Genomic DNA, 124,937 nt, shown 5'->3' with positions numbered 1-124,937 from the left:
GTCCAGCTCCTGGCCCTGCACAGCACACCCCAAGAGCAACACCCTGTGCCTGAGAGCATTGCCCAAACGCTGTTTGGACTCTGTCACATTTAATGCTGTGAGCACTTCCTTGGGGAGCCTGTTCCTGTGCCCAGCCACCCTCTGGGTGAGGAGCCTTTTCCTGACATCCAACCTACACCTTCCGTGACACAGCTTCAGGCGCATCAAAACCTGTCACTGTGAGGACGCTTTCGTGTGTCACAGCTGGTGCCCATCCCGCCGGCCCCGACGTGAGCTGCCCCTCAGTCCCGCTGCCCGACTCAAAACACAGCTTGTGGGGTTGCACAGGTGTGCCCATACCTAGATCCAAGATAAAGGGCTGTGTTATCCTGTTCCTGAGCGGTAGCCGCTGGTCAAGGTTGGGATTGTCAACACTGGCAGCCAGAGCCCCTCACACCCGGAGTCAGTAGATGCAGCCTGGGAGGCTGTGCCAGGTATGCTGCTGCTGTCTGCCCACAAATACCCAGTTTGACAGGAAAACGCTAAACTAAAGTGTGTTTGGTTCATCTAGTAGCTTCCTAGAGGGGAAACACAGCTCATTAAGAAGTGTACCAAAACACAAATGCTTGACATGGGCTTCCGTCAGTTAAACGAGTAGGGGGGGAAAGGGACAGCAGCTCTGTTTGTTCCCCTTCCTAGTCTCGCTAAGCGCTATGGCATCTCTCACAGAATCTAGAGGAAGCTCAAGGAAACACAACTTTGAAACATCAGCATGCAGGGCAGAGTGAGCTTGTGTCCCAATTTGTCCAATACAGAAGAAGCAGAGAGTTTGTGGGAGAGCGGGTAGCTGAGAATAGACTGGAAAGATGCTGCAAACCACAAGGTTGAATTGAGCTGAAATGTTCTACATCAAGCTGGATTTAGCCCTAAATTACACCAAGGAGCTCAACTTGCAAAAAAGGGGATTTTTTTTTCCTGCTTCTTAACAAGCATTGGAGGTGAAATTTGATTATGTTCCTTACTTCTTGGCATAAATAACTGTGCAGACTATAATGGACAGATGCATGGTATAATGGTAGTCTGTACTGTCCTCTGTATTCATGTGTTATATGATGCTCCTTTATGTACACTTGCAGATATCAAAAACACAAATACGATTATCAGAATAATGGTTCTGCACCATTCAGAGACTTGTATTCACTCTATCATGCATCACTCAAGATGAAGAAAGATTATTTAAATATGTAAGTACAGAAACAGTGACTTATAGAGCAGACTTCATATATATTTGCTAATATTGTTTGATGTATGTCATTTTGTGAAAATCATTTTTTTTCCTTGTAAAAAACCTGATTTTACTTTTCTAGCAGAGTATCCCCTAGATTGTTCTTCCCTTTTCTTTCATGGTGTCACTTAAACAACAATAGAATCGGGAATTACACTTCTACTCCTATATTACTGTTATCACATACCCCTATCTACTTTCATCCTTCAAGGAGTACTTGGCCAACATTGCCCATATAATGCCCCCTTTGTTCCCTCACTTCATCTCCGAAGGGAAAGGTGTTTGCTGCTCAGAAGTTCACAGGAGCATCAGGCAACCAAAGCAACTTGGGCAGCTGCTGAGCTGGTTCTGCAGAGGGGCATAGGGAGTAAAATCATCCAGTGTTACTGAGAGAGTCATGTTAGATGCCCACTAAACACATTGTACAGTGAAATGACCACCTCATTGGGGTTACCATCCTTATTCTATGATATGGGCATAGAGACCTTCAGTTACCCAAGGTTAGTACTTCTCATGTTTTGCCTGCAGGTTGTCCTCTACCGAGGGGCAGGTCTTTGTAGGCTTTTCTTTTCTCAGTCTTTTCGGTTTTCTGTGTCAGTCTTTAAGGGACATTCCATTTCACAGTGCTGGCATAGTACCTCTGTCTGGCCCAAACAATAAAGAGACTCAGGAACCAGAGAAGAGAAAGACAATAGCATTTTCCATGCTCCTACAAGAGACACAGAATGGATTAAAGTAGAAGAGAGCATGCTTCAAACTGGACACCATAAGTATACAAATCCCTGACAACTGGTGTATTCACATACAAACCAAGGGCTTGATCCAGGCCATGCTCAGTGCCAACTCTCATGGTGGAAGCAGAGGAAGATGCTGCCCTGAGGCACAGGGGAAGCCACGGTGCAGCTGCTGCTGTAGAAGCTACACATCTCCATGAGCAGAGGTCTGAAAGGCAAAGCCAACCAGTGCCTTCCACATGGTAGCAAGAAGGCAGGAGAACCTGCTTACCTCTGGAGACTGCAAATGAAATAGAGGAGAGCTCATTCTTGCTGCCACCAAGAGGGAGACTCAGGTTTGAGTCTCTTGTTCTCGCTCTCTGATTGTGCAGAGCTTGCCTGATTATGTGCCTGTGGCTTACAGAGGCAAGAGGCAGAATTTATTGTTTCTCTCACTTTCCACTGACCATGGAACAAGTGTGACAAGCTTTGGAGGTAAATGTGAAATTTTTCTGGAAAGGGAACAGCTGCAACAGGATAGGAGAATAGCAAGCACAGGGATTAGTTTCTTTCTGGCCTCCACCCTTGCCTTCACAGAAAACCCTTTTCTATGTGAGAGTCCTGAGCTCTCAGACCTATCATTATTTAGCTCCAGCTTAAAAAATTTCACTTAAAATCCATTCACTTTGATGTTCTCCATAATTACAAGTCTGCTATTTTGTAGCACAGTGCTTAAAAGAAAAAACAGCCCTCCCCCATCTTCAAGGATATCACTTGTACAGTGGTATCCTCAGGCTGTTTTCAAGCAGAACCCCTTTCTGGCCATGGAATCACTTTCCAGAGAGAAAGCCAACAAAAATTTCATTTCTTCTGGGCAAGGCAGCTGACTCGTCATACTTCAGCTACAACACACTGCACTGGCTTCTTTCCCACATGGCACTGCCACTTACCTGCGAGTCAAACACTGACCAGAGCAGCAATAGTCACTGCTATGCCATCCATCACTGCTCTGGGACACTCTGGATCCCTTACAGATACAGTCAATATGGGTTGGGCGTGCAGCTGTAGGTCACAGTTGTTTCAATAGTGGGCCAGCAATCCCTGCCTGAACAAACCCACACCTGCACTCAGATCTCTTGAGAGCAAAGCGCTTTGAGGATGCTTGCTCAAGATTTTGCATGCTGCTGCAGTGGCCTGTAGCTGTCTGCAGACACCAAGCTCCACCCATCCATCCATGGGACAGTTTTGCACAAAAGAAGCAATTCCTGGATACTGATCTGCAAGATCTGCAGGATACTGCTTCAGAAATGCATCTCCAGAGAGTTCAGTGCTGTGGTCACATAGTCCCCTCATCCCTGACAGGTTACAGAGAGCTGGTGTAAGACCTGACTGTGTGTGAAGTTCACTTGCTCATAATTTTTGCACCATGCATGATGCAGGCCTGGAATAATCCTGTAGGGCAAACCATGGAGGGTAATGGATGGTAGAAATTTGATACAATGTAAAATGTGATACAAGCAGTCAAGGCATGTCCTATAGCCTTTCATTCTTTGTGGAGAAGTGCATGGTTTGAGAGTTGAGGCTATGTGAGTTATATATGCAGAGCAAACACAGAAGAGCACAAATCAACAGATCTGGAGCAGACTGTACTGTCAGCAGCCAGGGAATGCTGTGCAATTGCAGTGGCATGGCAAAGCATGAATGCTATGCAGATGGGTAATGCCAGAGCTCTCACAGGCCTTTCCCCAGGAAATCCATGTCCAGAAGTACGTGCACAAAGCAGAGTCATTTGTAGAACACAAGAAGCAAACCCTCTGTCCCCCTCAGTATTTTTAAGGCTGCGGATGGAGTCCTGTGTCTAGATCTGGGTGCCAGTTTTTAAGCCAGATACTCATCAGTTGGAGAGAGTCCAAAGGAGAAGTAACAAGACTCAGAGGTCTAGAAAACCTGACCTTTGAGAGGAGACTGGAAGAAGCAGGCTTTGTTTAGTCTAGCAAAGAAAAAAAATTAAGTGAGACACAGTACCAGCCCTCAAATACATAAAAGTTTACTGCAAAGAGTAACACATTACATCATTTTCCGTGGCCATTGGCGAATCTGCAAGTGGTCAGGATAGCAAAGAACTTGAGGAGGTCACCAAAAGAAGGTGCTGAATTCCCACTGCTGGAGATTTTATAGAAAAACTAGGACAGTTATAAGAAAGGCCAAACTTTAGGGACAATCAACCCCACCATGAGTTTGGAAGGTGAACCCTGTGTCACCTTTTGTGATCCCCTCCAACTTGGTTTCATACTGTGTAATATCATTGGCTTCAGAGGGTAAGACAGTACCATGAAGCAACATGATTGTAAAGAGACTAATGATTGAAGAAAAGTATTTACAACTGTAGGGAAATAAAAATGTTAAATCAGACATATGAAACCTGACCTAGACAGTCTCATCAGACACCCATGTGTTAAGCACATTGCAGCACAACTCCTGCAGGATATTGATTCAGCTGAGAGAGGTGAGTAAGGTGAAAGGGACTGTGGGAAAAAAATATCTTTATATACACTTACATGGACAACAATTGCTGAAAATCCACTTCCAGCTGCCTCATAAAGGAAGTGGGAATTCTCTGTGTCACAGCTACCAGCAAAACTCATCATCACTCCAAATGCTGACAGGAGATGCTTCTGTCCTGGTTTTGGCTTTTAAGTGCACCTCTCATGGCCCCTTCATCTCTTCATGCTTGTAGCATCAATTGTTTATTTCAATAGTGAGATGTGTCACCTTGTCATCAAACTGCAAACTATATTCATAATCCATGCTTGGGTATGGAGCCACAATGACAGATAGTTCATAAAGGGCTAGGAAAATGCAGATCCATGTGACTCTAGAGAGGCCCACCCTCATCATAGTGCACCAACAGGACATAAATGCTCTAAAATGCTCTAAACTGAAACTAAGTGCAGAGGGAGTTGGTTGATTCTTACCTGCTGTTAACTGTGGTCTTCAGAATGCTAATCAAGGCTCCTGTGTAGTATCATCTAGTGCTCCCAAGGCTGCCCTGGGAGATCTGGGAGAAACACCTGAGATTCTCAGTTTCTTTTGTACGATGCCAAGCCACCTGCCTCCACCAGCAGCAGAGGTGGCACAGCTTAGTACAGCATGGTGTGGAGGCGGAACTCGCTCCCTTTAGAAAAGTAGTTGGTACAGCTGGAAAACCTACCAACAGCCTTCCAGGCATGTCAGCTTGTTCTCAGCACACAGTGGTCCAGCAGTGAGTGAGTGGGGAACATGATACTGAGCCAGTGAGGCTGGGATCCAGATTCAAACTTTTCTCAGAATTGGAGCAGGACTCACACACTAAGCCTAAAGTCACTGCCCCATTAGCTCGCTTTCCCAAAATAGACTTCCTGGAGCTTAAATCTAGCCATTCATGACTGTGGGCTTTGCTTGAAGAAATCCCTTCACCCCACTTCTCTGGAGGGTTCAGCGAGCCCCTGGGTGGTTGGCAGCCTGCCTGTCTCTGCAGAACAGGTTAAGCTTCTGTGCTCTGCAAGCAAAAACTGCTGCATAGAAGCAGTTATGGGTTATGCATGCCTTTGTACAGAAAATCATCTTGTGTTCATTATTATTGGCTCTTAACTAGCTCATGACTGTTTCTTCTCTGTACAGCAGGAGCAACTCTGCACAGCTGCTGAAAATCCAACTGAGCAGTGCAAAGTTATCTCTTGTATCAGAAAGCTTCTTATCTGGAAATCTGCAGAGAACCTCATACCTATACATTTGCAGTGGCTCCACTTTGAGGAAGGTGACACTTGTGGAGCAGTATGTCCAGTGCTGTAAGACAAGCGGGGACAGTGCCGCTGGGCAGCACCAACAGCATACAGCAGGGACAGCCACTCAGCAGGCAAACTAGGTAAGCTGCTTCCCCAGCTTCCTTTAATCTCTTCTCTAAGAGAAGACTCCAAACCAGCTGTGTAAGCCCTACTCTCCCCTGTAGTGCTTTGACTCTCTGAGCCATGACTACATGCTTGTGCCTTCCCTGCAAGCCTCTCATAAAGTTAGCTTTGATACACAGCAAGAAAAGAGGGGTGTGAGAAATGCAGACAGTGGCACTTTCAGACCAAGGCAAGGAGGCTCTCAGGGCAGCCCAGCCACCACCTCATTCAGGCCTGTGTGCATGTTCCACCTGTGCTCTCTGTGGCTGTAGCCCAGCAGTCAGGGCCAGAGGTCATCCTTACAATTTAGAATTTGTTCCATAAACTGGTCTTCTCCCATCCCTAGGGGTCCTTCCCAGGGCATCCTACTCTCCATTTATATATTGTGCTTTTTAATTTTTATTTTTTCCTGTGAGAAAGCCTATGCTATTTCTTTAATAGCAGAGAGGGAGATGAAGTGGCTGAGGAGTAATAAATAATATAGAGTGGTGGAGCAGACCTCACATTAAAACTATAGTCCACATGTCAAAACATCAGTCTCTCATGACTTTTGTTGGACCAACAAATTAAACCCAGTGAATCAGTACATGTTTCTTTCCTGACTGTTTAAAAAATATTATAAATTTATTTAATATTTTTTGCAGGGCAGGCATCAAGCAGAGGCCTCCCCTGTAGTTGTGCTCCTGTCCCAGGAAGGACAGATGCACTTCCATGTGGGATGCCTGGGAATCAGACTGTAGGCTTTTTACACGACAGCTTTAAGCAGGCCTTAGTGTGGCTGCTGTCCAGCCCAGCAGTCAGTGGCCCTGACCGGGTCCCCGGGATGAGTGATGCACACAAACCGGATCACGGCAGCCCTGCTGGGCTGGACTCCCCTCTGATCACTGTGTCTCCCCGACCCCAGCGGTGGCTGGTGCTTGGTGCAGGGACAAAAGCAGAGAGTCCTGGTGGGCCGTGCCACTCATTCCCCACAGCGGGTTTTCCCACCCTGGGCTGTGCCTGGCCCCACGGCGCCTGGCCGGGGCTTGAAGGTTTCCACAGCCACCTAGGGTCAGACTGGTTGTGACCAGGAGAGAAGGAGAACTGGGAGGAGAACTGGGAGCCGTGCAGCCGCGTAAGGAGCGGCAGCGGGAGCGATGCCGGCCCGCCGCAGGGATCCCCGGCTCCCGGGGCAGCTCCTCGCACTCCCGCTGCAGCGCCCGGCTCCTCCACCGAGCCACAGCGGAGGCCCTTGGCACGAAGCTGCGAAATGGAGGGTCAAACACCGACCGGGTGCAAGAGGGAGAAACACCGAATGGGGAATTTGGGGCTGGGCTCGTTCCTTCAGACGTGAGCTGTTTAAATAACTGTCTAGGTAAAGATGTGCTGCTGTATATTGACCCCCAGGACACAGGCAGAAAGCAGTGGTGCTCTTCTCTCTGGAAAGCAAAAGCAGCCCTAACAGCTTCCCTGGGTCTTCCCCGGCTGAAAAGTGAGAGCCACTAATTAACATAAAGGAAGATGTTTTTTATTTCTTGTGTTCTGACCAACAGTAAGCTCACCATCATTGTTCTTGTCCAAAAATACCCTGAACATCCCTACCCCATCCTCTTCACAGGGCAGTAGCAGATGTGGTTTCTGCACTCTCAACTGGCTGGGAGACAGCCTCCATAGCAACAGCAGCCTCTGACCCTCTATATTTAGTGAAAGCAGTGCTGTAGAAGAGCTTGACATCTTTGGGGATGAGGTAGGAGCCTCATCACAGGCAGAATTGTTCAGGTGTTGGGGCTGACACAGTGGGGCCTACTCCCACTTGAACCCACTTGGGAAGAGGTTGTTTCAGTAGGCATGTGCCTAGTACTCTCTTCTGACACTGAATCACTGGCCCTATCTCATCTGTCCCACACAGTCTTTGGCTCAAAGCACACTGGATAGCAAGCACCTGTTTTTCTTCAATCTTCAAAGAAGAGTTGGAATCCATTTTCACACAAGTTTCCAGAGAAAGGCTAAAGGCTGATGTGTTATCTCCCCATCCCAAGCAGCAATATGCTACCTCATGGCAGTCATATCTTCCAGGGGAATGAATCTTACGAAGAGAGGTGGCAGCTGGCTGTCATTTGGAAGAACAGAGCCAGTCTCACCTCGAGAAGCAGCCCTGTGGCTACTGTGCATGCAGCATTTTTCCACTCAGTGAAGGACATTTCTCCAGCTGAGATGCTTGCTCCCATGGTCGCCTCCTCCATCATAGGATTTTGGAGATATACAGCCTGGTAGATCTTGCTTATAGCCACAGCTCTGAGAAGCTGGTCCCAAGCAGTCACCAGTGTCCCAAAGCTGTTGGACAAGAAGTAAAGACATCCCCATCTGGGGAAGAGAGAGATGATGAGAATGAGCTACAAGGTCAGTGTGCTGGACTCTTTTTCTCGATTACTTAATCTCTGACTTTTTAAAAAAAATTTCTTCATCTCACAGGGTGTTTTTTACTGCAGTAATTCCTGTGATATCTGAGGTTGCAGGTGTTGGGAAGTAGAGTTATAATCAGGGACAGCAGAAGGCCTCCCACTCTTGGTGGCAGTGCACAGACCATGGGGCAGGAAAAATCATCAAGGATTTTTCTCTTGCCATAATCACTATGCAGGTTGTGCACATTGTACCCAAACGGTTATGGATAGAGAAGCTGAGCTAATGAAGCATGAGCCTCAGAAAACTTCCTTGTACTCTTTTGGTAAAGAAACACAGGTGCTCTTTACTCTTTCTTGTAAGGTTGAGATGAAAAAAATGCCTTTCAGATACTGCATCAGACAGGTCTTTGAAAAACAGTGATGAAAATAAAAGCCTGGGAAGAAGAAGAAAGTTACTTGGTCTTAGTATGAGACTTGGCAGCTCTGGGGCTCAGTTTTTGGCATTGTCCTGTTCCTCTGAACACCCTCTGCAACCTGACATTTCTGGGCAACACTGTTCACAGCATTGCAGTCTCGCAGACTAGGAATTGGAAATGCCAAGATATTGACATCTTGTGAAATTTCTTACGAAGTCCCATTCCATATCCTCCATTTGTATGAATGAACTTAGACAATTCTCAAGATAACCCACAGGCAAGAGCCTTAGATTATAATCTTTCTTTATAGCAACACCCACATAAAAGAAAAACCCTCGTGGCATAGTCTACCTGTCTGTGTATAAAGGTGGTTGGCTCCTTTTAGAATGGTAAGTATTTTCTGAAGGGGAAAATGTGAAAAAATCAAGAGAGACATGAATTGTGGGAAATAAACTGAGAATATTTGTATGGGAAATACAGTGAAATACATTCTTTTCTACTACAAATCATTGCAACTACTGATATGCACAGTACTAATGGTCATAGCCATCTCAGGTACAGAGCCAGAAATATGCTTTACGAGAAACCTTTCTAGCTCCCTGCTGATAGACCTCTACCCACAGCTAATGAAGCGTATTTTAATCCCTGTTTCTTTCAGACCCAAGAGTACATATGTGCACCTCAGGTACCTCAAGTATGTGGTATCCTAAAGAGTAATGGAAATAAAAACCAGAAAGGTGTGAATATTTGGCTAACACAAGGGAACCTACATGCAAATTACAGTTTTGCAAACCTTTGCCAAGGTGGTACCAAATTCAGCCCTAGCACTACACAAATATATATCAACTTGGTTGATAAGGGGGTCTGTTGAAAAGTTATGGTTAAATCCTTTCCTCACAGGACCTTGTTGTGGGATCCTGTGACAGAACAGAAGATAAAATTTGGAAATAATTTTCATCATATGTGTACATAGACTCTGTTCCACATACTCATAATTTCTGGAATGTACTGCTTTGGGGTTAATAATATTTCTGGGATCTTTATTCAAGGATGATTTTCTGCTAAGGCAAAATAGGTAACCAAGCATCCCCCTTCATCCCCCTGAATCCCTAAACTGTCATTCTTTGAAGGACAGACAATGCAAAAGGCACACAATTGATACAGTAGAAAATAAATATAAGTATTTCTTCATCACCTGACTCAAGTAAGGCTCTATTTTGGACTTTGAAAGTACCCAGGTCTCCCTTGTGCTGAGTTCAGTCTATCATCATGGCACTCTCACTTCAATGAGAGGAAAGCAGAGAGTGTATGAGCCTGAGGTTATGGGAATACCACTTTATAACATGCTCAGTGTCTGTGAATAGTAAAGCTGAGCAGAGCTCACAGGATTGTGTCATCTCTGTGCCCAAACCCTCTGCCCAGGGGCTTAGGCTGGGGCTGTAGAGCTGGAACAGGCTGTGTGGGTCTTGCTGAAAGACATAAATAACTTCACTCCTTTCTGATTCTGTTTCATTAAACCATTACATTAGCCACAAATTACATTGCCTTAGCTAAAAATAAATGTAAACATCAGGGGTTGTCTGCAGACGTCTGGTCTCTTTGTGGCTGGCACCTGAGATTCCCTACACATGAAAAACAAAGTGGAGAGCACAAGGCTTCCCATTTTCTCTGTGCTTTTGTGGTATATAGTCTCTGGACACTTGTCAGCACTGTGCAATTGCCGAGTTTCCTGTCCAGGGCCAGTTTCCTTGTCTACTCGGGACTTCCAAATAGCTCTGGGGAGAAAAAGTCTAACCCCTCCTTTATGACCACAACAGAGGAGAAGTGAGTCCCAGCCCAGCTGCACAGATTTTTTGGGGAAATGACCAAGGCTCAGGGCTCTGGCACTTCTTTTGGAGCACAGCAATGGCTCAACATGTTTGCCAGTGGCATCTGGTTTGGAACAAGCCCCCTGACCTTTATTATTTTGCAGCATGACCCATCTCAGAGCAGTTCCATCCCAGCCCTTGGGCACTCTCTGGGAGTGACTCCCATTTGCATCATAGCTTTTGCACACAAGGGAAAAAACCCCTACTATATACAACAATAGTAGTAATTATGGCAAGAACAATTAAAAAAGGAGGGAGAAAGAGGATCTGGGCCCAGTTCAAATTGTGTATGACCAATACCAAAACTAGCATTACCTTGAATGGGACTGAGTGCTGGTTTCTTCCTGATTCCCAAATGAAGCTACAGAGGAGGCACACCTTGGATTTACAGCAATGTTTTCTCTTGTACCTGTTTATCTGCTTTGTTCATTTATCTGTGACTTATTCATATTTCCAAAATCCAGCCCACCCAACAGGTTCCTGGGAGTATAGTCACAATGTATTACATACATCTAAAACACCCTGAGAGAAGAAACCAGCTCAAGAGCTTTTTAAACATCAATAGACTTCAGTTCTGCCAGAGCATTGCTGGAAGAAATTAGAGATGGGTGCAAATGAATGAAAAATTCCTGCCACTGTTCTCCAGCCTGGTTCAGCAAAAGTACCAATCTCCTAGGAGCAAATTCATCCTTCCTGACAGCAGGTCTATTTTCCCCTGGTCTCTGCCTGCACAAGCCAGAGACCTCCAGCCCTCCATGGTCACTACTGATCGAGGTGTTTCCCTGAGCACAGCCCAGAGTTGCATGTGTAAGCACCCCTTCACATTGGTACCATCCTCTTTTATTAGGCACATTCAGACCAGCCTGGCCCCAGTCTAGGCTCTGTTTTCAGATAAGCCTGGGATGGATGCTCTGAAGAAAGAACAGGGCCAGTATCTACCTTCCAGCTTCCCTGTAAGAGCAGAAGTAGCATTCACTCTACATGTAGTCCCACTGACAAAAAAATCAGGCCTTACATTTGGATGTATAGCTACAGACACATCTCTCATTCCTTCCAGCTCTGATGGAAGTCTTGGGAAGAGCTACCACTGCAGGGTGTAGCCTTCAGGGAGGACATGCACATGCATGGACTGCTGCGTAGGAGGCACTCCCTGAGCAACTACGCCAGGCGCTTGGCTGCTGGGGAGCACCACCCCACCCAGGGGATACCCTAGGCTTGATGAAAAACAAAACCAGAAAACCACATTGAATCCTGGGCTTGTAATTCAGAATGGAATTAGGATCTTGAATCTCACTCTGGTTTACTGTCTCTGGAAGTTCAAATTCTTGTGCAGGCCAGTAGAAGTCTGTCATTCTTGAGCACCATCAGGAAATCCAGTTTGGAAGGGGCCCTGGTCCAGCTGCCAGCTCAGAGCAGGGACAGTTTTCATCAGGCTACTTAGGCCAAAAAAGGCAGGATTCCACTAACACTCTCTTTTTCATCCTATCTGCTGGCTTGAGAGACTGGATTGTGTTTTTACCACATTTTAGTTACACTAGCAATAGAGAAACCACTGCAGCTCTGCCCAGCTGCGGAGTCAGGTTCTGTTTTGCTTTTTGCCCTGCTTTATATGAAAATGGCAATTGGTAAGAGCCCAAACTGTCCTCAGCTCCACCAGAATAATGGCCATTGTCCTGGAAAAAAGTAAATCATGCTGATCCCTGTTATGCTACTCCTAATGGCCACATTGTCTTTGATAAAAATAACCCAGGGCTATTAAAAAAAAAAAACATGGTCTGAGCTCTTCATGAAGGATGAAGCTTCTCAATAAAAAAACATGTCTGGATTGCATGGCCTCACAGCAGCACAACTACAGTACTGCTGGTTACCTCTTCTTGTGGTACCTGGGTTTTGCTTTGGAGACACCCTGGACAAACAGAGTATGTTGGGTCCATGCTTCTGGGGAAGCAGATGAATGTGTGGCCCTTCCCTCACAGCCCTCTGGTTTCACCAGGAGTCCTGTGCCTTGTAACTGCTTTTTCTGGAGTCCGTGGACTAGACTAGGGATGATGGATGTCTGGCTTTCCATCTCACTGTGTTGAAAAGCAGCATTTCAGCCAAGCACTGAGTCCAGGTAAAAGGAAATATGGAGAAGGAGAGGGTGTAAAGAGGTAAAACACGAAATAGGCAGAAACAGTGGCATCAGGGATGAAAGCAAGAGGGTTTTGATGGCAAGATTAACCAGGGAGCATGCAGAGAGACGCTACCTAAAGTGATGTGTCAAGAGAATCTGAGGACCATACAAGCTTCTTACAACGGGACAAGATGTTTCTAGGCAAGCTTTGGAAAGAGTGTGGAGGAAATAGATGGAATTTAACATCTGGCATGCTTATATTCTATAGCAAGAAGTAGGATTTTCCTCTTTGCTTTTAAAGGAGACAAGCCATCTAAAACCAAGGTTTAAATGATTGAAAAATCTCTTCCGGGCAAACTTTGTGGATGTTGGGTAAATGAACTGTTTTGATAGCACAGCATCTTCCCCACTATACTTTCAGAGGCATAAAGGCTGCTACTTTCAGAAAAAAATATATGAGGGAAATGACAACTGATAGATTGACAGGCTTATCTCAAAATCCTCCCTCACTTTCTCCCAGTTCAATGTCAAAGAGAGGTCAAAAATAGAGATGGCACATTTGAGGGTCCTAAGGACTTTGGATTTTTTCATTTTGTCATACAGCTGACATATTCAAGCTTCCAGTCAATGATTTTTAAAATCAATATTGTATTGATGTCAGTATAATCCTCCAAGGCACAAAATAGGACACAAGCAAGCAGGCAGATTTCCAAACTGTCTGTCCCCTTTACATCATTTCCTCCTTGTAACTCATCCTGTGTATTGTACCTCTGACTTGACATCTCCAGTTTCCTTTAGATAAGGGAGAAATTCTTGTGTCATGTGAACTTCTTCACTTTTATCACCAATTTCTCAGATAAAGGGCTCACATGAAACACTCCTTGCCGAGCTCACATTCCTATCTTCTAGCAGCAGAACATGAAGCTTTCCCACCTTATAAGGGTGGGTTCCACTGCATGTTTGAAAGGTGCTGCAACTGCTTTAAAAGATTTTGCAGCCTGAGTATTGCAGAAGGAAATGTAGCTGGTACCCGCCCTTCTGGATTAGCCAGCAGCCTGGTACTCCTGTGATGCTGTTCTGTGCACCAGAGCAAAAACCATTTGGAAGGTTGTATTCCATACTTTTTTGTGGACACATTTTCATCCATCTCCCAGAACAAGCCAATGCTGGCTGCATTTAATGGAACAAGTCAGAAAATTTCTTCATTGATTCAGGAACTGCTTTCATAGATGGGAATTCAATTCCCCAAAGTCTGTTCTACTCACTCCATGGTTGAACTCCAGGCTCTGAATACATTTGCTACTGGTGCCTAAAAATCAAGCACGTTAATGTGCTTCTATGTAGAAGAACCTCAAAGCATTTCCTTTTTACTACATGTGAAGAAAATTGGAATGTAAATGTATTAACAAAATAAGCACTGGCATTTAAAATGAAGCAGAGAAACCAGATGCTCTGTCTCTTTCATTATGCAAAGCAAGGAGGAAGTGTCCCAAGTAACACCAAATGGTACCTGTTGTATGGAGACCAGGCTGCCTATTCAGACTTTCATGCAATGAAACAGACACTTTAAGATTTGAATTTTACTCCAATATGCAGGAATTTACCACTAATATGCAGTTCAGCCTTTTAATTTTCTTTCATCTTTGTTTCCAGTTTTCAGGCTACAAGTCCTTGTTCCACTCATAATAAAAAAATATTTGTTTTGGAAGCCGAGGATTGGGGAGGAGGGGAGAGGCTCCCTCTTTGGCAGCTCATTTAAAATCCAGGCTGTGATGATGAGTGATGCACTACAGGCCATTTCATCATGGGCCACGTTGTTCCCACAAGGCTTCCTATTTATCACAAGCCTCCTTGCTCATGGAAAGCAAAGCTCAAGAGCAGAGCTGCACAGGGTGTCGTGCTCCCCTTCACTCCCGGGCAAACGTGGGACTGTGTGGTACTGTTCTGCGAGAGCTCAGCTGCTCTCTCCTCCTTTCTGCGTTTTCCTTCTAGCTCCTCCCATGTGAGATTTCTCAGTAGGACAGGTCAGGAGTGGTAGGACAGTCCTCATGGGTTATACTAAGTGGTAGGGAGGCAGAAAGGTCATCTCTGAATGGGAGCAAGGGTGGATCAGAGCAATTGGATGACAGTGTCCAATTCTAACTGCTTCAGCCAAAACTGATGCCAGGAGAAGAGTAGGGGTTTTTTTGGTTTTTTTTGTTTTGTTTTGTTTTGTTTTAATTAAACCAACAACAGAGAAGGACCCATGATATTGTTCTTGAATAGCAACTATTTAGAGGAATAAATCATCACCATGGAAACAGGGAGCTTTGCCAGAGCAAGGCAGGAAACGAAGCACAGAGAGAGATACCCAAGGAATTTTCAGCCATGATAACTGCAGCAACTACTCTTTTTGGGGTTGCACCTTTGGTCTAGGGGACCCCAAGTTGCCCTCCTAAACTCATGGGGCACAGGGGAGTCAATTAACCTACAAGCTTGTGATGGGATGCAGCACCTCTGCAAAGCACCAGCACCACATATGCCTGAGGTGGGACATGAGGAGGAACAAAACTTGCAACAAGAGCCTGCAACACATCTTTGGGAAGTAAAATTAACTACACAGGGATTAAACCAAAATGAATCTAGAGGGCTTGAAGCCTTGAAATGTTACCAGCTTGTCTGTTTCTCTAAGTCCTGATTAGATCCAAATGCCAGTTCTTTATCTTGAAGTCCTAAAAGGCAAGGACAAGAGCTTAGCTGAAAGGCAACACAGCTTTCATCACATTTAATAATTTCTTATGTCCCTCACACTCATGCTACATACAGAGAAAATATGGACACCTCATTCTTGGCTGTTTGTGCTGTCAGAGAGGCTGACTCCTGAGTAGATCTTTTTACTCAATATGATTTTGTCAATTTTTGAGCCATTTTCATGCCCAGGAGTCCAGCCTGGGCAGCTGTCACCTCTTCCACTGCATTTGAAACCGAACGGGATATATCGGCAGCTGCTTCACGTTGTTCTTTGCTGTGTGCCTCTTCAATGCAATTCCAGCCATGAGTGTGTAGGCAGAACCAAAGTTAAAGGCACAGAAAACCCAGAAAAGAAAAATCCATTTCTATAAAACAATCTGGAGAAGTGACAGCATCAGAACTCCAGGCAACACTATTGTAGCCAGAAGGCTTAGGGAGGCCTAGTGGAGCAGCAGCACCAGAAGCTCAAGAAGAACAAGCAGCCCTCATCCTTGTTTGACTGCAAGTGCAATAACTATCCAGCCTCCTTGACACTTATCCTAATATTTCATATCACAACAAGAAACTCCATCACATACACATGAAGCTAACATGCAGCGAGGGCACTGGCAGCCTCAGAAGTGACCCCAGTTTAAATGGCAGTCATCTTCCTGCAAGTCAGCCTGGAGGCTTGCTGCCATGAACATGTGTCCATGGGCACTTCAAAATCCATCACAAGCAGCAGCTCTCAGGTGTGATGGAAAAATGTTCTCTGCATTCAAACATAGAATTTAATGCTGGTTCCAGATCCCAGGACAAGGCCTCAGTAGCTTAACCTTCCAGGTGGATTGAAGCAAAGCTGGGGAACCTGCTGTATCTGAGGACCAGAGGGCTTATTACGTGCTTAAGTACGGGGGTGTCCTTGAGTTCAGTGTCCTCATTGTGCATCTCCTCTCCTTGGATGGGACAGCCTGGAGACACAGGGCACCGGAGGAGCGCCTGTGCTGGGCCTCGGGCAGCAGGGCTGTGCACTGGGCCAAGGCAGCAGCACACCAGACAGAGGCTAATATTACTCTTCCCAGAGGTTCAGTAGGTCACTGCTTCATCCTGTGAGCAACTCCAGATTTCAGGGCAGTGAGAGAATTGTTTATATTGGCTACTTGTATGAATGTTAAAAAAATGAGAGGGTATTATGGGACTTCTGTTCTTTAATTCCAAAAAGAAATCAAACATGTCTAGACTGCTGCACGCATGTGGCTTTCCTCCAGGCTTCTCCCACCTGGAGCAATAAGCAGGCTGGAAATTCTCCATAAAAGGGTTTCCAACACCCATTTTAAAATGCTCTCACCCCAGGCACACTAGCCAGTATTGACCAGTCAAATTCTATTACGAGGCACCATCAGATACAGAAGAAGTTTTCAGGCACAGGCCACAGAGATCCTCTGCGATTTCCTCACACCCTTTCAGCCAAGGGAGACTGCGGAACCAGCTGGCAGCTCTCCCAGGCCAGAGGCCAGGCAGCACAGGGGGATGCGCCTGCCTGCATTCCTGCAGGGAGGCTGTGGGAGCAGCAGCCATGCAGCCACCCCATGGGGCACACACTGCCCTTCTCCAGCCACAGCTCCATCCCCAGGGACTTGTCCCTGCACCAGACCGTGTGAAACAGGGCTGCAGTTTAGGTGTGGGATTTTGTTATTGGTGTTACATGGTGAATTTGAAATTGCTGCTGACAAGAGGTGTCAGAGCTGGTTGTGGAGAAAGATATTTTCCCTTTAGGCAGGAATCTGCCCAAGTTCGGACTTCATTGATAGCAGCTCACTGAGGAGCCAGGATGGCAGAGGAGGACCAGCAGTCAGGGAATGGGTGCTTAGTTCTTGCAGATTATCTAGCCTGTATTCCTTGACAAGGCTGATAGGGGAGCTGTGGGAAATTATTAGCAGAAGGGACAAGAGAATTGCCATGTTGATTGAAGCTCGAGGTCTACCTTGTCTGGCAGCAGCTTCAGCACAGCAGTTCAGAGGGAAGTGGAGAACCATGTAGTCAGGCAGATGTGAAACCATCACATACTGCAAGTCAGGCTTGTTCTTCTGTGAGGTTTCCTGAATCTCATAAATTCTCAAGCTACCATGACTTGTGTTGTATTCAATCTTCTTGCCAAAGTTACCAGTCCCAGACTTTTCATTCTTTCCTCTGCTACTGAAGGCAAGATTCTTCTTATCCCAGTGTTGTAGACATTTCTCCAGCAGAGATTGAGGTCAGACTCCAAAGTACCTGCATAAACAGTCAGAGATGGGAACAACCACAGCAGCTGGGGCTCAGGAATGCCCCAGGAATCCAATCCCTCCCTTTTCTTAGCAGATCTATGGAACTACCTTTAACTGTTTTCCCCTCATGTCCTTGTTTACAAGGCTGTAACTCTTTGCCATCATCACCATTGTCCACACTTGCCACAGCTCCTAGGATATGGATAGAGAGTTTAGCTGCATGTGGAGAAGAGGCCCAGGGAAACAGGCAGTGTTTTTCACACTTCTTTAGTCCAAAAAGAGGTCCAGATTGTAATTTTCTGGACATGATGCAATAGATAAATATTTGAGAGAGATTTTGAGAGATCTGCTCCCACAATGATGAAGAGCTTCTGAACTCAGACAGCAAATTTAGTCCCTGAATGAAATATTGCTTAGCACTGGTGGAATGTTACTACACAGCAGTGGGGTGTAAATAGATCTAGATCATCAGACAGGAATTTTTCTAAAGCTATAAAACTTGAAATAAACAGAGAACTGGGGGCAGGCTGGGTCAGCTCCCCAGGGCTGTGGAAGAGCCCCCTGCTTGGGAAGGAGGTGCTGAGCCTGTCTGTTGGTGATGTGCTCTGTCTGAGCACACATGGAGCTGGAGTCAGTCTGCACAGCTGAGGGCACCAGCCCCGCAGGTAAGTTGGGAAGCCCCAGTCCTGCACATACTTTATGAACTTGTGGGCAGCTCTTCACAAGAAATAAAGGTAAAGAGCTCTAGGAGATCTAGGATATTTGATGATTTTTGACTGTGTCCCCTGCAGACAGGTGAGGAGAGGAGCTTGGGCTCTGACCAGAGTTGTTGCCCAGAGTCCACTTCCATGAGTGCCGCCCTGCATTTCTTCTCCACAAACCCACTTCTAAAGACACCAGGCCTAACCCTCGGCCTGAGTGATGATTTATATCCCGAGAGTCCGTGTGCTCCAGCCTGAGGACAGGGCCCACGGCTCCCAGGTGGCTGTGGCAGATGGCACTGTGGCACACAGGCTGCAGAGTGCCTGGGGTGAAAGGGTCACACTTGCCCAAGTGCCAATGTGGGTGCTGGGGACTGGAGCCCCAATCCTGTCTGCCCAAGGGACAGAGAAGACCACCACTGCTCATCCAGCACTGAGCACAGGATGTGCACCCACCCTGTGACCAGTTCATCATGCTGGAGGTCCAGCCCTCTAGCCCTTCTACTACCACAGCTGCATAAAAGCACGAGCAGCAGCTTCTCGGCAGGCCTCAGCCAGGCCCCTCAATGGGGGAGTCAGGAGCCATCCTCACCAACTACCTGTGACCACTGTGGTCCAAGACCTACCATGCTGCAGTTCCCTGATGCTCTGGGGGTGCCACCTCTCCCCCAGGACCTGTGTGGTACTAAACACCAGGGGAAGCTGGCCAGGGCAGGACGGAGAGATGGAAACACTTTTATCCCAGTGGGAAGCTCATACCTGAGCTTTCTCCCTCCTATAGCACCTCTGCTGGGATGGAGGCCACACCAGTGTGGGATGTCTGACACAGGAGGAAGACAGACCGCAGCTGGCCTGTGCAGGAGCAGACGTTTCCCATCTGGCAGCCCCGGCACCGTAGGCGGGTGGATAACACTGGTTACACAGATCTGCTACGTCCGATCAGCGGTTCATACATAATTCAAGATGTATGTGATGACATGCTTTAAGCCCTGTAGAAGAATCCAAGATATGTGTGAGACTACCAAGCACTTGCTTTGATGAGTTGTCCCAGCTGGCTGCCTTGGTGGCATCCTTGTGCTCAGCACTACTATATCCCCCTGTCCAGCATCACTCCTCTGCCAGGGTGATTTTCCATGGCTAGGAACAACCTGGATGGAACAAGGTAAGCAAATTACAATCATCAACATCCTCTAAAAATGATTTCTTTGAGAAGCTGAGTAATTTGATCAGATGCTTCTATCTTCTACCAACTGCCCAGGGCCAAGCACACTGCTTTCTTCACCAGCAGGACATTGTCTTGCTAATGTTACAGGAGTTATAAAAGGATGAATGAGTGATACCTATAATTTGATTTCATTTCCTGCATAGAAAAAGCATAATTAGATTTATTTAAGAAAAGAAGAACAACTGAGATATTATTCATCACAGAGCAGTCCACTGGAAACTCTTACAGAGCAAAAGAGAAAAAGCCAAGCCCCAGAGTCAACTCTCTGAGTTAAAGTAATAACATTTCTCCAGGAACAATCATAGATCTTTCACTAATGCTAATTCAGCCTCTTCCTCTGTTTATGCAGTGATGAATTCTCTGACTGAATAAATCAGCTCCCCCATCATACTTTTCATGAGAAGAGAACTTAAATCAGTTCAGCTTGTTGAAGGTAATCAAGAATCACCTTAAGCAAAATCTGAGTGTTTGGAGCAAAATCCTCAAGCTGCTGTTACTTTTCATAGATGAGCTGATGACAAACCTAGTGAACAACAGCACTACTGTTTAGTGAATTAGTTTATTAATTCTCAAAGAGTTCAAATGCCATCACGGAAGTATATGAGAACAGACTGTGAAGCCAAAATATCTCTATATCCCATCCTTCCTTACTCTTGCTGTACAGAACTGGATGCCCCCATGCCTATTTTCCAAAGAGCTGGTTCTGTTCACAAGCTTGAAAACATTAAAGATTGGACTAAAAAGAAATGCACAGTGCTCCGAGCAGCTCCTCAGAGAAGGATGCAATGATGTAAAATTATCACATTCCCTCTCATATTGGGCTCTTTCCCATTTCCTTGTCTGGTCATCACTTAGCATTGGTGAGGCTCCTGCTGCAGGGATGGCTCCAGCTGCCTGCTCGGCAGAGCATGGGCTGAGCAGCACAAGGATAGGGAAACAGTGCAGAGAAACTGCAAAGAGAAGAATTACAACCTGCCTTTGCAAAGAGCTAAGGGCTGAAAGGGGCTTTTGTCTTTGTATGCAAGGCAAATATGGCTTTCACTTTAATTAAAAAGCAGGTGACTGGACCAGTCAGCTGCAGTACGTTAGGGCTTAATACATCTTCTGAAGGATGCATGCGGAGTAGTTATCTGAAAGAAGCATTTTAAATGCTTTTTTCAGGAGCTTCTCTTTTAGCTTGCCTCTCCAGTACATCCGGTAGGTGCAGGTTTACCTCTGCAGAGCATTACGCACTGCACCATTAACTTCCAGCAGGAAGTGGGGCTGTCCAGTAGAAGATTACAGGGACAAATGTCTGTACTGCTCACTTGTCAGCAGAACACCTGCAGACGTGTTGGCATCATGCAGCCACCCAGACAGAGCACTGTGAGAAAACTTCTCCCTCTGTGAGAAGTCCCTGGCTCTGACTTGGGCTGCACCAGACAAGGCGATCAACAGATAGCAATGAAACGCACAAAGCGTTGAAACTTGGAGTCTGGTTTCACCTAATTATCCTAAAAGATGTTAGGAAAAGGTAACATTGACTTGTCTTTTTTATATCCCTCAACCATACAAATCCCTGCTTTTCTGGCTGTTTTTTTCCCATACCCAAGTGGCCCAGGTCTATCAGGGCCTGATTTGGGGCCTGATCTGGGGCAGGCTCTTGGCACAACACTGGCAGGCTGCTTGGCTGCTGAGGCACATTGTTCTCACTGTCTATCTTTTCTGCCTGTAATACAAGCTGCAAAGGACATAGTTACCCTTATGCATGTTGCCCAGCCATTAATAAAGACATGAAAGGATGTATCAGTACCCATTTGAGGCCCTGCTGTCCACTGAAAGTGTCACTAATGATTTGCTGCTTGGGGTTAATGTTGATTAATGATGAATGTGGCTTGCTCTGGTTTAATAGACAATGCTTGGGCCCTAGGACACTGAAAACACCTCTCCAGTGGTCCAAGTATTATTGCAACTTCTACATTTATCATCTGAGCTTGAAAATATGCTTAGTCAACACAATCCATTTTCTACACCATTCCCTATCAGTTTGCACTATTTAATTAGCCATGATGGTATTTTCTTGCTTCTGTTTTAGCACTTGCCTCATATCAAATCTTCATTCTGTTGGCACTGAAAGCAAGCCAATGGGACTGGAATTAGGTCATCCTGTTTCCACGGCTGCTTCCCAGACCCCCAGAGCTTCCCTGAACAGCAAGGCTTATTAATACCCACCACACTATATTAACAGTTCAGAGATCTCTCTGTGTGGTTAGCTGAAAACCCCCAAGTGCAAATTACCCATTCCTGTTGGTTTGAAGGAACAGGAGCCACAGCTGCTAACTGGCTTTCCTGGGGCAGGGCAACTCACCTCAGGGTCCTGCCCACCCTGTGATATGGCAAACTGCACTTTCAGCTCTTGGGAAAACAGCAAGTTCCTTCTGATCTGGATTTGACCAAATGCTCTTACTTGCCTTGTACCTCTCTTTTTCCTCCTTAGGACCTTTGTTTCCCTCATTGCTTTCCTGTATTCCCTCATTTCTAATTTATATTTATCACAGTGATCTTCCCCTTTTCACTGTTTGCTAATTGTAAGTATGTACTTTATCAGTGCATTTACTGCCCCTGAACCCAAGTTCATTTGTGAATCACCGGTACCCAGCTGTCTCAGTGTGGTATTTGGACCTTCCAGGGTAACATCCTAAAACCATTTTAAGTCAGGGCTGGATGGAAGGAAGCCACAGCCACCCAGGCAGCTCCATTATATGCTGCTATCAGCAGTAGTGAAACGGGCTCTTCACATCCTGATATCACAAGCAAACATGCCATAACAAGTGGATTTGGTGAGGGAGGGAACTGAAGTCCTGGTAACTCCCTGCCCCTCCTTTCCCAGTGAATCACTCCTCCATAGGGCAATGCTTTTATGGAAGAGTTAGCAGGTACTGTGGCCAGCAGGGTGAGGGAGGGGATTCTCTTTCTCTACGCTGCTCTACTCTGGTGAGAACCCACCTGCAGTGCTGCATCCAGCTCTGGGGTTCTGAGCAGGACATCAGCCTGCTGGAGTGAGTCCAGAGGAGCACCACAAAGATGATCAGAGGTTTGGAGAACCTCTCCTATGAGGAAAGGCTGAAACTCAGAGTTGGGGTTGCTCAGTCTGGAGAAGTCTCAGGGGAGACCTTATTACATCTTTCCAGAAACTAAAGGGGGCTACAGGGGGGGAGTAGTGTGAGTGTGGGGAAGGACTTTTTACAAGGGCATGTAGTGATAGGACAAGGAGTAATGAAAAAAGGTAGGTTTGGATTAGATATTAGGAAGAAATTCATTACTGTGAGAGTAGTGAGGCACTGGAACAGGTTGGCCAGAGAATTTGTGGATGCCCCATCTCTGGAGGTATTCAAGGCCAGGTTGGACAGGGTTTTGAGCAGCCTGGTCTGGTGGAAGATGGCCCTGGCCATGGCAGGGGGGTTGGAATGAGATGATCTTTAATCCTTCCAGCCCAAACCACTCTGTGTTTCTAAGAGCCCCCTCACTAGCCACTGAGGACAGGAGCCACAGCACCCCTCTTTGAGCCTGGCTACCACCAAACACTCCTACTGCTCCTTTTGAGGCTTTCCTTGTGAGTCAACAATCACACTAATCCAGAAGTAACCTGTCAGCTTCACATAGGAAGCCCAGCAGTGCAGGACTGCCTGCCTCTGGCCTGGAGATTTCCCCTCTGCAGCAGTTTCATAGTAGCAGATCTCAGCTGCTTATGCAACCATCAGCTTCCTTTTTACTCAGAGTTTGTAGTTTAAAATATTTGGGGATTTTTTGTTTGCTTGGTTTGCTTTTTTTCTTTCCCAGCTGTAGACAAATGAAATCTTTCCCTTTAGGCAGTATAATTGTATAGTATGATCAGCTGAGTATTTAATTTGGTTTAAACATCAGAAATGTAATCAGCTAAGCAATACACTGACTTTAAGTTTGGAAATAATTTTCATCTGGCAAGAGTAAGATTAGACTAGGTTTACCCTTGGGCTGGAAACAAACACTGGCTTTGCAGACTATAGTATAAAATTGAAGAAACATCAAAGATATTTCAGGCCCAGCTGTAGGAGACCTCAAGATGTGTCACTCAGACTGAAATCTTCCCATGTTTTTGCAGATTTTCAACTTCAGAGCATAGATTAATGAGCCATTTCTCCTTCTGTCTGCTGCAATTTGTGTGTATCTAGCAAGATGGTCTACTGTCTCAGCATGTTCATTAACTGTTGGGAAGACTGGCCACAAATGATCAGTACCTTTTGCATCTGTATCATTAGTGGAGGTCATTTGTGGACTGAAGAAGAAAGTTCACCCTTCCCAGGAAAACAGAGGGGAGATGAAAGGTGAAGAGCCCTCGTGTTGGATGATGAACTGTAGGTTTGGACTTTAAAAGTATTGCGTAAGTAAATAAAAATCTCCATCTAAGGCTGTAAATTGCTTCCAGTGTTCCTCAGATAGATTATCAGTCAGTCAGTCAGTCATTCAGGAATTCAAAACATTGCTACAGACTTTCCCAGATCAAAAATAAATCTTCCACATCATCAGAAACATGTATGAGCTAAAAAAAGCTTCTTTATGGAAAGATTAGAGATCTGCCCTATCAGACAGACTGAAGCACTCCCAGTCTCTGAATTAAAGGAGATTCAATTAATTAATTTAAGACTTCTGCTGTTGTCATCCCTGTATGGGGATAAGTGCACTGCACCCCAGAGTTGGTGTGTGTAATACAAACTTTGGTAAGAGGGGAGCTTATAACCAGCTTTAAACATGTACATCCTTTCATTCTAAGGCTGTTGGAGCAGCTTAGACTGTCTTTCCTTTCTCGCTCTCCAAAGCTTAGATAGGTGGGAAGCAGACTTTTCTCATGCTTTGGAGAAAATTGTATTCAAGGATATAATCCTAAACCAGGAAATGCCAGGTCTGGCCATAATATACTGGAAGTGTCACTGAAGGAGAGCTATTACGTTTCATTTTTGCTTTCTGGCCAACCAACATTAGAAGTCTCCCTAGGTCCTAGAGACAAGAAAAATGTACAAGACTCCTCAAGGAGACATAGAAACCTCAGGAAGGAAAAGAGTAAGTCAGACAAGGCTCATATCTTATACTCCTCTGTTCCTCCTGCAAGGATGCTTTTCCTCATTTTAGTAGGCTGAATAAAGATCACCCTGAAATGTAGCCCCAGACCTTCCCTCCAAGATCCAAAGGCAGACATCAGCTAAGGTCCTTAGAGGAAAGCTTTTTGGGCTTTCTTCAGCACATCCCAGGCAATATGAATCTAAACCAGACAGCTGCAGAAAAAACAAGACAGAATCAGCTGGTCAGAGCCAGGGACAGCCTTGCTGTTGACAGCCACGCTGGCTGCACATGGAAAAGTGACCCTGGCTGGGTAACAATGTGCAGCAGGCCCGTCAGGAAAGCCATGTGAGGCCTGGCTGTGGCTTCTCGGCTTCTTCAGATCAGTGGATTTGAGCTGGTAAGCTCAAGAGTGAGGAGTCAATTCTGTTAACTTGTTGCTGAGGATTTTAGAAGTCACTCTTAGAAGCAGGTAATGAACTTCTATTCAAAACCTAATCGGGTATGAGGGGCTTGTTTGTTTGTTTTTAAATACATTTCAACTCCTTTCCTATTTCCTGACAGAATTCAGTTCTGAAGCTTACGCTATTTCCTTTTCTGCCACACAGCAACATTTTAAAGAGCTCAAAATGTATTTCATGAGTACTTCACCTTAAATGCTGAACTAAAGCCAATGCTCTTTGAAAACATGCTTTAGGATTTCCTTGAAGCAACTTTTATATCAGTCTTTGTTCTGGAAGCAGGACACTGACACATAAGATGTTCCCAAAGATCATGTGGTTGGACCGTTTAGAAATGGCCAGAAGGTGAGCCCTGGAAGTGCTTTCTGCTGTTAATGCTGCTAATAAGAAGCTGTGGTTTGTGAAATAAAATATAGTCTGGGACTACATTACACCTAGAAGCCTGCAACAACTCCTGTAGCATCCAATCGAGAAAGTGCTAGACATAGCCAGAGGCATCGTCTGGCTGAGGGACCTGCTCCCCCCTCAAAAGTTCAAATACAGGCATTTTTTGGGTGCTTACAGGAGCATTTTTATTCATTTGCACCACAAAGCTCCAAGCAGCCAGAGTGCAAAAGCACAATTCTGATCAGCTCTGAAGGCTGCAACAGTGCCAACCTATATCTGCAGAGCAATGCCAGAGCTGCTGGCGAGACCGTGCAAGGCTAGAACTTAATGGGAAGATATCCCTGAGACAGAGAAGCTGAGCTTGCCAGCCATGTCCCAGAACAAATAGCTCACTGATTTGGCCAGTCAACTCAAGAAGCAGGTATTATGTATCTACAACAAAAGAATACAAAAAAAATCATACCCACACCACCCAATTTCAAAAGGACCATTCTCCCATATTCAAGACAATGGCAAGCATTCAGAGCTGCATCAGCATCTCCATCTTGCTCTCTGGAACAGAGATCACACAAGGGGGAGAAGGGAGAGAGGTTCCTCCAGCATTTTCTTACCAACCATAAACCAGCAGGGCTTGGCTCAAGGCTCTGCTCCAGGTACTTGTGGAAGGAACTGTTTCTATTTCCCTTTCCCTTTGCATTTCAGACAAAAGACGAACAAATCTGCTCCTGAATAATGCAGTAGGTTGATGTTTAGGATGCTCAAGCAAAAGGCAGGAGGCCCAAGTTCAAGTCCTTGTTTTCAATCAGGTGAAGTAGAAACATCAAATTCTTTCCTCTGATCACAGAACACATTGATATCTGAGATTTCTCTGCTTTTGATCCACACAACCACTGAAGAAAAATTTGTCAAACTCGGGCCTCCTGTAACCAGTGGGATGTTGGTTTGGGTATTTTTTTATTTAGAAGGGGGTGGTGGTGGTTTGGGGTTTTTTCTCTTTCTTTTCCCCTAGAGAATTGCCATTCTCTCAGATGTTTGAAACAGAGTTCTTGCTCATAAGAGTAGAGCATTAGCTGTGCTAATTAGTGCATCCTGACACAGCTGCAGGAGTGTGCTGATGTGTTTTATAAATTATGTATGTGCTAGGATTAGTTTATTGACGAATTCCTGAAGAACCATGTGCATGTGCACATAGTAATTCAGCTGTTGCAGCCATTTGCATTTCTCTGGTACTCTGAAGATCCTGCAGCACAGCTCTGAGCTTCCCAGGTCTGACAAAGACATGCAGATAATCTGAGTGGCTGAAAATGAGAGAACGCATCAGGTGTAAAGGGTACTTCTGCCAATACCAATGCCTGTAAAAGGGAGATGAAAACTCACTAACATAGAGCATTTTAACTCAATGGGGTAATAACAACAATCTTGTCTTGCTCTCTTCCACAAACAGCAAAATAAATTAACTGCAAATGAAAGCAGCCCAAGACTTCAGAAATACCAGCCCACACCAGCTTGTGATGGCAACAGTGTGCAAGAGACCTCTATGTGTTCACAAGGATGTGACAATGCAGGCAAGTACAAGACCTCAGAAGTGGACCCAACCACACTTATCTTCTTTACAAGCTGGAGGAATAGCGATTTCCCACCTACCGAGTGACGTAGGTTATAAACAGAGATTAGGACTGGGTTTCAATCACATATTCTACTATGAAATTTAGCAGGAAAGAATCCACTGTAAATTTTGGAGGAAAGGTTCTTTAATAAGTTGTCCATCCCATTTATTACTCCAGCTGAGACAGGCTGGATTTCAGAATTTTCTGAAAGCAACTGGTAAAATCCTGTGCTCTTGCCTTCTCAAGGCAGCTGTGTCTTTCTGCTCATGCTTAGTTTGTGAGAGCTGCTTCTAAACAGCAAAACATTATCTTCCTTGAGCCACTCACTTTGGAGAAGACTCACCAGTTTTGGTAAAATGTTCACTGGAGAGGTGGAAAAACCTCAGATGAACTTTGGTTGATAGATCTCATATCATCCTGCCTCTCTACAAGCAGTTAATACTCCAGGCCAGACAAGGCTCATGCTTGCTCTTCAGAGGAAGAGTCAGCTTTGACTCTCTCTTTAAACAGAGAAAGCTGAAATAAGCAAATACAGTCTGTGACCTTGTAAAAATATAAAAAAGAACTTCATTAAAAATCAATATTTCTCTGTCTAATGTGTTCTGGGGAGATGTAAGGGAGTGTTTTTCTTTCCCACCAATAAAGTTCTCTGGACATGAACTATACAAGGTGGCCTAGCAAATTTCTTGCCATAACAAGCTGCATGGTAAGCAAATAGTGACTAACAGGGTAGTTCAATATTTACACAACCTTTTCGGTTTTAAGTACATGGCAGATTATTAGTAAAGGTAAAACCTCTTCCGATAAATTAGTAAGATTTTCCACTGAACAGTTTACTCTTTTCCCAGAAGTAGGGAGTTACAATTCCAAGCACACAGCAAAACTCACATGGAAACAGTGGGCACACAGCAGGACGAGCAACCCAGTGTAGGGTGAGGGGAGAGAAAATACACAGGATCAATGACAGAGCGAAGCAACCTGCACAGAGCAGTTGTTCAGTTGTTGTTGCTCAGTGTTGGCCACCTGAAGGGGACATGCTGCTGCTTGCTGGCTTGGTTTTTTTTTGGGTTCTTTACCACATAATGGAGCTCCCTACTGCTGATAACATTTATTTATGTGAGGAGGTGAACACACTGCTTCAGAAACTGCAGTTGCTGTGTGCACTGAAATTTCCTGTGAACAAAAGGTTAAGATTGCAGCTTGCCTTCCTCCTCCTGCTTGAGAAACTAGAAATAACAAGAATGCAGACAGCATTTGGGGTTGTCTTTGGGGAAACCAGAACAATTCTTTATGCCCAGAGCCTGTACATGAGCAGGGAGGTTGGATTAGATGACCTCCAGTGGTCTCTTCCAGCCTTACCCATTCTCTGATTCTGCAACACCAAGCCTGGGAGCTTTTCTTCTACTTTTCAAAACAAACAAAAGAACCAGAAAGTGAGACCACAAGGCATTTAGGAAAACACCAGGAAAAATGACCATGTTGAAGAAGAGTAGATGTTCATTCACTAGAAGTGAGGGATGAGAAAATTTTCCAACATAAAAAACTTTTAAAACATAAAGAAGTTTTGACTCGGCAACCTCAAGATTTTGGCTAAACCCCAGAATTTACAGTAAGATGTTTATACAACTGAGGAAAACACTCCCATAGTAATCTTGATTGCAGGGATGTACAATATAGTAAGTACAGAACAATTTTTTCAATAAGGTAACAGTGTATCAGAGCTTGCTCTTATTGCCACTTTTGCTTGTGTTTGCAAGCACCCCTTCACCTTTCTCACCTAGAAAAGCAGAGCCTGTGTGGGCAGCCAGCCTATGACAGACGACCTACAGTACTTGTAAGACAATGTTTCAGGTTGTGTTCTTCACTCTCCCTCACAGCATCCCTTCCGAAGTGCTCCTTCACTTTCATCCTGTTTTAACAGGGACTTTTCCTGCTTTCCCAAGGTACCAGAGAGTTGTGGGTCTGAAATAATTACTCTGAGGCCAGTGCTCTACAGCAATGCACTGCTAGAGTTGTACTGAAAGCAAAAATTTCCAATTCCTTCAAATAAACTAACCCTTCCTCAGTATTGGGCTTGAAAGCTTTTGAAAATTACCGGAGTCCAAAGAAGCCTCTTTTTCTGTTGCACATACATGTGTTTGTGTCCTTTATAGATGGGTTGTTTTCCCTTGACACACTGACTCCCCTTACCTTGTTGCTAGGGAAGCAAGTACAATTCCACCATGCCAAAACTGAGATGACTCACCAGATACTCCACTCAAAGGAGTGCCCAGGCAAGTAAAACCTCCTGTCCACCACAGAATACTCCAGTTCTTGGCAGCAAGAGCTGTGCCCTTGCCCAAGTTCTGATTGCCAGACTTGAAGACCCAGTCTCCCTACATGTGGGTACAGTTCTCTGAAGCTCTCCCTTACATGCAGAAATCCGCTAAATACATCTACCCATCTGCAATTTCAAGTATTAGCAGCACAGTGATGGAAAAGCAACCCTCATCTCCAACCCCAACCTGTTTTGGGTTACAAAAACTGCTAAAAAAACATTTTTCAGACTTACCAAATGTTGCTGTTAACATGAATTACTTACATTATCCATACTTCAGCTATTTTCTGTTTGGTCTACTGCTTCCCAAAAGTAAGAACATGGGGGAAGGATGAGCACAATCTAGATATATCCCAATACCCAGAACCATAATAATAGTAATAATGATGATGATGAAGAATGTCTATGTGTTAAGATCACAGGAAGGGCATGTTTCAATGCCTGATTTTTAAAAGCCCTTGGTTAGAACGAGGTCTACAGCATAATACCTGCCTCTTGCCAACAATCATATTTCTATATAGTGATGACACTGTGTTATTCAGCTCTTTTCTTTAAAAAAAGCCCACAAAATTGAATGTCACCATGGGAACAGTCTAAAGTTGATTTTGGAAAGAGGCTCATTTCCTATAGCTTTTCTGTTGGCATAAAAATAATGTCACTGAACTGTACCAGAAGTAAGTGCATTATGAAGTATCATCTCTGAAGATACCATCCAGTTCCGAAAATATCCTCCCTAATGGTTGCATTTCTTTACTTTCTGAAGCAGAATAAAGGGCCCAGAAACACTTCTTCCCTGTTTTCCTCAACAAGAAACACACCCTAATTGTGTGATCTACCAGCAGTGTGATTTAATTCCACCATTCCTCAGCCTGCAATATGTAGCATCTGTATGGAAAACTTTCTCCTTGGAAGAACAATTGAACTTTAAAGCAGTCATCCTGGTTGGCTGGCTGAACAAATGACACATGTCCACACAAGAATTATTCATTCAACCATCTTAATAAGGATTTACTTTAAACAGAACCTTGTATGGGTACACTAGACTCAGTCTCATTAAGGAGCAAGTTGGATTTTTATACAGCATGAACCACTGGCAATCTAAAACAGACCCACTGAAGAACAGAATGGAGAATCAAACGCAATGTTTCAGACCCAAGCTCTATGTGCCTTTAATACTTTCTTTTTCCTTTTCTTTTTGAGAGAGTGCACACTACGACAGACATTTGCATTTATCATGTTTTTAACTTCTTTTCTAAGGATGAGCTCTCTGAATCTGCATCTTCCAACTCCCCTCTGTGTCTTTTCAGTCCCCCGAGAGACTGAGTGCTCTCACTGCCCGCAGGATGCAGGTCAGCAGTATCCTCTCTTGTGCTCACGCTGTAGCTGTTGGAGTCCATTTCAGACAGGCAGCAGTCTTTGTGCAAGGTCACACCCACCTGTACAAGGTTGCCATTATCAGCATTTGAGTGCACCTGTAGTCCTTGTGTCACAGACTCCTGCTCTCCAAAAGTCTGTCCATTGTTGAAGCATGAAGGGTGAAGATGCAAGTGGCCATTATTGTGGTTAACACAGGAGGGGTCGAAGCTCCTCTCCTCACTGCCATCAGTCTGGTTTCTGGAGCAGTGACCTGACATGCTACAGATGGCAACAGCGGAGAACGGAGAGACCAGTGAGTGATGGCTTGGTGCTGGTTGACAGTTCTGACTATTTTTCTGTTCCGCAAGTCCTGTGGTCTGAACGCAAGGTTCTTCGGTACAGCTATTTAGCCCTTTGCAGTTAGCTTTTCCATTAAGCTTTTTAGTCTCAAAAGAATGCTCTACACCTCCACTGCTTGTGTCTTCAGATGTGTTTTCTTGACCTTCCATCCGCCGCTGATTGTCACATTCATGAGCTTGACCATTACTAGAATTTTCTATCCCACCACATTCTTTTAAATTTTCTCTGCTGTGGCTTTCAGCAGAAAGAGCTGAGGAACCCTGAGGAACTACTGAACTTAAGTTCCTAGCATCTTCCTTAGTTAGCGAGCACGTTGCACTGTGTTTTCCACTGGTTCCTGGTTTCCCTTCATCATTTTCTCCATCTCCTCTGGAGCATTCACCATCTTTACCAGCCGAATATGATATGTAAGAGTAATGGAGCCACTTATAAGCTTTGTAAATCTTTCTCTCCACTGATTCACTGTCTGAACAAGGGGACGTCCTTTCTTTAAGAACTTCTTTGTTGGCCGAACTCCTTTCTGGTGAAGAAGCTGGAGAGGAAGAAAGATCATCTACTTTGATCTGGGGGTAATCATATATGTCCTCACCTATGTAAGGAGTTACATTCTCTGTGTTAGTGCTAGTCCTTTCCTCCTTTTGCACCTTCTGTCGGCGCCTCAGTGCATTGCGTTGCCTCATGGACGTGCGCCTCTCATTCAGTTCCTCTTCATCCTCTGTACTGCTGCTGCTGCTGGAACTGCTGGATTCACTCTCCTCAGGACTCGGAGATGGTGGCCGTGGGAAAAGGTCTGTATCTAGTTCTGCCTCACAGGTATTGTCATCAGAGTCAGACTCATTGGAAAGGGCCAGGAGACGTTTGTCCTGATATTTTCTCAGTGCAGAGAGCCTCTGCTGACGGGAAGCCACGTCTTCTCTAGCTGAGGAAGATGCAGTTGATCTTAAGGACCTCAAGTTATAAGTAGTTTCATCAGACTCTTCAGCCACCTGTGGTGGGGAGTGATGCAAAGAGGTGGAGGACTCCGACTCGCTATAAGCAGAGCGTTCACTTACTCCTGCGTGGAGCTGCATGATTGTGCTCTCACTGAGGTCGCTGTCTGAATCAGAACTCCAGCCCTCGATCTCTCGGCGCACCAGAGAGTCAAAAAAGGCCATCATCCGTGGATCTTCCTGGACCGATTGGTTGGCATAATCGTGTGACAGACCACTACCACTGTTCAATACAAGACTGATGTACTCTTCATGAGTGTAGAGGCAACGCGAATCATCCTCAATTCTACCATCCAGGTCCCCTGTGCAGTCAGGCTGCTTGTAGGGACTCCAGATCTGTAATAGAAAAAAAAAAACAAAACATGTATCTTTGAATTCATAAACTATTATAAGGATTTGAAATGGAATAGTAGCTCAAATACCCAGAATAGCTGCAGGTTGCAGATTGTTTGTATTAATTTTTACCCCTCAGTACCATACTTACAAGTATTACAGTGCTGTGAGATTTTTTCTTCCCCTTTACAAATGTGTTTTTCCTGCATTTACTTCACCCATACGGAATAAAAAATCTCTCACACTGCAAATTATCCATCATTTTGGTAATTCATTGTGTGATAATTTCTCCCAAATTGCAGGGCTCTATTTTTATGTAATAAGGGATGCTTACTCACTAACAGTAAGAATAGTTTGTTGCCTACAATACAGTCTTAGCACTAATGAAGGCACTGGTTTCCCAGGAAACTAGAGTTGCTGGTGCCAGTGGTGTAGAGTAACATTTCATCCAGCTATGTAGTCAATCCCACCTGATCAGCAGGCAGGGAGTTGAATGCATGAAGGTGAAAAGTAGAGCTGCACTTACTCCCTTTAGGAAACAGTTACAAGGAAAAGAAATCTTCCAACATCCTCTGATGACACAGCAGCAGTTTTAAAAGGTGAAGTTGAAGAGTTTTACTGAAAGGTACTTTCGAAGTGTACTGATTTCACCAACAGCAACAGTCTTGACTATGCTGTCTGTCTATCCTTCCCTCAATTTTCCTGGTATGGAAAGGAAAAGGGGAAAAAAAGTTCCAAAGAAGAACCACCAAAATCCCTAAGAAACTGATAATCCATAACAAATATAACAGTTGGATGTCCTCATCCTTCTCAGATGTACTCACAGATTTGGGGGCAATGTGATTATTTTGTGGACAACCACTATCACTTTGGATCAATGGTTAATGGAATGAACAATGCCTCACTGTAAGCAGAGCCAGGATGTAGCTTATCTACAACAATGCCTTAATGTTCTGCTTATAAAAGATCTGATCTCAGCCATGCTTTGGTTTTATCACGCTAACGAGCTCAGGGGAAAAAATTCTAAGCCAGCTCTCTATATCAGGTTGAACTTTTGGGATAGTATTTGGAAAAAAAATCTAACAATTTTCCCAACAGAAATTAATTTTTGTTCCAAACAGACAAAACTGCTAACAAAAAGAATGTTTTGCACATATAAATGACATAATCAGCACTCATCTTACAGATGTCTAGTTAACACATGCAACATAACCCAATACTACCATGACAAGCAACATAAGAAAAGAATATGAATATTCAATTCAAAATGAATACCAATTACTCTGTATTCACTGAGATTTCCAACAGTGTACAAAAAAATCTTCCACCTTTAATAATGGAAGCCAAATGAAATAAATTACCTTGCAACCACTTATCCAGAACGGCTGCATTTACGATAAACAAGTAAACTTTATTCTGGAAATCCCCCAAATTTGAAAGCTTTTACTTTGCATCCTCTGCAATTTCTGGTTAACAGAACTTCCACACATGATCTGGCTCAATAGATAAGAGACACTATTCCAAAATTAAAGTGGGCTGCAGATATACTTTCTTCTGTAGACAATCATCAAGCTACCTTTCAGAGCAAAGGAAAAGGAACTTTGCATTGTGTTACATCAGGCTGTTTCTAGGCACATCTCAGCATCAAGGTGTATTTGCTATTGGTACTTAATTGCTTGTTTTATTATTTGCAGTACTTCAGGAAATTCTCTCCCACTGCAGTTCTTTAGTATGACACTTGAAACCAGAATGAAGACATTTCTCTATTGCTTGGTTCACACACTGCACTTACCAGACACATAGCCCAAATGACAAGCATCATGTTTGGATGAAGATAACAAAATCCAGTATTAACCTACTATGTACAGAATTTCGGCAACCAAACTTAACCTTTTTGAACTATTCAAGAAAACAGAAAGAATCACTCTTCATCCCAAATTTCCCAGGCTACACTTCCTAATGACAATGTAGGAAAGAGCTTTCTCTCAGGGAATCCATGAGAGAGATTGTTCATCTGTGGATACACCAAATTTTTTAATAGAAAAATAGAACTCTACTTGCTGAAAAGACTATTCTTGGGTTGCTGTCTTCCTAATGATTTATGTAGCATGTATTCAGTACCTTTTCTCACCTCAGATTTTCTTCCCCTTTGTCCCACTACTGAGCATTTCAGCAAGCAGATCAGTTCTTTTTTAGAAGCATGTAAGTTCTTGTAAATGCTCCATACTGTGTGCTTAGGCAGACTGGCATGCCCCTTCGTCAAATAATCTTAGCAGTGTTAGATTGATCACTAGGTTTTATAAAGCCTTTTTTTTTTTTTTAAATTTTTTAAGCAAGAGAATTAGAAAACGCTTAGGTCTGGTATGAGCCAATATGAATGGAGGAGAGGTAGTCTGCTCCAAAGTTCCTCTGAGAAAGATTTTTCTGTAATGAAATTAATCTAAAAAGGTACAGAAAGTGTGCACAGAGATATTCTACATCCTTGGTAGCACTACCACATCTTTCTGCTCTCTCTGCAAGCATCAGCAAAAACAGAGCAGTATAAAATATTGAAAAAATAGCTACTAAGAGTCCACAGTGAGGCTTTTCCCATCCAAGAGAGATTTGTCCACAGAGAAGTAAGTAATAAAGAGAAGTCAAGGGAATTGAGGATGAATACCTTGTTTGTATGGGATCAGTTGTCTCTGGAGAATGATATCCCTGCATTTTAGATATTTTGTTATGAGGGCATGCAAAGGCCTGCCAGAGTCAGAAAGAAATCAGACTAGGAATCTGTCCTTGGCAGAATGGGGAAGTATTTAAACTGGTATCAACTGATCCAGTGCTCTCTGTGGCATCTGACATGGGCTTCTTGTAAATGGAATGCCTTGGCCTTTTTCTCATCCTATGATGCCATGTCGAGGAATAATGTGATCAAACTGGAGAAAATAAATTGGCAAATCAACCCACTGAAGCAATAATTTATCAAGAAGTTCTTTCTCTGTCAGAAGATTAAGGAGATGAATATTACTCACTGATGACCTGAGTACAGATATAGAAATAGGAACAATAACAGAAAATGGGAATACAAAACTGCTTCTCTGTTTCAATAGATATCTACTGACAGCACCTTTGAATTGCTTGTATTCCAGGGTGGCAAACCCACAAATTTTAAAACAAAAAAGAAGTTATGCCTGTAGCGTGAGAATAATTAAAAACAGTTAGATTATCTGATTAGGCAGAGGCAGATAATCACAATGACAATAATCTGTCACCATAGCAACATGTGCAAATAGACTTTATCTCTGACACACTTATGATTTTTAAACAAATGGGACCCACAACAGTTGTGCTCTGTTACACAATATTCCATTTTCAATACAAAACAGACTTTTTTTTCTGAAAATCATTATGCACTTCATCTATTTTATCTTTCCTGGAATTGTGTCCTAACTGCATAATTCTCTATGGCCCTTCTCTAAACCCAACACATCAGAGGGAATGCCTCACTTATTTTTTCTGCAATGCAATTTGTTTTCCTGCCAGCACATCCCAATGTCTTGCACACTTAACTGAGGGGAAAATGGTATTTTTCTATTTTATATTCCTTTAGCCCTTGTGGTGAATGCTTGATGCAAATGATTATTTTAATTTGCAGCTGCACTTTTTCATACAATTTTACTGAAGTTCAGTAAATGAAGGGCAATGAACAATTCATTTGGGTTGGTGTGTCCACCCCACCCTGTCTGGAGTCAAGGCTCCTAATGTCTTCTGTTAATAAGATTGTTGGGTCTTATTTTTGGTCCTAGCAGAAATCAAACCCTAAACCAATGAATTACTGAATTGTATCATCAAGGATGCTTTATAACAAAATAAAACTAAGACCATAAAAAAAAAAAATCACAAACATCAAAACCATTCTTGTGAATACTACTTTTTTCTGTGGGGCTAGGCCTGAGATGAATTTGTATCTCATTTGCAATCAGCATTAAAATAGCAAATGTGTTGGCAGAAGCTCATGGAATTATTGAACGGCTTGATGCTGGTGCTATCAGTTCCTCCCTTCTTGAGGTACTAAATTTAGGCCAGCTACTCCAAAAATTAATAGCTCAGACAAACAACTACTTGCATCCACGTTTTTAACATCACCATGTCTCTACAATTGTTTCTACAATTGCAACCAACCACAGTGAAGTTACCTTCTGTGATTTAGTTCCAGAAAGGGTTTTAGAAGACACTTGAGGAATGATAAAAAAGACACTTTTTCGGAAAATGATTAAAAGGAACAAAATAAGAAAATATAAAGAATTTAACTATGATTTTTATTTATGGTTCTTTCTCCTGTCATCTCAATTTCCCTGAGCAAGCATATCAAGCATTTATATAGGGGAAAGAAAGACAGCCATGCAAAGGACAGCCTTGTGTTCCCAGCTGTTTTTAATCCAGTAAATGGCCCCTCAGAACTGCTGGTGCTGTTTTTACTGTTTTGCCCTTCTGCTAGTGGCAGTTACTAGTCTCCAAACTATCCACAGAAGTAGCTGGAATGAAGAAGAAAGCACCTTTGTACAGTCACCTGCAAACTGCTGTGCACTGCAGTATCTTTAGAGAGTCAAGTCAGGCAGCTCAGACAAGACATGAGCACTGAAACAACCCGAGCCCCAAACAAGGCACATTACAGGCTGAGACAAAAGGACATACAACAAAAGGGTAAGAAGTTCTGGCTGGCCAACAAACTTAATACATTAAACACCTTTCTCTTAATTTGTTTTTAGCTTTAAATGTCTGGGGAATTCAGTTCCTTTAAAGCAGCTGCACAAGTTCCACTGCACACACAGTGACACAACAGGAGTTCTCTTCTAAGGAAGCGCTCAAGCAGAGGTGTCTTTGAAAGAGTTACACAACCTGTGACTGCAGCCTTAATCAAACTAACCTTTTAATCACCAGGCAAAAAAAAAAAAAAAAAGCCCTGCCAAGGCTCTAGCAGAAGTACACAAAAGCAACACAGGGGATGTTTATACCAATGCTAATCCAACAGTCTAAGCACACTCATGCAGGAAGGATTCATAGGGTGAAGGGTCAGCAGATCTAGAATCCAGAAGACAAAATTCAGGCTGCATGAATCAAGTTCCCAAGAAAAAAAAATGTGCCCCTGGCAAAACTGTTGTTAAACAGTGGCAGTTTGACTGCTTGGAAATTGAAAAATCAGTGAGCTGCTAAGACTGTTCAATGCACTTTTGTTCAAAGCCTGTATTTAATATATTTTTGATCAAACCTGTCAGGAAAGCATAGATGAAGAAAAAAGAACTAAATTACCAGGGGAAGACAGGAGAGGAGGAAAGCTGAACTACAGTGAGGACCCAAATGCTGACAGTAGTTGTAATGCAAGCAATGCAGAAGGGCACTAAGCCACGGTCTCAAGATTTTGGGTCAGTTCTGATCCCTAAATTGCACATCACTAAAAAAACTCCTTTGTAGGACAAGTTCATGCTGTCAACTTGTACCTGACAAAAGCATTTACAATATTGTAACATTATTTATAGCCACATGCAGGTAAGACTTTCATGAAGTCATTCAACAAATAGTTAGGATAAATAGGAGTTCTTTTTGTCCTACTTCAAAATTAAATGGTTATGGCTTTTTTCACGCTGTTTGTAGACCTAAATTATAGCAAAATATCTATAGCAGCAGAATACAAATCACATTAGTGTAGCATAATCCTTTGCCTTCCCAACCTTCAAATAACAAAACTGGTTTTGCCTTGGTCCCACAATATTGACTGTCTTTCCTTAAGGAAAGAAAATTTCAGAACCTATCAAAGTTTCTTATCTCTTTCAGTTCCACAGAAAAAGGTGAAAAACTTCCTAAGAGTACTGTACATTGTTAAAGGATTCAAAAAGACACTGCATGAAGTATTAAAAGTCCTTCCTCTGGAAGCCACAGAAAAGGTATGGTGAATTGATTCAAAGTACAAATATTATAGAAGTCCTTCTGAGGCATTATTCAGCCAGGTCAGTCTAGGCTAAGGTTCAACAATACTCTTTGGAGATACTTTTATTACATTTTAGATCAGAGTATCACAAGTTGTAGTAGCAGATCATATTACAACTGTAACCAAACTCACCCGAGCAAATGAGACAAAACATTTTATAAAACAATAAGAGGAGAAGAAAGGATGGGTGTGAAATAGAATGATGCTGAGCAAAACAAAGCATTTCTTCCTAAAAGAACACATTTTCTGATAACTAATCTTACCTTTATAATCTTTTCAACTCCAGAAGAACAGATCATGTAGGTGTGAGGATTAAACCGCACTTGGTTTACAATTGACCGGTGACCTTTTAATACCATAAAAGCACCATTGACGACCCTGCCAATGCCACCTGGGGGAAAACAAGCACACATGGACATGAATAATTAAATCTTCACATTATTTTCAGTCATAGCCATTTAAATGCTGTTATATTTGACAGTGCGCTTCAGCTTTATTTTGCACTATTTTAAGGCCTGTGTTGGTTGCAGAACTCCAATTTTATGAGTTATGCCCCTATGAGAAGTTGCAAGTTTGATGAAAAGCATCCTTCCTGCAAATTAAGACTTTAAGGCTTGCTTTGATTCATCTAAAAAAATAATGAAGATTTGAACGAATATGACAAATATTCAAATGAGAGCAACATACATAATGAAATCACCAGTGAAATCTAAGGCATAACAGACATTTTGTAAATCTGAAGCAGAGACAAAGGACTTGGCTTTTAACAGTGATACTATTTTTCAAATTTATTTTTAAAATCAGCAATTTATTACTGTCACAGTTGACTCTAGTCTGATGAATAGGAAGGACCTGACATAACACATCTGAACAGTGGGTTATATCATTCTTTGTCACAAGGCAGTGAATTAGCCAAAGTGGAATGCTTTTGTGCTGTTGGTAAAACTCAAAACAGGAGCCAATTAAATTTTCTGCTTGGTCATTGACTCTTACTAGGTTTATACACCAAAGTAAGAAACAGTCACACAGTATTTTTTTTAAATTCATAGACTCACACAGTTAAAACTACAAATTTGTTAGAAAGCACACCTGTGTATCTGAATAAACAAGTGCCTATCACCATGCTATGACTTAACATTTTCAGTGAAAGAAAAAACTTTTAAAAGCTGGGAAATAAAAACTGACAATCACTTCAGCTGAAAATCAACTTGCTATTTAAAACTTCATAGGTTGTAACACCTCACAGAAAATTAAAATAATTTCACCAGCTTTTATGCTACTTATAGTTATCTTTACACTAAATAAACTTTTTGTTCCTCCTGTTGAAAATGTTTGCTATCTTCCTTTGACCTCAAAAGAAGCTATTTCAGCTGAAAGAGTTGCTGATTTAAGCTCTGTGTTGAACAACTTGTGTTCTAAAATAGAGTTAGAGTTCTCCTGTAAGTCACACTTCCTAAAGAAAAACTTGCATTACCACTGAAGAGCAGCAAGATAAAAGAGTCAAGGAAAAAAGAAAAATTAAAAAACATTCTGATATTACCTTTCATTTGTTAGGTTACACAAACAATGAAAACAACTGCAGCTACTGAGTTTGTGTACAGCCCCTCTCCTCTTAGAAAGTGTTCTATCCCTTTCTCTCATTATACCTGCACTCCGAAGAGTTGACTGATATTTAGCAGGGAGAACAAACCATGATAAGGATTTAGAAACGAGGTGTCATCCAAGTCCTTAAAATCCAGAGACAGATATTTTATTGCTCCTGGAAAGTGTTCTGCTTTGCACAATTTTTGCACACCAACCTGCTGTCTCATGGCACCTTGGGATAGAAAAACAAAGCTCCTGAGAAAGGGAAAAGTGATGGCAAGTAACTCCAGGGACCAAAATGCATGGCTCACCACACTGAAACTGCACTGAGACCAAGTTACTTGCAGCAAGTTCTCTTATTTGGGTACATTTGTATTTTCTGTAAAGATTTTACCTTCCGCCACCGGAGCAAGATTTCACCATGGTCAGCAAATATTACTGAGAAGTAACTGATTGGAGAGCAAGTTCATTAAATGCCAAATTAAGCTCTTTTGATTTTCTTTCCCATTTTAAGAGCTTGCTCAAGTCCTTTCATTCTGCTCATCCTGCTAGACACCTATGGCTGATGGTAAGTTGCCCTACCCCCACAGAGTTCCTTCCAGCCAAATCAGAGCTGTCAGTCCAACTGTATCTACCAAGCCAACAGTAGATGGTTACATCAACACCAGCTCTCAAACACACCTTGACCTAGCAGAAGAATATTCCAAGAAAGAGGGCCTAGGGAATGAAGAGAAAGTTCACTTAGGAAATGTTTCCAAGCCTACAAGTGATGTCTAAAACAAGTTTTAACTATCCATGGACTGTAGCTGCATGAATTCTGTACTAAACAAGAAATATGCCCTACAAGTTACTAACGAGAGTCAGAGGGACTATGAGCAAAGAAAGGATTATAATGCAGATGAAACAAATACCATATATCAGTATCTTGGGCTGCATTTCTCAGTCAGTCATTGGCCTTTTATGGTACTGTCAGCAGTGTGAATTAACCCATGGTTATTTTCCTAGTAGAACAGTGAGAAGAGTCATTTAATGCCAGAAGTGTCTTCTGGCATTAAACTTTTGAATGTTTATCAATACACTAAGAACAATGTATGAAAAGTGGTCAGCATGCCACATCTAGAACACAGGCTGCCTAGGATGTAGTCAGATCTATCCAGTGTCTGAAGCCCAGAAAACCCAACCATATCCTGGGCTGCATCAAAAGCAGTGTGACCAGTGAGTCAAGGGAGGTGATTCACCTCTACCCTTGTGAGACTGCACCTGGAGTACTGCATCCAGTTCTGGGGCCTCCTGCACAAGAAATACCTGGAAGTGTATTTCTGGGTCCAGAGGAGGGCCACAAAAATGATCAGAGTGAAGGAACACCTCTCCTACAAGAACAGCTGGAAGAGTTGGTGTTGTTAAGCTGGGACAAAAGAAGGCTCCAGGGACAACTTATTGAAGGACTTATAAGAAAGGGGATTTATAAGAAAGGCAGACAATTTTTACCAAGGCCTGTAGTGACAGAAAAAGGGGCAACAGTTTTAAGCTGAAAGAATGTAGGGTTACATTGGATAGAAGGAAGGTGTTTTTTCAAATGAGGGTGATGAGATGCTGGAACAGGTTACCCAGAGAAGCTGTGGTTGCCCCATCCCTGGAAGTGTTAAAGGCCAGGCTGGATGGGGCTTTCAGCAAGCTGGTCTCATGGAAGGTGCCCCTGTCTTTGGCAGAGGGGTTGGAACTACATTTAAAGGTCCCTTCCATCCCAAGCCATTCTATGATTCTATGGTTTTACAATTCTATGAAGGAACTCCAAAGATTTCAGATTTAATATTGAAGTTCCCTGAACTCCTTTTAAGCAGGTATCAGTAAATTCAGGGAAAGCACTGTAATAGAACATACTTCCCTCCTCTTAAAATGAAGGTGAAGTTCCCCCACAAGGCTCCTTAAAAGAATTGCCCAGCTACATTAAATTGCCTCAGGAGAAATACAAATCTTAGCAGTCAGCTTTTACCAATGATAAGGAAGGTTTTAATGATTTAAAGCAGAAAGTATTGACTCCAGCAATACTCTCATAATCTTTGTGTCAAATATAATAGACTGTCCCAGAACCTCATTTTTGGACAATCCCTTGCTTGATGTAATTTTAGTCCACCAACTCCAATGTGCTTAAGCAACACCTCTAAGCAAGCTCTTGATGCAGTCTTCTACATGCTTATCTTGAAAGCAGTCCCTCTATTTTATAGTAGTCCACCACAGCTGTCATCATATGACATCAGTAACTGCATGGCAGAAATCTGCCTGTGTCCAGACATATCTGGAATCCCCCTGGTCCCCCTCAGCAGAAGCTTAGCTGCAGATGAACAGCCTTTATCCATCTCAGAGCGTGAGCTAAGTTATACTTGCTCATCTCTGCTGGCAAAAAGAAAAAAAAAAAGAAAGTGCATCTGTACATTAAGTGGAGGCTAGCCATAAAATGTTCAAATTCCATTTTTTCCATATAATAAATTCCATTTCCTTTTGCTGTCTTCCCTTGAAATGGTATTTTTATTTGAACTGTTTCAGCAGAATTGACTTCTGCTATCCTAAAACCACTCAAATTTTGCTTTTTACATTTGAGCGGTTTTTTAGGGTTTTTTACTTATTTGCTTTTAAATTTAGCAGCATGCATGGGTTCTGCAACTCTTTAAGCACAGCAGTTTTTATATATTCTTAGCTAGCTCCAACATATATAAGCAGTGTTCATACAGAAGCCATTAGCTTACATATCTGTTATTAATAATAGATAAAAAAAATAAATTGTAAAGTCTTCAGAAGCTGACTATGCCAATTTTAGAAGGCTTATAATTTTATAACCTCTAAGTACTGGAAGGAAGAGATGGATATGTTCTAGCTGATTTTGCAATACCCAAAAATTGCCATGCTTAAAGGCAGTCCTGAGTAGTGGTTTAATGCTCTAGCTCTGCTGGTCAATGGGGTTTTTTTGGTCTGCTTTTATTTGATAATCAAATTGAAATGTCAAGAAAATCACTCTTAATTTATACCCTGCAAATAAGTGTTCCAAAGAAGAGCAATACAAAATCTCAAAAAGTCCTTTAAATAATATCCTACTATGATATCTGACCAGCTGAAAGAAATTACTTATAAAAGGCTAAATCTAATATGTACATTTTAAAACAGATTTCCCATCCATGCTTGACAAGAATATCTTTGCAATACAAGCCTCTCTAGGCTCCTGTACAGAGGAAGGACTAATACAATGTTTTGAAGTAGTTGATGTCTACTAAGCTGCCAAAGTGATTCCTTCTTGGTTTGCTTTATTAATTTATGTTTTAAATGTTAGGCTAATGAACTACTACTTAATTATGTGGTTTTGTAAATACTTATGTGAATGAGCTGACATTTGACATATTGCAAACATGCTGTATGGTACATCCCAATTCGTTCTAAAAACTCTAGTAACTTGTAACAAAGAAGAATGAGAGATTTAGACACCAGTCTGGCTTCAACTGCATGAGCTCTAAAACAAAAAGCAGTGTCTAGAAAAAGCCAGAATAAATTAATTGAAGGATAAAGAAAAAGCAAAAGTGATAGATTACTAAGAAAAGTGTTCTAGTGCAGAAATCCTGTGAGAATGTTGAACAGTCTCCAAACTAATGGAAGCTGCATTACTCCAAACACTTAAAAAACCTGTCAAAATGCCAGAGAACTTGTTGGGATAAGGAACTATCCTCCACTGGCTCTGTAAGAGAGGAATTAAATGACCTCATTAAGAAGTCTTTTCTATCTAGGACATTGGAAAAGAAATCCCACTGTTTGTTCATATAAGGTAGAAAGACATTACAAAGACTAAAGCATAACTTCATACAAGCCTTGTGAATTACTCCAAGTGCTGAAAACTCCTGAGAAGAACCAGATATTTGCAGCTGGTGCCAGTGTACCATAACATATCAATCCACTGCAGTACTTGGCGCTACAGTAGTAGCTCATTTAAAATTAATTTAGTTTTCATTAATAATAATCCAGGGTACATTTAGATCGTAGGCCACTACTTCGCATTTGAATCCTATGAGATCATGATGTGCTAACAAAGAGAGATACCATAATTTGGAAAGCAAATGCACAGCACAATACAAGCAAATATGCACAGCATAAAGGGCCTCTGCCTTCAGTGCAGCAGATTTTGTTTAGGTACCTTAAAGATCTCTCTCTGGACACTCACACACCTGTATTTGTCTCATACAATGGATGCCAGTAGATGTCTTTGCTCCTCAGAGACCTAAGGAGATCTGAAATCTGCACAGAAGTTAGATTTAAACAGAAACACTTTCACCCTGAGACCACAGGGCCTTGCAGCATACCTTCTTCTGGGATCAGGAATCTGACTCCAGATCTGGCAGCAGCCAGGCTTACTAAATGTTTCTCAACAGCACAAGCAAAACTGACTTTGGTCATTCTCACATCAAATATGGGGTGAGAGCAGGAAGAGGTGGCCAAGATTCCATCTCCTCCTAGCATGGTAAAAGGAGACATCAGAAGTACCAAAAGTGTCCCCTCAGAAGAGTGCAGCTCCAACTCCATTTTCAGACTGCTTCCTTTGACACCTTTGACTATCCTCTCCAGCTTCCAGGCAAGGTGAAAGGATCAGCATGGCCTTACAGAGCTCGAGTGAAAGCACAGAGAGCAGTCTCTGCCTCCAACAACATGCTCTTCCAGGCAATCAACTCATTTGCCGGGCCCCACAGCGGTCTTGTACCTCTGTGGAGGTTCCAAAAGCCAAAGAGAAAAGCAATATTTAAACATTTAAAGACTATGCAGAAAGCTGTAGTGGCTATTTTTGGATGTATATTTTCTCCCTTCTTTTGTTGCTTCTAAATATCTGCCATATACCTTATCTATCCCAATCCTCCCACTGTTGTTATCACCATTGTAGCTGAACAATGATATGAAAGCTAAGACAAAATTACTATAGAAATAAACTTTGGCAGACCTTTTCCACTCTGTTCCCCTCCTGGTCTGACAGACACTGCTTTTTTTGGTGTGCTTAATGGCATAGGTTGCAACAGGTTTCACAATCTTATTGGAACAATGCAAATTACCACCACCTACTATGCCTTCTGAACATAACAGATATAAACTAAGCGAAATTATCTCACAACCAATAGCTGTGCTTGCTTTTTTGTGGTTGGGTTTGGGTTTTTTTAATGGAAATGTGGAAAGTACTTGACTGTGCATTTCTTTTGCACTGGTGGCTGCAAACATTTTCAATACAACCAAGAGAAAGGAGCTTTGGTACAATTAGATGCCCAACTGCTAGGGATTAAAGCCTCTCCCAGTGCTCAGTGTTATCTTCAGCTTCCTATTCCTGAATTAGATATTAAACACACTAAGGCTGATGAGAGAAACACTCCATGCTGAATCTTCTTTCACTTGTCTACAGCACTACAAAGCACCCAATGCTGCCTTGTTTTCTGATAGATGCCACTTGGCCTGTACATTCCACAGGTCTGTGGTATTATTACAATCCAAAAAATTACACAGAAACCAGTCCCAATTCCACCTAATACAAGAACCTTTTCTACAATGACCCAGCACTTTCTCACTGTGTCAATCAAACAACTGTTCCATAGCATAATACGGTCAACACTGACTGAAGAAAGAGAAACTAGTCCTAAAAGTAAAACAGTCTATATCCCAAGACCACACCTGAGAAAAATAATTTTATTTAAACACCACAAACCCTCCAGAGCATGCTCCCCACTGGGTCAGATGGCTTCCCCCTGCCTCAACCAAGTGGTAGGCATATATATATATATATATATATATATATATATATATATATATGCATATGTACCCACACATAAAATATCTCAAAAGTAGCTGAAGACATTAAGTAACACTTAATTTTTTATTCATCTTCATTTATCAGCCCAGAACTTTGAGAACTTAAACTAAAAGCTGTCTCCAATGAGATAGCCCTGTTCAAGTATTGTGAAAAGATCTGTTCCTGAATTCTTCAAGCCTGAAGAAGTGTTGGCATTTACAAAGAGCAAGGAGGAGGAAAAAAAGGAAGAAAAATTGCATCAGTTCTGCTGAGCATTTGTGCAATTAGTTTAGTAACTGGACCACAATGACAGGCCCTTTCTTGCTTGCAGTTACAGTCAAAGGCAGAATTAAGAAGTTTTGAAATGCAGTTTGCTGTTCTGATTTAGTAAAGTTTTCCAGAACTTGGTGACAGCCTGCTCACATGAAATGAAGGATCCCCAGCTGTCTTCTCAATCATAAATAAATACCATATCCCTCACACAGCAGCTTTGAGCAATATTTCAAAAGCAGGAGTTGCACAGATGATTCAGAATAGGGAGTGAGGAATGTAAACTCCATTTTGAAAACTTTCGGTCTACTGAACCCTCTAATACTCCACAAGACATGTCAGGCTCTGTCTTCAACAGGGTTCTTTACCAGCTAATAGACCATGTTTATCGGTTAGGTTTGATAACACCTTAAGTGCTTAAAAATTAATAGGCTTGCTGGACAAGTCATGTAGGACTCATGTCTCTTCTCACTTCCAGCCTGCATTGGAGTCAAGTAAAAGTTGTGGAAACTTAGACTGCTTTTCTTCTGCCAGACTTATGTATTAACTTTGCTAGAAGCTGCCTCTGAAAAAAAACTGTGATACTTTCATGGATTACTTTAAAGAAGAAACTGGCTAACAAATTCATGAAACATTTGGCAATTACTTCTAAAGCACAGTGGAAAGCTGGATGGAGATGAAAGTGGAAAAATAAGCAAACTATTCCATCTTTAAGAAACCACAAAAGGTGGTAAAAAATTATCCAACCTTCTGGAATAGGAAATCCTGGCCTATTCAGAATAATCTAAGACTATAGAGGGAGTCAGTAAAACTCTTCAACAGAATGGCTTCCTAAGCAATTTAGGAAACACCTTTTTTCACATACCTCCCTCTCCCAAAGGCAGCAAAAATCCTGACTAATTATTGGAGCAAACAAAAGAGCTTGCAGATTCCAGCTGATTATGGGAATGATTTATTGCAACCTACTGGAAGAACACTTCTAAAATATGACTATCTGAAAAAAAATAAAACAGCAGAACTTCTCATATTCTCCTGGAAAAACACCAGCACAGGCAAACACTTTTCTCCAACTTGAAATATGTTTGCAACTGTCTGACTAGCACATTCCTTCACACTTTTCTTCATCTTTTGTTCACTAATGTTGCTAACCATTGGATAACCAGTACTTGGTGTACCTATGCATAAACAAATTAATTTCAGAGCTGTTGTTAAGGATGCAGCTGTTTAAAAAGATACAAGCTTGCAAAAAATTCCTTATTTTCAAATAACTGATACAACTTAAGGGAGTTGTATCACAAATATTTATAGCAACACAATGTCTGAGTTCAACCGGAAGGCAGAAATCAGTTAGAGAGATATTTTTATTTAAAATACCAACCAACGGTACAGGACATTACATCATCCTGTCTAGTTTGCACACTATTTTAAGTGAAAGACCGCATTCCACTCTCTCAGATCACATACCCAAAGGCACTCCTATTTTAGCTAGAACATAAGAACAAGGAGTTTTCCACTGAAGCAAAAGCTTTCCCAAGTCTCTACATCCCTACGGCAAGACTATTTCTCCAAGAAGTAAGTGCAGCAACCTATCTCTCTGGCAATTATTCTGAACAGCAAGACAAGATTTAAGAGAGGATATTTCAACACATTCAAAATGGGCACAACTCTTCAAGAAGAGCTGAAGGAAGACAAGAAAAGCTTCAATAAGCCTATCAGAGATGATCTGGATGCCCAATTAGTTATTTGCCACAGAAGCTGACCTTTGGGCCTAACAAAACAAACCCTGTGAGTTTTGCTAAAACATTTCAAAAAGAGAACTGTTCAAGTTACAAGACATTAAGACATACACATTCCTGCTCCTGGAGCTTCTGATTTGTTAAGCAACCACTGAGGGCAATTGATATTAAGTAAATAATTTTGTAACTGAAATGTTGCAAGTGTACTGACACCCTTCCTGAAGTTACAAGTACCAGAGACAAGAAACGTGACAAAAACACAGATGACATTGTTTTGTGGTAAATCACATAGAAAATTGTAAATCTGTTTGATCAAAATGTATTACCTATTTGTAAATAGCAACTATTTTTGAAAGCATGTATCTTTTTTACAGAGTTTTATGTAACAACTACTCTAAAGCAGGTTATTTTGCTTAATAATTATTTTGCTTACAGATGCAACAAGTATTAGCTAGCATCCTTGTGCAAAAGTCCCAGATAAAAAGTTTGTCACATGGAGGTGTGTGGGAAAAAAAGTTTTCAAGAGCATCACAGCCATAAAAAGAAAAGCAAAATAAATAAAGAAAATCTCAAATCCAGATTTTACAAAGGAAGTCAGGACAGTATGGTGACACATGCAGAAAATGCAATTCTACAGTTCATACAATAAAACTTCCAAACAAATAACTAATTTTAACTTATGTAATCTTTGTTTTAACTGAGGAAAAATCCATAAACAGTAGTAAATCAGTGTCAAATGTAAAAGAAAATCACACAAAAAGAAAAGCTCTATAAACTCTATGTAAAGATAGAAGGCCAAGCTACTGATATTTAGCAGGACTATCTTCAGGATTGTGGACTGCAACATGAAATGTTGGTTAACTAAGCAAAACCCCCAAAATTAGAATGCCATTTTCCTCAAAACCCTGCCATTAGCCAAGGCTATTCATCCTCTCAGCTGTGGATTATACAGCTGTTATTAACAACTTTTGAAAATGAAAAAAAAATAATTTCATTTTACCTCTAACACAACATGTAATTTTCTCTCACTATTGCTGAAAGCATCTGAGGCCACAGGATAGCCCTCAGTAGTACTTAATACCACTGAAAGGTACAGTTTAAAGAGTCAGAGCCACTGAAAATGAAAACACTGGTACAGTTTTGCGTCTTGTCTCTTTCCATTAAAATTCAACACCCTTGTACAAGTGCAGTGATTTGTTCCAACAGGAGAGAGATGCTGACATTGCATGGCTTAGAGTGTCATATTGCCAAACCCTACACCCTACTAGACCACATCAAATTAGACACTGACCAACAGTGGCATTCACAATACGATTGTTGCATTGCCCCCTCACTGCTGCTTTTCATTAACATATCTCTCTTCCATACAGAGCTGTGCTACTTGCTGTTTGCTTCCCATGTCTGCCCCATGGGAATGGGTCAGAAATTAGTCAAAAGCAGCCATTTCCACCAGCTGATAGTGCTCCTCCACCCAGAAAGTAAAAAAGCATAACTCTTCTGCACTGGAAATCAGGGGGAAGATTTTGGTATAAGAGCAATGAGAGGGGAAAGGAGGTCAATGCACAGGAGCTGTAAGGAGCACCCTGTGAACCCAGCACCATTCCATGCTGCAAGCTTTATTATGGGAGGAATGATCATCACATGAGAGGGGAAAAAAAAATAGAAAATCATTATGATAAAACATTCAAATGGCATTGGTCACTGTTACCCAGACACTGGATCAGGCATTTGTAAACTCTCTCTATCCAGCTTCCCTCAGAGTTGCTCTAGATTCACAGTGTGAGAACAGCAATTTTTTTTTAAAAAAAAACAGTCTAGTATTTGTCATACACCTGCACCCCCACTCTTCCTTCCCCACCTAAAACAACAAAACTTACCTGCTTCTGGATCTGGAGGAATCCTCCACATATACAAATTGAAGTCATCAGAGCCCGAAAGGATGTACTGTTAGGAATAAAAATAAAAGCAGTTTATGATAAAGTATCACCTGAATTATGCTATTTTACTATTGATCTACTTCCTCCAAACCAAAAATGAGCAAGAAAGGATAATTTGCATCATTCTTTTCACCTCACAGATCTGTTTACATTTAAATGGGAATGAAGTACCAGCACCAAAATGTTGCATGCACAAATGGACCAAAAGCATACTTCATATATCTAATGCCTACTGCCCAAAATGTATGTTTGCTTTGCTAAATAAGGCTATGAATTTTGGTTGGCTTTAATATAAGTATGCCTAGGTCTAGATCATACTCTCTATTTTGCAACCTGCAACTCTGGTCTTTTTTTGATGTCCAAGACTTTCATAGTTTTTTCTAATCTCCTGAACTACCAAGGAAAACTCCATCAAACACATACCTAGGAAGAGAGTTGCCCTGTCCATTACACACAAGCATGTCCATTACTCATCAAACCAGACATGTCTACCAAGACCATCAAAAGTCAGTCACTGAGAATAATCTTGAACACTAAACAAAAAACAAAGCTAAACATTCACTGTCAGCAAGTCTCAAGTGGTTTAAAGCCCCCCCACTCCCCCTCACATTTATCACACTACTCATTTTTTTCCTGTTCATAGCTTCTCTGAAGAGATGGAAGGCTGCCCTTTTTCAGCAGTGCACAAATGATAAACAATCTCTTTATTGTGCAGAACTTCAGGCAATATGCAATTTAAAGTAGCTTAATACACTACAAGCATGCACTGGAATGACAGGTGACATTTGATGTGGCAAAAAGCTTATGCCTCTCAGTTCCAAGAGGCCACAAACTGTGCCTTACCTCCAAATACTTATTCTCCAATAAATGACAAGGAGTACAGTTTATTTCTCTCCCAAATTAGAGATTAAATGACACGTAGTGGAACTAATGGCAGATTCCAATTCCAGTTATACTGGTGTAGACAGTGTAAATCTCTGTCCCTCCACTAATGTTAGGCTGCAGTTTAATCAGTACAGTCAAGAAGCTGGGTTTTACATTTTATTATTATTATTAGGTATGGGGAAAGGGAGAAAAATAAAGAAATTAAGCCAGTTTGTCCCTTTTCTGACCTTTGATGAGAGACAAATTCTGTTTTGCTTGGCTCAAATATAACTGGTTTCTGCCTTTCATTCTTCAGGGAAATAAAATCATCAGACAAAGTAACACCAAAGCAGTTAGAGGAGACAAATTCTGGAATAACACATGACTGAGAAGCAAATAAAAAATATACACTATCATAGAAAAAAAAAATGGCTATCCATTTGCATAAATTCTGTTTGCAATGCTAATTCTATTAGTGCAGTGTTTGTATGTTTCTCTTCATGAAAATGCAATAACAAACCACTAAAATCACTTCTCTGGTTTCCTGCTACCATAATCCAAGCATTCTTTTTACCCCTCATTTTTAAGAACGCAGGATATGAGTAAGCACTCATGAATGCAATTCTGTTCATTTTCTGACAGGTAAGAAGCACTGATCAAACAAAAGCTCCTTTAAAAGCTTGTGCACACTAGTACAGAATCACTCACAAACCCACACTTTCCAACTCAGAAAGTTATTTCTATAAGCCAACATGTTCAAGCACTTTGGCAATTTACCTTCCAAACCGACCTGATGGTGCCAGGAATATGTGCTTCCCCTTTCATTTGACTGTTCATAAATGTTAGCCCACAGCAGGCTGAGCCTCTGTGCCAAAACTCCAAGGATTAGAGCTCATATAGGAAACATCTCAGCAATTAGAAAGAAAGTGCCTCTAATATGTTTTCTTAAAGAAAGGCTGAGTGGAAAAAAAAAAGTCTCATTTATATAGAGATGTTGCCAATTGTTACTATTTATTACCAAATTGTGTTGTTGAAGCAGCAACTAGTTTGCCAAGGACACATGACTAAAAACAGACTTTAAACTAAAACACCTAGAAAATCTTGAATTTATGACCATACCTTTATTTATTTATTTTTTTTTTACATATCATAAACCAACAATGATAGGGCCCCAAAGTGACAGATTTCAGATATCCTGCATGAGGTACACAGGACAGAAAAAACACGTTATGTACGTGCCGAGAATGGAGTGCATGTGAGAACCTTCAAACCTGCTTCCAAAAAGTTATTTGCAGAGGAACACACTGTGTATCCTGTAAGACTCAATGGTCAATTGTGCAGGAAATCTCATGTGTCACTGCCCACAGAGCAATGTACTACCTGCAAGGACCATTGACCCCAGTATGCTCTGTCTTGCTTTGGAGATAGCAAAATTTAGAGTGCCCTTGCATTGATGGGCAGTAACAGCAACTTGATGCACTGTCAAGAGTGTAAACAGGAGGTCAAAACAAATGATTATTCCTCTTATCTGGCGTTTTTGAAGCCACACCTGGGGTATTGTATCTGGCTTGGGTCCCCCAATACAAGAATGACACTAGCGAATTAGACATAGAGTGAACAAGAGGGCTGCTGCAGCTGAAGGCCCATGATCTGCAGGGAAAACCCAAGGGAACTTGTTTCATTTAGACAAAAGGGAAGGGACAGAGTGGACCTCAACAATTTCCCACTCTTCAAGCGAATACTGAGCAGGCAGGGACAGACTCTTCTCACAGGCATGCAGTAGATACCCAGAAAGCAACAGTCACAGCAAGGGAAATTCCACCTGAGCACAAAGGAACAGCAAGTTCAGGAGAATAACAAACACTGCAACTCAGCCCCAGAAAGATGGTGGAATCTCCACTCTTGCAAACCCAAAATTTACCTCAACAATTCCCTGAGCAATCGAATCTGACTTTGAAGATGCTCTGCTCTGAGAAGCAACTAAAGTCAGGTGATTGCCAGAGCTCTCTTCTGACTGATTTTTTTTCAAAGATTACTAGCATAAAAAGGGAAATAATTGTCTTGGTGGATTAGGGTTGGGCTTTGGGTTACAGGGGGGAGGGGAAGGAGGAGGGGAGAAGTGAACAGTGTCAGGAAAATGCCCACCTGAAACCTTCATGCTCCATCAGACATCACAGGTTCATCAAAGTACTAATGGCAAGACAGGCCAGAGTGACAGGATCTGCAGTTCAGCACATGGACTTAAAGTGATCACAATTTGGGGAATTTAAGGGAAGAAGTTGACAAAGTACCTTGAGATGATTTATAGAATCATAGAATGGCTGAGGCTGGAAGGGACCTTTGGAAGTCATCTGGTCCAATCCACCTGCTCAAGCAGGACCACCTAGGAACTGACTTCCCAGGATGTGTCCAGAAGGCTCTAGAATATCTCCAGTGGCAGAAATATTCAATCCACTCCTACCTACTTAAAAGGAACATGAAGTCCTTCACTTCATTACCATTTTCAAGCCTAATGACATTTGCACGGATCAAACACACTTGACTAATGCATTCTGGAGTGAATTAAGAGAAAATAAGTAAGAATGAATTAAACATCTGCAATGCAATTATGTCCAGCCACAGAACAAGCTCAGCTCAGGATGTGAGCTGAAAAAGTACTTATGGCTTTAATCTTGACACAAGACAGCCATTAGTAAATGCCAAAAGCATTAACTGATAAAGTCATGTACACAAGTTTGATGTTGTAAGCAATGTGCTGTGAGTAGTGAACTTTTTATATAAAAATTAAATTTTGTCTTGATGGTTAGGTCTGCCAATAATCAGCATAAATTGATCATATTCCACAAAATATCCAAGTACTTTCTATCTCTGCCATTACACTGCCACTACTGTAGCAGCCAGCATTGTCTGCTGCTCTCTTTCCCTGTAAGGATACCTTTGGGGTTCTTGTTTTCCTGCTGTTCTCACAACATAGAATTGAATTCCCAAATGCATTCCTTTTGTCTTTTTCTGTAAGACCAGGTGATATGGGTCTGACAAGTAGAAAGCAGCTTTTCTGGTCAAGATTAAGAGACTTTCAGAAGAATAACCTCATGACTGAAGCCATTGCAAGAACAATGTGCCACATGAAGCTTCAAGGGTGGACACCCAAGCTGCCAAAGTCAGAATCACACCTGATGTCACCTGCATGACATTTGGAAAACAATCCTCAATTCCATCTAGTACTCTCTGCCCAAGACTATCAGAACCTAAGGCCTCTAGAGAGCACAGCTGGATTGAAGTTACATTTACAGGACATTTACAGGACCATTTGTGATTTTTTTCTTTGATATATTCATTATTAATACAACAATAAGCCAATAGTTTAAAATAGTTCACAGTTGTAGAATAAGGATTAAGAAAACTAAAGTCAGTCCCTACTGCTAGAAAAGTCAAAGAAATAATTACTGTTAAATTCACCAAACTCTAGCTAATAAGGCTCAGATCCTGAGAGAATGGAGTAGACTTTTTTAAAATGAAGGAACAGAAAGGAAAAAAATAAAGAAAAAATGAGAAAGGGTAGATGAAAGACAGTCATCCTGCATATGGTTAGACTCCACTTTAATTGTGAACAAGGATTTTTGGTCCTGAGGGGATAGATTCCTAGCAGAGTACCTTCCATTCACTCACTTAAAAGAACAAAAGCCCAGATAATCAAATCACAGAGGCAAGCCAGGGGGAGGCAAAAACATGTGCATTCACAGAGACAACTAAATAGCTAAGACATCAAGCTCTGTCCTCCTCCCACTCTCCCCCTCAAAGACAAACTCACACTGAACAAAACCTCAAGAACCACTGCAGTGCTGAGTTAGGAATCAGACCAGACCCTGCATGAGGAGCTCAGATGTTTGGGGGGAACAGACTAATATTAAACCCACCTGTTTCATTGTCTGCCTTTTTTTCTACTGTATTTGACCAAGACTTCAGATTACCAACATTTACAATATTCACATGAACACAAGATTAGACAGAAAAACCACTTGCTGTTAACACTGGAATTTTTTTAGAAGGCCAGAGTCAGCTTCTATGCCTAGCTGTTAGCAACAATGACAGGAAAAGGCTTCCAGATGACTATGAGCTGCTGATTCAGAAGTTTGCCTTAGAAGGAAGAAAACTCTCAGGCACGGTTAAAGTCTGCTCCTGGGAGAAAACACCAATTCAGCTGGAGTTTCAAGTAGGCATAAAATGCTTAAAATGAACCACCATCAGGAATCTGAAAGAATTACATCAGACTAGCACTCCCCACTCATTCCACAGTAACTTCTCATTTTCTCTCTCTCCCCAAGGAAATTACAGCAGTTGATATAAATAAATGAAGATCAAATCTGCTTCTGTAGTCTAGTAACAGTAGCATTAGCATTGCATTTTGCAGAGTACTACCACTCTGGGGAATTTATTTTTTGTTCATAGCACTGCCAGTTTGAAAGCTTTCAAAATCCCACAAGCTACATTTCCTCAGGTGCTACTAAATATGGATTGTTTCAATAAAATTTTACCTAAATCATACCTTATTTTAGTCTCCAATATTCACATTTCCTGCTCCCATAAAATGTTGTATGACTTATGACCTATATCAGACAGATTTTTGAGCTTTTGGCCCTAGATAAAGGACTAGCAGACATGGATCTTGTTTCCAAAAGTATCAGCAAGTCTCTTGAATGGCCCTACTAATGTAGGGGAGAACAAGAAGAATGTAGAAGCCTGTCTTAAATGCACAAATCATAAAGCACCATCACCACATAATTATAAATCTTTTACACAAACAAAAGATAAAGGCACAGAAATTATAACCATTTTAAAAGTAAGTACTGCTAAGTTACTAGCAGGAAAATGCTTGTCAGACTCGAATTTCATGCTGCTGTTCACAGCTTTGAAAGAGACTTCTTAAATCTCAATTCCAACTCATTTGGGCATGTCTGCCCTTTTTTCAGAGGGGCCAATGAAACTTGGGGCAGAAAAGATCAGACCAGACAGGATTTTTCTCAGGGTTTTAGTAAAGTGTCCCTTAGCTTCTTCAAGTAGTGCAAAAACCCCACATGCTGGGGAAGAAGCACAGAGGCAATCAAATTTGAAACAGGCTGGTGCTTTGAATATATTCTTTAAGAGACAGGATGTACAGGCCCTCTATTTTACCTGTAACATAACACAATTAATGGATGAGGTGTAGACTTTTGGTTCTTTTTCTATAACAGCAGATAAAGAATCTGGTTTGGGGCAGTCTGCTAGGCTCAAGTCTTAGTTCCTCAAGATTTGCACATTGCTTCAGTGGTGGAATATGCACTGATAAGCATTGAGGAAAACAGAGTTTGACATGAAGCATCACTGAAGTCTGAAAAATACTGTTTGCCCAAAAGAGACTGGAATTCACAGTAATCAGCTGTGGAAAAGGAATCCATTTACATGAAGAATATAAAAGCTCTGTATTTATACAAGGAAGAAAGGTTTCCTAAGTAAACAGGGCTTATGCCATTTTGTTCCTTGTGACAGTTCTCTGTCTCTAAGAATTCAGAGAGTTCTCTGTCTCTAAGAAGTCTCTAAGAACTTCTAAGCCTTACAGCCAATTTCAAATTTAATAAAGAAGCTGAAGATTCCAGAATTATGGATTGTCCAGAAATACTCTTTTACAAAAGGGCAGCTGTCACACAGAGGGGAGAGAGATACTTTCTAAGTAGCCACTAAAAACAAAGCAGTACCGTAGATACACCTTACTAACTAAACATCAGGAAACCCAGAAGGGAAGTCATCCTTGACCCAAAAAAATTCCAATGTGAACATGACAATCTGCTTCTCATGGAACTATTTCAAGGGGGATAAGCAAGCTATTAACAAAAAGGAGCAAAGTGTAAGAAAGCTCTCCTCATACACACATGTATATTTGTGTGTGAGTGTGTGTGTATATATATATATATATATATATGAATATGAAAACCACAACCACAGTGTTATACATTACATTTTGTATGAGAAGTATTTGACAGAACCCAAACAAAAATTTTATAGCTGCTTCCAGACCTTCTTGTGCTGTCAAGACTGCTCTATACATCATATAAAAAAAAGCTTCCCCTGCTATTTTTCCATTTTTAAAAATGACTGATAATTTAGAAGTTTATAATAATTTCATGTTGTCTGAATTTCTTGCAGGTAGAAAACCCACAGATTTACTTTCAATTCATCTTTATTGTTAAGATGGGAAACAAAGTGGGGACACAACTATGGAGGAGGAAAAGACTTTTTCCTATTCCAAAAACATCAAGAAACAAACAGGCAAAGAAACAACAAGGCAAAACAATTAAGGACAACAGTAATTTAGTCAAATATTTCGATTTCTTTGTAATACCAGATCTGTCAGGCTGGTACCTTTGTGGTGATGAATCCAGGTGTTGATAAATGTAGGGATTTAGTATAGAATTCCCACTGAGTACAGCTTGAAAGACTTCTGTAATCATCACTAGCTGACTTCCTCAGCAGGTCTGTTCCCACCCACACGTCTTGTGCTAACATTGGAACCCCTAACAGCAGTGGTCTGATTCAGCAGCTACAGCAGTAAAACCTCATACAAATTGTCATGAGTCATGCCATATAGTATTGCCATTTATGTATTTCAGCCAGATTCTATAGGGTCAGATGGGTGCCAGCACAGCCCAAGGGAAGTACAGGATGTCCCCTCAAGGGCACACTGCCTTGTTAGTGAGCTCAAACTGCAAGCCCAGTCAGAGTGGCTGCCTCTTTGTAGCAGCTCTCACTGTCACCAGCTAGAGATTCTTCTCTCCAAGGCAGTTAACCAGGAGATGAAAAAATAATGAGCAGTCACCTGTGCAAGTTACTAACCTCTTATTCCTGTCTTTCAAAGAAAAAACCTAAAGTAAGAGGGGACATAACTGGGGAAGCTTTCTCTGAGACGTGTTTTGGAAAACTTATGGCTAAGGAAAGAATTTGCCTACAATGTATCTACACAACTTTTTATCTTCTACTTTATAACAAACTCTGGGGCACAAATTATGGGGCTTCATTTCAATATTTAATGAATTCAAAGAGGGCTCACAACACTGTGAAAAGACATATTTTTTCACACTAGCCAGGACAGCCTGTACTCTTTATATACTACCCTGTACTCTTTGAGAGTGTTTTTGAAGAGGCTGAAACTGGCACAAAAAACAGCTTAAAAGTTTTCCATCTCAGCCTGACAATCAAACAGGTGAGTCTAAAAGGCTTTTTAACAACAGAAGCTTTGTTCCCCAGTAAGAAGCATGCCTATCTCATGAAAAAGTAAAGCTGTGACACAGCAGACTGGAGAAATACACATTGCTTCTAGTACATAAATTTCCAAGCCAAAAATTTGTATTCCCACTCCCTAAATGCCTAATCTTACAAGCAGCCAACTCTGTGTGGGACAGTTTCAAACGCTTACAGAAGCATCAATGGGAACAATCCATCAACATTTTTACAGCTGCCTTTTTGTAATGCAGAAAGGCCTTAACAGGAATTTTATTAATGAACAAAAGCAACTTAGTAATCCTTACTGAGGATTTCTGTGGCAGGGAAAATATTTCTATTACATTACTAAGAAACCAACAAGTTTACCTGAGCATATGAGAGGTACTACTAGCTACAGATCTCCCGTGACGTACTATGAGGAACACAAAGCCTGCAAAATTCAAAGTCTTCTGAGTTCAACCCCACCAGAATTTAGCTTCAGTATGGGTCCTTTTGGGCTTATGTATTGCTGTGCAGATGTCTAAAAACCTCTCCCAAGGGCTTACAGGAATGCAAGAGAAGGGAGACAGGAAATGGGGCTGGCAGGATGCACTAGGAATGGGGGAAGAGGCAATCGGAACAAGAAGGGTTAAAGCAAACTTATAGCTCCTGCTGTCAAGACCTTGACTCTGAAGAGGCATTTCCCAATGTCAACTAGCAAAAACAAGGGGGAAAAAAATGAATAAGTAATTTCACTGCTAGATAAATGTATTATGCATATAGCTGGAATTTAAACTACTATTTAAATAAAGCAAAAACCAAAATACAATGTCATCAGTAATTCTAGGAAGCAACCAAATGTAAGACAGAGTAAGACATCAATTTTCTTTTTATCCAAGCACAGCAACATATTTGCACACCGAATGCTTTTCATATATTAAGAAATGCTGACTGCAATAAGCTACTACTCATTAGGAAGTCTTCCATGCACAGGAAACTTACAATATATTCTCTAAAAGAATAATTCCCTTTCTTCTTGCTAGTTCTTAAACCTGTACATTGATAAGCACTACTTCCCATTATAAATGACCTTCAAATTAGATGACACACAGAACACCACTGAAGAAAACTTCTCTTTCTTTACAAAGGCAATATACAACCATACAAGACCCCTGGCACCTACACAGCTAATCTTGTTTTTGGAAGTGTTACATTCACGTAATAATTCTGTCCTGCAAAATGCTGGCTTGTCCCTAACCACGGCTATTTAGAACACAGATTTCAACATAATGAGGGCTGTAACTTTATAGGGAGTTGGAGCAGCCCTGCAGTACCGTGAGCAGTGCATTCCTGAAACTCTCCTGTACCAGTGTAATGTCAACAGAAAAGGCTGAGTGGTGATGTAATGTCTGAGGGCATGCCAGAGTCAAGACACTTTTTGTTTGATTCACAGGGTACAAGTTATTTCACCCCACCCCCGCCTTTTTTAAACAAGGCAATACACAGTTGATTTTACAACCACAAGTGTTATAGAGCCTCACATTATCTACACAGGGAAAAAACAGGAATGAACCGATAGCATTCATCATTGTGACACAGGCAACAATTCTTGAGCAAGAAAACCTTTTGGACTATTTTAGTTTGGAGAGTGGTTGTCTTTTGTGGTTTCCTTCTGGGCTTTTTTTTTTGCTGTTGCCCATCACTATAGCCTCTGAGGCTCCTACACTTAAAACCACATTTGAGTACTTAAAGTCCTACAATACTTTCTGTATCCTCAGATACAAAAAGATATTTTCTGTACCAGTCTAGCAACTAAAAATCCTTAATATTTAATCAACGTTTCCCAAATTCTAATGCTGACAAGAAGACTAGAAACTCACCCAGTACTGTGACATGACTAGACAGTCTCACACATTTAATATTTGTACACTTGTGCATACTAAAGTCAGTGGGACTTGGGTGTATAAATAAACTGTTTCTAAAATTCTGGACCTGGATGCCCAGAAGGATGAGTAAATTACATTCTCATACAAATCTCTACAGCCAACAAAGGCAGTGGGAAGCTGAGAGTCATGCTTGATCCATCCAGCCTATCTTACCCTTCCTCTCTTTCACAACTGTATGACTCAAGTGAGCTTCTGGATAATGCAAACACCGTACCATTTTGAACCTATTTATCAAACATCAGAGCTCTTCTTCAAAGAGTAGGAAAATCGGTGTCATGTGAATTGGGTCATTGCAGCAATGACAAGGACAAAAGAAAATGTTCTGAGAGGAGCAATTGAAGGTTGTTTTAAATGGGTGCAAATAAAATAACAGCTAAACAATGTCTCTCAAGCTTTGGTAGTTGCAAGAAACAAGAAAGGCATGATTGTGGCATTTCTAGGAGAAATGCTTGTGTGTATATATATATGTGGGTGTAGATGTACACACACTGCTAATTGACTTTAAAATTAGGCTCACAAGGGCTAGGACAGTAACGCTTTTGGAGGAAAAAAATACTCTGCAAAGCCACAGAGAGAAACAAAGTTGTTTATCCTCTAGGATACCTGTCACTTAGCTTTGCTGCAACCCACAATACCTGCAACAACTCAAAATCACATAATGATTTCATAATGTGTTCTTAAACTTCAAAATAAACCCCCAAAAGTGAGTCTTCCTGCATTTGTACCTTAAAGCATTAATGATCTATCATTCTTTGCCAAGAGGTTTCAATCTACTTGCATCTCAGATGCTCCAGGAAAAGGATGTGGTATACAGATCACTACATGCCTGCTGGTGGCAGGCTTCCCTCTAGAGTGACACACCAGGAGTTCTGGCTCCAAGTCCTTTTGAGTACCTATCACAATCTGTGAGCATTAAAAAAACAATACTGAGAAAATACTAGAAAGTCTAACCCCCAACAACAGACAAACCAATCAAACTCTTCCCCAACTAGCAGTCTATGTTTTGTTTCTGCAAAGAAATTTCATCAATTTAACACACATACCTTGTCAAAGTAAGAGCAACACTTTAGTCATTTTGGGAACTTAAGCTTTAGCTTCTTAAGATATGAGGGCAATCTTCAAGAGAACTCTTAAGTTGTGTGCTTGCAGCTCAGAATCTGCTCATTTCTGCCATACCAGAGCGCAATCCATATGGAACAGGGTGTTATTTACCTTTACTGCAGATTTCCACCACTGTATTAAAACAGATTTCCAAAGGCAACCCAAAAGTAACAGTTAGGGGTTTTAAACCCTGATGGCCATAATTTTCAAGAAACTTCCTGTGAGCAAACTGTTTTCTATGTACAAACTTCAGAGAAAGATTAGCAAAGGCTATAGTTCTGTGAGATGTCTCACAGAGCTGAAAGGCCATCTCTCCATCTCTCATCCATCTTCTGATCCCTATATCACATCCAAAAGCTTGTCAGAGCTCTCCAAGTGTCAGTACAAGTCATTAACCCAGGAAAAGAAGTAAATGCTGCTGCCAAGTTAGGAAGTGGTATCAGTGAAAGGTCTTACATCACCTCTGCTGGACAAGAAAGGCCTCCTCCTTTCAGCAGTTCAGTTTTTTTCCCAAAGCAATTGCATTGTAAGCACTGAGGAGTTAAGGATAATCCTTTCTTATTAGAGTTAAAATATAGTATAGAGATGCAACTTTATGAGATTAACTACCTGTGCAGACAACACATAATAGTTTTTGAACGCAGGAGACTCCATTTTTAATTTACTGTGCTCTGTAAGAAAGGTAAAATCTAAGTATTTAAGACAGTTTAAAAGAGAAAAAATATCAAGTTGGCAGTTTAATAAAAATGAAAAGAAGAATTGAAGACAGAAAATCAGAGGTTCAATGTGAAAAAACTGCTAAAGAAGCCTTCCTACCATAAGTGCCATTCACCATTTGAAAGCAACTTTCTTATCCACAAGTCCCTTCAAATGAGCCTTAGCCTACACAAAATTTTGATCCTATGAGGAAATACAACCAAGGTATTCTGTGAAGCTTACTTTGCATGGATCCCAAATGAAAGACATTCTTTATGAAGGCTAAGAACAGCAATATTAAAAGGGAGAGATGACTGGAGTCTTACTATTTCTTCTTTTGATGAATTCTGATTTGCAGGGGTGAAGACTTGTATACATTATACAAAAGCATATAGTTGTACAGAACGGCAAAACTCAAGAAAATTGTTACTTTTTTATTCACCTTATCTATCTTACAGTAGGTTCCAACTCTAACCTTCTTTTGTAGATATACCTGCAACTGGAATTGGGTTCTCTGTAAAAGGCAGTCCCTAAGGGCTATTCCTAGTGTTGACAGCCACTGAGTTTGAACATTACTGGACAGTTTCAGACCTAGAGCTGGAGCATGTGTTGGCACTTTCTGAATTCATTATTAATTTTCCTTCCAGTTAGAAGATTGGTATGAGCTTGTGTCTAAATGTCAAATTCCACATGTCTCTAACATTCCATATAAAACTTCATTTTCCCTATTAACTTCATATAGTTTTATGAGAGAGTATAATTGTCTTTTGCTCTGATTTCCAGCTCATTAACAGCATTATGTGCTGCTACTTATCTTAACAGAAAGTCTGTCAAGCCACAAGAATTTATTGTTTTTTGAAAAATGCAAGCTCCTGAAGTATCACATCAACCTGATACAGAACACACATACTCTTTCCATTAAAATAATACCATACCCATAAGAAAATGCCTTAGAAAGCAGAGCAACATATATTAAGACTTTTTTCTACATCTTTAGTAACAAATGAGAAGCTAAATTATGTGTCAGGATGTACACAGCTCTACACTGAGCTGCAGAGGAGAAAAGTGTGTTATTTTTAGGTCGACTAAATAATGGACCACAAATTGTCAGTGGTTTTCTTCTTGACCAACACATGTTTTCCCATGCTTTACAGTAAACAACTCAATTGTTTTAAATGAATTTCATTATCACATTTTCACACTCCTGTCAAAAAATATTCAGAACTAAGGAACACTGCTCAAATTCAGTGACATAAATGTAGTTCCTATTTGCAATCTGAAAGAAGCTCAACTCTGCCTCCTGCAGCAGCAGCAATATAATTAGTGATGAAATTCTGACTGCAGGAATTTTGCTGATGACAGTTAAGAAATTTTCAGATCATAGTTTCATACTATCATAGCTTAAAAACACATTTTTTGTTCTTAAACAGTGCCTGTGGTTATTAAATACAGCCATCCAAAGACAACATCTGGCTCTAGAATCATATGAACTTCTGTTAGCCACTTTATGTGTGACCTATTTCTTTGGGATCAGTAGTAGGGACAAAGCCACACCTCAGTAAACAGACTATTCCTTCCTAACCACCTGCCATCATCACTTATAGAACACTGACCTACAATGACCTATCCCACCTGATCTAGTAGCTGAATATTAAAAGAGAAACACTGTAATTTGAAATAAAAATTAATAACTATATAAATACACAATATTTACATTTTGTGGGATTGCCTCTATGTCATTCAGTAACAAAATTGAAATGCAAGGAAGATGCTTCCTTATAATATGTGGATGAGTAGATAACGCTGTATTAATTGGACCTGAGAAGACTGCAAATATTTTCTTCTGAATATAAACTTCCAATTAAGTATTAGATCACATCAAACAACAGGTAAAACTTCTCATGTGTTTTGGTATATGTTTTCCTTTTTTCCCCACATTGCAGAACAGTTCTGAGTAAGCCAGTATGTGTCCTGCTTCCTGTGTTATCTCTTGAATCAGAAAGAAGCCACCCTCACAGAGGTGCTCTCAAACAGTCATGGAAACTCTGGAGACTCAGGGCAGCATTGCTTGCTTATTACCTGATCACGATCACCTGCAAAACAGCAGCTCTTCATAGTACAGGAGTTGAAGTACCCTTGGTTGTCAAACTGGAAGACAGGCAGGCGGCAGTGGATGTCGTAGAGCACCGGGGGAAGGCGGCGGCGCAGGGCCAGCAGTTGGGTGCCATTACTGTTGAACCGGACGCTCATGGCACTCTGAAGGGAAAGGTTTCCACCGTAGCGGAGCAGTGAACTGGGAAGAGACAAGTGGAGCAGGTGAGATGGGCTGCACATATCAACTCAACTACTTAAAGACAGGACTCTCTTTAATCTTACTGAGGCATTTCAAACAAACAAGCCCAGTAAACTATAATCTTATTTCATTTCTGCATTAAGACACCAATTCCTGAAAAATATTTATATGAAACCTGAATGACAAGTTATCAAAATGCTATGACTGTAAAGTCTTCAGAAGAGAAAAGTTAAAGACTGTGAGTAATTTTGTTAACAACAAATACATCTCCTGCATAGGAACAAAGTTGGACAGAGCACTTAGCTTTAAAAAGGCTGCTGTCTTTTTACTTCTGGGATGTCTGCCTTTGAGACTGACCCTACCAGCGCTCAGACCTTTTTGTTAGCTGGTTCTTGAATCCAGGCATTCTTTTACCCTTGCTCTGGCACCAGATGGCATTTTCTCCAAATGTAGACAGGCTGGCCATTCTCTCCATTCTGCTTCTATTTATATCTCTACAGGGCATCAGAAGATGTTTAAACTACACAATCAGTTCCAGATGTCTTAAATAAAAGGATATCTTACTAACATGTTATTGCAAGAATTGCTAAAATAAGTCACTTAGCTAATCTTGAACTAGCTTCATCTAAAAATACTGCCAAGTAGGCAAGACAATTATGTTATCACATGACATTATTACCTAAAACTCTCACGTGGCAGGCTTAGCTGGTTTCCTTGTCCCATATAAGGCTGTATGTTCAGAGCTGGAGTATTTGTATCCATTCTTACTGACACACACAAAACAAAACCAAAGGTTCTCAAGTTTCCAGACTCTCTTTAAAAAAGTAACAGAAATGGAATTTGTTCCTTAAAGGAACATAAAGTTAATCAAAGCACACCTTAAATGCAACTTGTACAGATTTTCTGTTCTTTTCAAAGACTCCATTCAATCTGTGTATATGAAATGATTGTGTGCATGGAAAGTGAGACCAAGATGGAAGACATTTTATCCCTTTTTTTGTTCAGTGATCACTGAAACATCCCTAAACAGTAGATAGAGCTCAATTTTTTGTTAACAGTTCTGTTTTGAGAGCTGTGACTTTTATGTCCCTTCTGGACCAGAAAAAAACATGCCAGCTCAGAATTTGTAAGTTCTAGAGGGAAGTTTATTCATAGATTTTAATGCATAATACTTTCTGATATCGCCCTTTGCCCCAACAACTGTGAGGAATGAGTCACTCCCCATGGATGGGAAGCCACATTCCATGCAGGTCTAAACATGCATCATTACCTGAGATACTGTAAAGTTAAAAAAACACTGATCCTAAGCTGGAGTTCAAACAAAACCAACATAAAATATAAGGCTGTACATAATGAATGCCATAGAAATATGCTGCTCTCACACACACACACTCTTTGTGAACAGAACAGTCAAAACCAGGCTGCCACAAAGGCACCACAAACCACATCTTCAAAGCCAACGACTAAGTTCTTCAAGCTGGGCACCAAAACTTCAGAAGGCTTCTATCAGCATGAACAGTCCTGGTGTCTCATGTTCTCCTCCTCCATGACAACGTTGCCAAGCTTTTCTTAATCGTGTTCAAGGTATTTAATTAAAACATGAGAGTATTTAATACTACAAACTGCAAGCTTAGAGACAAGGATTTGGGATGACTCTCATCAGCCCTAGTTTCTGTTTATTGAGACCAATAAAGTATCAGGTACTCAGCTCAAAATACTTAGTCAGGCATTAAAAATCTAAACAAAACAAGATAAATAAACATGTGACATTTTTGCCTCCCTCTCTTCTGATAGGTCTTTGTAAGCCATTTTTTTCTATGGAATTTTCCACTTCCTTAAAAAAAAGACAAATAAGCTAAAACATCATAAAGCCCCCAAAACTGCAACCCAACCAAGAGCTCAACACAAAAAAATAGGCAGGAGAAACAATCCCTGGTTTTTTTTGGCTACAAAAAGTCAAATTTTAATAAAAATATATGAGTTGTCCAACATGAATAAGAAGGTCATAACAAATATGCACCAACCAGACTTAATGTTTAGGTGCAGCCACTGCTGCACCAAGATTAAACTTCTCATTATCAGTTCTCCCCCTTAATCCAAATCACAACCCAGAATTCTCTCCTGCCTACAAGTGAGTGAGCCTACCAGATGCCCCATCCTTTCAAGTCTTCAAGCAAAGTTTCCATGGTTACTAATATTATGCCCTGCCTGAAATAATTCGAGATTATATTTTATAGCAATAGGAGTGCCATATTAAACTGGCTTCACTTCTGCTTACAGATGTTTCATTAAGCTCCTATAGCAGTCAAAGGTACCAAAGCAAACACTTGGAATTGAATTCCATACCGTGTTGCAGTAACTTCGGTGTAACAAAGCTCCAAAAGAACATTTTATTTCAGAAATTAAAGGAAGCAGGAGAGACTAGAACTTCAGAAAAAATTACCATATCCACACATGAAAAGTCCAGAATTAAGGAGCTGCATAGTTAATACTTCTCAAAAGATCCACAGTTTTGTCTGCCTCAGACCCTCACTCCACACATGTAATGTGGAAAATTCAGCCACACATGTAATGTGGAAAAACAGTTCCTTCTGCAGTTTTTTTTAACATTTGCCTCAAAAAAAAAAAAAAAAATCAAAAAATGAAACTCCCACACTAACAAAAAAAGCAGGGAGCTAATCTGGCTGATACAGAAAGAAATACTAAAATAGCTGTTTGCCATTCATTTGTAATGTAAGAGTAATGACGTTCCCCACTTGCCTTAATTCTGGCCCCAAAAGTCTGACAGTATAGCTCCAAGTGCAGCATTTTGCTATACTAATCACAAGACAGTGTTTTCTGTTTTCCCTACCCGGCTGTGTCCTGATTGCTTCCTCTCTGCCTCTTTGAAAGGACTTGTTAAATTAACTGCACAGTATTTTGCTTTAACAAATTCTGAAAAGAAGCAGCAGGTAGTCAGGTGGGGATGAGGTGAACAAAGTGACACAAACCCCCAACAACCATCCATTTCCTAATCCAAACAGAGGAAAAAAATATTTGCTTGCTCTTCCTCCTCCTAGGACAGAACATCTGAGAGATATGTTCACAAATAAGAGGGGGGGATGTGTGTGGAGAGAGCGCAGCTTGCGGCTCTATCTTGGTGACAAAGCTGCTCACCTAGTTCACAAACAGAGGACATATAAAGGACTTGAGAAATCTCTTTCTGTCTCATACTGCAGGCACTACACATGGTAGCAGTACTGAGAACTGAGGAACCCTAAGACTTCAGTAACTTCCATCATAAAATTTTGTTGATTTTAGAACAACCATGATGGTTTTAGGAAAAAAATAATTGCCTGAGATGCCATCTAGAGTATCCATCTCCATCAAAATTGCAGTCAAAAAAAGCAGTCAGCCCTCTCCAAGAAAGAAACCAGCAGAAATTATTTTTTACAGTATTATGCCACTACTAATACTCATTAGTACTAAAGAGGATGTCTGAATCAAGAAGCTCTAAGGACCTTCAAACAAATCAGAATGACAGCTTTTGCACTTTCATTTTTGGGGGGTGGAAAGGGGAGAGGAAGAGAAATGCTGTGTTTAAGCATGTTCAAATGACTATATCTCCTTTCTCAGTTGCACCAGGGTGTTGCTCTGTACCTTTAATCAGTGTTACTTTTGGATTTTTTTCACACAGGATTATGTGGGGTAGTGTAGACATGTTTGGATATGTTGCTCATGTTAGAGCTGCCACTTCTGCCTGCCCCTTACTGCATGCACTAACAAAGGAGTTTAAGAGGCAACACCTTGTTACAGTTACTAAAAAGTTTACTGATGCATCATGCCAGAAACAATACTCTCATCTTGGACACACAGACCATGACAGCTAGTGAGAAATCTCAAGGCAATACTAAAAGGACACTTCTGAACAAGATGAGTGCTCTTTCTGCCAGAGGCATTATTTTTATGAATCCAAAGCCAGACTACTTGGATTTACTCTGCTTCCAAATTTGGCTCACCCAGACAGCTGTGGAATGCTGATGTTGCCTACCAGCTCTGGAAGCAATATAGAGAGAGACACATGCACTTCAGTTTTTTAAAAAGTCATATTGTATGATTAAGAGAAATATTTAGTCCACAGATGGAACACTGCAATCCAAACACACATGCTGGAGCTGGAGGGAGGCTGAGGAAGGAGAGAATGGACGATTATATGCAATATGGTCATTTCCGTAGCTGGATAGCTGCACACAGGCAGCAAGCAAGGGCTAACTAAATACCAGCTCAGCCAAACAATGGAAGGCTTTGAATCCACGAGAAGCACAACTGACGTAAATAATTTGGTTTCTACTGGCAGTTAAGTGGAGTAAGGGAAGGAGAAGTATCACTGCATTGCAGTATAGACACTGTCCTTGGGATGGGGTGGCATTTAAGAAAAGAAATTAATTAAGCAAGGGAAAAGTGTTGGTATCATAAACAGCAGTGAGTGAGACTAAGTTAATGAAAGAATGACCTTAAAAGGAAAGAATGAACTGAATGCTCGTAACTAATACACGCCGTTGCATACAACTGTGTTTGTCAGCAATTCTGTAACCACAAAATTGAGAAAGTTCTAACTGTGCAGAAAAATAACTGGAATGAAACTTGGCAAACAGAATTTTGGCCTGGAAAACTGCAGAAAAGTTTGGGGTTTATTTTCAAGAAAATTGTGTGTTTAAAAGGACAGAAGTCATATATAGTCTGAAGCAAACACTTAGAGCCAAATTAGCAAATAACAGAAAAGTCAGCACAATATCGATAATCATTCAGACCTTTTTAAAGCACATTATGAGTATCAGAAATCTCAAGACAGCTTCTTTGAAAAGCAGATAAATTGTGTCTAAGTGTATGGCATTTCACTGTAAGTATTGTAAGTGTTAACGAATGTGAAGGAAGTCCATCAGTGTTTGAAGATTAGATGGCATAGAAGCCATACTCAGGATTTTATTATTTTCCAGAAACAAGGTCGTTTTTCTAAATTCTATCATAATTACTTCTGATTATCTTACTACCTTTACAAGAACTGTCTCCAAGAATCCTTACCAGGAAGTAAGGACTTTACTTGGACATTAAACAATAACCAAATAAAATAAAGGCTGTGTATTGTTAGCAAAACTAAACAGCTTTGCTTTCCTTCAAAAAGAAAGTACAATTCAAATCAACCATCCACCAAGATAAGAAAATTACAGAATTCAGGGTGAAGATTCTGCATGTTCAAGAATGCGACATTTCTTCGCTGTTTACTGTTAGGGTCAGAAACGTATAAACTGGAAATGGAATCAAAATGGAACCCCCCCATCATTAATGAACTTTCATGCATGGCAAACTCTTCTCAAATAGAAGCTTTGTGTTCCCTCCAAACCACGAGGGCAATATTTTAATTTTTTTTAATAACTGAGATTCTTATCTGATAACAGACTTCAGAAACTGAAGCCTTAAAAACATCAAATATTACCATTTATGTAACAGCAAAAGCTTGCCTAATTTGGCCCTTATGACCTAACTAAATCATTGAACAAAAATGCTGCTACATCAGTGATCTCAGGCAGTTCCTCAGAACACATTATAATTTCCTGTATTCTGCCTTTATTCACAGGAAAATAACTCAAGAATTTCAGTATTCTGAGGAAGATGTCAAGAGCAGAGGAGTAAAGTATACTAAACTCTCCCCCTCATCTGTATTACTTTATTCCTTTCAGGATTTAAGGTTACCTCTGCCATCATAAAGACTGAACAGTACTGAATGTCAACAAGCAAAAAAAAAACCCTGTTTGTTTGAATGCTTCACATCCTCCTCCAGCTCTAGCCAGGATTTGTTTTGGTCTTATTACAGACCTGTTCCCAAACATTCTCCTGCCCTAGGGCTTGCCCTCACTACAGGTCTGCAGGTCAGCAGGCACAAGAGTGCCCTTTTTGCACTCTCTTCTTGAATCATGTAGGTGTTACTGTAATGTAAGTAATAAATGAGATCTAGTAAGAGACAATTAGTTTTTAAGGAAAAAAACCAAAAACCCAACCAAACAAAAACAAAATTTATCCAGAAAAAACACAAAAAATAAACTAGAGAATACAATGTTAAAAGCAACTGTCCAACAGCCACAAATAAACTAGCTGAAACACCTGATCATTGCCATCCTTTTCTAATCCCTAAATTATCTGATCAGAGTCCATTATTCAGCCTGATCAGAAATAGCACCTTGTAGGATGCAGTACAGACTGTGACAGAGAACACTGCTCAGCTAAATCCAGCAAAACACAAAGAAGCAGGTTCCATCAGATAATCACATAGAGAAGATGCAAATACAGCCAGACATGGCATGGGAAGATGACCTTTAGGCCAAATAAAGGAGCAGGACACGTTCCCAAAACCAAGCATTCACCAAAGTCGTTACAACACAAAGAACATGGATATCAGAGAATGTTACCTTAGAAAAATAATCTGAGTGTAAAGTTGGCAATTCCTCCTGAAGAATTAAGCCATTTTCATACCTCATCCAAAATCAGTCATGTGTCAACACTGCAGTTCTACAATACATTTTTCCTACACATATTTTTGCTGCAATTTTTTGTCTTGCATTAGGAAAGCTGAGTAACATCAGCCACAAATTTCTTCTCTCATCCAGTAACATACATACACTCACTTCCCTGCTTTTCTCTAGTGAAGCTGCAGGAAATTTTAATTTACAGAAACTACACAAGCAGAAATTAAAGAAAATAGCAACAAGGAGAATGTAGGCCTTTCTTTTGACAGGAAAATTGGTAAGATCCAAAATGCTCTTGCAATAGAAGAGTCCAGTTTTGAACTAGTAAAGCTTTTGCCTCTAATGAGTAAAAGGTTAATATAAATTTTCACTTAAAGCTAACTGAATGCAACTGCAGACATAACTTAGGACTCATCAGGTTGATTTCACCACAGATTCCCCAGGGTTCATGTTTCAAAGACCAATCCCCTTCTCTTAAAATAGGGTTAAACTAGTATTACAGATGTTCTCCTAAAAAATGCACTAAGGGGATCTCGCCTTGAATTTCAGTCACTAATATTTTTTTCTAATTTTCCTCTCCTTTTTTCCTTTTTAGACAAAAATGTTTCTCTTAATTCCCTCCATATTAAATGGAGGCATAGAGGTGAGTAGGGCAAGACTTACAACGATTACTGCCTTAAGAAAGCCATCTACAAAAACACATTCAATCTGAGCTTCTTTTGAACAACAGATTATACTTTTTAAATTTGCATTACAAGGACAATACTTTGCGCTTTAAATTCTTGCTTTAGAAAGACCTGGGTGCTAAAGTATTTCAAAGCTAACAAAAAGATTAAGCACCATGAGGCTTTTTAAGTAGGCAGTTTTCCCTTTTCTTGGTACAGGAAAAACCGAGGGCAAGAAAGGTCAACCAACAGACCTAACCAACACTGTGAAACAAAACCAGGTTTCCTGACTTCTTGTTTACAGTTACACACAGTGTTTAATATTTAAAACCTGAATAGCATCTCTGCTTGTAGGAGCAAGCTGGATCCCACAGAGCAAAGGGACAGTATTGAGCTTAAAGTGCCTGCCAGAACCAAGAGTACTAATGTGAGGATGCTGATACGTGTGAAAAAGTTTCATCTTCAAATCACAAAATCCCTGTGCATATGATGGAAGGCAATCAAGACAGGAGAGGCCAAACAGAAGAATGATCATATGAGTACAACAAAGAATTAAAAGCTGACCTACTAAGAACACTTTTTTATTATACAATTTGAACCTCAGTTCTCTAAAATTCAGTTGTGTGTCTGATCAACAAATCCAGGAATCCTAGAGGAAAGTTAAAATCTTTCTAAATATACTCCACTCCAGGAAGGATACCAACCTAAACAAAGAGAAAGCTAAGCTAAACCCTCTGTCCCAAGAAGGCTGACAAAGTCATGCATAAAGCAGAACTGCAAATGAAATATGGAATGTGTACATCTAAAACAGAAGCTAAGTGAGAGGACTCTTCCTACAGTAGCACCCAAGTAAATTCCATGATAAGGACAAAGCATAAGGGTGGGAAAAAGAGACCATAGCACCCATTTCACACACTTAAATACCAGGCAGTATTTGGCAGACTTGCACACTTTAGTATTTCCAGACTATCTACTAGGTGATGCTCACACCAGCAACAGAAATGACTGCTTCAGGATAAAAAAAAATATTTAACAATAAATTCACCAATTTACGTATTTCACAACTTTAGGCTGCACTCCTGTCTTTAAAGAAAAAGAAAAAAAAAAAAAGCAAAAAAGAAGCATCAACATGACTAAAGCCTTGATGACTGTCACCATCTCTCTTTGCCCAAAGTCAAAAAAGGCTTATTTGCAAGTACTCCCTTTTTTCCTTCAGTGAGAAGAAAGAAGGAAAGGCAGAGGAAATTACCTCTTAGGTGGTTAGATATTTCTAACACTAAATAATTTATTCTGGCTAAATTTGTGGCAAATATTTTGGAGAATTATGTTCCCAATAAGGAAATCAAAGCCAAAAGCCATCTGAAAAGTACCTCTCCCCCAGATGCCATTACTATTCAAATGCTCCTTCAACACATCCCAAAGATTCCCAGAAAAATTAAATCCCCATGAACTTAAGCAATCATCAGTTCACTTTCTACCACATTAAAAGGGACTTCTGAGAAATAATGGAAGAAAAATAAGGGGAAAGTATCTACATTTAGGGTCTGTGTAATTTGAGGCAAATATGCCAAGTTGGATCTGGTTAGATCTTCAGATTCTAGGTTGAGAAACTGATCAGTTGATCTGTCTCAGTAGCACAGAAGTGTAACATATGAGGATGGTACATGTGTGGGATGAGTTCTATTTCCTGAACTGCAGGAAAAGACAAATAGTTATTTGAACTATTTGAGGTGGTGTGGTTGACCCATATTGGTGAGTTCCATAACAGCACTCAAAATTTGTTAACCTAACTAAATGGATGACTTTAAGCAGCATCAACTTAGTCAAAATTCACAACAAATTATTCCACTGGGAAGAGAAAGAAATGATAAGCCTGACAATGAACAAGTGGTTGCCAAGATACACACATTTCTCCTGCAGTCCTTAATACAGTGCTCTACTCAGAGCAGAACTAACAAAGGTCTCCAAACAGAAACACGCAGCACACTTCTGTAGCACTGAAATAATTGAAACAGCTATTTGCCAGTTCAGTGATGTAGTGAACTGTTCCACCTGCAGGGGCTTTGGGAATCCCAAAGTATTCACAGTGGAAGTGATGACAATCAGAAACTTCTTTCCTTCACATGAAAAGTCAAAATGCAAAAGTCAAAGTAAAACCTTAAATATCCTCATACTACTCCTGTCATGTAACATCTACAGATTCTACATGAAGAAAATTCCCAATCCACCTGCACTAGCTTTTAAGGAAAGAGCCCTGAACCTTGGTAAACTCACTGTCAGAAGCAAAGCCTGTGGCTGGCCCCTGAATTAATATCCCCAACACAATCACCAACAATACTGGATCCCTCACTTACACTTGCAGAAGGTTCAGTATTTCATCTGACATACCAGACATCTTGGTAACACACAGATAAAAGAATGCAACACTACTACTTTGTAGAGTGAGCTCAGGAAGGAAAGCTAGAAAGGATAAAAACTCAGCACATGTGTGAGCATTTCTCAGAAAATAATGGCATCTCTGTTCTTCTGGTGTGATCTTTAAGGATCAAATGCCTTGAAGGTATGACCCTGGAAACTAAAACTAGCAGCCATTGGAGATTTCAATCTATGGACTTGTACTCAGTTATGATGCTGTGTTTATGACCTTAGAATACCTTCAACATCACCACATAGATTTTCTTAAGTCCTCTCTATGCAACAGGTTACATCTCTGTACAGACAGAGTTGCAAATACTTATCATCTCCCTTTCCCTTGCACACCCACTCATCAAAAATAAACCCTAACAGAATTAACCATGCCTTTATTCAGAGGTAATATTCAGTCCTGCCTTGCAACCCTGGTCTATTTGACATGCATTTAACTAAACTATGAAGAACTGTTCTCAAAGTTCCTGCAGTTCTGGCAGCTACCACTCCTATTTTGATACTGAGAGAGGCCTCATAAACCTGAAACCTAGCTTTTTCAACTACATGTCAATCCAATACCACCTGCAAGATTTCTATGTTCAGTAGTGTTTTCCTCTTGCTACCAAACCACTGATACAAAACCAAAAAAAAGTAATAATCACCAGGTCTTTCAAAGGCTGGGAACTAAATGAAGTAAGAGAAACTACCAGTCAAAGCAATCAGGAGTCAAGAACAGGATTTTAAAAAGTAGCTGTGATTTCCAATACATGTGGACCAGACATCATGGATTTAATAGATTGTTTTAAGAGTTGGATTGTGCTTACTTGCAGCACAGTGACTCAGCTGAACACCTAGTAATTAGCACATGACAGAAAAGCTCTGCTCAAGACAAAGACTTTAGGAAATACAGTCAGTTCAAGACCAACAGCACAGTGCAGCCACACCTTCACAGTTCTCCACACATTGGCAAGATTGACAAACCAGAACATAGATAAATCTGCTAAGAAGGGTCCTCTCTCAAGATCCTCCTGAATCTAATTAATTTACTACAGGGAAGAAATATATATATATCTATATTTTGCTTACTGTTGAATGAGTTAATCACTAGACAATTCACTAATACCTAACAACATGTATTCCTTGTCCACAACTTGGGAGCTTGCTTCTCTAAGGTCTCAGAGCAGAAGGCAAATTTAACATTAGTTTAGAGTACATTAAGAAAGCCTTCTTGATTGGTGTTTTTTGAGACACAAATATTCATTTAATGTGAGCTAAAAAAGTTTGTTGAAGTGGGCTCTGAACTGCAGTTTCTTGTCAGCCAAGACAAAGAAAGAAATCAAAGCTGAATAATGTTCCTTTTGGATTTATCTTTAAAGACTTGATGGAAAACACCAAAACTGACATTCCTTTAACTTGGGTTTATTATGATTTGTATGGTCAAAGAAAAATTAGCATTTAAAATATGCCTTAAGGATTGCAATCATCAAGGAATACCAGGCTTACCCTGTTGCTCAAAGATTTTTTTTAACTCATCATTGGGCTCCTTGAGTACACGGACTTGTAACTATGCAGACATCACAAATCTCCTGAACTTTCAGATTAATCTTAAAAAGGCCTATTGTGTATAATTCTACCTATTCTTTATATTTCTACCTTGCTCAGGGTTAAATCCAGTACTTGAATTAGGGGATAAATGCATTTCCAGATCCCAAAACTAAAGTCTGGGAGATGAAGTTCCAGAATAGTATAAAGTTCTAGAATATAATAAAGTTCTAGAATATAATAAAGTTCTAGAATAGTGCTTAACTCCAGGAACACAAAAAGTCAAATGACAAAAAGGAAAACTCTCTGCTTATAGTTTATTCTTATGAAACATGCAGCCTTGGAAGGTAAATCACCACCAGTCCCCAGCTTTGGTCAGGTTCCACTTCTACTTTTTACAAAGCTTGTAAAGAACATGCTGAGGAGGCAAAAAAAGGGGAAGGTTAGTGCAGCAAAAGAAACCAAGGCCAGTAAAACAGAATGAGCAGAATACCACAAACAGCTGAACACATCTAATAGTTCACTGCTCCTCAAATGAGGATATGTTTTCTTCTTATGTGCCCTTCTCAGCCTTACAGGCCTTACTCTCTTTTCTCAATGGTTTGCAGCTGCCACTGGACCCTCCCTGAACAAAGTTCAACTTGCTAGGGCATAAGAAAGCTACAGTGCCTTTCCAGCTTAGTTTTCTAACTTCTAAACACAATGAGTTGGCTCAAAAACCTGGTCAAACACACAACAGTGCAATAGACATAGGAATGAGGGCCTGGCAGTTTTTAGATAAGCCCTCCCAGACTCACCTAAAATACCCAAAGATTTGCATTTATGACACAAGACTTAGCATTTTAACCCTTGAACTGGACACACCAATGGACCCCAGTGTGCATAAAGTACTGGTTCAATGCTCCCATCACAAGCAGAACACACTTCTGTGAACAGCCTTTTTGCAGCATCAAGGTCAGTTTAAAACGTGTGATGGTCATTAATAGGACAAACCAATATAGTTTTGATCTCAAAAACTTCCACTGAAGTTGATGTAAGTGGGGCGTCAGGGGGAACATAGGAAAAGAAAACATTATGGGGACAATGATAATATTTTCTTAAGTGAAAAAGCAGTTTTTTTATTTCAGTAAAAAGAAGGAGATGGTCATGAAGCAGCATGGAAAAATGAAAGGGAGAACATGAGTACCTAACAACAACTTAAGTTACACAGTCTTTGCTTGAAATATATATGTAGTCTAACTTGCTGAGTTGCCCCAAACAATTCTGTAACAGTATCTGTAATACATATTTTATTGTAAATAGTTTAATAAGCACAGACATCCCTTTCAAAATTTTCTTTTAAAAAGGCACAGCTTCCAGACCCCATCTAGCGGTGTGAATGCCTCACAGCAGCCTCCTCAATCAAAACCACATTTAAAGCTTTTCAATGCACTGTTTTTAAAAAAGAAACAATACAGATGGTTTCAGTTTAATGTCCACCTGAAGGAATATAAATACTTACACATTCTAAAAATAGAAAAAAAAAATTCCAGAATCACTAGTCAGCTTATAATCATAGAATTATATTAGTTTTATATTTATAGCACTTTATATGCTATTTTTGAGGAGCCAACCCACCACATCCAGATCTTATTAGTATACTGGGGTAGAAGGACAGAATCTCAATTGCTGCACTAAATCTGAGACAGAAGAGATATCAAGCTGTGAATGAACTTTGGAAAAAAGTAAAATGAATCCGCCTCTGTATCCTGACTCAGTCAGCAAGACTAATCAAATTATGATTATTTGAAGTGAGCTAAACTTTCCACAATTCAGAGCTGTGCAACTGTCTCTAAATTTCTTCCTGCATGCCAAGAAATGCTGGCTTCTTAATCACTTCCTTCACTGTAGTAGCCAAGCAAAAAGCACTCCCAGCTTCCCATTAGAAAGTTAACCAATTCCATGGCATACAGATAAAATCTAATCATAATCAGGACTTCTTTCCTAGACCTAAAAGTATTAAATTTAAAATTTTTAGGGGTGTTTAATGTTGCTTGACTAAAGAAGTGGACAAAACCGACTTTCCTGGCTGGAGGCATACAACAGCAAGCAGAGACAAATTTTCCCATAACCCAATTGGAGAGAAGCCATGTATTTTGGAGAAAAATACATTGCTGTAAAAATCCTCAGATTTTCTGGATAAATAAGTAGATACAGCTCATTTGCTCCTGTCAAGCAATGGAATCTATATCTGAATTCTCTAACCTACAAGGACATCACTGCTCTATTCAATGTTTTGAAAATGTAGAGCTATCAGTTTAAAACTACACAGTTAGCCATATTCCACTGACTGACATACAAGTTGAGAAGTTAACAACAAATCTCCCCTTTTCTGATAGTCCATTATCAAGCTGAACAGCATCAAAGAAAAACTGTACTTCCCCTGAGAAGCCTGTGCTGATTAAAACCAGAAATTCAGCATCAAGCCTGATCCCCTTCAAATGAGTAAAGGCCAGCCAAAGTTTTATCAAACCTCACTTATATCTGTAAAAAGTCTCAGCACACATAGTGCTGCTGGCTGCAGTACATGTTATGTGAAGTTATTGCTAACTACAGTACTGCAACTGGCCACAAACAGCTGGTCTTCAGAATTCCAAGCTTATCACTTGCTGGATTTTGCAGACAAGCAGCAGCAAGATTCCCTGGAGCAGCATCCAGTTATGAACCAAAAAGTAGTGCCTGCATCACCCAACTCTGCCTCCATCTGAGAACTGAACAGTAGTTGGGGATATGAGTTTTACAGGAAGCATTATATCAGCAGCAAATTATTAACTACATTAACTAATTAACAATTTCCCACGTCCCATATTGGAAGAGTGCTGTGGTCCAGCTTAACCCACTGGAAATTAAAATTTTGGTAACCCACAGTAAACATTTAAATGGAACTACACTTCCCCCTTCCTTCTACCCATTCAACCTCTAATCAAAACCCCACTACCACACCATGTGATAAAACAGCCAAAGTTTAACTGATGTAGTATTTTCTATTAGCACCTCAGGAGGAAGACAGGACTGAAAAACTTCCACAATGGCCTCAGTGTTACTATGGACTACATCAATACTGAAGGAAAAGAGAAATTTCCTTTGATGGCTTAAGGCATAAAAATCCCTCACATGTGAATGTCATGTACAGCAATGCAAATAAAAATGTAGACTAGGGAAGAAATACATCTAGCAATTTTTTACTATAGTTACTTATATATTGTGCTATTCAACAATCCCAGCAAAGATTCAGCAATCAAACAAATACTTCTAAATCATGTCCCTCAAAAACCTCTGTTCCTTCATCCTTCCTACACTTCAGGAAGTAACACATTTTCATGGAAACCAAAGACAGTATAAAAGAGAGCTACAAACATGTAGAGAAGCAAATATTTTCACCATTAGCAGACTTTTTGACAATGAGGAAAGCATCTGATGCAGTAGCCCTCCTTTGCTGTGCTAGTGGCATGCTTACAGAGGAAGCTTCCTGTTTATCCCTAGATAATTGGAGGAAAATGGAGAATTTCAGGGCTCTTTAACCCATTCTGCCTATAAAACTCACCAACCAAAGTGCTTTTGGCACAGATCTTACCTGCAACTACAGCATCCTTTATTATTAATAAGAACAAGGAAAATATTCAAAAACTCCCACACATACCAACTTCAGTTTTATGCAGTCTACCACAAGTACTTACAGCATCATGTGGATTACTTTATCTTTAACAAGAACTACTTTTTCCCCCAATAATTAAGTGTATTTTCCCCAGAAGAGACTGTAACAAATAAAAACATAGATAAATGTGTAAATTCTGGCTTCCACTTCCTCACCAATGTGAGGATTGTATCTTTAATGATCTAAAATAAATACTTTTTTTCCTTGTATGATAAAGTGACACAATTACATTAAAAAAAAAGATCCAGCTTTCTAGATTAGCAAATTAGATCTACAGAGACAAGTAGAAGTTTTGTCAAGTGCACTGTTACTTTAAAAAGACTAAAATCCAGCCTAATTTATTTAAATACTAGAGACACTGACTTTGGCAGCCTGCTAGCAGGACACAGATCATTCTGAAGAGACCTCTTTCCTGAGAGTTTCATGGGGGAAAAAATCTGCAGTGGCAGCAGAGTGCTTTAGGGCCATTTTCTTTTCCTAAGCCAAGCATACCCTTCTCACCGTGTTTTGGACACATCTCTGATCAAGCAAAGGAGGAGAGCTAATGGCTGTCCCAAAAAAATGGTAGCTGAAAGCAGACTTGACACCTGCATTCATTTATGTTACAGCTGGCATCCAACCACACTTAACCCACCACAGATTTTTATGATGGAAAAATGAACATTCAGAATCTGAAAGACTGAAAAAGCCTAATCACTCAGGCATGCCAAAGTCTGGTATTAGACATTGTATACACTTTAGACACATTAGACACTTTAGAACCCAGTCTAACCATATTTCAAGCTGCAACCTAATTCTCTTGTTTTTAACTCTGTGCAAATGTGGAAGCACATTATACAGCCAAATGATTATACAGATGTCTCTATCACTCAGGAAGTCATGTTAAACTCATAAACACTGAGCAAAAAGCTGCCTTGACCACACTCTCTAGGTCAGTGACTAAAAACTGAGCTGGGCAGGAAAAACTAACTGTAAACCAGGCAGTACCCACCACAGCTTCTTCCAGTAGTACCAAGACAGTGGTAAATATAATGATGAGAACTTGACACAGAAATCCAAACTAATCTGCAGTGGTGAGGCCAGGAAGGTTTGGAAAAAAGTCACTTACCTTAACACTGAAGATCTAACCCTATTTTAAATCAAATTAGATCATAAGTATGAGTAAGAATATTAATTATGCAAAATAATCGATTACCAACATTGCTGCTAACTTTGTTCTGCATCTTTTCTTACTACCATATACACTGACTTAAATTTAAAAACTTAAATTAAAAAAAATAAGAAAAAAAAAAACCCAGCATGCCATCACCTCCCAAGGGAAAGGAATAACACAGCATAAAACAAGGAGAGCCAGATCATACCTCTGAGGTTTACGAATATCCCAGAGTCCCACACCTTCCTTAGAGTTGGCAGTAGCCAGTAATCTGGGTTCTACTGGATTAAACATCACACTGTGAAAGGCTGATGGGTAGTGTGCCAAGCAGAAGGGCTCTGTTGAAAAAGTTGAAATTTCAGACATAAGAACAAACAATGCATTCAACTGTTTGATGCAAGGAGTTTGGCAGCTGAATATGGAAACAGCCTAACAAGATCTGGAGATATGGAGACATGTTCAAACCACTTCTCAAGCTGACACATCCTAAGTAATATAAAACCTGGAGTTCTAAAATCCACCCACGTGTACATTAATTCTGTCTAAATATGGAAAAGGACACATACTGAATTTCAAGACACCATTTTCTTTATGGAAGGTTATCAGAGTTTAAAACTAGCTATTGAAAGATCAAATACTTGAATCTTCTTAAGGTTCATGACCAAATGCTCATCTGATAAGGACTGTACATAGAGGGGCTTCTGAAAGCTTCCTAGTAACATATGCTTGAGCTTCCACAGCTCTTGTTGATTACCCAAACCATAAATGTAGCAGCAATTGCTTCCAGGAAAGAATAATATTATAAGAAGTGAAATAAGTTTGTATGAAACTCAGCTCAAAGCAAGCTGCTGACCCTGGGGAAAAGAAGCCTACCACCTCTAAAGCATTGTACAAGTAGACAAGAAGGGTGTTCCTCTTGCATAAAAAAACAATCTTAACAGAACAGTTAGCTCGTTCTGTTCACACACAGAGTAGAAAACATGCTCATTCAGACTCTCCCTCTCATAAAATTGTGCTTGGACTGCTACTCTGCCTTATTTATTCCATCAAAATACTGTGTCTATGAAGAGTGGGGAAAAGCCTTGACTCTGTTACCTTCTCTCTGTTCCTGTGAGCTTTAAAGCTTTAGGCACAGTCTAATTTTCTTTCTTGTTTGTATCTTTTGTGGCATGCTGCCACTCTTTCAATCAAAAAACCAGAATCAATCCCTATTTTGAGCCAGGGACTTGGCCAGACTTTCCCATTCACTGTTTGCTTTGGTGCATCTCCCATGTCACTCACGCACATGGGAGACAGTTACTGTGCTCATATATATATATATATATATATGTATGTATGTATGTATGTATATATGTATATATATATATATGCTCCCTATCTGAGACACCAAGTGCAGCATCCATAGCTCCACAGGCACTTCCAGAGTTATGCCATTTCTTTCCTCATTTCCCTCATTACCACATATAAAACATGGTTAAGCATGTTAAGCAACCTTCTCAAATTCCCAATATGTTATGAAATGACTGCCTATCAAGCAAATGAGACAGAATTAATATTTACTTGTCTTGCCTGTACCCTCCTCTCATGCTCTATTACAAGTTTTTCATCAAGGATTTTCCTTTTTAGTGTCTCTTTAGCAGTGATGAAAACAAAAGTCTCAGAGCACAGATGAAGCTCCATGGTGCTATTCATTGTCATAAGAGTCAAAAGTAAAAAGAAGAAAAGAAGCCAACTTTTGTTCTGCTAGTCTGCCCAATGATTTTAGAAAATGCTGTTGGTTTGCCAGCTACTCCAAATAAGGTTTAACACCAAAACTGCCTTTCTATGTTTGCATCATCAAATCAGAATCCTGCTGGGTCATAAAAGGCTGTGTTATTAAAATGGCAGTCCCCACTGAGAAGCAAAGGCCTGCATAAGCTAAGTGGAGAGACAAACATCAGATTGCCAAACAAAGGAGCTGGGGTTTAATTTAAATCTGTCTATATTTCCTTAGTCAAATCACTGTCACTAATTACTGGTGCTTGCCTTCATATCTTTATTATAAATAGATTGGCACCATGGTTTTCTTGTAAGATATCAAAAGTTGCCTTTCAGGCAGTCGAAGAGAGATTACAGGAGCTAAACTAATGAGACACTAAGTCATTTTAATTAAAAGTAGGGGGATTACTTTTCTATTGTTCCTTATGCTCATTCACAATTGTAGCTCTTACACACTGGAGTATGAACATGTTTCTGAAGGGAGCAACTCAACACCATCTTTAATAAAATTTTTAAATAGTCCCTTAAAACAGTAACAGAACTGTAAAGACCAGGGCTTGCCAATCATGGCCAAAGTAATTATGCCTCACTTTCACCCTTCTCCAAGCTCACTGTCTCGACTGCCCTAGATAAGCATAACTTTTCTCTCCCTTGCCTTGCATGAATTCTTCCTAAGTCAATTATATTTTCCTTCTAGAGATCTTACCTCCATGGGAAGACTCTCGGATGTCCCAGATAAGAACGCGGCCATCATCTGATGAGCTAGCAAAGATGTTGTCATTTACTGGGCTCACGGAAAGGCCGTACACTGCATCGTCATGGGCAAACACATCCAAGGTCTCAGTGCTGGAAAAGAGACACAACATTATCATTCTCCATTCTTTTGCTGTTTTTTTATAAAGCAAAGTATTTACCGCTTTATATACTTAGTAATACTTTGTGACAAAGTTTCTGTTATTTCATAAGAAGACCCTGGTGTTTAATTAGAATAAAAAACAAAGTACAGTGACTTCATGCTATGAGGAAAAAAAATCTCACAAACTAAAACCCAAACATTAAAAACTTCAGGTTTTTAATGCAAGGTGCTATGGAACACATGATGCATTAGATTTGAGTTTGGGAGGATGTAATGGGAAAGGGAAACAAGCCTTGGAACCTCTGGAGTCTATTTTTACTACTTAGTGTAAAAAAGAAAACAAGACAAAAGTTCATTCTTCAATACAGCTCTCTGTTTTGTCCAAAAGTTCAACTGAAGCACACGTAAGAGCTTTCCAGATGGCTTTTTCAATAAATTTTCTTGGTTTTTCAGGGTAAACCAGACCTATATTTTTCCATGTAAAAAAGCAGTAATAAAACAACAAAATAAAAATAATTCCCCCAAAAGTATATCTGGATTTCAGCTGTTTCACAGCTATAAAAAACGAAAAAGCACATTCTCTATTTTTTTCCCAATGTTTTAAACAGTCTAAAAAGCTGAAATAGTGTTATGGAGAGGTCAAAAACTGAAATACTAAATAAGAAGATCCTGGGACTGCTTAATTTCTATTTAAAAGCCTTTTTATTTCTTTAGGGAATAAACTTTATATACGATCCCTGTATCTCATCTCATGGAAGCTGTACCAAAGAGATCCCAAATAAAATCAGCATTTTGCTCTCGTGGCAATTGATGTCTTGGTGGCATACCTACATACTCTGTCTCAGAAATCATTAATAAAAAAGGGGGGAAAAAAAGGCAGCAACAGAAAAAGCCATTTACAGTTACAAAAAAGCAGTTGACAGACCAAGTGTTATCATTAAAAAGAGATTAATTTTCCATAGAAATCAATCAGAATTCAGTCTACTAAGGTTTCTTTTAGAAGATCATACAAAATAGCCTTAGAGGAAGGAATTCTGTATGGATTACAACATGGACTTAGCATACCTAAAAAAATAAAAACCTGATAACAAAAGCATATTAAAAATATGCACACATCAAAAAGACTTGCCAAAACATCTAAACAAGATACAGCAGGAAAAAATGTGTTATATAGAAAATTTAAAATTACAAAGATCTTGTAGAATCTTGAAGTCACAACACAATAAACACCAGCATCTACAACTGATATTTCCATGTTAAATTAAAACAAGAAAAACAGAACACCAAACAAAAAAAAAGTCCTCCAAAACTGAACACACCCCCCCAAAAAAACTCCAAACAAAACACCCCTCCCAAAAGGCCTAAAATGTTAAAAACAAAACAAAAACCCACAAACACTAAACAACACGACACTCCTGAGAAACCATCAGAACAGAAGACAAAGTTACTTTTTCCCAGCCTGCATATAAGTTTTATGCAAGAAGCAGACATAAGGTATGATGGAAAGCTGAGATACACTGAACAATTCAATGCAAAAGGCTTTGGACAAACACATCAAGAAATACGTCCATATTATGCTATTCAGGAAACTCAAACGTAAGGTTTTATATTTCTCTGTTCTTACACATATCTCTTCTGGCTTTTTCTTGAGTTCATGTTAAATGAATGGTCAATGTTTAAATTTCTGGAAATTATTAGTACAGACCAAAATTTGAAATTTTTTTTTTTACTTCAAAAGCAGTAAGGTCAATAGACATGATGTCTAGAGAAGTCCAATTCAATATATTACCGCTACAGTACTAATTATACTTTAACTAACTGCCTAATCTTGATGTAGCACAACAAAGCCTAGTTCCCAACTGTTTTATAGTTTTGATAGAAAGTAAGTATCAAAACCAAAGTTCTTCATGTTAGTGTGGAGAATCAGGCAGCTGCTTCCAAAGTTTTAACAGGAAGTTCGGTAGGCCAAGCACTAGCCATCTTAAACACAAGTCAGGTGAGTCTGTTGAAAAACAAGAAGTCTATGTGCCAACACTTGTTTATGTGCCAGAATAATTTACTCAGAACCTACTACACTTTCTGCAGGAGAGCATATCTATTTAGTTACTATTCTCTTTCCTGAGGTCAAAATAATAGAGAACCCTAGTGTAGCAAGAGAAAATGGAGTGACAGGGAATACTTCATTCCAGTTAAGAAATTAGATAAACACATTTCAGTATTGAGACACTGTTCTTCTCCTAAACTATTGATTTAAACTGAAAATGCTTCCAGTAAGTTGACATCAAAGGAGTTCTTGAAGCAGTGGAAACACAAACTGTGTATTTACCTTTCGACATCATGGAGTATAACTTGCTCATCATTGCCTGAGAAGAGAAATACAAGCAATTAACACCATGTTCTAGCAATTACAAAGCATTATAGTGAAAAAAAACCCCAAACCACCTTTAAAAAAAAAAAATTTACAATTTCAAAACCAATATTGAAACAGAGAAGACCAGCTCAGTTGCTACGTGGTTACCCTCTGCTCAGTTATATGAAAGGTTCCATGTGATATCACCAAATGAACCAACCTGTTTTGTCTGCTACTGCTCAACAAATAATTGTATTTAAATAGGCTATTAATCATTCTTTGTCTAGTTTGAGCTTAAGTTAGGGGAGATTTGCAATTTTGCAATTTGCAAAGACTATTACATGAAGCAGCAGAACACTTTTAAAGAAAGATACATCTTTCTTCCTGGTCAAAGGATCCTCCATAAAAAGATCACAGAAGGTGCAAAGAAATGTCTTAAATGAGATGCAGGTGGCTCCCTGATCAAATGCTGCCAGCTAACACTGTTAGCATTCAGGGCTCTGCAACCATTGAGAAGGTACAAATGTGACAGCCAATGCAATTTTTTCTGTATTAAGCAAAACCAAACCAAGTAACCAATAACGTCACTTTTCTTTGATCACACCAATTGAATACAATGGAAACTAACCACATGTGTGCAGGCTAAGAGGGTCACTGCCACCAAGTAATTCCAGTTAGCTCGTGCAGAGTTCTTCATGCTATAACAACAGATCATTTTTTTAGTCTCTGTGCTGAATATTTTATTACCTAAATTTGGTACCTCTTCTTTAGAAATATTTAAGGACGCACAGACTTCTATATTTAATTCAGAAAAAAACCAAACAACCCAAAATCAGAAAACCTGCAAAGTCATATTTTTATGCTTTGTATACCTTTGTGATGAAGAGTTGTGAAGCTTTCCTAATGCACACTAAAGACAGAGGTTGAGAAGGAGCAAGATTTCATGTTATGATTCTTAAATGTTCAGTTGACTCAGTATTCATTTATCTCATACATATTTCACTTGTTTTCTGTCTCAACAGAGAAATATGAGAAAGTTTCTCTTTGACTAGTAAGGTATGAGATTTTCTACAACCATTAGCTCTTTGCCCAGGCTCCTAGTAGAATCATGCCAGCCTTAGATTACTGCAGTAGCTCATTTTTTCCATGGTGCAATAAATAAATCATTTAAGTGTAATTGTCCTTTGATCAATAACTGTATTTGGAACTGCCCATTATATGTTATTACACACTGTTTATCCCGAGTAAAACTACTCTAGTGCCTATGTATTTTACCAGTGAAAAACGCAGCCTAGTTTCTCCAATGACAAAATTTCCTCCAGCAGACATTCCTGGCTCTTCAATCTCCATCTAGTATGAACAAAAGAATCATTCCAGTTGCCTGGTTTCAGGCATCCAGTCATCATGGGATCACATTCCCTTCCATCACAAGCTCCAAAATGAGAAAGTAAGAATGAAAGGAGAGTGGAATAACAACTGTTTTCCTCTGTTCTGTATGTGGGAGGAGAAAGTGGTGACAAAAATCTAACCACAAACTAGATGCTTCTGGTAAGGATTCATCCCTGCAGAAAACATCACTGCTGCTCAGCCCAGGGGGGTTCCCACCCAGAGTGTTTTTACATTAACACTGGAGAGTTCATTCTTCATTGAAACTGAGTCGTAATTCTGTACACAACTGTGTCATTTATAATCTCTCAGTTTGATAACTGCAGTTACAACAATCAGAAAGACAGGAAAAATCTGTCATTCCCTTCTATACTTGCTATACTACTAGCTATACTTGTAAGGGTGAAATACTGCAGAGCACATACAGAGGAGAACAGTTAAGGTGGCCTAAACCTCATATCTGTTGTGTAAGTGCTAAAATAACCAAATTCAATTTCCTGTAGGTTTATTTCAGCTTTTCATATACTTAACATTAAGTGCAAGTAAAAAAAAATGTCCACACAGTTTACTAGGAAGGGATCTTGCATTTCAAATGCTGCTCTACTCTCAGTGTGTGTGGACAAAGAAGGGCAAAATTATTCTTCAGAGACAGGAACTTCTTTGGGACAGTTTCTCCTCCAGAGATGACATGCAAAACATTGTGCAGTCAGTTCCTGCCTTCCATTTTTGCAATGGCTACATGGGGTGCTTGCTCCTTCAAAGCAAAGAGCGCTGAAATTCCTTGGATGCAATCCAATTTGTACTGAAGTGGAAAATCCCTTCTCCTCTATTATCAAGAGTTGCTTTAGAGAAAGGTCATCAGATCCTAAGTCATTAGTCATTGACAGTCATTTATTTACAGAATAAATTGAGTTCTGTGTGACTTGTGCTAGTTTATATATTCTAATTTTTAGTTTTGGGGTTTTTTTAAGTATTCCAACTTGCATGATTTAAATACAACTCCAATCTCAGGTGAGGGTGTGAGTGTCTGTGAAAATCAGTAGATTTTAGAACCCACAATTCTTTCAGACTTTTTAAGAATCTCCCAGAACATCATTGAGTGGATAAATATAGCTAGCCCCATTTTACCAACAGAGATAAAACAGATGGTACATCTAGGCCATGCAGCAAAATGACTCTTTACAAGGGATCCAAGAGTCAGACTCACAGCCCTTGCAGATGAGCTCACTGAATCTCAATGGAGCTGCTGAAAGACTTCCTGACTCCTCCAATGGAAATAATTTCTAGCAGAAGCAGAGTGTTTTTATGAAAACTGGAGGAGGAAAAAGATATGAGAACGGCCAGTTTCTCTGTGCATTGGCTGTCACAGCTCATCTAACCTGGCATCACAGCAAAAATCCACTATCAATTATATAAATCTTTATCTACAGGTGTTAACTTCAATAACAAGGTAGAATCAAGCCACTCTTCTGCCTTTACTGTGAAAACAGCAGCCTCTGATAGCAAAGACCAGTGAAGAGAGGACTGAGTTGGACATGAGAAAATACCATTCCAGCTGGTCGAGTGAGATTTGGCACAATTTATTCCTTGAATATTCATGTAAGGTTCCATTTGTCTGAAGTCAAACTGAAGTAAAAGAGACTCTGGCCCAAAATTCCACTCGAATCAGTTGTGCAGATATATAAATTTGAAGAGAGCATGTATTGCTATTTTTGTCATAAAACAAACAGCACTCCCTAGAATAAGAAGATAGGCATCACTATTTGATAGTCTAGGGGTTTATTCCACCTGAGAAGTAGAATCATTTCATCCTTGAAATCTGACACCAGCTTAAGCTCTGTCATGTCTTTCTTTCTTAGGGATATTACAATTTTAACACAGCACTGAAGGATGAGGAGCTTCCACCATCATTCACATGCACTCAGAATCAACCTCTAGCACTGATTTACAGTTCACAAATCTTGGGTCAACAAGGTAATGGAGGGCTTTGACCAAATAGTCTCATAGTACCCTAAAGTAAGTCTAGCTGTGTATTAATGGATATAGTAATGAAAGATACAAATTCTCATCCATTCTGTGACCATGTCAGATAGTGGAAATGAAATACAGCAGCAAATGGCACTTGACTGCATTGACACTCATGTACCTTTCTCTTCTCAATTCAATTTTCCTCCCTATCTCAACACATTAAAAAATCAAGTGGTGAAATGGACCTAAATTACAGAAACTATTACTCCAGAACAAGTCTATGTCCACTTTCCTTACCTTAGTTTTAAGACCAAATTAAATTTTCTAATAAAAAGTAGATTTCTATTAAAAAGAGATGAGAGCATCAAGGGTTATCAGAACCCAATGTGCCAACAGTTCAAAGGCAGAGGCTTACTTAGTAAGAATGGAAATGGGGTCTAAGAAAACATGATCCACCAATAGATGGCAATAGTCCTTCATGAGCCATCTAAGGGTGCTTTGAAATCAGACAGTAGCATAAAAGATTTTCAAGCATCAGGCATGAGCGACAGAGAGAACGCAGGGACTGCTCTTAGTACAGCTAAGAGGAGTAACAAAGGCAGTGTTTTTCACAGTCTTTTGCACAAGTAGAGGCAGACCAGACCCAGGATTCTCACAATGGTTCAAGACATCATGAGTTTACACCAGGGTTTGGAAAAAGGCATGGCAAAATTGAAAATGTTGTGCTAGCTAAAGTCTAGCACAACCTGTTCCCCAAAAAATTCAAATTTCTGATTAAGAACACCTTCCAGGCCTCATATGGGACAGGGTATCACCTATGGTTTCTACTCCAAGGGATTCACAATACATATTCATGTGAAATCAGGGTGCTCTTCCTTCCTTACCTCCAGAAAACACTTTTGTATTACCACTGTTGAAAGCTAGGCAGAAGATGTTAGAGTGATGCTCCCCTTTTAGCTGAACTGGTTTGACTCTTGAGTGGATGGCTTCTTCCATATGCCAAAGTAAGACTCGGCGGTCATCCCCTCCTAGAAGAAATAAAGGAAATGTGCATTACTGCCTGAGCCATGTGTAAACTGATTACAGACAAATTATTTAATTCTGCAGCTATTCATAAAAAGTTGCTAAAACCTTAATTAGCATAAAAAATGTAAGCCTTTTTGGATATATAGACACACATTTACATTAAGATGTCATGCAGTCAGGTTATCAATTAAAATTAATGAAAACAGAGCAATCAGCAGGAAAAGTTTGAATTAAACAGCTGCCATTCTGCCAACACATAGTGACAACCTATAGCAACCTGGAAACTCAGAAATTTACTGCTATGTAAAATTCCATGGCAAGCTGTAGAGGACTTACATGCCAATTCATATACACATGTTGGCAAAATGCTTCTACACCAACTCCTTGTTGTCAGCATTGCTTATGTTAATCATAAAACACTTTTTCCTCCTTTCACTGACAACTATACATCCTCTAGCACTTTTTGCAAAGCCTTCATGGCATAGGCTGGCTCAAGACTGATAAAAGATAAAAAAATTTTACTAAAGCATTCAGAAGTCTTCAGCATGCACAGTTATGCCAGGCTTCTAGACCAGTAAAGGTTAAGACAGGTATTTCTGGGGTGAAGTCCTGACAAAGAGAGTACCTGGAGAAAGGAAGTTCAACTCTCTTGCTTTACGTCTTGCTGTACTCCTAATTGCTTGCCTACATGCAGCTCTCAGTTCAGAGCTCTCTACATAAATATATTTAAGTGCCTCCTTCTCTGTCTGGCAAACAGTTATACATAAAATAAATATTAGACTGTTTGTGCTTCAACTGCATTAAGTTATTATTTATTAGGAAAAGAAAAAAAAAAATCAAGATACTTTTGTATTGGTCAGCATTCTCAGCAGCAATTTTGAATGCCTGTAAAATCTGAATAAGGTTTCCTCAAGTCAGACTCAAGAGATTTTTGGTATCTGTCTTTAATAACAAATGAAAGAGAATGGCATCACAAATGAGAACTGACACCAGACACATGCTGATTAGAGTTAAAACATTTTACTGATTCTTTGCACAGTCAAAAGCCTAAACTCAGAGCCTTTTGGGCTGCTATCCAGAGGACAAAGGCATCAAAAAGAGAAAAAAAGAAACAAAATTACTTGGCCTGCTGTTTACTTACAAAAAAAGGTAAATGCATAAATAGATTTCATTACTACTGTTAATCAGATTTATTAGAACTTTTCACATATGTTGCTATTAAGAAATTTTCCCATGGAATTGAGTTATGTCAAACATCCTACAAGTAAAAAGTCTCTCACCCTTTTAGTCTCCTAACAGATTTTATGACACTTTGATAGACAGTACAGCAGCATGTTATGATTACCCATGCTCCATGAAATTGTGTATTCCTCCTCCTGATTTTGTACTTCACATATCAAACAAGAGCACATGATACAAAGGTTTGTGATGCATTTGATAGCTATGAGAATGAGTCAAATTTGATGGATCCAAAATCTCACAGTTATTTATGGTCAACTGATCTGATGGAAACCTATACTCCTTTCTGTTTAGAAATAGGAGAGAAAGTTGAATTTGCACTCTAGTGATTGCAGATAAGCTTGTAAAAAGGAGACATAGAAATACATGAGTGTTGAAATGTATGACCATGTTATTCGAGTTAAGATTAAGAAGTAATTATCACACTGAAGGTGACTACTTCCTAAAGCTGCCAACCAGCATGTCATTGTTATCACAGTCTGAAAAACAATTAAATCAGCATTTAAAACAGGTGAATGCCAACAGTGCTTCTATCAGAATTTATTTATTACCTTTTGTAAAAGACATTTCAGGGCAAAACATAGTACCATATTGTTGTTTGTTACCATAGCAAACTAATTTGCAAAACCACTGCAGTAAGTCTACACATCCTTCTACCTAACAGCACAGCCATCTAGGTGTCTCATTTTAACACTAAACTCAATCATTTCCACCAACCACTGTCCAGACACAAAAAAATTAAGATATCCGTATGAAACAAGCAGTACTGTGGTTCCCAGCACACATACAGTATGGTAGGAGTAGGATAATTTGCAACCTGTGCAGAAAAGTGAAAGCAACCTGTGCATGAAAAGAGAAGCCACTAGCTTCTCTTTTATAAGTTCCTATACCTTAGTGTTGGTTTGCCTTGGAAACTAATTTTCCTGTTCAATACAAATATCTCCCTCTTCCCAGACACTTAGCTCTCCATAAAACATTGGTGGTGGCACATTCCATACCTTAGGAGCTTTTAAATGCTCCCCACACTCACGCAGTGCTGTCCCTCCTTCACCTATGTATTCTCTTGTACATCCTTGTCATTGAGAACTTCTACACCTGTTCACAGTTTTATACCTCTCATATCTCACTGAGACATAAAAGTTTAATGAAATAATAACATTAACTGCATTGAAAGTGTATTCCCTTCTAATTCCAATTTGACTATTCTAGAAATACTTCTGACTTAAGACCAGTTCCACCAGAAAGAAAAAGTTACTCAGTGCATTGGACCACAGAGGATTTGTGGCAAACAAGACACTTCAGCAATCCCTACATCCTCACACAAAAGGACAAGCAGTGTTAAGTCACAGGCAAATAATACCCAAGAAAAGGCAAGTCTTAAGTGACTGAAACCAGCAAATGTAATCTCTGTTACCCAAACCTAACTCTTACCATAGGAGGGAGGTGCACATGTATGGGCAGGTGTACAGGGAGAAAGTAAAGAAGATGTGAATATATAGTTTTTTATGCTCTGTAGAAAGGAACGATGATTCATCAAACACATACACATTATGCAACGTAAGTTACAAGTCTGAAAACTATAGCAAACTTCAGGTCTGTAACATTTGCAGTAGATCTGCAAATGTAGATTAATTAAAATGCTTTTAACTCATGGTGAATTTACTGTGCATGTACATCAATTCTACAACCGTAACAGAAGCCACATTCTTAAAATAATATAGAACATATACCAACAGCAACAGATTTATCATATCTGGAAAACCTGGATATATGGATTCATATGCAAATATGTTAGTCAGCAAGGCTCCACATGTGGATTTTCTGGAAACTGAAGATCCACAGGGAATTCATAATTTTTCATTCCATGGCATCAGAAACAGTAAGCTCAACATCTACAATGAGGAAATAGCTTCATTTTCATCTTATTTTGCAGATTCTGTTTAGGACTGTATGACTGACAATTTGAAAAGTAAAAGTTTGTGTGACCCAGCTAAGAACTACACAATGCCATTCTACGGTAATTTTTCAGAAAGAAACCACATTTTAAAAGATTTAATTAGTCCAGTACTTCAGTGCTCGTTACAGGAGCAGGGTCAGACCTGTGGGAACATTCAAAATCAAAGAGATGCAGGAAGAGAAATATACTCATTTTAGACCTCAAATAGTTTGAAGGGGGCCAGAACATACCCTTGCCAAAAGTAAATCTAGTCCAAACAGTACCTGCATAGCTCATGAAACACACTTGAGCTCCTGTGTACTAACAGAAGCACTTCAAAATCATACCAGTCAGTACTGAAAAACTGCAGTTTCAAAGTGCATTAACTTTGCTGGTTGTGGACAAAGCTCAAGACCACTACTCCCCTTTATCTCCCATATACCAAGTCCATTTGCTAAAGAACCTACATGGCAAGTGGGCAATACTTCAAAATAATAACATGAAAGATTAGTCCTCTTTCTTGTATCTACTTCAGAAGTTGCATGAATCACAGGAAGCAGGATTGGATGGTATTTCAAGAAGTTGATCGCGTAGTTGGCCTTGGACAAAGGCAAAAGGCCAGGCTCTGTCACAATTATTTCTGGAAGATAAGTCTCTAGTTTGCTCTTAAAAAAACGCTGCTGAGGTAGATACACTCCTTAGGCAGCCTATTTCAGTTTTCCATTATCCTTGCCGTTAGGCAGATTACCCTATTATATCAAGCCTGAGGGTGCAGTTTGACATTACATATAATCCCACTCCCCCTTGCCATGTGCTCCTGCTACTTTCCCTTCCATTGGATTCAGCGGCCATTCAGGCACAGGATAAGTTAAAGAAGTTGACCTGACAAAAAAAATCAACTGAGAGACAAAACCTTTCCCTACGTATTCTGTCCCAAATCAGATGCTTTCATCATACCAGTTTCAGACTTGAAACTACAAAAGTACCACAGTGCAAACAATGAAAAGGAGAATAAGTGAATGAGTTACAGGATAAAGGAAAAATGCAAGATCAAACAGCACCCTAAAATCTTTTGTCCTGTAATTTGAGACCATTTCTTTGTCCTATTCCCAGCAGACAAAAAAAGTTTACAACTTCACATAATAGTAATTATTAAAAACACCTTTATGCAACTCAGGACTTGCATTTCTACTCAGCTGTTCTTTCTGTAGACTAAATGGACCCCTTTCTTTCACTATTTTGTTCTTCTAGGCCTCTGATCATTCTTCATGCCCTCTTCTACATTTTCTCAGTTTGGGCACATCTTGCTCAAAGTACAGTGCCCAAAACCAAGCCCAGCACTCCATTTGAGGCCTGCAACAGCATCACAGCATGTTTACTTCACATGCTTTGTCATCTCTGACCATATTTTTGTTGTGATATTTATGCATTTGGATCCTTTTCTACGTGACTATGGGTGACTCTCCATGGTGTATTTGGAGAGTTGACCATTTTTATTCACATGCTGCACACTGCACTTGAACCTCTCAAAACACGTGACTTTTTTTCCCCAAATAATGTATCTTAATTAACTTGAACTTCAACTTCTATCCCCTGAAATTACTGCTGCCTGATTCAATCTTTCGTGAAAAATTTTATCATTTCTCAGACATTAATTAAAACATGATGTAGTAACTGAACCTAATATCCTTCCTCACACAGTATTCTGCTTGATACAGACTAAGATCGGACCATCCCTCCTTAAAACATACTTGATACACAATCCCCTTATTCAAAATAGATTAGACATTTGCTGAAGTCATCTCATTCCCCTGTTTTAGGTTCATATTTCTTCAGATTTATGTAAAAGCTAAATGACAGATGCATTTCCAATACTTTCTAGCACCCTCACAAATTAAGGATCATAGAGCAGCTATTAACTTTTGCATTATCTGGTAGGAGGGGAAAAAAAAGTCATGAGAAAAGGAACACTGGCATGGATTAAGCAAGTCTCTGATTACAGTACTTCCCAGAAGTTATCTTGAAAATGCAGCTTAAAGTACGCAAAAAAAAAAGTGGGAGGTTCTGATAAAGATACTCGTGTTTGTAAAAGATAGCAGGCATGAAAAATGACAGTCAGATAAACAAAGAGGAAACCATATCCACCAAACCTAAGGATGGGAGAAAAACTATTACACAGACCAAGTAAAGCTGAGTTTTAAGAAGTCAAATTGCAGGAGATGCTTGGCAAATGTGAGGGAAGAGGTAGTTGCATACTATTGCATGGCGATTTTTATTTCCATGCATGGACAGTCATGTGTTCCTCAAACTGTTACAAGAAAAAAACACTATCTAGTACATAAAGTGTTGCAAAGACATTTTGCCCAATAAAATCTTCCAACTCTTTCCAGAAGCATGTTTTAACCCATTTCAACCCACTTAGACATTTTTTATATGTTAAGCTTTCCTCTTTCCTTGTATCATTCTACAGGTAGTTTTTCTCTGCTTGTCACACTGTGGGAATTGACAATGGTTGAACAAGAGATTTTCAGGCTTCAGGCACTAGCTTGAGCCTGTGGGAAAGTTGAGTACACAACTTCCTCACTCTGGCCTGGGAAATCATAAGGAGGAATCCAAACAGTCCTTAGAGAAGGAAAACAACCTTTGCAGGTGTTGTTTGTTGCCTTGTTGTTTTCTTGCAAGAAATGGTCAAGGGGGGTGTTGTTCCCAACTGTCCAATGATGGTGATGTGTTGGTTTCATGACCAATGAGAGTTTTATCTTTCCGGACCTTCTCGGAACTGTCTATAAAAGAAGATCTGGAAGAACAAAAAGCACTCTCTTTTGCAACTAAGCTAGAGAGTCTGTGTCGTCACTACTGCCATTCCTAATACAGTGCAACAGCCACACTACATTTTCTGCGGAGTGTCCACCTCCTCCTTCTGATTTTTTCAAATTCTTGTCTTGATGTCAGTCCCTTCTTCTAGCACCCCTTTCCCAGAACATTAATCTCTGCCCTTCTTCCCCTCTATAAACTGATACTGTTGAGTTTCACACAGGTACAGAACGAACCTTCAGACTGGCCACCAATTCAATCTGTGGACCTCGACTTTTTTATTTTGAAACACTGTTAAGAACAACAAAAAAAATACTATTAAACATGTATTTGTCTTGTATTTCTAATACAAGATCTAAAGAAGCTAAGATCCCAAAAAGTTTCAAACATGCTTTCAGAGGGCCTGCTGAGGCTTGTCTACACCAAAGTTCTCCCAAAATCCTAAGAGGAAAATTATCTGTAACTGTAATATAAACCCTGTTTAAGCAGTTTGAATTGTTTACTGAAACAGTAATCATTAGTCTTACACACTTGCTTCTGTAAGACACATTAAAAAGAAAAAAATAAAGAGAAAAAAAAGGGAAAAAAAGAAAAAAAAAAAAAAAAGAGAGGAAAAAGAAGTGGGATACATACCCAAGGAAAGCATTCCAGCCAAGTGATAAGAACAGCACTAACTTGGATGCAGGCTGGTATTTCAACTGCATTGGCATAGCCACTATGAATGTACTGTATCAGCTGTAGTTAAAACAGCTCTAACGAGGTCTGAGTTGTCAAGTCTTTCAGCCAAAGCAGACTTCTCTAGGTTACAAATATGCATATTACTTAAGATAGAACAACTGAAAAGACTGCTTGCACTCTCCCTTTTCATGCACTCCAATATGAAGTTGTTATTATTACCTGTTAACTCTCCTAGTTGCTGTAAGTGCAGTTGGAAGCACCCAACATTTCATCCTTACCTCTGTACGCTATTTTGAAGGGAGACCCTCATGCCACCAATTCTAAGGCTTTATCTGTATTTGGAAGTCTTTTGAAGCAACTCTTCTACAAAAATTTAGAGTAGAGGCAACTTACACCCTTCCTTTACCTTTCCTCATTGCTCTTCCTGCTGTTGCTATTTCTCAGAGCTTCAGGATCAAGTACAACCTTTAAAAGGAGCACTTTGAGCATCATTTTAATGAAGCTGTCTTATAATGGTGTGAAATTTAACAGAGTATCCATTAATATTTTGACTTTTAATTTCTTGTTCCTGTCTGAAGCACAAAATACCTGCCTGTTGTTGCTATGGCCCATAAAGCATTCTAGATATTATGGTCATGGCTAACATGAAACATTTTTAAAAGAAAGTTACCATAATTAGAACTTTTCATTTTCTCAGGGCATCAGTAGAAGATCAAACCTAAGGTAATTTGTTCTTGGTTATCCCAAATTTGCGCATTACTAGCACATGTATTTTTTTTTTTTTGAGGGTAGAACTCTAGTAGCATGTAAATACTACATATGGAGGAAGATCTCACCCTCTTTTAACATTCTGAAGCTCTGTGAAAAGTTAGGAAACTGAAAAATGGATGTTGCTTGAAAGTCTTCCTTTTGCATACACTTTTTTAGATATCCACTAGATATGAACTCTGCCTTCCTTTTTTTTCTGCACCTACCTTGATTCAGGGAGTTTGGACAAAATTAATTCTTAAAAGTCCATTCCAGCCTTGGACTGTTCATACTTCGGCCTAAAGAATGGATGTCAACATAGGTAAGTGCATTGATGACATGGCAAGACCTAAAGTATATCCTGAAGCCTTCCTGAGCAAGAACAGAAAATACTGGTGGTGTTTCCATAACTTATTATGGAAAATAAAAAAGAAAAAAATAGATACACTTGAGTTCTCTGTAGCACTTTATAAGTAAAACTACATTGCTCTACTTTCTACTGGAGAAGGACCAGTACAAACCAGTATGACAACTGGCACAAATAGGAACTTTAGAATGGGTGAGTCAGCATTCCTTTCCAATACACACTCATGTTTATATACATATATATGTATGTATGTATGTATACACACACATATTCACAAGCTAAATGGATGCATATCTCAGAAGTTTCATGTGCATAGCAATGAAAGACTCCCTAACAGTAACACTAAGATCCTTCATGGATGCTTACTTCAGAAATCACTGAACATATGTTTATAAGTTTCTTCAGGTAAGAATGTTAAATTTAGGAAGGTTTCAGTGTATCAGCTTCCACTCCATGTTTATACAGCGTTTCTATTCTGCCCTTGCTTAAGAATAACCAGTCACAAAAACTTTTTATTGAATGGTCTTTGAAGTTATTACAGATACCATCGTGCGATACAGCTCACCTCTGCCCAGACACTACACTGTTAGCTCAGCCATGCCCCCATCACATTCCTAAAGTAGTCCTTGTAGCTATTTACAAGGTGGACAGGCAAAACCGAGGCCCTCGGTTAAAAACCAAGTCAGCAACCCCTGGCAAGCGGAAACTACTCTCCACAAAGCTGCCAAGGACCTCTGCTATCCCCCCGAGGGCAGCTGCCCTACACGACGGGGAGCGGGCCTTTCCCGCTGCTGCCCGGCCCCTGAGGAGGGACCTGTCGGCTGCCCCAGCCGCGGGACAGCAACGTTAGGGGGGCCGCTCCCTCCAGCCCGCTCTCCCCGGGGGCGAGGGGCGCCCGGGACACAACGCCCCCCGACCGCGGCCTGCAATGGACACCGCGCTCGTCGGCCCGGCCCTGCCCGGGGCGGCGCGATACGAGCGGTCCCTCCGGGGCCGGCAGCCCCCTCCCCGGCGCTCGAAGGTCTCTGCCCCCTCGCAGAGGAGCGCGGGGTCACAGGGCTCTGCGGGAGAAGAGCGCCGCGACCCCTCAGCGCCCGAGCCCCCGGGGCGCCGCGGGCGGGATCGGCCCGCGATTCCCCGGCCTGTCGCTAAGAGCCGCCCGAGGAGACCGCGGCCTGCAGCGCCCGGCCAGGCCCCGGCCTCAAGTTGCCTCCTTCCCCTGCCGCCCCTCGGAGCCCGGAGGCGGGGAAGCAGGAACAGGCACCTGTGCCAAACGCTGCTGAGGTGGGGGGAGGCGGCCAGTCGGCCGCCGAGCCCCGCAGCCCCTCCCTGGCTGGGGGTGCACAGCTTTTCCCCATCCTCGGTGTCGCAGCTGATGTCAAGCCCTCGCCTCCTTCCTACCTGACAGCATCCCCCACCCCTACGGATCCCTCAGCCAAGCAGGCAACAGAGGGGACCTTAAGCCAAAAACCATCACCACAAATATATCCCCCCTTCTTCCACAAACGCGCCCTGCAAGGGGAGGGAGGAGGAACAAAACAAAACCCGACTCCCCTCCCCCAAAAGAAGATGGGGTGGGGGTGGCCCCAAAGTGACCAGTCCCTCGACTGAACCGATCCGGTTCCCGCCCGATGCCGAGCGGTACTGCAGCCCCCCCAGCAGACTCGGGGCCGCCGCCCGCCCCCGGCAGCGATTGCTGACCCCCGGCCGGGGGCACGGCGCTGACAAATGTCACCCGGTGCCCACAATGAGAGCCGCGAGGCTGCTTCTTCTCCGTCGTCGTCCCCCCAAAATAAGAAAATCCTCTTTTAAGAGGAAAGACACACGAGCCATCAAATAAAAGGGCACCCCTAGCTCCCACCCCCAGCGCCCGGGAAACACTCTCGTAAAAACTTTGTCCAGGGCTCCCCCCCGATAATAGTAGAATTTAAAACCTGTCAACCATTTTAGATCTCTACTTGAGAAAACATCATTCCCGGGCACTGGTGGATTTGGGGAAACGGCTCTGAGCAGCGCTGCCGCGGCTCCCCTCCCCCGGGCCGCAGGGGAGGCGGCCGGGGAGGAAGATGCTTCCTGGGGAGGGGGTGGCGGGAGGGGGCGAGGGACAGGAGCGTACGCTTTACCTGAGACCAGCCACTGGCCTCCATTGTTGGAGAATTCAATGGCATTGACACAGCCGAAGTGGCCCAGGAGGTCCTTCTTGTAGAGGTTCCTGCAGCCCCGCAGGCGTCTTCGCTGGAAGTCTTGGGTGAGCAGGGGGTCCCCCTCCAAGCCCCGCTGGGACAGGAACCCCACCACCGACCGCATGCTGCCCCCACGGCTGCCTCTCCTCCTCATGCTGCCGCCTGCGCCGCTCCCCGCCGCTCCTTCCCCCGCCGCCCCTTCCCCCGCCGCCGCCTCCCCTCCCCCGCTTCCCCCCTTGTTATGGTTATGATGATTTTTCTTTAGCCAGCCATGGCAGAGAGGTGTTAGACACTCCGCCGCTTCCTGATCCCGCTGGCTCCTCCCCGCTTCCCTCAGCAGCTGATCCTCAGCTGCAGCCCGCGCCTGCCGGCCCGGCTCTAGCGTGGCGCCGCCGCCGGTTAAGTCGCTGCTGGAGCGGCGCGGGGGTACAGACACACTCGCCCCTGCGGGGGGACGGTAACGTTCGCCACTCCGGGGACGGACACTTCGCCACTCTAAGGACTTCCTGGGGCAAGGACAATATTCGTCGCTGCGGGGACTTGCAGGAGATGGGACACACTCGCCGCTGAGTGTGTCACTATTCGCACACTGCGGGGACCTTTTGGGGCAAGGACGCGTTCGGCACTCGGAGGAGCCGACGGGGAACGGGTGCACCCGTCACTCGGAGGAGCCGCGGGAGGACGCGTCCCGCCGCCGCTCAGCCGGCCCGGCGGAGTGACCTGCGCCGCCGGCGGCCCCGCGACCGGCACGGAGGTGGCGGTGGGCGGGCAGGTGCTCCCGCCGAGAGGTGAAGGGGAAGGGAGCGCTCCGGACCACGCCCGGCCCACCTCAAGGCAACGGGCGGGCAACGCACCTGAGGGATGAGGGGAAAAATAGCTCGGGTGCGGGGCCGGTTTGCAGTGGAGCTTGTCCTCTGTAAATGCTGAGTGATTTCTGCGGGATTTTAAAGCATTAGGGCTTTAGAATTCAGTTTGGGTTTTTTTGTTGTTGTTGTGGTTGTTTTCCTCTATGATAGCTATTATGGGGCTATCCGAGGTTTCATAGCTTGCTCTCTCCTGCTTCTTCCCGAGCAACACCGAAAACAGGAGGGCCATCACAACTGAGTCAGTAGACCTTTTCTGCAGCCCTTGGAAGACTGCTGGATGTACAGATGAATTTTCTTTCCCTTATCCTGCAGTGTCAACTAAACCCCAAAATGCGGCTGGGCTAACCAGGTGGAAGTGATCTGTGTTGTCCTTCACTGTAACAATAGCCCAACCTTTACCTTACTGGAATAAGAATATCTTTTCTCTTTCACCTGTACCTCTCAGGTAACCTCTGGTGCCATGTAAGGCAATGGGAGTGTCATTCAAAGGGTGATGTCTGTGAGGTGCTGCACAGACCCCCAGTCCTACCTTGCAGCATCTGACTGCATGCTGCCTGTGCACAAAGTCAACAGCTTGAACCTTTCAGGTCTGTATTTCCTCGTGGCACCAGTAGCTAGGGAAGATACAGTTTTGAAAAGGTGAGATGAATTAGCCTGACCATCCTGGCCATCTCTGTGTAGCACTACATCTGCTAGGAATTAGGAGTCTTCAGACTTTAAAATAAGCCAAGGGAAAAACCATGCCTGACTTCCACATAAACCATGGTGTGGAAAGGTGACAGTACTGTTAGACTGCTGCCATATTCCGGTGACAGCTTTTCCACGGAAACAGAAATTTCATTATAGAAAGTCAGTTAAGTGCTTTGGGTTTCTTCTTGGTTAAGACTGTAGAAAGAGCATCAAATCCTGCCTAAACCAAGCTTTTTTATTTGACAGCACTATAGCCTTAATTTTAACACATAATAAAAGTAAATAAAAAACTTTCTCTTCTAACTGGGAATAAAAAAATAATGTAAGAAGTTACGTTAACAGTGTTAACATTAAAAATTAACAATGCTTCACAACTGAAGTGAAAACAGACCAGTAAATCTCTTCTAATCTGAACTGTACATAAGGGTCTTTTCTAGTTACAGTTGTTGGTGGCCAACTATTGCAACGTAACACATCTAGCCACTTCAATATAGAGAGGCAAAGATGCTGTCCACCATGGTTTGTGTTTATTACCTTAGCTTCAGACACAGATAAACTTCAGACATGCTATAAAATCATATTTTATAGCTCTGTTGCTTGCATCCCATGACATTCTGCACCATTACAATTATATCAGAAACTGTTCATCACTTCTAAATTCCCAACATGTGGTTCATTTATTCCCCTTTCCTAAAGTATTGTTCAGGTTAAATATACTTGAATACCTTTGGTTTCTGTACTGAAATAAATATGCAATATAATAAAATCTCCAGTGCTTTTTCTCCACGTTCTGGATCCAGTCTCTAGGAAAGCTGTGTACTTACATGGTTTTGCATAGAAATAAAACTATTTCCCAAGCCCCCAGTTCCAGGATTTTAAAGAAATATTTAACTGAGTTTGGTTTTGTTTTGTTGGGTTGTTGTATTTGTGGGGTTTTTTTTCTTGTTTGTTTTTGCGGGGTTTTTAAAATCATATTTCTAAGCAGTCAGAATTTAAAAGAAAAATAATAGCAGACTGCCAGTCTGTTCTGCTGAATGACATGACCATATAGGTTAAAAAACTGGACTGGTAAGCATTCTTTTCATTCTGATTCCTTTCTTTGAATTAATTTTGAATATAACATCTAAGGAACTTATCATAGGCTATACAAGTAATATCTTCCTTGGAAAACAACAGGTTGCTCTGTTAATAAAGCCAGAGTGCTATTATCACTCCAAAGCACATACACTGTTGTCCTGAGTCATACTGAAGTAGCACCAGTGAAGCATCTTTGTCTATCTTTAAAGGAACATTCTGCAGCTTGCAATGGAATTGATGTACTGACAGCAGTTAGTCAAACAGACCAAACTTCATAAAGTTGCTGTTCTGGGGGACATGTTAGCTTGAGGGGTTGTCACAGACCAAGTTGGATGGAGCTTGGCCAGACTGAAAGGACACAGGAAGCCAGACTCTAAATACTGTTGAGCTGCTTAATTCTGTAGGATGTTTATAGTCTACTCCATGTCTCAAAAGTAGCATGAAATCAAGCACAACAAATGTCTTGACTGGTATTTCAACAAGTAGGCAACAGAGTGGAGGAGTTAACTGGAAAGGAAATTAGAGATAATGAACAGGGTGATGACTTGCTGTAGATGCCCTTGGAAATGAAGGTAAGTAAATAATGTTTACAGAAGAGGGAACCAGGAGAATCCTTCAAATAGAGAAGTGATGTGGTTAGAGTAATGATCTATGTAAACAATCTTGGGTTGCAGTTTCAGAGTTGCTAATTCCAAAGCTGTGCAGAGCCCAGTCTCTCAGCAGTACTAAATTGATCTCGATGGCGTATGGCCATGGTGTCACATTGCTCTCCTATTAGCTTCTGTCCATGCTACAGAATTTCTGTTTTGCTTCTGGAAGGATTGGCAATAACTGATCATAGCTTACTGTCTGCTGTTACAAAGTTATTCCTTCAACATTTTTTTCTGAAAAAATTTGAATTGGGAGAATCAGTTAAATTGCATTAATTGTTTCCATTTGATGGCTGTGGTGTATTTGATCATTAATAGGAATCCTACAGTCAGCTTGTGTCACAGTTGTCAGACTGTGGCATTTCCAGTGGCCAATGCCTGTTGTCTTAGGAACTGTGTTGGTTAATGGTGGGTGGAGAGGTATTAGGATAGTCTTTGTCTATCAGCAAGAGAACAAGGGTCTTAGCTGCAAGGATGGATCAAAGGACTGTTTTGGAGCTGCCACATGGAAGCTGGAAAACAAGTTTTATATACCCTGGGTGCTAGGATCTAGAGACATTTCAGTCAGACCTGACAGCTGACAAGCTTGAGTGGCAGGTAAATTGGTGATGCTATCCACAGATACAAAGAAGATAATAAGAGGGCTTTCAGGGAAGAGTTCTAGTTCTGCTGAGCTCTAATTTCCTGCTAGTCATTCACAGAAGAGAGAAGACTGTGTTTTGAGTTTGGATAGGGGGAGGTATCTCATCTGAAATACAAATAAATTAATATCTCTCTGCAGATGATTTATTGATTTGCTCCTTTCCCTAGAGCTAACTCAAAGATAATGTAGGAGGACAACAGAAGGATATGGCTCTCTGAGAGTCTGTCAAACACTAGAAATGAAGTCTTAAATAGGTAAAAAGTATGTAAGTGAAGCATGGTTGATTGTATCAGGTGAGAAAGGATGAGAGTTAACTACTTTTTTTGGGGTTCTGTTGAGCCTTTGATTGGCTTTGGTTAATCCAGAGTGGAAACGGAGAGGTTTGGACACAGATAGCTGGATGTCTATGGAGTGAGTCAGAGAGAGTGAATGCATAATTAGGAAAGTGGAGCAGAGTCAAAGGCTTTTATTTGTTTATTTATGACAATATTTTTTATTTTTGAGGGGAAACAGAAAGAATAAACCAAGAAGACCACATAATATTTTAGCCATATAATTTTTTTAAAAAAATAATTTTGCTTGTGTAATTTATTCCCTAGAGTGAAAATTTGGTGGCTTCTGGGCTTTTCTCCTTTTGCTTACTTTCATGGATCAGAAAGATAGGAAAAACAAGGATTGTTTTCTCAAATGTCTCCCCTTGGGACTTGCTGTTCTGCTATGTAGGTTTAACATGCAGCTAAGCCAATCTAATGATTTATGGCCACTGAAAGGTGGCTTTATTTTTTTGTGGTTCTATGTTCTGTCCTTTTCTTTATGCTGATGCTGCTACTTATTCGACTTGCTTGTCTGCCATGTGTTTATTTTCCTCATGGAAGTGTCCCAATGAGTGCCAAAATCAGCACAAGCTAGTCTGGAGTGCCCAGTTGGGAGATTAGTTTTGGAGATGGGGGATGTCGTATTCTTAGCAGCCATAAACTGTGAGGCTGACTCAGAGTGCCTTCTGTACTTAACTACTGGGGTAAGATAAGCAGCTCTTCAAGAAATGGAATAGTGAAATTCCTCTCTGTTTCTATATAAGCAATGAGAAGAGTTGGCAGTTAAGGAAGAAATACGTTGATGATGATCAATGTTAATACAACTCATCCCCATGGGATTATCTGGCATTTTACAGCTCTGAGTTTTTTTCAGATTCTTTGCAAAACCTGCAAACTCTGCCAGTAAGCTACCTCCAGTGAGCTACCACTGACTCATCTTTTGGCTTAGGATGTAGTTTCACTGAGATCTGGCTGTACGATGACTTAGTACAAGGAGTTAAACCAGAAGAAAATCCAGTTTTTTTCTGGGATAGCTTTCTGCTCATTTAATTCCTTGAATCAAGCAGGCACCAGTATTTGCAGAATTGAGGCTGCAGAAGAATGCTGACAGGTAGAAGGGGGAAGCAGAACTGTCTTTTCAAAAGAAGCTAAACCTTCTATTCATATCCACCTTGTTGCAGTGTGAGACTTCACCTTTAGGACCTGGCTTCACAGTTGATTGAAACTGATCTCATTCTGACTACTCTGGAAAGAAACCCTACTGCCTTCCTGGTATCAACCCTGTTAAAACAAACCCTGCTCAAAATGGCTTGTTTGCATATGTAGTCATGGGGTTACTAGCATCGACAGAAGGAAGATAAATCACATTAGGAGATGAAATGTGAGTTTGGCTTTTTTCTGTAGCTTGGGATGGGGCCCCAAAGAGAGTGTTATTAATGAGCTAGTGGGGACTACATGCAGCTCTCTGCTCATTGTCTGCTACCAGCAATTTAAGTCTTCACTGGAGCCTCTCTCCTTTGATATTCCACGATCATTGATTTTCCTTTGAACACTGACTCATTTACCCTAGTCTTCTCCCTCCTAAAGGATGAGCTAATGTCATTATAAAAATAATTCTTTTTTTCTGTGATCAGCAGAACAAGTGAAGCCTGGTTTCCTATGGATTTGTCCTGATGTGGTACTGCTGTGCGGATTCTTGTATGTATATTAAACAGTGTCTGCACATGCTTACCATTTTATCACTGACAGCTTTATTAGGACCTGTTCCATCCATTTGGCTTTGCACTTCACTTAAGTTACCTCTGTACAAATTTAGATGGAATTTAGCAATGGTTTAAACATGCTTCTTTTGGCAAGGAAAGTGGGGGAAGTAATGAGACCCAGAGGCAGAAACACTAACATAGAGTAATTTCATAAGCCTTCTTTCCTTAGGAAATAAGGCTAAAAATTAGTCTTTTGACAGTGACCTCTGCAGAGACTTCAGGCCAGGCTACAGACACAGAAAAGTTAATGTTGCTGTTTACCATGTAAAGGCTTCCAGTTACCTACTGGTAACAGATTTCTTGTAAGTAAGGCTAAGCCAGCAGTTAGTGTTGCTCACTTGGTTCTCATCTTCAGCAATGTCTCTATCAGGTTTTGGGAACTTGTGGTGTAGTTTTTGTTTTGTTTTCTTTGTTGTTGTTTTTGTTGGGCTTTTGTTTTGTTTTTTGTTGTTTTGTTTTGGCTTTTTGCCAGTGTGCACTTATGCATCAGTTGCTTTCATTTATTTTTAATTTAATCTTTATACTTGAATAAATGTAGATATAAGACAAGATGTTAGAGAGACTTGTGGCTTACAGGATTCTAATGTCAGTGATGCCATGAAAAATAATGGCTTTAAATGCAACCAGGGATATGATCAGAGGATCATACTTGGGAGAAAAGCTAGCAGCTTCTCTGTGAGATTTTCGCTGTGTAATAAATATTGGGGTTTTTATTGTATTTTTCTCTGTTGTAAATTTACACTTCTATTACTTTAGCAACTAAAATAAACAACTTGTAAGAGGAAAACATGCTTTTTCAGATTTCTGGGTGGATGCCAGTTTATTACAAAGGGGCCAGCTTATTACAAAGGGTCCACCTGCAAACAACCTTTGCAGATTTGTTCAGCATTCTGTGCTTATCTTGAGCTCTGAGAGTTCTCTTAAGGATGCCATGCCTACCCCACAGTAGGGCAGCTGGATCCTGGAGCCCAGCAGCATCATCTTCTTGGTTCTCTTTCCAATCACTTGGGCCTTGAAACGTCTGTTCTGTCCCCAGGTGTTACCTTTTTTCCTTGAACTAGTTTATAGATGGATCAGTTCCATGATTTTCTGACCCTGTCATTACAGAAATGTGCATGCTGGAGCAAGGGAGCAGGGAGTGAGCAGTCAGTCACAGGTACAACAGGAAGTGTGGGACTATCTGTCCAAGTGGTAATCCAGGTTTATGCTAGATTCCAGTGATGATACAGAACAAAGCACTGTACCTTGAAGGATATGTGTAAAGGGAAGAGAGAGGGAGAGAAACAGGCAGAACATGTCCCTCCAACTGTGGGAACTCAAATATTGCCAGACACCGCCAGCATTCTCTCCTGAGCATGCATATGATGCACTTCTCTGAGCACAAGTCATGTGAGAAACTTCATAGTGCTGGCCCCTGCTTGGTGACCTGCACTTCAGCTGGTCAGCTGTGTCTGCTGCATCAGAACATAAGGGATGGATGGAGAAGTTGGGGCCAAGCAGGCCTTCCCTCTAGAGGAGAATGAACCAGAGACAAGATGTGAGTTACTGCAGAGAAATTGCAATGCTTTGTAACTCAGTGAATTAATATAAAAATGGATAAAAAAATTCTTCACTGTAGAGCAAGACTGAGAGGTTTTGCAGAAACACTTAAGACACAGAAGGTGTAACTCTAAGGTATAAAGAATTTGTACATTCAAAATATGCAAGTGAATACATGCAAAAACAAAACTGATCCTACCCCCAGCACCAGTGAGATCTGAAATGGCCACATCATGCTGGCATAGATCAGGTCATCAGAACAAGTAGCTCCTTAACCTTTAATAGCATTGCCATGTTATTTCTGATAAGGAGGGCCTTCTTTGCTCAGAAAACTGTTACTCTGGAAATCTATGTTCCTTGTGAGTTATCACAATGCCTGTACCTCCTTCCTCAGTTAAGAAAAAAGGGGGAAAATAAAGACAAGTTACAGACTGAAAAAAATACTGCTTCTATAGGAGATTTTTGCCAAATCCAGCCATTAGCTTTGTTGCACTCTTTGGACAATGTGTCTGCTAAATACCAAGTCTCTCCTAGGGAGATCCTCCTACCCTGATGACTACAAGTGGCAAAGTTAAAACAAAATTTGATGCTGTCAAATTGTTAAATTGATTTCACACAGCATTTTCAGTCGGTTCAGTCTCTAATTCAAATAGATGCAGCTAGGTGAAATTCTAACAGCACAAAATCTGGGAGATACTGGGAATTGCCAGGGAATTTGAAGAAATCGAGTGCTCGGATCCTCTCATTTGCAATGGAGTTTGGACTGAAAACTTGTTTGCTTTTTAACAGTGATGACCTCAAGCGTTGATGATCGTAACCCTGAATACAGCAGCTGCCTGTATACTCACTGTCCAGGTTTTGTGGTGTCACACTTGTTCCTATTTCTCCACACACACAGGGGGAACAATCGCTTGTCATGACTATTCCTCTGTTAATTTCTTAATACTCTCCATTTGATTTGTTCCCTCTTTGTTTTCTTCCAGTGTGCCGCTTTGGAGGTGGCTGCGATTTGCTATGTATTGTCCTGGCTGCCTTTGTTCTTTACTTCCCATTCTATTCCGGCCCTCCTGCCCCAGGGGCTCCCCGGCGCTCTGCTTGTGGGTGACTTCACGCCCGCTGCGGCTCGCTCCTCAAGCCCTCCCTAGTGGCAGAGAACAAACCGCACTTTTCACTCCAAAAATCTCTTTTTTAAAGAGCTGGCTTTCCAGTGTTCTTGCCAGCATTTTGCCCCGGCTGAAGGCACGTCGGCGCCCGCCCAGCGACACAGACATCCCGCCACTAGCTGCCGTACAACATGGCGGCGCCCGCCGCCCACTCGTACCGCCGGCTCAGAGGAAGCGTCCGCCACTCTAAGGCTCCCGGTGTGTGTGGCGACTGCCCCGCGGGGCGTTCCTGCAGCCGGACGCAGCCGTTCCGCGGGACGCAGGCAGCGGGCGGATCGGTGGGCGCCCGGCGGGGCCGCGGGCGGGCGGCGGGGCCGGGCGCGGGGGAGAGGCTGCTGCGCGCATCCCGGAGAGGCGGCGGCCGCAGGTGCGCCGGTGCGCGGTCCGGTGCGCCCGCGGCCTCCCGCATGCTCGCTCCCGGCGTCCGGGCCTCTTCCCTGGGTAGATAACCGCGACCGAGCCTAAAGCGGGCAGCGCCTGGTGCTGGGGGGAGCCGCGGGCGCCCCGCCTGCCGCCATCCCGCCGGGCCTGGCAGCGGCCCGGAGGAGTTCGGCTGGGGTCCCGGGCCCGCGCCGGGCCCTGGCGCGCCGCTGCCGCCGGGGCTGAGCGGGGGCAGGGGTGTCTTACTGGGGCTTTTCCTGGCCCGGAGGGAGATCGGCACAAGGATCACGGGCATCCCCCGGCTGCCATAGGGATAGTGGCTGTTGGACCGAGGCAGAGGCCGTCGCTGCGGGCCCGGTGTTGGCGCTCGGATTACGGGGTGGCAGCGAATGACCTGTTGCTTCGAGGGCCCTCAGGCAGGTGCCCGGGCAGTGCTCGGGGTGCTGGGAGCGGCTGTGCAGGGCTGCAGTAGCATCAACACCCCAACTTCTGCGTGTGGGGAAGGGTGCGTGGTGAGGACAGCCCTTTAGAAACAACGTGGTGGGTTGGGGAGGTAGCGATGTGTTGCAATCAGCGATGGAGGGGCAGGATTGATTTCAGTTTATTCAGGAGGTACTAAGCTTCTGTATGATTGAGGGACAGCTACGGTAAAAATAAGGTGCCGCTGCTTTAGGGCTTTTCAATGCCTGAAGAGCCATTTGACTCTAGTATGGATGTGAATGTAATGGGCAAATGCCTGTTATTTACTAATGTGTGAACAAACGTGCTTATTCTGCAGCAGTTTCATTTTGGCCTTGTTTAGGTTGATCTAGTCACAAACTGAACTAAAACCTGTTGATAATAACCGTGACTAGTTTATTTTTTGAATAGCAGAGTTTGTGGAAGCACTTAGTTGTACCAGTGTAATTTAATGGATTCCCTTTAAGGTTTTCAGTGGTATGATCAACAACAGCATTCAGTCTCCTCTTCCTGCCCAATCCAGCAGGAATCTGTCCACAGGTACCCAGTCTATCAAAGTGGGACCCAGACCTTTGTCCTGTCAGGATCGCAAGTTGTGGCTAGAACCTCGTTATGGTATCATTGCATGTGTTTAATATCTCTAAACACATTTCATTAAGTTGCCTTTAATTTCTTTTATTTTTCTCTGCAGGCCATGATGAAATCCCACAATGCCATTTTGAGAGGGTGAGGTGAAGGGGGAGAAAAGGGCAATAAAAAATGGCCAAGCAAACAGCCGTGACGATTACTTTGGCGACCCTGCTGGGTGTTGCACTGGGGGGCCTGGTTTTGTGGAAAGCGACCCAGCGTCGGAAAGGAAAAACACACTGTAGTAGTCAGCAAGAGGAAGCAACAGTGAAGTCTGAAGATGAGAAACTCATTAAGGCAGAGGATAAGAAGGTGCTTTCCTTCTTCAAATCTCCCACCTTTTTCTGGTTAGAGAGGACCCTTGGTGCAGACATAGTAATAGTTTCAGAGCAGGAGGAGTGGGATCATGTTGAGCCATTGCTGAAGAAGGAGCTGGAGAAGTGGCCGGTTCTTGGAATTGACTGTGAGTGGGTGAGTGATCAGGAGGTGCCTCTCCTTCCTTTAGATTTCAAATTGCATGGGGAAATCATTGAAGGTGGAGCAATTCCTTTGCTTAAACAGATACCACGGGGCTGACTATTGAAACTGTGATTGTCTGTCATGATAGCAGTGAAGAAGCTGCTAGTTTTGATTCCTCTTGTGTTTTAACATGCTAAGTTGTTAATTCACCAGATGTATTTGTTTACTGAGTTCCTGTGATAAATCAACTTAACTAAATATAGTAACAGTTGTATGGCCAAATATAGCACTATGTGTTTTGTTTAACATCTCTTTTGAGCTTACACTATTTTAAATCCAGTTACATGTTTAAGAAATAATATCTTAAGAATGTTAAATTCAAAAAGTACTATAATGTTGATACATAGATAAAACCCATTGGGGCAACCAGAAAGTTCCTCTTCTGCTTGAACATTTGCATGTGAGATATCTCAAACAGCCTTAAAGTAATTTATAAAGCCTGGCTTTGCCATTGTTTTGACTGGAAATTTATTCACCCCCCAGTCATTAGTGTAAGCCACAGTTAAACAATATATTTACGATTAACATTTACATAGTGGGTGGCTTTGTGCTGATGTGGATTGAAAAATGTTTCTGATTTCTTCCACCAGCTCAGCTATGAAGGGGAAAGGTGAAAGGGGGAAAGATTCTCTTGTGGGAATGTGGCAAGAAGTAGCTTGAGGACAGTAATACTGTGAAAAAGACCACATAACCTGCAGTGAATTTTTAGAGACATGTAACAATACTTGACTTTGTAAACTGATAAGTATTTTCTGCTTTTAGTAGCCTTTTTTGCCATTTGCTTCAGGTCCAGTATTACTAATAAAATGGTATCCTGTACTCTCATTTTTGATTTCATTACAGGTATCTGTGGAGGGAAAAGCAAATCCTGTATCCCTGTTACAGATGGCTTCTTCCAGTGGCCTCTGCATTCTTGTTCGGTTGCCCAGGCTTGTTGCCAGTGGCCAGACTCTTCCAAAGACCCTGTTGGACATCATGGCAGATAGTGCTGTGTTGAAAGTTGGAGTAGGATGCTGGGAAGATGCTTGCAAATTGCTTCATGATTATGGCCTTCCAGTCAAAGGGAGCATGGATCTCCGGTATTTAGCCATGAGACAGCGGTAAGTGCCTGAAGACAGAGGTGGGTCTGTTTGAGGCATCATTTGAGTTGGAAATATATCTTAGGTGATTTGCAAAAGCTGAATGATATCAGGCTGGTATGTGTGGAATTCTTAGGGTAGCTTTAGAGAGTGGGCATTGATAGCTGCAGCCCAAGAACATTTATGTCATGCTTCTATTCTGTGGTCTTAATGGAAATGAAATCTTCATGAGGAATTCATTTGCTAGTTGTGCCCTTTAGTCTTCTCTCACAGACTGATACCTTTGTGGGCTGGTCTGTGTATCATGCTTCAGTTTTTAAGAAGTTCAGGCACAATGATGTAATGCAGTGAGAGTGAACACTGTCAGCAGATGTTTGAATACACTGCCTTGAAGTGTGGGTTAAATGTGCCCAGGGCACATAAGTGGAACTGTTGAATTTCAAGATTTCTTGAAAAATTGCTAAATAAATAAGTTCCAATTTTCTCTTTTAATAACAATTCTTTTATGGAAAGGTTACACTTGTGATGCCATTTTCTTATCTTTCACTCTTCCTAAAACAAAATGTTTTACTTGCAAAATAGTCTTCATGTACAGTTATATGTATGCCTGGGTGTGGTGTTAGTGATCTGGGCCGTGGGTTTGCTGACCTGTTGGTGCCTTTTTAGCATTGAGAATGGACTTCTTGTCTCTGGTGGCCAGGATTCTTCCGAGTCATTCCTGGTTCTTGGGCTTCTCATGAATCCCTGGGACAATACATACATCAGTGTATGATGGACCTCTTTAGTTCAGAAGTGAGTAGTAGACCAGAGCCAAACACTTCAGCCTTAAATGTTACTAGCTCCTAGCTTTGCCTGCTTTGCATATTGCAGATACGAGATAACTACTAAATCTAGAAAGAACATTTTAGTAGAGGGGAGGGAGAGGGCCTGTAAAGCTGACAAGCAATAGTGTGACAGTGTGCTTGTTGTTTGAGTCATGCATCATGTGCATTGTGTTCTCGCAGGTTCAGGCTGTATGAGGCCATCTCAGTGTATAGTTTCATTTTTAATATGTTTATTTCACTTTCTTTGTTGAACTGCAGGAAGGATCTACTTCACAACTGCCTTAGCCTTAAGTCTTTAGCAGAAAAAGTCCTGAACTTCCCACTTGACAAGTCTCCTCATGTGCGTTGCAGCAACTGGGAAGCAGAAGAACTGACACAAGATCAGGTGTGTTCTCTACTTCAACTTAACTGTTTCAGGAGGAAAAGTAACCTTCTTAGTTGAAAAAGAGGGAGATCTGAGCCTATTCAGATTATACCTCAAAACCTTATGTGTGACAGGGCCTAAAGCTAATTTCAGACTCACTGCTTACATTTCCCTCCTTTTCCATTAAGATAATTTTTTGCTATTCTCCCTGGATTCTTTACCCTTGCTTTCCTTTAATCCTGAAAGATAAGCGAAGCAAGATACTTTGAAGAAATGTTTCCAAGACCTGACCTTTTCATTATTTCCTTCAGTCTGTAGCAGTCTGTAGTATTAGAGAGATACTGGAAATCTTGTTCACCTTCTTTAGAGCATTGTTGTTTTCCCTGACTTCTTTAGTCAAGCTGTACATGCCTGCACAAGTAGTGACCGGCAGAGGGAGTGACAGGACAAAAAAACCATGCTGAATACTCAGCCACTGTGTCAAAAGGGAACTTTTTATGAGGGGGAATTGGTGAGGTTGGAGGATGTCTGACCTAAATATATTTTCAGTCCCTTGCAGTTCTTGGGGGCACTACCCCAGGGTAGTGGGATGTGATAATGTTATGAAAGTGCAACTGGTAAAATTTCTCATGTGAACTTCAAAAGGAAATGAATCCAGCTTCTGGTTTTACTGTACCTTGTGCTAAAGACTGATAACGTTGGGAGTATTTGCTGTTTGTCATTATCTTAATTTCTCTGCTTTTCTGCAGGTTCTCTATGCTGCTAGGGATGCCCAGGTCTCAGTGGCTCTGTTCTTTCATTTGCTGGGATTTGCCAGCCACCCTGATACATCTGAAGGTGAAAACTCTCTCACTAATTGGGAGAAAGTACAGGGTAAATGCCAGGGCTTGGTGGATATCCCATTTAGAGGAAGGAAGAGTGGCAGCACAGGAGAGGAGAAGAGTGGAGAGGTACGTTCCCCTCAGAAAACAAAGAATCGGAAATCTTGGGTGAATGGCCACCCCCCTGGCAATCAGCAAATGAGAGATCCACGGAGACAGAAGCGAAAGCCTCTGGGTGTGGGATATTCTGCACGGTGAGTATGTGAGCACATCTTACTCTTTGCACTGCATTCGGAAAACCCTGAGTGTTGCCTCATGCTCTAGTCATTAAACAAAGTAGATTGTGTGAACTAGGAGAGGGAACACAGAACCTAGCAGTCAGGGGGTCATATCCTGTTTCTGTTTTCCTCATTTTCCTCTAGGTGGTATTGAAAGTGGGAGCACTTAGATCTTTACTTAGATCATGAACAAGTTGAGGTGTTGTCTTTAAGTTTTCCCCTTCTTTCCTTCCCCTGTGGAAGCATTAGCCAGAGAGCAGAGTCATAGCAGTTGGCTTTCTAGGTGTTATTCTTGGTGTTATCTAAGGTGTTCTGAGCAGGGCCAGGAGTTGGACTCGATGAAGGGATGGATCCCTTCCAACTCAGCCTGTTCTATGGTTCTGTGATTCTGCTACCCAAACAGCTGTGCCCTGTCTTCTCCAAGGAAAAGGTGGCAACTGCACAGAGCTTGTCCTTTCATCAGGATCTGCCTCGTGGACTGTTGTTTGTCCTTTGGTGTCCCATGTCTCCATGGCCACAGAGATGGCAGGGCTGAAAGCTGAGGTTAGCAGGGGTAAGACATGGTATGTGAGGTGCCAGAGGGCACAGGAAGGAACAGCCTGTGGTAGCAGCAAAGCAGTGCCCTTCTGTGTTGGCCAGGGGGCAGGGGGAGAGAATAGATCTGCTTTGCCCCTGCAGAGGCAGCTGTTGCTGGATTCAGGATTATCATCCTTGCAGGCCGTTTATTGGAGTGAATCCTTAAATTTTTGTGGGCTTTTGCTAGTAAGAGTTCAGTTGTTTTTAAATGAAAAACAAGTTGGAAAAGTCACTTTAAGCTCAATGCAGTGGAAGATGTGGGATATCTATATGTTTGGTTTTGGTAGGATACAATCTAATAAATTTTATCACTGGACATAACTAAAATTATACATAATTATCATTAGGAAAGAAATACATTTTTGTATTTGTATTTTTTCCTTTTTAAGTTTATTGGATTGGCAACAGAGAAATTCTAGTGTAATCAATAGTATTGATTTCATTAGCAGTGATTAACAGTATTGTGTTTTACAGAGCAAGTCCCTCTTTTTTAAAATTTTTTTTTATTTGGAGGATGTATAATACAAAACAGAAGGACTGTGTGTCACAGGAGGATAAAAATTTAAACAAAATTACATTCCAAGATAAATTAAGATCTCCCCCATATATGTTTATTTATTTTTGGTTTTTAACTGTGCTTGACTTCATGAGAGATATGTAGACTCACTGCTTTTTTCAGTATTTACAGAAATGTGCCTCTGGTCTGTAATAACACAGTGGATGTGGTTTTGAAAGTCCTTTTTCACTCTTTCTTTCTGTTTAATTCTGTTTAATTTTAATGTTTATTCATTTAGAGTTGGGAAGTACTGAAATTACAGTAACTGAGTTGAACTGTTGATGCTCAGTGGAAGGAGACCTTGTGTATCTTCTGTTGGGTTTTTTATCCCCTCACAGACCTTAGAAGAAATAATTTTTTTTTGATTGCATAGCCTGTGAATCAACTTTGTTATCTGGTAGAGCCCTGCTGAGTACTAGTTTGTACAATCTCACTGTAGAGAGGAAAGGAAACTTTTCTGCAGTATGTTGTGATATGTCTGGCCAGTTCCTCCCAGGTCCTCTCTGAGCCCAGCCTGCTCCATGCTTCAGTTTTGTTTGAAGGAGGTTGGCAGAGTAAGGAAATGTTTTCTGCAGAACAGAGCCCTTCCACATACTGCCACAAACTGCCAGAGACTGCTCAAGCAGGACTTCTTGTCACTGCCAAAGTTTGGGGCCTGTGTTTGAGGGCATCAGCTCAGCTTCGTTGTTCTTCTGAACTCATGTGGTCAAGTTCCTAGTGCTGCAAGAGTGTTTTTGGACCATTTCTCTTGGGTGAATAAAGTAATTGCTATTCACACTAAATTTTAGAAAAGTTTTCGTAATAAAACATTAAAATCTAGGCTTAGGCAGTTGATCCTTGAAACTGCCTTGCCTGTAAGTTGATGCTTACTCTTAAGAGCTTACTCCTAAGAGTGCTCATCATCCTTTGTGACTTCAATTCTCTTTTGTTTTCTAATTAATTTTTTAAAAAATGCTGTCTTAATTGATGGCATCTCTTGAAAATTGGGGTTCAGGAGTTAGAATTCTGTTGGCAGCAGGAGAGCAAAGATACCTTAGAGTCACTTGGTGAACCCTGGATAGATTTTCAGATGTACTTCCCTGAGCAGCAGCCTGGGGAGTGTCTCAGCAGCCTCAAGTTTGTGTTTAGGGGTACTCCTGTGATTCAGAGGGAGCTGCCTGAACTGCAGTGGGACACAGGGCTATAGAAAGCTCTGGGGTTTTTTGCATGCTATTATAGCTGCTGTAATACTGCCCTTGTTTCATAGAAAATCTCCATTGTATGACAACTGCTTCCTGCATGCACCAGATGGACAGCCCCTGTGCACTTGTGATCGCAAGAAGGCTCAGTGGTATTTGGACAAGGGGATTGGAGGTAAGCATACCAGTTTTCCTGTTGGTATTGGAAATGCAGCTCTCTCTCCCCTCCTCTCCCCCCTCTCCCCATCTCCCACCTCTCCCCTCTCTCTCTCTCTCCTTCCTCTTCTTCGTAATGGAGCATGAATTTTTTTGTATCCTTTTTTATTGGAGGTACTGTTGGAAATTCACTAGAATTCACTTACATTGTAGCATTGTTATTTTAGCTTTTCAATACAATTTGTCTTGAACATTTTCTTTCCCTTTATCCTTCTAGAGCTAGTTAGCACAGATCCTTTTGTTGTGAAGCTGCGGTTTGAGCCTTCAGGACGTCCTGAATCTCAAGTTGATTATTATCTGACAGTCAAGGAAAACCTCTGTGTTGTGTGTGGCAAGCGAGAATCCTATATCCGGTGAGTTGTTTTGTGGGTAGGAGAAAAATGCATCTTCTAGAATAGGACTGAGATCTGCATCGAGTTTGGTATCCAGAAGTTTGGTTAGTGGCCTGAAACATTGTGCTTGCTCATGTCCTGGATGGTACACTGTTTGAGTGCTCTGCAGTTGTTTGGCTGTGTGAGACACTGAAGAGACCAGCCTTTCCTCTTACAGAGGCAGCAGATATTGATCCCAGGAGAGATCAGAGCATATGGAACTTGCATGTGCTGCAGTTTGAGTGACGGGGACAGCAGTGTGCTGACACACATTGGGTGGGTGGCATCCCCTCCGAAAAGAGCAGTACTGTTCCTTCCACTACTTAATCCTTTATTTTTGAAAGGTTTAGGTGAGCCTAAAGCTCATGAGATCAAAAAAACCCAAGGTTTTTCTCTTTGTCTTTTTGGTTGCTACTGATTAGTAGAGAAGTGTACTTCTCATAGTGCATTACTTGATTTTTTATTTTTTCTTTTACAATATGAATCTTTAATTGAAAATGATGAATTTTTGGAAAGGAAAAAAGAGAAATGCAGAAAATCTCGAGAGAGAACTACAAATGAAAAGAATAAAAATAATCACTTTCTGTGATTTCTGTGTCCTGGTAATCTTTGCTTACCTGGACTTTTAGTTTTAGTTATCTCTTTCTGGGGCAGGAAGAGAAGGAACTGGGGAGCAGCAGCTCCAGACAAATGCAATGAGCTGTCTGTTTTGTCTTCTCTAGGAAGAATGTTGTTCCTCACGAATACCGAAGACACTTCCCCATCCAGATGAAGGACCACAACTCGCATGACGTGCTCCTGCTCTGCACATCCTGCCATGCCATCTCCAATTACTATGACAACCACCTCAAGCAGCAGCTGGCCCAGGAGTTCGGGGCTCCGATCGGCTCTGAGGAAGGTGTGCGTCTCCTGGAGGACCCTCTGCGCAGGCAAGTGCGCTCGGGGGCGCGAGCCCTGCTGAATGCAGACAGCCTGCCTGACCCCCGAAGGGCAGAGCTGCTGCAAAGCATCAAGGACTTCTATAACACAGACACAGTCACTCCAGAGATGCTCCAGGCAGCAGCTGGTCTGGAAACCAGGTATAGCAAGCCCATGTAGGCTGGATGTAAGGTTTTTAGTAATTTATACTGCATTTCTTACTGCTTTTGTTTTCGTTTGTACCCATCTCCCCTCAACCCACCGCTGGGTCCTGTCTCTGGACCACAGCTCTTGTCTCTTTCCCACTTTCCCTTCCTCCTCACCAGTCTTCTGATCTTGCTCTCCATCTTCCCCTCCAACATTTTACACTTCTTCTGAAGGACAGATCAGGAAGAGAGTCTGAAGAACAGTCATATCAGAAGTCTTCTCTTCTTCACTTTCTCAAAGCCACTAGACAATTGTCTAGTCTCTGCATGAAATGTGTATTTTGTCCTCGTTACGCTTGCTGTTATTTGTAAAGTGCAGATGTTGTAACTCAGAACCCATCCAGGCAGGGAATTCAGTGACAGGCTCAGCACTTTTAGGGGTCATATGATTCTTGCCTTGAGAAATTTGCAGTCTCCTGAGGAGGCTGTAATGGACCTTAAGAGCTTTGTTTAGTGTTGCTGTAAAGAAGAACACTTTCTCAGTTCAGGGAAACCAGCTTTACAGTATAACTGTGTTGCAGAAAATAGTCTGGCAAAAGCTGAAGCAAAGCTTAAAATTCTCTCTCTTGGTTAGCTTGCTCTTTGTCTGTAATTAAACTCTGCAGCTGAAAGTATCTTCAGTGTCTTGCTGTTCACTGGAGACAGATCTGGAGTCTGACAGTGGGCTTGTGTGAAAATAAATTGTGCTTGTGTCCTGGCAGGATCTGCAATGAGAGCTACGTGCCACATGGGCTGAAGGTGGTGCAGTGTTGTGCTAAAGGAGGCCTGCGCTCTCTTATGCAGCTGGAAAGACGCTGGCGGCAGCATTTCTTGGACAGCATGAAGCCCAAACACCTCCCAGAGCAATGGTCAGTGGACCATAACCATGTGAAGTTGATCCAAAAATATGGGGAGGATCTTCAGATCAAGCTGTCATGAAATTAACTTCCTGGACTCTGGGTACTGTCTAATGGACATCTGTAACTGAAGATGGAAAGACAATTTTTATTTCTATGTCTACACTAACACCTGGGGCCTGGGTTTGCAAAAGGGCAGCAGTAGATCTGCCAGATTTTCCAGTTAGAGTTAAATTTGACAGTTTATAGAGTTAAATCCCTTGACTTTCAGGTTTGGAAGTTTAATCCTAGTTTGTCACTTACTAGTTTGGTGCAAGAGTGATAAGGGAACTTGTCTTCTCAAAGTGACTGTGAAGAAACATTTTCTAGCCCCCAGGATGTCTGATGCCTTCATACCATCTCTCATAATAAAGTGAGTCCAGAGAAAGGCAACAAAAGCACAATAGATGAATGTTTCTAGATGTTCTGACATACATTTGTGCCCTTGACTTTGCCTTGAGAGTCTTTATCTTGAGGGTCTTCTTGATAAAAATTTTTCTTTCTTTTCAGTGCAGTTGTACTTATAAGAGTTCTTCCTAGAGAAGACCCCCTGCCAGAGATTCCTTGTTTGGAAGAAGTGAAGAAACCTTATTTTTTGCAGATTCTGAGCTGTCCCAGCATTGCAGATAGGCCTCAGCAAGTTTCCTGGTAGCAGGTGCCTGATGAGAAGTGACACTCTGGCAGTATGGAAATACCCATGCCAAGTCTTTTGTTAAACAGCTTCCAGTAACACAGAGTTTGTAAAAATTGCTTTTCCTAGTTCTGCTTGTTTGTCATGACTAGTGTGCTCACGCGTGCAGGGCTGTTACAGAGATGGGGTGGCATAACTCCTGTGACTGGAGTGTTGGAATGGAAGGATGCAGGCTCTTCAGGAAGAGGAGGCACTGGAGGCGAGGAGGAGGTGTCACCTTCTATGTCAATGGCTGGTTGGAGTGCATGGAGCTCCATTTGGAGTGCATGGAGCTCAGCCTAGGGATGGATGAGGAGTCCATCAAGAACTTATGGGTCAGGATTAAAGGGAGGGAAAACACAGGTGACAGAGGGGATCTGCTACAGGTTGCCCAACCAGGAAGACCGAGAGGATGAAGCCCTCTATAGGTAAGAGCAACCTCGTGTTCACAAGGCCTAGTCTTCATGGGGGACTGCAGCCACCCCATATCTGTTGGAGAGGCAACACAGCAGGGCATAAGCAATTCAGGAGGTTCCTGGAATGCATTGATAACTTTTCCAGAAAGCCAACTGCATCATGGGCTGCATCAAAAGAGGCATGACCAGCAGGTCAAGGGAGGTAATTCTTCCCCTCTATTCTGCTCTTGTGAGACCACTTGGTGTACTGTGTCCAGCACTGTGGCCCCCAATATAATAGAGGAAGTCCAAAGGAGGGCTACAAAGATTATTAGAAGGCTGAAGCACCTGTCCTATGACTTCTTACAAGAGTGTGTAGTGATAGAACAAGGATTAGTGGATTTAAACTCGAAGAGGCTAGGTTTAGATTAGGTATTGGGGAGAAATTCTTTGCTGTGAAGGTGGTGAGGCAATGGAAGAGGTTACCTGAGAAGCTGTGAGTGCTTCATCCCTGGAAGTGTTCAAAGCAAGGTTGGATGGAGGTATGAGCAACCTGGTCTAGTGGAAGGTGGCCCAGTCTATGGCAGGGATGTTGGAACTGGATGTTCTTTGGAGTCCCAACCCAAACCATTCAGTGATTGAATACCACTTGGTGAGTACCTTTTTGTATCAGAATGAAATAAGGACAGGTACCTCAAAAGGGATGAGAGGAAACAATTTAAAGACCAGAAGCTTTTAAAAGACCTGATCACACGTGGCAAAAAATGGAAAATCTGATGTTTTATACCTGGATTTGACATGTGTGGTGGTGAGCAGGTTATACTCTCTTCATGCCAGTTTCTCTGTCTCTAAAATGAGACTAATAATACTTAACTATCTCACAAAGGTGTTGTGAGTCTTAAATAACTCATGTTTTTGTAAAATGCTTTGAAAATATGAGCTAGTGTGTGCTAATTGGTGTTGCTGTTTTTTAAGATGTGCTGCTAACTTCATTAAATATTCATGTTTTTTGTCTGGTGCTAGACCTTAGTTAAAGATAACTTTTTAAAACTACACACTCCTTTCTGTAAAATTCCTTTTGATGATTTTGCTTGCATGAGATGAGTGTGCTTCTACTGAATGATGAAGCTATGCTCAACTTTTATACGCCTCTGTAAAGAAGTTTCAGTAAAACCCTTATCTTCCCACTGCTGTGTGTAGCACAGTTGACCCACATAATTTTAGAACATTTGGGCAGAATCCTGGACCTGCTGTGATTGTGGCTGAAACTGTCCCTTATCAGATAATTCAAGAAATTTTACAGGCCAGGGGTAAAAGCACTGTTTGTAGCAGAGATTGTTTGAGATAAGTAGGAGCCATGGAGAGAAATGGTACATTAATGCCATCCCAGAGGAGCTGCAATAGCAGCATGAGGAATCAAAGGTTCATGATAAATACTACTTATCACAGAGCTGCAAATGAGATAATTTTCATTATAAGGTCAATCTTTTTCCTGTACCACTGGCAAGTCTTAACAAAAAATCTTCTAGCCAAATGTGGTATGTCTCTGTGCTCATTCACACAGCTGATTATAATCCCAGCACGACCTTCCTGCCTACAGCAGCAGTTTGGATATAACTATTTCTCTCCAAAGCATTTAGAGCATGTGTTCAGATAGTGCTATATCCTGTCTCCATCTGATCGGGGTGTTGAGAGCTCTCTGCGTGACTCAGGAACTCCTTTTCTGTCATCAGGAGTACAAGGTGTCCATTTCACCTCTTTGTTCTGCTTTGTTTTTAGTCCCTTTGTTCTGATGTAGGAACTCCTGCTCAAACTCTTTAATGGAACCGATTGGCTGACCACAGGGTCAGGTCTTTTCTGTTTGTGAGACTAGAAAGTAATGTGGAGACAAGAACTGGACTGCAGGTCCTCTATTTTTAAGGAGCGAGTGGTATCATTGAAGAGGGTTTCTTTCAAATCACTTGTTCAGAAATAGAGACTAGCAAGGAGAACTTCTCAAGTATTTTCTAAGCTAAGATTCTTTGTTGTTTGTAAGATATCCTTACCATGCATAATTTTAATTCAGTCTGAAAGAAGAGGGGGAGAAATATATTTATTATGCAGAAATAGATTTGCTTTATTTTACTATGATTTTAAATTTTCTACCAGTCTATAGATAAAACTTCCTTGTATGTCTCTGTTGCTAATTGTTACATTCTATAAAAATTTACTCTTTTACCAGACTTACCACTTTTGAAGTTCTTTTGTTCCTTTCTTGCATGCTTCTTTTTCTCTTCTTTCCTTGTCTTACCCAGTCCTTACAGTAACACCTGGACCTCACCCTCCAAGCTTCCCTTTCCAGTGTCTTCCCTGATTTGTGTGTCAGAGATCAGCTGTGGAAGAGCCCATGCTGGGGGCAATACTGTACTTCTAAGCAGTGGGATGGGATTGTGAGCTTGCTCAGGTATGTTTGAATAGTGGATTCAGATGCTGTCCTTGGCCTGGTCATTTGGGTCAGTCATGGCTGCAGATCTACTTTTGTTCAAAATGAAACCTTAGATTTTTCTTAGCCTGAGCATTCATCTAGGTTGCCCCAAGTATTTTACTTTAAGTGGGACAGTCCTGCACTTAATGACACACATCCATTTGGTCTTTGCTGGGGGAGAATTGGCAATGTTGTCTGTATGGGCTGGCTTTCACAACATGGGATTTTTCTTTCTGTTGCTTGTCACTTCACATTTTTAAGTTTCTCCAAAGTATGCTGCCAGAGATGGGGGAGGGAAATTTTCCCTTTTACCTGGTGCTTGGTGTCACCTACCTCAAACTGCTCCTTGCAGGTTAGCAGGGAGCACATCTCATCTGCTGAGATCCCTAAACATGTCTTGGCTTATGAATTCCCTGCAGAACTTGCTTCCATTCTTTTTGTTTCATGTGTGTTGCCCATGGGAAAAAGATGTTCTTCTGTAAGAGTACAACTGGGCACAAATCTCCAGAGACACACCTCTGGAGTGGGAGAAGCAATGGCCCTAGAAGCTCTTCCTCCATGGGCTACAAACAGTTTTCTGTCTTTCCAAACACTACAGTTTGTGTTTTTTCTTGATTTTTCAATAAGTTAGACATTACTACAAGGTGCAGGATTTACCAGCAGGGCAGCATTATCTGTTGCAGGTGCAGTAGGTGCTGCACTTTTGAGCAGACCATACATGACATATTAATTATGCTGCTGACAGTTTTGGCATTTGGAGTGCCTTAGTTTTCCTCCTTTGACAGTCTCTAAAGGTCCCAGCTGTCACACCTGTGACTGACAGGATTGAAGACAACATATCCCTGTGGGCTTGCATTTTTTTCTGTTTGGTATTCAATAATGGCAGGGATGGGAAGCTCTCTTCCTGTTTCATTTCTGTTGGTCTGGCTCCTTAGGGAGTATCTGAACTCTACACTGTCTGTAACATGGTTTTTGTGGGAGCTTTTCTGTGAAGGTAATGTGGTTGTCTTGAGAAGTACCTTGCTGCCTTGGGCCCATACCTGAATGACTTGGAGGAGCTGGGTCTTTTCTCATGCAAAGGGAGCCTCCAAAACAAGAAGTCACCTGCCTGTCTGCAGTGTTCTGTATTCATTTCTAGTCTGAACCAGAAAGTCAATTCTCATCCCTGCTCCTTGATCTCCTCCTTCTTTTGGGGCCTCCACTGCTGTCCAGACCTGTAAGACCTTCTTCATTCCCACAGGCTGCCTTTGATGTAATGGCCCCTACTCCCAAAGAACATCTCCTTTGATATTCTTTGGGAGTACGAGCCATTACAAAGAACTTTCTCTTCTGCTTACTACCATACTATTGGCATAAGGATTTTCCTCACCCTGAGGGGTACATTGTTCTGGAGAAAGGCAGAGGCTGTTTGAGCTAAGTGCAAAGAAGATATATCCAGCTTTCTTTGGGACTTACTGAAGGAGCCACAGTGAGCGCTCTTCTATTAGCCCTGCATCAAAGGGGTTTTGTTAAATGCTTTTACAGGTAAAGAGGGCAATGCAAGTAAGCCAACATAGTTAAGCTTAGTAGAGAGAAAAAAATGCTAAAAGCCAAATAAACATGCATGGAACATAATTTATCTTAATCAAAACATATTCCTCTATCACTGTGAATTCTACCATGAAGAGCAGGCAGCTCTTGTAAGGATTTTCTGTGCCAAGGTTAGTGCTACATTCTCTCTTGCCACTTAACTGTAATGGAACTTGTTTCTGTCTTGAATTAGCCAGTGTGATGCTACCTGGGGTCTCAGTGGTGTTGGTCGCCAGGAAACAAAGCAAAACCATCTCTCTCTTATTACTTTCTTTTGCAAGCTATTGGATAAGTTCAGCTTTGAGATGGGGCGGGGGGAGTAAAGAGAAAAGAAAAAAAGGATGGAGGCTTTTGCTGTAAAATAGAGATGTCATCTTCAGATAACAAGAAGCCATTTCCTTGTACAGGAAAAACTTCAGCTTCGTCTAAAGATGATAGGAAATATGGCTTCTATCTTTCTTTGCTTAAAAAGTGAAAGATTGTGCAGTGGTTAAGAAGGAAAAAAGGAGAAGGCATTTATGTATCTCGGCATGAATGTGACAAGCCTGTAAAAAGGGTACTAGGCAGCTGTCAGAAATGCAGGCTTAAGAGAAAAACTGCCTGTCCAAACTCCCTTCACAATAACCCTGCTGCTCTAAGAAGCTGCTTCACATTGTGTCATGCTCTGTGGGGATCTGAAACATATCTGTTTCACATTGATTAACAGCAAGTCTTTTCCAATTGATTGTTCTATGAAAATTGTCAGACAGTACTTTGTATTAGCTGAGATCTGCCAGTTGCTTTTCCTTTTTTCCTCTGCCATGACTCTGTCCAGGGCTTTTAGCCATAAATAAAAGCAGGGAGACTGTCTGACTGCTGGGCCGTGTGAAAATATGAGTGGGACTCCCTTTCAGTGCACTATGAATAAAAAAAATCATTATCCATACTTACGTAGCAAAGGCTATGGAGAATTCAAATCTGAGCTGTAAGTATGTGTACACAGTTTTTTGTAATATTTTTGCTATTCAGATAACGTTTTCCATATGTTTTAAAAGCTTTATACTATCTTCTGACCCCCTCTGGTTCTCCTGTGATATATCCTAAGACTAGATGTTGTTCAGCTGCGTGTCTCAAAGCACTGTGCTGATGTCTTACAGACCAGCTCCATTTTACAGATATTTTCTCCACACTAGAAGCAGATTCAGTCCAAGCAGTGAAACTGGAACCTAAGAAATCCTTAGAGAGCTCTGGATGACATCAGACTGCCCATCTCTTGACAAAGTATTTATGGATGAGAAAACTGCCTTCAAGTGCATCTTCTGAGCACCATAGATGATGGTGAACGTTAGATCCTCAGGAATACCCAAACACTCTTTTTTTCCCTGCCTTGCAAATGGGAATTGGGACTCTTAATGTCACTGGGCTCTGGCCCCATTGGCTCCATGCCCCAGTTATGTTCCACTGCTTTCAAGGTTTCCAGTGTATAGTGAAATATTGGAGTGTGTAAAGCCTGCTCCAATTTTGGACAAAGAAGCCAGCAGGTAAGGTAAAGACAGGTAGATAAAACATAAGAGCTAAAAAAGGTGGATTATCTGTATTTCACTCAATTGGAATAATCACCAGTTAAAACCAGAAAGACTTCCTGCTAGCCACCAACCTTTTGCTGGATGTGTTTCACTGCCAGCTGTGTCCAGTCAGTGAGTTCACAGCAAAAGCTTATTCTCATGGTAGAGGACAAGGAAGAG

General features: G+C 41.3%; 2 protein-coding genes and 1 long non-coding RNA gene across 12 annotated transcripts; 1 reads left to right on the top strand and 2 right to left on the bottom strand.

Moving 5' to 3' along the window:
- Positions 1-4,008: 4,008 nt before the first annotated feature.
- Positions 4,009-22,637, bottom strand: LOC107205759. 3 transcript variants are annotated; one of them, XR_004497949.1, is made up of 3 exons: positions 19,115-22,637; positions 17,763-17,846; positions 4,009-17,661 (listed from the first exon to the last, which is right to left on the bottom strand). It is a non-coding gene; the product is annotated as an uncharacterized LOC107205759 (long non-coding RNA). The 3 variants fall into 3 exon arrangements; XR_004497948.1 differs by having other exon boundaries at positions 4,009-17,846; XR_001522115.3 differs by lacking the exon at positions 17,763-17,846.
- A 7,768-nt stretch (positions 22,638-30,405) lies between these two features.
- On the bottom strand, positions 30,406-99,340 carry DCAF5 (DDB1 and CUL4 associated factor 5). Its single transcript, XM_015630579.3, has 9 exons — positions 99,103-99,340; positions 89,057-89,200; positions 84,795-84,831; positions 82,319-82,458; positions 80,063-80,192; positions 63,681-63,894; positions 49,702-49,768; positions 38,695-38,822; positions 30,406-32,466 (listed from the first exon to the last, which is right to left on the bottom strand). The coding sequence occupies exons 1-9, from the start codon at positions 99,314-99,316 to the stop codon at positions 30,658-30,660; spliced, it is 2,883 nt and encodes a 960-aa protein (XP_015486065.1). The 5' UTR covers positions 99,317-99,340; the 3' UTR covers positions 30,406-30,657.
- A 58-nt stretch (positions 99,341-99,398) lies between these two features.
- Positions 99,399-124,062, top strand: EXD2 (exonuclease 3'-5' domain containing 2). 8 transcript variants are annotated; one of them, XM_033515052.1, is made up of 9 exons: positions 99,399-108,065; positions 109,399-109,805; positions 110,697-110,953; positions 112,015-112,141; positions 112,870-113,195; positions 115,598-115,704; positions 115,963-116,098; positions 116,839-117,045; positions 117,942-124,062. In XM_033515052.1, exons 2-9 carry the CDS (start codon positions 109,467-109,469, stop codon positions 118,156-118,158), a joined length of 1,716 nt encoding a protein of 571 aa, XP_033370943.1. In that variant the 5' UTR covers positions 99,399-108,065; positions 109,399-109,466; the 3' UTR covers positions 118,159-124,062. The 8 variants fall into 8 exon arrangements, with proteins under 8 accessions (XP_033370943.1, XP_015486811.1, XP_015486809.1 ...); XM_015631325.3 differs by having other exon boundaries at positions 116,839-117,195; XM_015631323.2 differs by having other exon boundaries at positions 108,058-108,145; positions 116,839-117,195.
- The last annotated feature ends 875 nt before the right edge of the window (positions 124,063-124,937 follow it).

This window comes from Parus major, chromosome 5 (genome assembly GCF_001522545.3).
Source record: "Parus major isolate Abel chromosome 5, Parus_major1.1, whole genome shotgun sequence".
Taxonomy (NCBI): domain Eukaryota; kingdom Metazoa; phylum Chordata; class Aves; order Passeriformes; family Paridae; genus Parus; species Parus major.
Note: the sequence above shows the minus strand (reverse complement) of the source record. Positions and strands in the feature narration are given on the sequence as shown.

Coding starts and splice junctions, on each gene's coding strand:
- DCAF5 (XM_015630579.3), bottom strand. CDS start 99,316: ATGAGGAGGAGAGGCAGCCGTGGGGGCAGCATGCGGTCGGTGGTGGGG. Junction 82,459..84,794: donor ATACTCCATGATGTCGAAAG/GTAAATACACAG, acceptor TCTCTTTTCCAG/CACTGAGACCTTGGATGTGT. Junction 32,467..38,694: donor GAGTTGAAAAGATTATAAAG/GTAAGATTAGTT, acceptor TTTCTATTACAG/ATCTGGAGTCCCTACAAGCA.
- EXD2 (XM_015631325.3), top strand. CDS start 109,467: ATGGCCAAGCAAACAGCCGTGACGATTACTTTGGCGACCCTGCTGGGT. Junction 113,196..115,597: donor GGTGTGGGATATTCTGCACG/GTGAGTATGTGA, acceptor CTTGTTTCATAG/AAAATCTCCATTGTATGACA. Junction 117,196..117,941: donor GCAGCTGGTCTGGAAACCAG/GTATAGCAAGCC, acceptor GTGTCCTGGCAG/GATCTGCAATGAGAGCTACG.